Genomic DNA, 144179 nt, shown 5'->3' on the forward strand with positions numbered 1-144179 from the left:
CGTGGTGGGGACATCAGAAATCAGATTAATACTTTAAATAGGGTTCCCCATGACAATGTAGCACTCCATTTATAACGCGTATATTTTAATTTATATCATGGATCAAAATATAACTCAATATATCAGTCAGTCCAAAAATTCCATATAGGCAGACTCATTTTTAAAATCTAAACAAAACTCCGCTTCAGCACTAAGACTAAGTTACATGGACAAAAGGGGCAAACGGAGGGCGGTCAGATCTGGAGAAAAACAAAAGGACATTAGCGGCAGCCACCAGGGTTCAGTCGCTCTGGCGCTGGGTTCCGGGACTTCAGCTCTCCCTGCGGTTGCTGCCGGGACGCTGCGAGACCGGGAGGGACGGAAAACCACTGAGCTGGAAGTTCCGGGTGGGCGGGGGAAGCAGCGAATGAACTCTGGACCCGAGCAATCCCGGAGTAAGAAACTGACCCGGATCGGGACGGGAGTGAGCAAGAGGAGTGCGTGGTAGGGCGAGGAGCAGGAGCCCTCCAAGATCCGGAGTTCGAGGTGGGAACACGAATAGGCAGCCAAAGTGGTCGGATCTAGAGCCACCATTGCGTGCGATCGGTCCCTGATCAGGTTAAAAAGCCGATAATAGTGTTGGCCGATAGCAGCAGCGACCACTAGGCAGTGAGCGTTATCTCCTGGACTGCGGGAGGGAATTTGGAGCGCTGGTTGAGGTCCCATTCCCACTGCGGTGTATCTGCCAGTGTTGCTGTGACTGTGCCACTGGGGGTTACAATCCCTTTCTCTCTCTGGTAAGAAAAGAGTGGGATGACAGTAATTCACAATCCCCTGCTGGCCTGGTGGGGGAGTGGGCACTTCCATAGACAGCACTGGTGTGGGAGTGAATACACACCCAGTCCCTACTGGTCCCAAATATTGAAGAAGGTTCAGGCCCAAAGAGTCAGAAATATATCTTGTCTCTTTTTGACGCTGAAAGACCGGCTGAGTTCCTCCAGCATTTCGGTGTGTGTGTTTTTTCAACAATCACAGCATCTGCAGACTTTTTGGTACCACCCAGTCCCCATTGGTGTGGGAACACAACAAGTCACTGCTGGTGTTGATCACCCCACTGGGTGATCCTCGCTTCCCGCTGGGGTGGGCAATCTCACTCAGTCCTCAATCCCCACTGGGGTGGGTGATTTCTCCTCCAGTTCCTGCTCGGGTAGGTGATTTCTCCTCCAGTCCCCAGTCCCTGCTGGGGTGAGTGATTCCCCTTCAGTTTCCAGTCCCTGCTGGGATGGGTGATTTCCCCTCCAGTTCCCAGTACCTGTTGGGGTTGATTTCCCCTCCACTTTCCAGTCCCTGCTGGGATTGGAGATTCCCCTCCAATTTCCAGTCATTGATAGGTTGGGTGATTCCTCCCCAGACCCCAGTCCCTGCTGGGGTGGGTGTTTCCCCTCTAGTCCCCAGTCCCAGCTCCTGGCTGTGCTGGGTTAGTTCACAATGTGCTGGGACCAAGCTGCAAGCTCCTTGGGGTGAGTAATGAGGCATATCTCAATTCTGTAATCCATTCTTCACTGCTGTCATTGTATTACATGGAGGGAAATTCACTGCTGCTTTACTGGAAGCCAAAGTATTGAGATCCATTCCTGTGTGCGGTCTGTTGTAAAACTATGAGTCCTTGGGGCTGGTTCAGTGATCCCCTCTTGCACACTTTACCCTATTTAAAATGTTACCTGCTTCAAACTGCTCTGAGTTTCTTTGCAACAAAGTGGACACAGAAAGTAGAGCCACTGTCTCACTGCACCAGTGACTGGGGTTCACTCCTGACCTCCAATGCTGTTTGTAAGGAGTTTGTACTTTCTGCAACTGTGGAGGTTTTCTCCAATTTCTCCCACCTTGCAAAGGCATATGGGTGGGTTGCCAGACAATTGCTCCCTTGTGTGGGTGTGTCTGGGGGAAGTTGATGGCATTGTGGGGAGAATGGCTCACAGGGCAAGTTAGTTAGGGAATATAATTGCTTTGCAAGCTGGCATTAATGATACTCTGATGCCTTCCTTCTACATCATATAAATAAACAGGTTTGTATTAGGTCTTCTTTTGTATTCGTGATTTTTAAAAAAATCACCTGACAATGCTGGCTTTTTAAACCTTGGAGTTAAACAAGAAACTTTTGTAAACCTTCTTCCTTTTTGAGCTGTTCTTAACATTTCTGGCCAAGATTTAGATCAAATTCTGGTTTTATGTGACTCAGCACCTGATAATACTGATGTAAAGTGCATGCAATGTTTTATTGTCTGAAAGGCATTATATAATTGTGAAATTATGCTATGGTATCTGGGATAATAAATTCACAACATGTGCGTGTGCAGGAATATGACCCATTGCTTTTAACTCGTGCAGTCTTCGAGGCAGGACCCTTGTACATCCTGGCTGCAGAGAGCTGCTGTCGATGGAGGGATTTTGGGGACTTGTGTTGAAGGTGCTATCAGTATGGCTGATCCTGGGGATCACTTTCATTATGCTGCCTGCTATGTTTGGTGTTTCACTGGGAATAACAGAACTTTACATGAAGATTTTGGTCAAGACGCTTAAGGTTAGTGGTTTTGTTCAATAAGGGGTACTTTAAAGATAATTTCTTAGAATCATTGAAGATGATTTAGCCCTTCAGATCTGATGGTTTGTGACCTAACTCAGTCGAGTTATCTTTGCCCCATACACCTTGATGCATTTTAATGACTAAAATCTATTGTTATCTTTATGAATTACATTGAACTTGCCACTTATGGAATAGAATTCCAAATTTCGATCTCCTTTTCATGTCAAAGTGTTTCAATCCTGGCTGAAATGCATGGACAAAATTCCCAAATTCTGGATTTCTTCACAGCACTTTCAATTCCCTTTGATGTCTTGAATCAAACCATTCCTTATTTAAATTACAGGGAATACAATCACAGTTCATGTAATCGTTAGTAAATTTCTGCTACACTCCTCAAAGATCAATGTATCCTTTTTGTTGGCACCTGGTATGGATTGGGATGCTGTACATGGTTTAATAATGGCTTTGTATGGCTGTAGAACTATAAAGCCATCAAACACTACAGCATCAAAACAGGCTCTTCAGATCATCTAGTCTGTGCCATTATTCTGCCTAATCCCAATGACCTGCCTTCCATACCCCTCCCATCCATGTACTGTACTATATAATTTTTTTTCAATGTCAGAAATGAGCCTGCATTCACCATTTCAGCTGGCAGCTTGTTCCAGACTCTCACCGCCCTCTGCGTGAAGAAGTTTTTAAACATTTCACCTTTCACCCTAACCCATGTCTGCTAGATCTTGTCTCACTTAACCTTTTTGGAAAAAGTCTGCTTCCATTTACTCTACACACCTCATAATTTTGTATACCTCTTATCAAATCTAATTTAAAGAATTGTTTAAAAAAAATCTAAAACACAGAAGGAGACCATACAGGCCTTGTTCACGTTGGATGAAAAAAAATACTTCTTTGTTTCATCCCTAGCCCTTCAACTAATGGGTCTTCATCTGCATAACCAAGTAAATTTTAAACGTGATGAAAGTTTTTGGCTGCATTACTCTCTCAGTGGCCACTCTCATCTTTCTAACCACTTGTATTTTAGATTTCTTAAATTGGAAACAAGTTTTCATTACAATTTTGATTGTATCCTGCACTGATTCATAGAATCTTAAGATCTGACTGCATGGTGCCCTCAGTCACTTTCAACCTCTGTTGTTTCTAGATTTTCTTCTTTTAAGATTTTGTTTAGTCCTTATTAATCTTAAACAGATTACCTCACATTTTGCTATATTCAAATACATTGCTACAGTTTGCCTTTTTTCTGTCATCGTCAGGAGAGCAGATACAGAGTTACCATGAGAAATTATTTTTCAAATTTTTATTCATATTCATTCTTCATTCTCCTTTTTTTTTGAAGAAGGGCTCAGGCCTGAAATGTTGGCAATATATCTTTGTTTTTTTTATGGATGCTGAAAAGACTGGCTGAGTTCCTCCAGCATTTTGGGGTGTTTTTACTTGCTTCACTAATACCTGGAATGGGTGGATTGAGGCAAGGTTGGTGAGGAAATGTGAGGCTTCTTGGTTGGAGACTGCTGTATATTCATTTTTCATTCCAGCTTGCTTAATACATCTCAAATGTGGACAGCCTCTATTTGCAGAGTACCTGTAGTATAAACATCTATTTAAAAATACCCTGCCTTCTTGCATGCCGATATTTAAAAGGTAGAATTCTTGGAACGAAACTGATTTTATGGGTTATTAGGTTTGTGTGGTGTGGAACGGTTGTTTGTAACTTTGATCTGATGGGCATTCTTTGTTATGGGTGCAGATTTCATGGGACAGAGGTAGATTGTCTGTTAATACCCTAAATACTTTTGAGTTAGCAATGGGTAATTCAAATGGGTTCTCACTGCTAGTCCATTCACTGTGTGGGTGGATGTTGGCTGAGGGAAGATCCATGCTGTGACGTTATGATCCACTGCTTTTGACCTGCTTTTGGTTATTACCTTCCCGCTCCAAATGTCTATAACAGGGGTGTCAAACTCAAATTCACGGAGGGCCAAAATTAAAAACTTGGACTAAGTCGAGGGCCGAACTAAATATTTATTGAAAATTTTCAACAACATCTGCATGTTTTCTCTTCTTTCAACATATATAATGTTAAACTTTTTCTTATTAAAATAAATGTTTAATAATAGTTTTGGATAAACTCTTTCATTGTCATTGGCCCATTTCCTTTAGCGCTCTGAAACTGTGCACATGACGAGTCAATGAGGGATAATTAAAGCAGTAGTCTTCAAACTTTTTCTTTCCACCCACAGACCACCTTAAGCAATCCCTTACTAATCACAGAGCACCAATGGCACAGGGACGCGAGTGGAAAGAAAAAGGTTGAGAACTGTTGTATTGTGGTAACTCCACATCTGATTAGGTTAATTGTTAGGCAAGTGGTCAGAGAAGGACCCCACCCCCACCCCAAGAAAGGCTTAAATCACAGGAACAAAATAAGTTTCCGTCTCACTGCTCCCAATCTTACACACAGTCCTGATGTGGAATGTGGGGTCGCAGCTTCTCGTTCACCTGAGTTCAGGTGCTGTCTGTGTGGAGTTTGTACGCTCTCCCCTTGTCTTGGACCAACAGGTCGGTTGCCTGACGAAGGCACCCGAACCCCCCGTTGAAACGTCAGCGTCCGGGGCGGTGGAGGAATTGGCTGAGAAGAGCGCGTTGCTCCCACCCCCCTCCCATGGTTGGAGAGGGATTAAACTGCGATCTCACGGCGCCGGGCTCGTCTCCAACAAAAGGAGCGGGAGGCAGGGTCCGCCGCGCACGGAGCGAGGGGGAAGGCATCGCCAACGAGACGTTCAGTCCGGCGTCGCCGCTGAAGCGCAGACCCAGCGAGAATGGTCCCCAACTCCAGCCGCGTCTGTGTGTCCGGGAGCCGGGCGGGCTGAGTGCGGCGCTCCAATCCCCGGGATTCGGGACTCTGAGATCCCTCCACACCTCCGGCGTCTTCATTTTCACCTTCAGTGTGCATGCGCTATACTGGCGCGGCGGCCAGCGGGCCAACTCTAATATTTATTTAATATGATCTTGCGGGCCAAATATAATTATATCGCGGGCCAAATTTGGCCCGCGGGCCAGAGTTTGACATGTGTGGTCTATAATGTAAAAGCACCCATCTCATCCTTGCCATTGTGTTATCCCTCCCACTGCATTCCTCATGTCATTTATTAAAGTAAATGGATGAAAAGAAATTTTAAAATATGCAGGAATGTGCTCACTAAAGTAATTCTACATTTGTCTCTTGTCATAACTCTTTACTTTTTTCCCCCATTTAATTATTTTTATTTCTATTTAACTAAAAGAAAATTATTTTCAAAATTGACATTTCTTAAAAATTCTACCTGCAAAGAAGTTGTCTCAGGTACAGTTTTAGCCTTGCATGATGCTTATCGCAAAATTACATTTCAATCCTTAATATGGTTTGAACCCTCTGAAAGAGGAAATGATAAATTTTGCTGGACTTTTTTTCTTGACACGTTGGCAGCTTATTTAAAATTTACATTGCAGCAACGGCTCGGGGCTGCGAAGCAAAGCCTTTAACTACTATCTGATTAAATTTTTATTGTCGGAGAGCAGCAAGTGAGTGGGATATAATTTTGTGAGTGATATTTGGCAATGCTGTGATTCAGATTGAATTAAGCTGCAGATTGCTCTGTGTAAAATGCCCAATAGCCCAGTGAAGTTGCAATAAAGTTCATAATGTGGCACAGATTAGTGTCTGTAATTTTTTTGATTCTTCTTGATTTTTGTACTAAAACAAAGCTAAATAAAGGTAAGATAAAAGAAAAATTTGAGGGTTAAATGGATTATTATTATTCCTTTCCTTATTATTATTCAACCATTCCTTCCAAATGCAAACAGCACCTCTTCTAATCCCATCATACACACCCTAACCTCACGTTACTCGCCTTACTTGCAGTCCTATTCACCCTCATCCCTCCACACCATCCTTCCAGAACTACACCAATGCACTTCCCCACCACATCTTCCAGAACTAGTGGAGGAAGAAAATCTGTAGCCGATTTTTTTGGGAAGACGTGGCTGGATGTTGCTTGGTGATTAACACCAACTATACACCCGTGATGTGTAAAAGGTGAATGTGTAATTGCAATCTGAGGGAGACATGGCTTGTACTGATGAAAGTACTGTTTGCATTTTTTTCAGTGGGCCACCCGGAAAATACAGAAGACTGCTCGAGGGCAACCTGGGCACCTTTACTCCCCATCCAATGGTGAGGTTTATTTTCATTCTTCTTGGCCTATGATAGTGAGGTAGTGAAAAGACATAAAATACAGTGTTTTAGGACAAATGTTTGACACATCTCTTGATTGTACTTTATCAAGGACCATCATATACTGTATCCTTCCACAAGGAATAATACTGCAGTCTGTAAGACATCATCAAGAAGAGGTTGGAGAAAATGGCAGAATTTTTATCTGCTTAGAGGTCAGAAGGACAACCTTAGATATTCCTGGTTTTAAAAGAAGATCTAACATCTCTGGTGAATTTATTGGGAGTCTAATTAGTGTTTTGCATTTACAGAGTTTACGAGGTGAAGCAATGCAGTTCTTTTTGTACATGGTTGAACTGTTATTTTTTGTGGCACATTTGAAATAATTTCAAAACTGCCCATTCCCAGGCCTGCTTATATTTTTGCAGGTAACTTAGACTGGTAATGTTGCTGAATTTGTGAGTTTGAGTCTGAGACAATGGGTCTCTCTAGTTTTGTCACACCACATGGGTTTGGAAAGTGAAGACCATACTTGCAGTTGACAGACATGGTGATTGACAGCTCTGCGGAAAACATATCATTAAATTCACTAAGTTGAGTTCTTGATAAGTAGCTCTCAGTGCCTTTTGAGGCATTTATAGTCTTGTTTTGAACACTTTTAGCAAACGGCAGATTGAAATAATATTGAAGTGCATTATTGGTCTGCACGGAGCTAAGGGGAAACTCTGTGCACATTTAAGTTGAGTTGTACCTTGAACTGGATTGGGAAATATGACGAGATAAATATATAATGTTCAGTTCTATACATGGTTATTAACGTGGTTGCTCAATCATGTGAATTTCACATTGCATTTATGCACACTAAGGTGACGTGAGCACCAGTTGTAAGAGAGTAATTCAAGTCTATGCATTTTGCTAGAACAGAGGCTAATGTGCTGGTTTCTGCTACATCTGCCACACATTTTCAAAGACAGAGAAACTGAAAGAAAAGTAAAGATAATTCTACTCCTATTTTACAGACCTCTTTGGTTGTCCTTGAGTAGGGTGTGGAATCATAAGGTGCCATCAATTTGATCTTGTTTTGAAAGCCAGCAGTTTGCTGGTTAATCTGCCATCCACACTATATAATTTGATTTAAAACAAAATGGGCCTGCCTATGATGCAGCTTTGTCTTTTATTGGTAAGACAAGGCTGCATCGCAGGAAGGCCCATTGGTAAGTCTTCACTCTTCTATTTATTCTAAGCAATTGAACAGACACATTGCAGGTGAACTTTTATTTTCCTTGTATTATGAACTAACAACCCTTTTAAATCTTGTTTGGGACTAAAGGGACTTTGTTAGCACTAACACAGCAATGACAAATTCAGCAGACGATGGTAAATTCAAAATAATAGTTTTTATTAAACTATCAATATCATAACTTTCTTACTTATCTTGGAACTTACTTAACTCTAAACGTAACCCCACTATGCGCAAATGTAAGAAAGAGTGTGTGTGTGTGTGTGTGTATGTAATTAAATTCCCACTCTGAAAAATCAATTTAAAAAGTTCAGCATCATTTTAGTCTTAGTTGAAAGTCTTAAATTCTCAGTTCAGAAATAATTATAAACCGCTTTTAAACATCATATCATCGGGCTTCTTTACTCACAATGTGGTTATCTTATTCCGCCGTGAATTCACAAACCCAGACAAGTGTTAAACGAAGTGGTTATTTTCTTCCACAATGAAGTCACAAACTAGACAAAGGTTAAACGAAGTGGCCATACAAAAATAGACCCAGTAGAAATCTGTCTTCTTTTCTAACGAGACAGTGAAATGATCTTCCTTATTTCAAAAGCCACTGATTCCGTGTTCCCATTTTCCCAGGAGTAACACACAACAAAAGCACCAATTCTGGTTACTGAAACTCAACTCTGTCTTTCACAAGGTTTCAACCCCTATGTTACCAGGGTTTTGACTTCTGTTCCCTCCAAACTGAACTCTTCCCAAAACCAAACACAAAATATCTGAATTAGGTAATGTAGCTCTCCAAATCACGTGAATGTTACATCATCACTGAGGTCAGTCCCATTTCTTGGAAACCTCATGACCATCAGTTTTGTTTCTACCAAAATTCTGTTCCTTTTTCAAAACCATTCCATGTCCATAACAACCTTTGACCTTATCGCTGTTCAAGAGACTTAAGTGGTTTTGATTAAAAACAGATGGCTTCCTTCAGCAGTTCTTGAATAATTAAGACCAATTTCAAATCCATTAGCTCTGTCTGTCCAAGACGCATCGACTTCAAGAATGAACACTCTTCTCAATAAATGTGCTATGACCTGTGTGTGACCCTGTACCAATCCACAGCTAACTTAATAAGAATACAGATACAATATTTTAAACTCTATAATTTATTTTATTAAGGCATTTTTGTAAAAGAGGCATAGTTTAACATTAAAGGTCAACACAAATCCATAACACTAGGAAGTTATTGCAGTGTATGAGGAACAGCAGATTCAATTATTTCCACAAGGCAAGGATGACTGGAATGTGAATAAATACACGAGTCTTTGATTCAATTAAATTGGTGCAGGCTGTGGTGTTGGTTGGTGTAGCTGATTATTTTACTTTTGTTTGGAGAGGTGTCCTGTGCAATGGTTATGTAGCTGGATTGATGATTGGAGAGCATGAGTGCAGATTTTATCAAGGAATTTGAGTTAGAAACTGAATTAAGGGTAGCCATGAAGCCATTGGACAAACCCAACTGATTCACTCTGTTCTTCGGGGAAGAAAATCTACCATTTTGAAAATACACAAATATGCTGGAGATATTCAGCAGGTCATGCAGCATCGATAGGAAAGAAAGGGTAAGCAATGTTTTGGGCCTCGGCCCTACAGAAGGGCCTAGGCCTGAAAAGTTGGTTACAAAGAGCCCAGGCCTGAAACATTGGTTACCTTTACTTTCTATGGATGCTGCATGACCTGCTGAGTTTCTCAATACCTACCATTTTGAACTGGTCCAACCTCCATGCATTCCAGCCTTGCAGATTAATTTCCATCCATTCCAATGAACTTTGAAATGGCAAAGTTAAGTCACTAGTTGTACCTCACTGCAGGTAATTATAAATAGACTGTAGATGGACATTTGTACAACTGATCATGCCCTGAAAGTTTTCATGCTGGAAGTAGATCTTAAAGTATTAAGTTGCCTAACATAGTGGGAAAGTTTCAATAGCGCTAACGTACAAAAGGTGTGCAGTGCCAGATCTCTGTAAAGAAATGTATTTTGTTCCAATTTACTTTTATGTTTTTGCATAATGTATAATTTTCTTCATGTGTTTGCTAAAACCTTTGAACCTTATTTACTCTGCATGGCCTTGAGAGTATTGGCTGATGTTTTAGTTGTGCATTTCCTTCCCTTTCCCAGTGTTTAAGCAAATACATTTTCACCAACTTTTTAACACTGATGTGGTGCTTCTCGTTACATGTTCATCTTTGAATATTTGTTCCCTAGAGCATAAAAACAGCACTGCACAGGAACAGCCCCTGAGGCCCACAATATCTGTGCTGAAAATTATACCAAAATTAATCTAAAACTCTACTGTTAGCACATGACACATATGCCTCTATTTCCCTGTGTACATCAAGAAGTCTCTTGAACATTACTATTTTACCAGTTCCATTGCTAACCATGACCACCTGTTCCAGGCACCTAGCACTCCATGTGTTTATATAAAAATACTTCTACTGAACATGTCCTTTTAAACTCTTTCCTTTCTTCCCAGCTCTCATAAGTATACAAATATATTTGGTCTTTCATTTTATCAAAACATGAAAATGTTCTTTGTTGCCTTAAAGAAATCATTGAGAAACGTGATAAAGTCTCCCTGGAAGAAGAGATCACAGAACTGAGACGATATTCCGGTAGAAACAAGGCTGTTCCGAAGGATGACTTTGATCTCTCTGACGTGTTCTACTTCTCAAAGAAAGGATTTGAGGCCATTGTCGAGGATGAAGTGACCACTCGGTTCAGCTCAGAAGAGTTGGTCTTGTGGAACTTGTTAACAAGAACCAACAGAAACTTCCAACATATCAGTGTTCGACTGACCATACTCTGGGGTCTCGGAGTTGCCATTCGATATGGGGTCCTCCTGCCTCTGCGGTAAGTGCAAAAGAAAATGACAGTGTGTCCAAAGATTTTACATGGTTTTTCAGAGTGAGAGACCACAGGTTATGAATAAAATTCAACAACATCAACACCGATTTTAAATAGCAAAATCGATCTGACATTCTGAGTGTATTGAGTACAGAATGAGGAATTCCAGACAGGACCACTTTGAATAGTCATCTAAAGAGCTTGATAAAATCTGGAACATAATGTGTTAATTTCATTTACCTGAACAAATTGGATCTGTAAAAAAAAGATTGCATTCCAGAAATGTTACAGATTTGTGGGACTGCAGTCAATTACTTATGGCAATCTTTGCAGTTTGTTCCCTTTTGAAAACACACTGACAGTCATACTAATTGTCTGAAGCTGTCTCAGTCTGTGTAAGCCTCAAAATGAATTCATACTTGCATTTAAATGTTTTGTTGTTGTGGTTATGTAATTAAAAGGCTGCACTGATTTTTTAAAAATTATGCAATCATTTTGACTCACAATGCATGTAAACCAGTGTCCAGTGAAGAAAACACCACTTATGCAATTAGTGAAATTAGAACTTTGATTTTAGAGGCTGCAAAGACCCCACTGGATTGGAGAGGATTTGATTCTTTTGCTGTATGAGCTGATTAACACAGCAAGTACTTTTCTAGTGTTTCTCCTTAACCTCTTTAAGCTGGCAGTTTAACCTTGCCCCAAAAGTTCACAGTGCTCTTCAAGTTAGTGTTACACTAAAACTGAACTTCTAACGAATGGTTAATTTTAAAATTTTGCAAATTAAAGAATTGGTTATTTGCAGAAGGTTCGTTTCTATTTCTTATTTTCTGATATGATTTAACTCAAGTGAGTGAATTTGATCCTTTGTGTTATGTCTGGCAATTGTCAATAAACCCAACTCAACATGACCTCTTCTCTCCTGCAGGATCACTCTGGGCCTGATTGGTATTAGCTGGTTGGTACTCGGAACCAGTTTAGTAGGACAGCTGCCAAACAGCAGGTAAAAAGGATAGTGAATGTTGTACAGGCTGCATGCAATTTCTGTGTAGAACACAACATTACTGCATGGTAGACACTCCACAGCACCACGAGCAGTGATCGCAGAACATTGGAGGAGAAACTTTTATGTATTTTTCTCCTCCAGCCTTTCCTAATCCCTCATCTCGAAGTATCGAAGTCAGTTATAGCATTTTGTCAGCTTCTAACACAACAAAGATTTATTGAATTTGAAATATCTGAAATGACTCTTCTACCAATATATAAACACACTGTGTTATCAGTGATGCCTGGCTCTGTAGGATTAAGTTGTGTGCTCTTCGTATCTCAGTTGCACTCTGTGAGAAAAACTATGGATTTTCTGCAGCCAGAGATCTAAAACAAGAGGTAAAGAAAGCAAACGGTACAAAGAGGAGATAACAGTTAGATTTTTGGGACATGTCAGTTTAAAGTTTAGCACTAATTTTTTGGCAAGCCATTATGTCATTTGTAGGATTGCAGACTGTTTATCTTTGATCCATCCAATGATAAGATTAAGGATCAGAGATAGTCTTGTGGGTTACTGTAAGAAATGAGCATAAAATGTTTCAAGGGAAATGAGAGCAGATGGCACAGTGAGGTGAAAGCAGCAAGTGGTCCAGTTTGTAGCCATCATCCTATGTTTAATGCAGTTATTTGGGAAAAAGTAATGGAAACTAGCTCCAGTTAGGCTTTGATTGACATGCATTGCTCAAGATCACAGATTATCTGAATGTATCCGTGACGCACACTTGGTGTTGACTCGTTTTTGATTCACAAACTGGGTGTGGACAATACTGGCTAGGCTAGACTCCATTACCCATCCCTAATGCCTTCTCTAGGTTCAGCTTCTTGTTAAACTGTTTCAGAGGGTGGTTAAGTGTCAGTCTTTTAGCTGTGATTCCAGGGTCACATTATAAACCAGGTTAAATAGCACAGCAGTTTTTTTTGTAATCAACAAAAACCCAAATGATCAAAGCTTTATTTAATCAACTTTAAATTTCACAGTTGCTATGATGTAATTTTAATTCTTGTATGGATCCATTTGATCTGCTCTTGGGCTCCTTGGCATTGATTTGAACTATCATTGATACCCTGTTGCAGAGATTAAAATTTTTAAAATGTAGACATACAACACAGTAACAGGTCTTTTGGCCCGTCCGCCCATTATTACCCAATTGACCTAGAGCAGTGGTTCCCAACCTGTTACTTCCCACTCACATACCACTTTACGTATTCCCTATGCCATAAGTGTTCTGTGATTAGTAAGTGATTGCTTAAGGTGGTATGTGAGTAGGAAGGAAAGGTTGAGAATCACTGCTCTAGACCCAATTATTACTGAAATATTTTACTTGAGAAAAATTGTCATTGGACCATTTTCTTTGGAGTTATGAAGCTGTGCACATAATGAATCAATTTAGAATGATTTAAACTGGTTTTCATTTTTTTTTTCCACCCACATACCCACCTTAAGCAATCCCTTATTAATCACAGAGCACCTATGGCATAGGGAATACTTAAAGTGGTATGTGAGTGGAAAAAAAAAGGTTGGGAACCACTGACCTAGAGGATGGGAGTAAACTGGAGCAACTGGAGGAAACCCATGTAGACATGGGAAGAATGTACAAACTCTTTACAGCAGTCCCAAATTTGAACCCTGATCGTTGGTGCTGTTACAGCGTTACGCTAACTGCTGCACTAACTGTGCCACCCTAATAAAATTTAGTAGTTAGATAAGCCATTTTTGGGAGTTTTTAAATGTAGTCTTTCAATGTCAAATGCATCAATTACATAGTTTATGAAGACATTCTCTTTAAAGGTGGCACAGTAAAATAGAGTTGTTAATTTGAAATATAATCTAAAAACATGAAATGAACATGTGCCCATCTGCTTATCTGATCACATCAAGGAAAGCAATAAAGTAGTTATTAAATTATGGAATTTTAGCATTGGGTATTTTGGAAAAGTGAAAGATAATTAGTGAGAGATGTGGAGGTAAGGATGACATCTCATTCAGAAAACTTTACAGGTTAAAGAGTAGGATGATACATTTTCAATACTGAGCAATATTAATAAAATTATACACTTTATTCCCAATATCACATGACATTCTAAGTATTGGAATGACTGTTACAACTGTTTATTTGCTGTCCTGTTCCAGGTGTGATATAGAATTACCTGCGTAAGTAGTTGAAGGAATGGATAAAATAATTTCATCCAATAAATTATGCTGCTCCAATTTCTCCCCATGTCCTAAAGATATTCAAATAACTTTATTATCTAGAATAAATTGTCCCAAATGTAAGTGAATGGCACGAGGACAGGAGCAATTAAGAGAATAAATTGCAAGGAGTGGATTGGAATTGATGGGAGAGCAGACACATACTGGGATGGGCTGAATATCTTTTTTCTGTACCTGAGGCAAATATTAAAAATCAGGTTTTCAGTAACATGTTTACTGTATTGGGAATTGGTTTGTTAAAGATGATTCAATTTATTTGCTAAGATAGCAAATTCTATCTGAGAATTAAACAATAAATGATTACTGAAGTCTGTGTTTTGCTTCTTGCAGTGTGAAGATGTGGCTCAGTGAGCTTGTTCACTTGATGTGCTATAGGATATGTGCAAAGGGTCTGTCAGCAACAATCCAGTACCACAACAAGTAAGTCGGAAATATTCACATCCACATTGATTTGTAAAATATTTGGAAGAGCAGAGCAGATTTACTTGTGGCCAATCAACACAGTACAAGGCTTTAGTTATTTTGACAATGGTAACCTTTCAATACAAAATTGACAAGATTCTATCAGCTCTGTGACCTATCTTTGAAACCAGACCATATTAATGGACCTCGCTCTAGAAGCAGGTTGCGTCCCAGTAACAGGACCTAGATCAATCCAGTTCTTAACCTGTTTTAAACTCAGAAGAGCATCAAGGTAATCAATGGGTTTAAATGGAGATGTTATGCAGGTGCAAAAGGGAAGATAACTTGGGTGTTTGCTACAGCATATTCTGAGGCAGACAGATAATTGCTCTTAGTTAATGCCAGATTCGGTGGGTTCTCAGAGGAATGAGTCTGGACACAAGTGTTGCAATAACACGTAACTTTACTTAACACATGGGTGACAAACAGAGGAGAACATTAAGTGGTATTCGATTACTATTTCACTTAAGTAACAATATAAACATTCACCTCGGACCTTGGTTGGACACCTACAATTGAACCTACACTTGACATGCTCGTACACATGCATACACACACTTACAAACAGGGACTCTTACACCCAGTTCCCCGTGGCCCTCCACAAGCATTGATCTATCACACACTTTACCCGCAATGTGACTTCCGAATAAGTTTCAGACACGGAGGACACGTAACCACCCATAATACACACATTCCAGACAGGCAGGGAGACCATGTTTCCTCCACACAACAGTCCAACCCTCGGAAGTCACATTACTCTGAAATCACTAGGAAGACAATCATTGTACATGTTATGACTATTCAACAGGAAAAGAAAAGAAAAAAACAAAAAGGTGTGTAAGGTCAGGGTGGGCAGTGGTGACTAAATAGCCCACAAAGGAGCCAGTCACCTTCGTGTTTCCTGGGAGGTGGTGGTCGGAGGTGCCCCCGTGGAGACCCATGATCAGTGTCTGCTCCCAACGTCAACGGTGTGCCACTGCAATCGGCCATGTCAGCCCCATTCCAGGAGGTCAGGGAACCTGGCCCAGACTGCAATCATGACCTGTTCCCACAGTGTGATGCAATCATTGACCCCTTCTGGTGGCACCTGCAAGGTGTTGGTCATCATCTGTTGGCCAGACAGTCCACCCAGAGTGCTCGCTTCCCAATGTGGCATGTCTAGGTGTTCATCTAACTGCTGATGGTATCGGTCCCCTCACCCGGTTAGTCACTTAGCAGAGTAGACCCAGGACTCCATTATCTCACAGTGACCACCCATGTACCCACCCAAGGTCACTCCATTTTCGGTTATGTCCCTGTTTTGGAGGGTCGGCGAGGTGCCGTTGTGACCTTGTAAAGACTCAAGCATGAAGCGAAGAGGAAGTGTGTCATGGGACTCAGTTTCCTCAGGGTTATCACCATTCATCCACACATACCCATCCCTCAACCATGTGTTGATCCCCTCAACACATGGCTCGCAATTTTCCTGACTCAAGCTGTGAGCCAGACCAGCAGCTGCTGTATTTCAATTAGCTTGGAAGCAGCCACCATGATTTTAGTTTCTAAATTGGTCTCTTGCTCTTGGGCAATCTGCACAGCTTCTTGCAGTTTGCAACAGTGATGCTACAAGGATTTTATTTCCCTATCTTTTTGTGCACCCTGATTACTTAACTCTGATGTGATACCCCACTGGCACCTAAGCAGGGATATCACTAACTATAGGGTTCCCTTACATGGCCTCAGGAAACCCCAGTAACTCTAGGTGGGATACCATGTGGTGCCCAATCTTCTCTCCCTGGAGATTCAACCTGGTCGAATTAATCGATTGGCATGGCGTGGCTTGCCAGCTACACTGCCAAACAGCTGACCCCCTGATGGTTATCGGTCCACTCAAGGATTTTAATAATCCGACATTACCTCCTGCTGCTTCCATTGGTGAGCAGATATACAATCACACATTCTCCTGACAGGATGCCCACACACATTTGTTATCATGATCTCCAATATTGTTAGTGAGATCTTCCACCCCCACTCGGTTAACACTCCATGGGTGTCCAGTCGAAACTCTTTGAACCTTGCAAAGGGTTGGGAAAAGTATCAGGTTCGGTGGGTTCACAGAAAGATGAGTCTGGACAGAAGCGTTGCAATCACATGTAACTTTAATGAACACATGGGAGACAAACGGGAGAAAGTTAAACGGTACTCTATTACTATTTCATTTAAGCAAACCCAGACCTAGGTTGGGCTCTGATAATAGTGAACCTATACTTGACATGCACACGCTTAAGTACACACATGTGGTTCTAAGAACCAATGGGGATGTGGCTCTCAGCAAGTAGTGATCTATCGCAATACTACGGCTCTGCCTCAGTGTAGTGCACACCTTATCTGTGATACTTCCAGCAAGGTCCACAGTAGTGATCTGGCATGGAACGATGTCCGGGGCTTGGACCATGAGGCAGAGAGAGAGAGAGAGAGAGAGAGAGAGAGATAATATGCTGTGCTTTGGCATTTATATACAGTACTAATCTGTGCTTCTAACTAATAATGACCCTAGGTGATTTAAATTATCCAGTGGCAAGGTGTGCACAAATTAGTGGCCAGAGTCCAACCTTGACTGAAAGGTGATGTGACTTCCAAATAAGTTTCAGACAGGGAGGACACATGTCCACCCACAATCCACACATTTAAGACAGGCATTTATGACTATTCCTGTTGAATAGTCATAACACACAAGTGATGGGATTTTCCAATTTGATCTTATTTGAACATCAATAAATTAATGATTTTTATGAATTTCAAGACAATTTTAGGAATACAAGTATGTAAGAATATAGAGCAACATAACGTATGGTAGCATATGCTAGAGAAAGGGATTGAATAATTTTATACAAGCATGCTCCTTCTGCACCCATATAAATGTTTTGAGCTGGAAGCAAGTTAGAAATAGGAAAATTAGATTGGTTTCCAGAAACAAGATCTGTTGCACTCATCCATTCAGAACTACTTAATGTGTAAACAATATTTCATTGATGATCTGTAAAGGGCAAGAATTATAGACCACGAATGGTTGAAACTCCTGTCATTTCAGCTCCATCCTTCCCTGCAAGGGTCCCTTCTAACCAATTTTGGCCAGCTCCTCTCTCATGCCATTGCAATGACCTTTACTCAGTTGTCACTCTGACACACCTGACTTTAGCTTTTCCCTCTCAAATTGCATAGTGAATGCTATCATTTAGGATCACTACCTCCTAAGAGTTTGTTTACCTCAAGTCTGGTTTATTGCACAGCTCCAAATCCAGAATTTGCTTGGCTATTGATGGGATTATACAAGAACTAAATCCAGAATTATATAAAATCAAAAAGTCTATGGAAGAATGCAGTTTACCAAGTTCTTTGAATTACTATTAAAGGACAGGTAATGGAAAGTATAAGCTAATTTTTATAATTGTATTGAAATGTCCTGGGAAGAAGTTGCTGCAGACAATGCAACTTCAGACTTTGTGAAACCATCACTTCAAAACCAACTCCAGTTCTTGTTCTTCTGAGCACAAACTAAAGCCCCTTTCACACTTGCATCCCACTAAATTGGCTGTTCAGTGTGCTGGGATAGGAATGGGGGTTTGGCATTTCACACTTGACCACTCCTAACTGGGACAGTGAACACTTTCACACTTGCAAGGAGCCATCCCCTGGGGTTAGGACTGTCCTACCTTCTATTGATGATGTCATGACACATCAAGCAATGGTGGACCTGCCCTAAATCCTGATCAATGTATTATGATTTTATATTTGAACAGAATTAATCATACATAATTATAACATAATAAGCTTTATGTACAGCACAGTATAAGTCCTTCAGCTCCTGTTGTTGTTGTGCCGACCTATGCAACCTTTATAAAGGACCGTGGGAAAGTGCGAGCAATAAATAGTAATAGCAGACAATTTTTAAACAAGGTGGGAAAGTTGGTACTGCTACAATGCTCAATTTATATAGCGTGGGAAAGTTGGTAGCACTATCACATACAATTTATAAATACCGTGGGAAAAAGCAATGGTGGACTTGCCCTCCCAGAATTCCATGTGGCAGAGAAAGGGCTGTATGCCTGGCTGCATACATGGAGCATTATTAGAGGGGTTTCTCTGCTGCACAGGATTCTGGGAAGTCAGGTCCACCATTGCTTTTTTTTTCCCCATGGTCTATAAATTGTGCACTATAGCACTACCATCTTTTCCACACTGTTTAAAAATTCTCCACTATTGCTATTTATTGCTGTTTATTACTTTTTATTTTCTCTCTCTCTCTCTCTCTCTCCCACTGTGACTTTCCCATAGCAAAGTGTATACCTTCATTTTAATCTTTTCTTCCTGCACTCATGCAAAAACTTGGGTCATTTCAATCCCACAATCCAGGTACCCATTTCACACTTGCCTCATTGCAACGCCAGCATTTACAGACGCCGGGGATTGTACTGGGGGTTGAGGCCATCAATCCCCTGCGTGAGATGATGTCATCTGACGCTGGCATTGAGCTGATTTTGCTTTTGCACTTGCCAGTTTAAAGGCTGATTGGAGTTTGATTCCTGGGATCACTTGCAAGTGTGAAAGGAGCTTAAGTTTCAAGAAGCAAAACCAAAATGCACTTTTACTCTAAGATAGCCAGAAAACTAGAATCAGAGATATGTATCAAAGAACTGGGAAACAATGTTCTGCAAAAATTTGACGTTGCAATCAAGATTGTTACATTGATTTATGACTTAAAATTCTAGCTTCTTTGTAAGCAAGAGAAGCTTTTATGGCAAGGAACCTGATGCTTGCAAATATCCTTACTTTATCTTTTCAACATTTTTAATGCACTAAACGATCTTAGTCAGCATAATGCTGGGTGAATGAGGATGTCCGGCCTATAGCCTCTCACAAACGACCTTGTGCTCCAGCATAAACTGTACTACTCTTGTACCTATATTAGCTGCAGTCAATCTCATTATCATCTGCTTTTTGATGGTGGGGAAATTGATTTAAATCACATCATTGATCATCTGAGGGAACTAAAGAATCTGGTACTCTGTTTGTCCCTCTGCAACTGAATCTTCAGTTTCCTCATTGACAGACTCCAATCAAATTGAATTGGCAGCATCACCTCCTCTATGCTGTCCATCAACACAAGCACCCAGAGACTGCGTGCCTAGTCCCCTATGCTACTCCTTGTACGCTAGTGACTGCAGAGCAAATTTTGGCTCCAACTTGATCTACATATTTACTATTGACACCACTGTTGTCGCCCAAATAACTTGAAATGATGAGTCAGAATGGAGATTGAGAAACTGTATGGGAGGTGCCAGAACAACATTCTTGCTCTCAATGTCACCTAGACCAAGAGGCTTGTTGATTCTTGGAAGGAGAGGCTGAGGGAACACTCACCTGTCTGCATTGATGTAATGGAGGTTAGAACCTTCAAGTTTCTGGAGTCCATATTTTAGAAGACTTCTGGAGCCAGTATATCGAGGCAGCCATAAAGAAGGAACACCAATGCCTCAGAAGAGTCAGAAGAGATTTGACATGGTATTGAATAGGCTATCAAACTTCTACAGATGCATTGTGGAAAGAGTACTGTCAGGTTGCATCACAGTGTGGTTTGGGAAATTGAGTACCTAGGAACACAGAATACCCAGAAGATAACAGACATAGCCAGATCCATCACTGGCTCTGACCTCCTGACCATTGAATGCATGTAAGGCAACAGCTTGACTCTTTTAAATTCAATTAAGAGGACTTATTGCAGTTATTTTTACTTAATTTTGTAGTTGTTTTTGTTTCCAAAGTACTGTAGCTGTTCAGTTGCAGTGTACATGTACATTGTACAATGTATATGACAGTAAACTCATTGTCAAAATCACAGTATAAGATATAATGCCACCAGGTTTTGAATGGATGTTTAAAATAGTTGTTATGCATCTTACAAATTACTGTTTAATTTAATTTCCACCACCTTTAAAGTGATCCCACCACTGGACACATCATAATGGGGATAGATAAATTCAAGAAGACTCTTCCACTGATGTTAGGAGAGATTAAAAACAAACTAGAGGACATAGGTTAAGGGTGAAGAAAAGTTTAAAGGGAATATTTGGGGGAACTCATGCAGAGAATGCTGGAGTGTGGAATGAGCAGCCAGTTGAATCGGTAAATGCAGGCTCTCAATTTTGACATTTAAGAAAAATTGGGATAAGTACATGGATGGAAGGGGTATAAAGGGATATAATTTGGGTGCAGATTAGCAGGACTATGTAGAATAATAGTTTGGCATAGTCTAGAAGGGCAGAAGGGACTGTTTCATTGCTGTGGTTCTATCCCCTCTTATCCTCTCAGTATTTTGTAGGGATGGTTCCCTTTGCAACTCCTCATTCCCAACAATCACCACCACTTCCCCTACCCACTTCACCCATCCCTACCCTCCAAGCATTTGTCCTTGCACCTTTTCACTTCCAGGGTCTCAAACAATCTTTCCAGATGTAGCAGCAATTTGTTTGGACTTGTTCCAATCTAATGGGTAAAGTTGTCCAGATTGGAAAAACTGCTCACACATTGGGTGATCACTAGGTAGAACAGTCTTGAAGGATGACTGAACTTCTGTCCCGGCCACATTATTTTTTTTTAATCCCACTTCCACTCTGATCTGTTGGTCTGAGATCTTCTGATGCCAAAGGGAAGCTTGAGGAACAGCGCCTTCTGTTCTGTCTGAGCAAGTTGCAAACTTCTGTACTAAATATTTGAATTCTACCACTTCAGATAACTGATTTCTCTGTGTATTAGTGTAATTTGGTTCAGCTTGGTTTTTTTTTGTCCCTTTGAAGGACACACCCATCCTGACCTGCGGGGCATGGCTTCCTGCTCTGTGTTTTGCAACTATGATATCTAATTGTTTCAGTTCACATGTTCATGAAATCCATGTAGTCAGCTTATCCTATTGTCACCTTGGTTTTACCCTAGCATAGATATTCCCCTCCCTCACTTTCCCTGCTGCTTAACAAGCTTCTACTCTCTATGATGGATGACTATGATGAAGGCTCTTTGACATGAAAAGTTTCTTTATCATCTGATTGCACAAGTACAATCCAACAAAATAGCATTCTTCAGTCCTCGGTACAAAACATGCAGACACACAAGCAGACATAACACGCATACAAACAATACATATGCATTTCAAGAATTCATATATACAAATAAATATTGTTTTGTAAATATGAGAGTCTTGAACTTTGGTCATTCAGCATTCTCACCGTCCGTGGGGAAGAAGCTGTTTGTCAGCTTGGTGGTGCTGCTTCTGATATACTGATGGGAATAGCAGGATGGTAGGGGTCCTCAATGATTTTACGCACCCTCTTCAGACAACAATCCTGATAGATCACATCAATGGGGGTAAGTATACTCCAGTGATCCTCTCTGCCACTCTTGTGGTCCTGTGGATTAACCTCCTATCCATTTCTCTGAAACAACTGTACCACACTGTAATGCAGCCGGCCAGGATGCTCTTGATAGAGCTCCTATAGAAGGTTGACATAATGGTGGCCGGTAGCCTTGACCACTTCAGTCTTCTCAGGAAGTTCAGTCACTGTTGCGCCTTCCTGACAAGTGAGGAAATGTTGTGTGTCCGTGATAGGTTACTAATTAAGTAAACTCCAAGGAACTCTCTCCACTATAGAATTGTTGATGTGCAATGGAGAGTGGTTATTCCTGGTCCTGAAGTCCAGATCATCTCCTTCATCTTGGCCACTTTGAGACTCGAGTTGTTATTCTCATGAGATTTTCAACCTCTTCTCTGCAGTGCGACTCATCGTTGTTGCTGATGAGGCTGACGACTGTTGTGTCGCCTGCAAATTTGAAAACACTGTTGGAGCAGGATCTGGTGTTGCAGTCGTGGGTCAGTGGTGTGAGTAGAAGCGGGCTAAACACACAGCCCTGAGGTGCGCTATTGGTCAGCATGATGGTGCTCGATGTCCTGCTACCAATTTGGACAGGCTGTGGCCTTTCTGTTAGAAAGTACAGGATCTATTTACAGAGATGGGTGTTGAGTCCCAGTGAGGACAGCTTCTCCACCAACCTCTGGGGAATGATAGTCGAGTTGATTTCAATGAATAGCATTATGAGACATTGTTCTTCAAGTAAGGACAGTGTGAAGCGATGAGACTATTGCATTGTCAGTAGAACGTTTTTTTTTATAGGCAAATTGAAATGGGTCCAGCATTGCTGGGAGGTGTGCTTTGATGTGTTCCATTACCAGACACTCAAGGTATTTCATGATGGTGGACATCAGTGCCACAGGGCAGTAGACATTGATGCCTGTTATGGTCACCCTTTTGGGTACTGTGGTGATAGTAGCTGTCTTGAAACCTGCAGGGGTGATGGACTGCTTCAGTGATGTATTGAAGATATCAATTGGTATGTGCAGTCCTTCGGTACCCAATCAGGTATGTTGTCTTGTCCTGCTGCCTTCTGTGGGTTCACCCTTGGGTAGAGTTTTCACCTATGTTTCTCATCCTGTAGGTATGGCCTGACCTGCTGAATATTTCCACTGTTTTCTGTTTTTATTACTGCAAATTTACAACATTGTTGCATTTTGAAACTTCAACTCAAAGGAATAGATTTACAATAATTTCAAATGAACTTGCATGCTTAATAATCTTGTAATGGACTATTTATTTGTTAGAATTTTGATGTATATATTGTACAGTATAAATGCTGACAAATATAATTTGATGCAAAAATACAACAAGGAGTCTAAGATATAGATAGGCCTAATGGGACTCTTGTTTCTCAGTATAAAGTGTAGGTTTATTCAGATTGTGCAGAATGTTGTTCTGACATCTGAAGGTAAAGGTTCCATTATTTTCACATAATACTACATTTAGAATGTAACATACATGAAATTCTTTGACTTTTGTGTACTGTAAGGCAGACAGAGTTGCCACTTTGTCTGGCGCCTGTCATTGAAACCTACAGCACCTGGTGTTCCTAGGCAGTCTCCCCTCCAAGTACTGTCCAGTCCTGTGCCTGATTAGCTTCTAAGATCAGACAATCCCAGGCATATTCAGGCTATTGGGTGCTGTAATGAATCACTATCGTAGGTTTCCCCAATTTGAAACTTATCTGTTTTATAAAAGCTATAAGAGAACAGTGGGATTTTCTGCTTGGAATAGCAGAGGATGGGTGGTGATTTATTGAGGTGTATAATATTATGAGGGACATGGATAGAATGGATAGCCACCACTCTTTCCCCAGGGTGGCAATGGCCATCACCAGAGGTTTAAGATGGGTGGAGGAAAGTTTTGGGAGATGTTAGAGAGAGGATTTTTTTCATAGAGAATGGAGGATACCTGGAATGCATTGCTGGGGATAGTGGTTGAGGCTGATACAAAGGGGATATTTAAAAGATTCTTAGATAGGCACATGGAGGGGAGGGGGGTATTATGGACTGTGAAGGGGTTGGGGGGAAAGTCAGATTGATTGTGGAGTAGGTTTATATAGGCCAGTACAACATTGTGGGGTGAAGGGCCTATAATGTTCTGTTAGAGATCTTGAGAGGTAGAATTATAAAACTAAAATTGCTTAGAGGTTGCATCTTCTGAGATGAAGTTATGGACAGATATGAAAATGAGGTTGAGGATATTTTTAAAATTGTAATGTTGCTAAACTGGGTGATAAGCCAGTGCGAGCTGATAAGGAGTGCAAATGACTGCAAGTTGAAAATGATGCAAAGTGGGAAGTGGACAAGGCAACATTGCAACTTCCTGAGGTAACAGTAGTTTGAGTAAATGTTTCCTCCACAGATGTATCAAGGAAGGGAAGGAACTAAGCCTTGTTGCAATGTTTCAACTGTGGATTGCTATGAGGCTCATCAACTCAAACTGAGGTCAAATAATTATTCAGTTATTTGATATCAGGTTAACAATGCACATGTTTATATCATAGCTTAATTAAACAATTTATTTGTAGCTCATTTTCAATATGAAACAATGTTTTGTTTTATATGGTTGCATACATAATTGTAATGGGATTTTGTAATATAACTAATTCAACCATTGATGTTGGCACACATGATGGATGTGTGAAGATAAATAATTAGCGTAATTTTGAGGCGTGCAAATAATTTAACTCTTATTTACCACAAGGAAATTCCTGGGCAACACTTGCTTTAGCTCATTTGAGATGTTAGTAAAATAAAATTAAAAAGATCCAAGTTATTTTACTGCCTTTATGTTTCAAATCTAATAAATTACTTTTACTGTCACTTGCAACATTAGTGAAACAATTGCAGATAAAACCATAAGACATAGGAGCAGAAATAGGCTATTCAGCCCATCAAGTCTGCCCATGCCATTTAATCATGAGCTGATCCATTTTCTCACTGCTCGCTCGGCCTTCTCCCCATAACCTTTGATGGCTGGCTAATCAAGAACCTATCAATCTCTGCCTTATATGCACTCATTGACCTGGCCTCCACAACAGCCAGTGGTAACACATTTCACAGATTTCTCTCTCTCTGGCTGAAGAAATTCGATGCATGCATCTCTGTTCTAAGCAGACGCCCTTCAATCCTGAAGTTGTGCTCTCTTGCCCTAGACTCTCCCACCATGGGAAACAACCTTTATACATCTACTCTATTCATGCCTTTCAACATTCAAAATGTTTCAATGACATTTAAAATGTTGATGAACTGACCTGGAAATGAAACAATCTCCAAAATTAGTTAAATAACAATGCATAAAAATATTTCTAATTTAGCGGTAATTATCAACATTGCAGTAAAAGGACAGCTTGGATTTCATCAATTATATAATATTAAACCAAAGCTATTGAGATATAGGTTTATTCTTTAGCCCACATTCAATTTTAATTTATTTTCAGGATTGCCCATCTTGATGCATTCTTTTGGCGTGAACATTGTCTCTAATTTTTCAGTTTTTAAATTGTTCTAAAACCATTCAAGATTTTTCCTCTCCAATAACTATTAGACAATCAAAATTGTCAATGATTCCTTGAACTTGTCCATGACATTAAATAACCATGCATTTAGCTCTCGGACCTCTTAGTCTTGCAGTACATAATTATGGGAAAAGGGTGTTGATACCTTTCTTCTCTGCATGGTATGATCAGCTTTCTTCTACCGCATGATGCATTGAGTGAATTTTTGACATGTACCAAGTCTCGGAAAGCTGTATAGCATGAAATGTAAGATCTGGAGCAATGCATTACCTGTAAAACTTTTGAGTTAAATTAATTTAGTGATTAGTTTGCCTTTATGAAATTTTCTAATTGAAACATTTATTATTTTTAGTAGCTTTCTTGTCATTATGGGCTGAACTTCAATTGTTAATCTGGTGTATATGTTTGAAATGATTTGTGTTATTGATCACTTGATACTGTAGTATGTAGTGGTGCCAGACTTTATGGGCTAGGAGGGGTGGAAACTCTTAACATGCTGTAAATATTGCATATATTTTGGGATATTTTTATTTATTTGTCACGCTATACCTGTACAATGAGAAGAGTTCTTCTGCGAGCAGTCTTTAAATTAGCTCCAACATTTGTGCAGCATTTTAAAAAAATACACAGTTTACAGAGTATGGAGTTGCAATGAAATGACAAGATCAATTAGTACCCAGAAAGGGCAACGTGAGAGCACTGTTGTGGGGTTCATTCAGGAGCTGATGGCCAAAGGGAAGAAACCCTCTTTAAACCTGTAGATGTGTGACTTTGCACTTTTGTGCCATCTCCTCAAAGAAAGTGACTCTCCAAGAATTAAAAGCTGGAAATGAAATTATAATGGAAGGCAGCACTACTGAAGTCACAATATGTGTATGCTGATTGGTCACTTGGCTAGATTTTCAATATTGTTATTTAGACCAACTGGACTTTATACCTGTAGCTTTCTTTGAATGGTCTTTCTGTGTTCCTTCTTATTTCATTTAAGATTTTATTTTCTTTTGGTTAATTTGCACAAAGCACAAACCACTACATCTAACAATACAAAACTGTTCCAAAGCAAGTGATGCACACCATGAACTGGGCTTTATTTTCTTTTCTAATTATATGGAAGAGCCAATGTCTTTTAAAGACTACAAGAGTGATATGTAGTTTCATCCAGCCTGATGAAAGCTTTTCTGGAAAAGCCACTTGTCCGCAGAATTGATAAAGTGAGGAAAACAATAGGATTATTGAAAAATTACAATCCAGTATCTCTTTCAGCCTATATGCTCCATGCCAGTTAAAAAGAGCTTCTCGCTTTAATCTAACCTTTTTATGTAAGAAGCTCCGTATCTCCCACAGGTTGTAGCTTTTCAGATACATGTCCAATTTTTGATATGTGTGTTTCTGCAACCTGTTAGTCTGTTATGGACACTAAATGCCCTTTTTATGGAAAAAAATGCTCACTTCCTCTCTCCATCCCCTCCCACCCCATCTCCCTGCTACTCTTTTTAACTATTCACTGCTCTTACGGTAGTGCTGCCGCTGGTGCGGACCAGGGAGAGTGGGGAACAGAGACACAGTGCTGGTCTGCAGGGCCCTACTCCCAGGAAACTGATGCCGACGGCTTTGTACAGGCTTTAAAAAGCCTGCTTGAGGAGCCAATGTTTTAAAATATCCTGTAACCATGATGGTCTGTGCCCAAAATAGTAGTGCCTATTCTGGACCATGAGAGGTTGCAGACTCCGGGAGAGTAGCGAACTAGTGCAGGGCACCAGAGACAGAAGATCACCCAACATTGAGAAGGAGCAGCCTTGGAGTTGAGACTACAGGGAAGCTGACCACAGCAGCAGACCAGTGAGGAGCTCAATGACTGAAGGACTCACACAGGCTTTCTGCTGCTGGCGACTTGTGGTCAAAGGACTTGCACCAGGCTGTGAGCTGCTGAAGTTTGGGTCAAGGGAAGCAGATATTAAAACTGGAATTTGAGAGGGTGCTGAGGGCAAGAAGGGCTCCCGAAAGGCTCCTTGCACTGAAAGCTTCCTGATTGTATTGGAGGTTTGGATCTGGAGCTCACGTTGCCAATGGATTGAACAGGAGTCTGTTGAGGCTGAAGAGGGTGCGGGAGTACTGGAGGAAAATCCAAGGACACTCAGCGTCCCTGAAAGAATTCTGTTTTAGTTTACTTTCTCTTATTGGTAGGGGAGCCAGGCAATGCAAATAGTGTCTCTGTTTGCCTTACAATAGGCACATTGTGCAAATTACATTTTTTGTATTATCACATGACGATAAAGGATCCTTAAATCTGTGTCCCTCGGCTTGTGGAAATAGTTTATTTTTATTTACTTTATCCAGTCCTCTCTAAATCAGCAGTAATCAGCTGTAAATATGGAGATGCGTTATTGCAACACCTATTAAAATGTCACAAGGTTTCATATTATGAATTAATATTGCAGGAAGATTTTTGCCAACTGGGTTGTCAAAACCTTTTAAATCTAATCTTTGGTCCGGCCTTGTCTAAGATGTTTATTTTCCTATATCTCCAATCACCAGATGGTTAAGGACTGGTGAGGAAACAGACAGCCCCACACATTTAACCCATGAAAGCATCAATCATCTTCTTCCCTAATTCTAGTTGTATTCCGATATGGAAGGAGGCCTTTCAGCCCATTGATTCTGTACCAGTTTTCAGAGAACTCTCATCAATTGCATTCCCCACCTGCAACCTATCCTCGATCATGTGCCCATCAAATTCTCACCCATCTACACTAAGGGTAACTTACAGCAGCCACTCAATCTATCAACCTGCATGTCTTCAGGATACAAGAGTTACATGATCTGAGAGAAACCTACATGGTGATAGGGAGAGTGTGTAAACTCACAAAGATAACACCTGAGGTCAGGATTGAACCTGGAGATGCTGGAGCTGTGAGACAGCACAGCAACTTGCTGCGCTATGGTGTCTCTCCATTACTTTACCTCACTTTTGTTGATGGTTTACATTTAGTTAATTGTTCAAATGATTCTTTCGACTGATCCCATATCGACATGGGAAAACTTCACATTTAAAATAAAAATAGATTTTGTTTAGATGTAAGATCTTGATTAGGCTGGAAACATTTTCTAGGATTTCATTAGAACCATTTTGGCTTGGACACATTTTCTGCCTTGTTGACATTCTACAAAGATTTGACAAGATAGGCAGTCACATTTTAAGGCAATTTGGATGCAGGGATGTTTGATGGGCCAACAGGTCTTTCTCTGTCTGGTAAAAGAATGTATTTTTTTAAAAATTAGAGATACAGCACGGTAACAGGCCCTTCCGGCCCATGAGGCTGCTCCGCCCAACTACGCCCAGTGACCAGTTAATCTACTAATCCCTACATCCCTGGGTTAAACCCATTTATTTTACTTTACTTTCCAAGCATATCAGGGTGAATGATTCATTTGTTAAGGGAAAACAATGCTTTCTGACATTCCCTGTTGAGTATGTCTCTTTTTATTGTTTAATCCATGCACTTTAGTACTTTTAATTAGTACTTTCAATAACTGCTGCAACTTCTGTCTGGGTTTTGTTGAACATGTTGTACTCTTGTTTCTAGTTCAGCACTGCCTCCATTTGCGCATAAGTTGAGAAAGGAAAGAATAGGTTCAAACCTTTGAATGCCAGATTAAACAATGAACGAGTCATCTGTTACTTTGTCGTTGCATGGAAGTCAAGATGTTTTGCATTGTTCGATAAGACAGCAATTCATAATGCATAAATTACCTTAAGATGAGCCATACCCAGCTCCTACTAGATGAAGGTGCTCAAAAGGTGGTATAACTTGAACCAGATTTGCAATTTTTGAGAATATTTGTTTAATGCAAAGTGTTGACTTTGTTGGCCATGGGAAGAAAGAAGAATTTGTTATATTGCAAGTGCTGGGCTTGCTAATTATTAATAATGGGAGACTTTATAACATGTTTTTGTAATTTCAGGGAAAACAAACCAAAGAGAGGAGGTATTTGTGTAGCAAACCACACATCACCAATAGATGTCGTCATACTGACCAATGATGGAGGTTATGCAATGGTGAGAAGAATAATTCTTGTTGTAAGCTATTCAAATACTTTACTTTTATAAATGGATTCCAGTATTTCATTATATAGAAATAAATAGCTACTAATAAGCCCTGGACTAATGAATTAATGTTTGAAGGTTCCTCTATGGGATAATTTTGCAATGAGGTTTAAAGCTTGTGTCCTGACAATGGATTATCTGCTATAAATTTAAAAATTTATAAAATTACATCTCATTTTGAAGTCAATTTGTAGAAAACTTCAGCACTCAACAGAAACAGATCATCTGACCACACCTATCCTTAGCTGCCCACTTACACCAAATCAACCTTAATCCTATTTATCATTTTCCCCATATTTTACCTCATCTTTCATACCAGGGACAATTTACAGTTACCATCCAAAAAATCCACATGACACTGGAAAATAGGAGGAAACTGGAACACTCGTAGAATTCCATATGGTCAAAGAGAAAATGTGCAAGCTTCACAGAGACAGCCCCTGAGGTCTGGATTGAACCTGGTTTGGGTTAACTATCTGAACCATAATAGTTTTCATTGTGAGTGTTTTTGTAATTAAAAAAAAAAATATTTTCTTACCTTGTGTTAAGGTGGCAATGTTGATATTGGTGGTGAAAGATTAAATGTCCCATTTATGTACAGGTTGGACAGGTACACGGAGGATTGATGGGAATCATTCAGAGATCCATGGTTAGGGCCTGTCCACACATTTGGTTTGAAAGGTCTGAAATGAAAGATCGCCATCTTGTATTAAAAAGGTTAGATTTGTTCATTGTTATCTGCATACTCTTTCTGATTTCCTCTTTCTGTATTCAGCAGTATGTGACTAAGGAAATCACTGGAAAAGACAATGAATTTCTGTCCAATGATTGATCACAAAATGATAATATAATGTTAGCATTAATATTCATGTTAGCAATATGTTTATCATAATGCTATTATTGGTTCATTGTATCATATGTTTTAGTTATGCCCTTCTCAATTATTGGGAAGGGTATTCCATGCACTATCTTTAGTTCCTAATATTAATTTGGCCCCATCTCCTTTTATTGTCTTCTTTGGAATATATGGGCCCATTGATCCGATATTGAATTCTTCACAATCCCTTTTGCCTCCTTGATTGCCAGAAGGCCCATACTAATGAAATGGAAAGATTCTGTCCCTGCCACTCACATTAAATAGCTCTCTGATATGATAGCTTGTTTGTCTTTAGAAAAAAAAAATTAGATGCTTCACTACTGTAATTTATTTCTTTATGGGCTTCTTTTCTTAATTATTTCCCAAATTTGTAAGCCTAACTAATTTTTGATTCTTGACCTCATTGTTTATTTCTCTTTTCATTATTAGATAGTGGACTATGTATTTTGCCAACAGCCTCTGTAGGTCAGGGGTCGAATTGTAGAATAGGAAGTTTCTTTTTTTTTAACTATTTGCGTGTATTTAAAAATAATATAATGTAGGTTTTGTCATTAGTTATTATTATCACATACATTTGATTATTGTTCTATTCATGTTTATTTACCTATGTCACATTTGCTAAATGAAATTAAATAAAAAATATTGAAAAACATAATGCTATTACAGTGCCAGCAACCTAGGTTCGAATTTCAGTGTTGTATGGAGTTTGTACATTCACCCCCATGTCTGCATAGATTTCCTCCAGGTGCTCCGGTTTTTTCCCACATTCCAGACATTTACAGGTCATTTGTTCACGTGGGTGTATTTGAGTGGAGCGGGCTCATGGGCTTGAGTGTCTGTTACCTTGCAAAAAAAAAATGTTTCAGAATGTTCATTGGTTTAGTGTTGGATGCCACCTTGATTTTCTTGGTCTAATGTTGTTCCTTCTGCATTAACAATCAACATTTTACTGAGGGTATGGCCCAGTGGGTAGTCTCAGTCAGAAGCTTAGGGCTTCAAGTCTCACTCCAGAGTAAATATGACGTACTGTACATCTGAAATAAAACCATTAGGTCAAGTAGCATCTTGGAGAGTAGAGTTAAAGGTGGTAAATCAGCAGAATTTGTTGCCACAGGTGGTTTAGGAGGTGTATTTAAGGCAGAGATTGATAGGTTCTTGAGTAGCCAGGCACTGAAGTTCTGATGGCTCAGTGGTTAGCGCACTGGTCTTGTAAACCAGGGGTCATGTCATTCCTTGCTGGGGCCTCATTTCTGTGAGGGGTGCTTGACAAAGTGGTGGACCCTCTGTCATCCTTACAGTAGACAAAAGTTAAAGAATTTCATGTATGTTACATTCTAAATATAGTATTTGTGCCAATAATGGAACATCTAGCAAAAGTTATGGGAAGAAGGTGGGGCTGTGGGAAAATGGATCGGCTCATGATCAAGTACCAGGGAAGATTTGATGGGCTGAATAGCCTGTTTCTGCTCCTATGTCTTTTGGTCTTAAAGAGCATTCAGCACAGCATTTTCCTGCAAATGCTATTGGTTGGGTGTGAAAAGTTTTATCATTGCTAACCACGAAAGTGCTGGAGAAATTTCCAGCACCTCTGTGTATTGCATTTGACCCCCCAGCATTTGCAGATTTTCAAAATATAAGTTGGGTTTTGATTGGCTATGGTTTAGTTTTAATTATATACCTATGAAGATCTTCATTCACATTTGATGTGTCATTAAACTTGATCCTGTCTGATTTATACTTTAACTTGTCCTATCTGGTTTAGTTCCTCATCAAATAATTCTGTCAATCTCAGTTGAGCTTCAACTCTGTTATGGGAAGAGTATTCTAGATTTTCCATCACAATCTCTGTGAGGTGCTTTTTAACAACAGTTGAATAGCCTGTATTTAACTTTGTACACTGCCTACCTAATCAATTGAAACTGTTTCTTCCCACCTGTCTTATAACCTTAAACAGCTTGTTTGGCACCCTCCAATTTCCCATACTAAAGGGAAATAGAAACTCAATCACAACTACTTCCTCAGAATTCAATTTCCTTAGCTCAGTTTCTGCCATTTAAAAAAAAACCTTTTCTGAAAATGCAGCAAGAATTAATGTTATGCTGTTCCTTCCCCGCTTTCCTTTATGGCTAATATTAATATCTTCTCCTCATCTTCCAAGGGATCTTTGTTCACTTCAACCATGCTTTTCTGCTTTACCTAATCATAAAAACTTTTACTATCTTTTTATACTTTGTGCTAGTTTACTTTCATAATCTATCTTCTCGTTATTTCTTTCTTAGTGGTTTTTTGTTCCTTTTTAAAATTTTCCCAAACTTCCAATTTTCCTCTACTCTCAGTGAATTTGTAGGCTTGAGCTGAGCTTTTAGTTTGACGCTTTCCTTTATTTCAGTAATCCAAGGAAGGCTCTCTCCACCCTTACTATACTTGTTTTTAAGTGGAAGATACTTTTGTTGATCACTGTAAAAAATCTCTTTGATAGTCTTTCACTATATCATAACTGTGTTCCCAGTCTACGCTAGTCAACTTGCCCCTTGTTCATTTGTAGACTCTCTTGTTGAGGCATAATACATTGGTTTTAGATCAAATAATTGCATTCTGAATTTATATGAGAAATTCAGTCTTACTTTGATCATTCTTTCTAACTACAAGATCATTAATTTTACTGTCTCATTGCTCAGGACCAGATCTAAGATAGCATATTCCCTTCTAGGTTTGGTAATATGCTATTCAAGAATGTACAGAAGTCCACCTTAAGACTATCTCAACCAATTTGATTCACCCAATCCATGTCATAGGGGACTTGCATAACTGCAATTCCTTTCTTACATGACTTAGATATTTCCATGGTTATCAGAATGAGAGTTTATTGTCATGAACATGTCACGAAATTCAATGTTTTGCAGCAGAATTTCAGTGCAAATATTGCTATAAATTACATTTCAAAAATAAATAAATAGTGCAAGAAAATAGGATTAAATTTGTGGTTACTGCATGAGCCACTGTCATTTTATTAATTTGTAGCAGACACACAATTCTCACTCTTTTTTCTTTCACTATCCCAAACCTCTACCCAGATGGATTCAACACTGCTCCTTTGATCTCATATCTTCTCTCAATATCACCTTGATTTCATTCTTAATTAAGAGCATTATCCCATCTTCTTTGCCTTCCTGTCTGTCCTTCTGAATTACCTGATACCCTTGTATATTTAATTTCCAATAATCTCCACCCTGCAACCACATTTCTATAATGACCACTAAATAATACGCCTTTTTACTGGCTTTGACCACAAGTTCACTGATAAGGTTTCAAATTCTATGGGTGTTCAGATAAAGTGCCCTTACACTCATTGTCTTTTTAATTAGTCATGCAGCATGGTAACAGGCCCTTCTGGCCCACAAGCCAATGCTAAACAATTATGCCCAATTAACCCTGCACATTTTGAAGGGTGGGAGGAAGCTAGAGCACCCAGAAGAAACCCACGCAGACACGAGAAGAACATACAAACTCCTTACAGACAGAGGTGGATTTGATCCCAGATTACTGGTATTGTAACAGTGTTGCGCTCATCACTATGGTAAATGTGCAGCATTTTTAATCATTTTATGATTTTAGTATCTAGTAACCTTTGTGTCTTTTGCATTTGACTTTTCTGTACTCCACTCTTTTCTAACTTGTGCATGGATCCCCACACCCCTGCCATTTTAGTTTGCATGCCTTTTTCACCGCAAAGAGATGTTGCTTACTTCTCAGTCTCCCAGACCCCTAAATGTGCTTGTCAAAAGTTTGTTTTTTGTGGTCTTGCTTTCATGACTCCTCTGTTTTCAATCTTATTGAGGCAGGAGTACTTTGGTGATTATTTGCACATCATCTGCCTGATGCTTCATCACATGGTGTCAGTGCCCCAGTTCTGTCAATTTATTCTCCATGCCATTATATTTGTTCACATTAAAGAGTATACAGAACCTTTTTATGAGAGAGGACAATGATTGGGAATGACGAATTGGGGTTGTGTAAATGTGCTTGGCACTCATGAATGTTCAAAACATTTAATTGTACCTATGAAAGGGCACCATTTTTAAGAATTAGATTGTTTCTATGTACGTCACAGGCCAGCAGCAATAGAAATTCACCAAGACAATGTTATTTTTAAAAGAATATTTTTTAATTAATAATTTCTAATAATATAGCATCTTACTTAAATCTAAACTTAACTCCAGCTATGCACAAGTATACCTATGTGAGTGTGTGTGTGATTACCCAAACCATTACAGCTTAAGCAGAATTCTGGAAAGTCAATTCCCAAAGTTTTAAAATTCTGTATGGAAACTCATACTTTTAAACTGATGCTCAGAAGTAATAATGAAGTAGGTGAGAGCATGTGATCAGACTGCCTTTGACTCACAAATTCTTGTCAAATTGCTTCCAGAGAAATGTCTTTATATAAGAATGGTTCTCACAACTTCCATTTTCCTTGCATCAGAAAAACAAAACCTGTGATTTCCACGATGCTTCCAAGACCCGGGCACAGGCCAGACAAAATGACCATTGGAATGGACACAATCCAAATACAGGAATGATCCTGCTTACATTATCCAGATATGGGTCAATCAAAATAACCATTAGAATGGTCACGGTAACTCATTGTTTCCCCTGACCAGGAGAAACAGCAGAAGTGTCCAGTTCACACAAAGTCACTTCATTTCTGTCTCTTGCAGATCTCTGGTTAAGTATTAATCAATCTTGCTTCTTCAAATGTCTCAATCACATGACTTGCTTGATCAATACTAAAATTTGTTTCTGTTTCAGTTTCCCAAAAACATGACTCATAAGCTTCTTTCTCACCAGATGTCTTTCCTTGAGTAAACATCCATTGTTTTGGGTTTTTAGTTGAGAGCATTAACTCTGTTTATGGTTTTGGGCTCACAGTGCCTCTGAGTCTGGAAAATGTCATGAAATCTGTGATTGTTTTGCTCCCTGTGCGAACCACCAGTATAATACTCACTAAAAAAAATACAGAAACTTGCAATAATCTACCTGTTTCATTGCGGAGTCAATCTGTTGATTATGAAAACTATATAAGACAAGTAGTTTTGCACTGTTTCCTTGAGTCAACAAATACCGTATATTTTGGCGTATCAATCGAATCATGAAACCCAAAAAATTCTCTCAAAAAATGGAGTTCGACTTGTACACCAGATGTACCATTGAGACCTTAAATTCACCTCAAAATCCATTCAGCGCTGATTCAGCGTATGTCAACCCTTGAAAAACCAAAAAAGAAATCCAATTGCATCAGATTTTCTTTGAGATTTTTATTGAAAACTGCAATACAATTAGCACCCTTCAAAATTGCTATCATTGTCTGAAAACAACATCATATTTAGGACCCTTCAAAATCATTTACGCTATCATCTTCTGAAACAAAGATGGTGGCAAGCACATTCACACTCTCACTGTTTAAGCAGTCATCATCCCATGCTTTGAGCACGAAGTTACACAGCGTATCAAGTGATGCAGCATGCATTGGCCTGCCTTTTGTAAATGACTTTTCTGCACTTGACATCCATGTATTCCATTTCTCGCACACATGGTCTTTGAAGGGCTCGTTCAAGCTGACATCAAGAGGTTGCAATATAGACATCAAGCCACTCAGGATAACCGCCATGCAAGTATTATGTAGTGCTAATCTACTTTTAATGCTCTCAGTTAAAAGGCTACGAAACATATCCCAGACCAGCAAACTCCATTCTTTGCATAAACTGCCTGGTCACCTGTTCCACACATTGTCTATCCATAGTTTTACACCATTTTCATCCATCCATCCTCTTTCATGAAAATGTACAAAAATACCTGCAGGGAATTTCATTTTCGGTTTAATTTTGCGTTTGAAGATTACCATGGATTTTAACTATGTCCCAACGGCCGTGCACGATAACACCACCGTAAACCTGGTCCTTTCGTGGCTGATACTTCTGGTTTGGACAGTTTTAACACCTTTCCATTTCACTGTTCTATTGCCCATCATGTCGAAATTCATGGGGGTTTCATCCATATTTCTGATATTTGCAAATGCAAACTGGTGTTTCTGTCAGTTCCGTATAATAAACTGGTGAAAACTTACAACTTTATGATCAAAATCTTTTGGTAGTTCCTGTGCAATTTTTGTTTTTTTGGCATAAAACCAGATCTTTCCTGTTCATGAAATGATTGCACCAGCCTCAAAAACATCACTGAGGTCTGGGTGCGACTTGGCCCACTGAAGTGCAAATCTTCTTATTTTATTTCGGGTGACTATGTAGCAATCTTGCCTCTGTTCATGTACCCTTTCTGGAACGTGATTTTCCAACTCTGGCCAACAAGTGATTCCTTTTCTCAAAGAACATTGCCTTTTTGGTGTTTTTCTTAAAGTCTCTTCTTTCTTCCTCCAATCTTTTACCAACTTCTTATGCACATCACATTTTCTTGGTCATTTCTATCTCTTTCAACTTAAAGCTCGCTTCATAGTTTCACCGCTTTCTGTGTTGTGTTGATGGGCCCTCCATGATAGCAATCACCTCCAGCCAACACTCATGCGATCTATGGGGGGGGGGGGGGGTCAACATATACACCGGTCAACGGGGCACCTCTAGCAGCCAGAAAATTGGGGTGGACGTGCGCCTGATATACCATAAAACCCTTAAGGTCATGCTGAAAGAGGGGGTCCATTTGTATGCTGACATATACGGTAATTCAAATTCACATTTGATACGTAGCAGGAGACCTAGAAACAGATTATCAAAGTGGCTTAAACGGAATTACAACCTTTGCCTCTTCAAAGGACTATTGAAGGTCATCTTCCCATGTGAAGAAGGGTAATGAAATGCAGGCATTCATTTCAAGAGGAATAGGATATAAGAGCAAGGATGTGATGCTGAGACTTTATAAGGCACTGGTGAAACCTCACACAGAATTGTGAGCAATTGTGGGCTCCTCATTTAAGAAAGGATGTGGTGAAGTTAGAGAGGATTCAGAGGAGATTCACAAGGTTAATTCCTAGAATGAAAGGGGTCTCATATGAGGAACATTTGACAGCTCTTGGCCTGTACTTGGAATTTACGAGAATGAGTGGGGAGGGGGGGGGGATCGCAATGAAACATTTTGAATGTTGAAAGGTGTGTACAGAATAGATGTAGATGGGTGGAAGAGTCTAAGACAAGATGGCACAACTTCAGGATTGAAAGGTGTCTGCTTAGAACAGAGATGCAGAGGAATTTCTTCAGCCAGGGGATGGTAAATTTATGGAATTTGTTACCACAGGTGGTTGTGGAGGCTAGGTCATTGGGTGTATTTAAGTCAGAGATTGATAGGTTCTTGATTATCCAGGTCATCAAAGGTTCTGGGGAGAAGGCCAAGCAGTGGGGAAGATGGATCAGCTCATCATCAAATGTTGGGTCAGAATCGATGAGCTGATTAGCCTTTTTCTGCTCTTATGTATTATGGTCTTCTGGACTAATCTCTTCTTCTCACAGATTGGGTGATCATGTTGCAGATAAAACAAAGCTGCCAATTTTAATATTTCCTGAAGGTAAGAACAACTTTATGATTTGTTTTTGCTTTGCTGTCAGGAAAATGCCTCCAAAGTACATGAAATGGCATAGGAATTTGTGTTATTTTAAGAAAAATATACTCTGGTATACTGGAGTGAAATGCAAAATTCTGCAGATGCTATGAATGTAGTAAAAACAACAATGCTGTTGGAACTCAGCAGGACACGCAGCACCCATAGGAGGTAATGATATGTAACCAATGTTTTGTGACTGAGCTCTTCTTCAAGGTGAAGGAGGGTATAGGACTGAAACATTGGTCACATATTATTACCTCCTATGGACTCTGCGTGACCTGCTGAGTTCTCCCAAGATTTTTATGTTTTTACTGGTACTCTAGAGACATTTACCCCTCCATAAATCTTCGTCCGCGAAGCCAAGCCAAAGAAAGAAAAGAAGAGACAGAATTGCACTCTGTCAAGTGTTATTTGAACTTTGCTGATTGTCTGGGTCAGGGAACAATACCTATCATTGCTGGATTCTATGGATCCAAGAGCTGATGTAATCAGAGTGATTCTATGCTGATATTGAATCAGTATTCAAATGAAAATTTTGTACTAATGCATTTAGATTATTTAAATCATGTAAGTACAGCAGATGTCAGAAATTGGAAATGGAAGCAGTAAATGTTGGAAAAGCTTGAGCAACTTATGTGGATAAATAGATGATTGTGGACTTCAGGATGAAGTCAGGGGAACATGATACAGTCCTCATCACGGGCTCAGAAGTGGAGAGGGTCAAGAACTTCAAATTCCTGGGTGTCAACATCTCCGAGGATCTGTTCTGGAGCCTCCATGTTGATGCAATTATGAAGAAGGTTCGCCAGTGTCTATACTTTGTGAGGTGTCTGAGGAGATTTGATATGTCACTGAGGACTCTCAAAAAACTTCTACAGGTGTACTGTGGAGAGCATTCTGGCTGGTTGCATCACTTCTGGTATGGAGGCACCAAATCTCAGTGCAAGAGAAAACTCCAGAGGGTTGTTAACTCGGTCTGCAACCTTACAGGCACCAGACTTCACTCCATCGAGGACATCTACATGAGGCAGTGTCTTAAAAAAAGCAGCCTCTATCCTCAAAGACCAGCACCACCCACACCATGCCCTCTTCACTCTGCTGCCATTGGTGGGGTAAGAGGTACAGGAGCCTAAAGATGAGCACTCAGTGGCTCAAGGACAGCTTCTTCCCCGCTGCCATCGGATTCCTGAATAATCAATGAACCAAAGACCCTGCCTTATTTTTCATGCACTATTTTTTTAAAATATATTTATTGTTGTTAGATGGTTTATAATATGAATATTTACACTGTGACCCTGCTGCAAACACCAAATTTTGTGACTTGTTCATGACAATAAATTCTGATACTTAATCAATGTTTCAGCTTGATGGCATTTTGTCAGAACTGGATAAAATTAGATATAAAGCAAATGTTACATTGCAGAAAAAGTGTGTGGGGTGGGAAATAGAACGAATGGAAAGATCTCTGATAAGTCAGAGACCAGGAGAGATCAGAGATGGTGGAACTGTTTAAAAATTCCTTAATACTTTTTACTGTGTCTTCCCACACTTCCCTTGAGAAGCTCAATATTAGTTCAAGGAACTGTATCTCACCTTTCGACAGCACATTGCAGACACTCAACACCAATTTCAATATTTTCTCATTTTTATGAATCCTGATGGTGGCCATAAACCTGAAAAGTAAACTTTATTTTTCTCTCTCCACAGACCCACTAGGTATATCCAGCATTTTCAACTCTTAACTCATTATGAAGTTGCTTTGCATGAAATATATCAATTCAGTTGATTGCAGCAAAGGGATTTTTGTAATATCCTGGCATTGATACTGAACGAACATAAAGTTCTTTTTGCAATTGGATGGATCTGAGATTCTGCGAAAGATTGAGTTGGGGAAAGTTCAAGTTTTTTTTTTAAACTTTATTTAAAATTTTATGACATGAATAAAATAAAAATTACATTTAAAGAAATAATAAAAAATAAGATAATAAAAATTAGAATACTACATCATTAAACTACACAAATTAACCCCCCCCAATAATTATAACACAACATTAATCATCTAATTTAAAATTAATCCAACCCTCCCCCCAAAATAAAGAGTGAAGAATTAATTAACAATGTTGTAAATAAAATAGAAAAAAACCCACTTACGAAAAAAAGGATAAAACTTAACAACAAAAAAAATTACTAACAACAAAAAAAATATCAATACTAAAATAATACCCTTAAACATATATTTAAATCAAACATAATTCATGTATTTAACAAATGAAATCCACTTTAAAACTAAATTCAAATATTAAAATCATATATCAACCACATATCTGTTATACAAAAAATCATAATTAATAATACATAAATACAGAATTTCCATTAATACCAAGTTTCCTTTATAATTCATCGAGAGAACAAAAACATCCCTTAGAAAAACAATCAGATAAACTTTTTATTCCCTTCCCCTCCCCTTATATAAAAAAAAGAAAAAAAAGTTCAAACTCTTATAAAATTCTCCATATTCTTCATTTATAACATCTTCAAAATTCTCTATCAAAATTAACTTAATTTTATTAAACTCTTCTCCCTCAATGTATTTGTACTTAATTTTCTTCTTCTTATCACCTTTCCCCTCATCTTCCTCTTCATCTAATTCAACATCCTCAATTTTTGACTTATTATCTTCTGTGACATCATCCTCTTAAAAAAAGAAAGAAAAAAGAGAAAAAAAAACCCCAAAAAAAGAGAAAAAAAGGAGAGAAAAAAACCTCCTAATTCCCTCTCAATTACAATCAAAACAAAAAAAGTTTAAAAAAAAATTATTTATTTAAAAATAAAATTTAAAAAAAACTTCACTTCTTAACCCAAAAATTAAAAAGAAAAAAAAAACAGGTCGGAGGTCACAACTACCTCTTCCTGTTTAAACCGCCCAAAGCGGTAACTCCCCCAAAATATTGGGTGTGAGATAACTCACAGGTAGCTGATGACTTCTGGAAACTAGTGCCCACCCAGTTCCCTCTCCCAACTCCCATTTCATTAAACTATCATCATTATTTAAACTATTTAAACTCTTTTCAAAAAAAGATAAAAGATTTATTTTTTTAAATCAACGTTACCACTTCGAAACGAAGAATAAAAAACGTGCCCAACCCATTCACATTTGAATTTCAAATGTTCCTTATCTATTAAATGAGTTTCCTTTGCCATTGCGACCACCGTTTCTTCCATTTCTTCCAGAAATCAAATTCCCTTCTTGCTGCCCTCTTTGGAGACCGTGAAGGACTACGTCGTTCCTGGAATTGCGTAATTGGTAAAGACTGAGCAAAATCCATAGCTTCTTTAGGATTATCAAAGAACTTTGGTTGATATCCATCCTGAAAAATCTTCAGTACCACAGGGTATCTAAATGTTGCCTTATATCCTTTTTTCCACAATAATTCTTTCACAGAATTAAATTCACGTCGTTGAAACATAATTTCCTGACTCAAATCCGGATAGAAGAAAACATGATTACTCTGAACCATCAAAGGAGATTTGTTTTGCTGTGTATTTCTAATAGCCATACGTAAAATAGTCTCTCTATCACAGTAATTTAAACAGCGAACCAGAACAGGTCTTGGATTCTGTCCTGAAAAAGGTCTCCTTCTCAAAGCTCTATGAGCCCGTTCCAATATTAAACCTTCAGAAAACTTATCTTGTCCCAACACTTGTGGAATCCATTCAGTGAAAAATTTTCTTGGATCTGGCCCTTCTATGCCTTCTGGCAAGCCGACAATTTTCACATTATTCCGTCTGGATTGGTTCTCCAAATAATCAACCTTTTTTGCTAAATTTTTATTCTGAATCTGTAACGTTTCAATTGTTTTATTCACATCTTGCAATTGATCTTGTACATCAGATAATCCTTGATCACACATCTCAAGTCTTTCAATAGTTTCAACTTTAAAAGCTCCATAATCAGCCATCTGTTGAGTATTGACATCCACCAATGCATTAATCTTAGAAGTAAGATTATTCATAGAATCACCTAAATGCATCATTGAAGAAAATATCTTATGTTCAAGACTCTTGAAAAGTATATCAACATCAGTAGATCCAGACATGGTGGGATTCTGCTGTTCTTGTGGAATCAGAGGACCTTCTATCCCTTCTTTTAATTTAGTAGCTTTTCTTGCAGTTTGACTCCGTGTAAGAGCCCCTGCCACAGACCCCCCCAAAAGTATCAGGAGGCTGATGATCAGGGTTATCTTTGATCCAAACCTCCTTTAAAAGCTTCGTTACATCAGTATCTGGAAGAGCTGATATAACTGGTGGTATAGCAGTCAAATAACAACTCTTTAACTCTCCAACTGGTGGCGCCCCAGCTAATTCAGCAGTCAAAGTCTCAGTAGACATTGTTTGAAATACTGGCATCCGGCCAGCCCTTTGTTCTAAAGGCAGCTGAAAACGACCTTCAGAAAGACTTACGGAATCAGAACGGAGCTCCAAGGCCGAATTCTTCGCTTGTTTTCCTGGATCCATTTCACGCTGAGTCGTGGCTTTTTGTAAACAAGCAGGCTCAGATAATTTCGGAAAATATAATTTTTTAACAATCTGTTGATGTTTCCTTCTACTTTTTTTTAACAAATGTACCATTAGGTATTAATTCAACATCTCATACTATTTATAAACTTTTTAAAAAAGTTTTAACGGGCACTTAAAGACAAAACAATAAGTTAGAGTCAGGAGAGGACTGGAAGGCACGTCTGTTCCTTACGCCATCTTGCCACGCCCCCATCGGAAAAGTTCAAGTTTATTAACATCTGACTGTACACGTATAAGAAGACGAAACAGCATTTCTCTGGAACACGGTGCACATACGCAATATACAATAAATAATAATCACATCTGTACATGAAGATAGAATTAAAATAAATATATATAAATATTTGGGACTTTATTGGATATTCAGCAGGATTGGATTATATATTGGATATTGGATGAGACTAATTGCTAGGATATGAATTGAGGCAATCTCAGAACTATATCGGTTGGCAGTGATCCTGTAGCATGCTTCTGTTTCAATTTTATATCAACTTTGCATCTAATTCTGGAATATGAAACTTACTTTCAGGTACCTGCATCAACAATACCTCTGTCATGATGTTTAAGAAGGGAAGCTTTGAGATAGGAGGCACTATCTATCCAGTTGCAATCAAGGTAAATTGACAAAAAGGATTTCCCAGTTCTGATTGCTACTTGTTTCAAACTTTTATGGGTTATATTTCTTGGATAATCAAAATTCAGAGGAGCAAGGGTGTGCAATAAGCCAAAGTATAGAGGAAAGGTTCATGTAAAATGGAATTTGCTCTACATCTCCACTTAACAAGATGAGCACAATATATCTTTTCATTAAGAATGTACTTAGCAGCTTGTTGCAAGTTTTGTTTAGTTTCTTTATTACTTTCAGTTTGCCAGACCAACTAAATGGCAGCACTCTTGTCTGGTGCTTCTTATTCTATTATAAGGCATTTATTCCAAATATTTGTGTATCAAATCTCTGTTGTCCTTTTGGCTTGTATCTTGAATGGACGATGGCGAAGCTGCCCCTGATGTGGACCCTCAGAGTGCTTTACAGCACTCCTGTGGGGTCCAACTGCCCAGTCTGACTCTCGTCAGCTCTGTACAGGCTTTAAATGGCCTGTAAATGGAGGCGATGGTAATTTTATTCAAAAATTCTGCGACTGTGGTATCTGCACCAAAAATGGTGGTGCCTATGATTAGGAGCGGCCTCGAGGGGTTACAAACTCCAGGGATATAGAGGACTGGTGGAGGGGACCAGAAAATGGAGAGAACAACCTCCGTTTGAGAATGAGAAGCAGAGGAGACAATCCATGGGATGGTGAACACAGCAGCGGCAGACCAATGAGCAGTTCTGTAGTTGAAGAAATGCACAAGCTGTGGGATACTGGTGACTGAAGTCAAAGGACTTGCAGCAGGCTGTGGACTGCTGGAGACTGACTGAAAGGTAGCAGGTTTCGGAATTGGGATGCGAGAGGGTGCTGACGGGTTCGTGGTCAAGAAGAGCAGCAAACAATATTGTTAAATTTTTAAGTTTGATAAATATAGCACAAAATAGAAAGATCCCAGTGGTGGTAGTAGCATTAGATGCAGAGAAAGCATTTGATAGATTGGAATGGGATTTTAAAATTTGAAACACTTAATGCTTTTGGGATTCCAAATACTTTTATAAATTGGATAAAGGCATTATATGATCAGCCAAAAGCTAAAGTGATTATGAATAAACAAATGTCAAAACCCTTTTTGTTAGAAAGGTCTTCTGAACAAGGTTGCCCATTATCATCTTTTCTATTTGCATTAGCAATTGAGCCATTAGCAGAAATAATTAGAACAGATAAAGAAATTAAAGGATTTGAAGTAGGTAAAGATCATAAAATTAGTTTATTTGCAGATGATGTTGTAGTATATTTAACAAGACCAGAAATATCGATAAATAAGTTGAATGAAAGTTTAAAAGTATATTGACTAGTATCGGGCTATAAAGTCAATGTTCATAAAAGTGAGGTGATGCCTGTGGTGGATATTGGATTATTCTCAGTGTAAAAGATTGATAAAATTTAAATGAAAAAATGATGCAATTAAATATTTAGGAATAAAAATATAAATAATTTGTTTAAATTAAATTATTTGCCATTATTAAAAAAGCTGGAAGACGATTTGAGAAGATGGAAAGATTTGCCAATCATGTTAATAGGATGAGTGAATTGTATTAAAATGAATATTTTTTCCGAGATTACAATATTTATCTCAATCGTTACCCATTCATGTACCAGAATTATTTTTTTGAAGTTTGAATAAAATAATACCAAGATGTCAAGAATTGGTTTAGAAAATTTAACATGGAAATTTGATCAGGGTGCAGTAAGACTACCAAATTTTAAGAATTATTTTAAAGCAGCTCAATTGAGATTTTTGTCCTCCTGTTATCAATGGGATGAAAAATCAGCTTGGATTCAAATAGAAATGAATAAAATTGGTGAAACTATTCCAAAGTTATTTTGTATAAATGGAATAATGAGTCATTTAAAGATTTTTCCATATTGAAACATATTTTAAACATATGGAATGAATTCATATTGAGAGAGGAATTAAAAATTATCAATTACCAAAAATGTTGTTAAAACAAAATCAACTTCTTCCTTTGACTTTGAATAATTCTTTATTTGATAATTGGTAAAATAAAGGTTTACAGAGGATAAAAGATTGTTTTTTGTAGGATTAAAATTTTTTTTGGACCAATTAAAAGATAAATGCAATATACATAATAATACAATTTTGCATATTATCAATTAAAATTGTATTTAAAAAGAAATTGGGAACAAATTTGAGACTTCCAAAACAAAGTCAATTTTTTTTAAATTTAAATTTTTTATTTTTCACACCATAAAACACGTTAGCCATGATATTCACTTTTTCATTTTCACACATATACAGTGACTTTTTCTCCCCCCCCCTCCCTCCTCCCAAGCCACCCCCCCACCCCCCCCTCTCATCCATTTTAGGTATACAATCTAGGTTGCATTAAATCAGTCAGACAATGTTGTCATTCAACAAAAATACACCAGATATTCTACTGAGTCCATTCTTTTCTTTTCTTCTCCTTCCATCAACTTAGGTAATGTTTGTTCCCGGTAGGTTTTCGCTATTGTATTTAATGTAAGGCTCCCATACTTGTTCGAATATTTCAATATTATTTCTTAAACTATATGTTATTTTTTCTAATGGAATACATTTATTCATTTCTATATACCATTGTTGTATTTTCAAATTATCTTCCAATTTCCAGGTTGACATAATACATTTTTTTGCTACGGCTAGGGCTATCTTAACAAATCTTTTTTGTGCATCTTCCAAGTCAATTCCAAATTCTTTATTTTTTATGTTACTGAGGAGAAAGATCTCTGGATTCTTTGGTATATTGTTTTCTGTTATTTTATTTAATATCTGATTGAGATCATCCCAAAATTTTTCTACTCTCTCACATGTCCAGCTTGCATGAATTGTTGTTCCCCTTTCTTTTTTACATCGAAAACATCTATCAGATACTGTTGGGTCCCATTTATTTAACTTTTGCGGTGTAATGTATAGTCTGTGTAACCAATTATATTGTATCATACGCAGCCTCGTATTTATTGTATTTCTCATCGTTCCAGAACATAATTTCTCCCATGTTTCCTTTTTTATCTTTATATTTAAATCTTGTTCCCATTTTTGTTTAGCTTTACCATTTGTTTCCTCATTCTCCTTTTCTTGCAGTTTAATATACATATTTGTTATAAATCTTTTGATTAACATTGTATCTGTAATCACATATTCAAGGTTACTTCCCTCTGGTAAACTCAAATTGCTTCCTAATTTACCTTTCAAGTAGGATCTCAGTTGGTAATATGCCAGCGCTGTATCTCCAGTTATATTGTACTTATCTCTCATTTGTTCAAAGGATAAGAATCTACTTCCTGAAAAACAATTTTCTATTCTTTTAATCCCTTTTTTTTCCCATTTTCTAAAGGAAAGGTTGTCTATTGTAAAAGGGAGTAGCTTATTTTGCGTCAATATTAGTTTTGGTAATTTATAATTTGTTTTATTTCTTTCTACATGAATCTTCTTCCATATATTGAGGAGATGGTGTAATACTGGAGAAGTTCTATGTTGTACCAATTTTTCGTCCCATTTATATAATATGTGTTCAGGTATCTTTTCCCCTATTTTATCTAATTCTAATCTCGTCCAGTCTGGTTTTTCCCTTGTTTGATAAAAATCTGATAGGTACCTTAATTGTGCGGCTCTATAATAATTTTTGAAGTTTGGCAATTGTAAGCCTCCTTGTTTATACCATTTGTTAATTTATCTAGTGCTATCCTCGGTTTCCCCCCTTTCCATAAAAATTTCCTTATTATTTTCTTTAACTCTTTGAAGAATTTTTCTGTCAGTTGTATTGGCAATGCCTGAAATAAGTATAGTATCCTTGGAAAAATGTTCATTTTAATACAGTTTATCCTTCCTATCAGTGTTAGTGGTAGCTCTTTCCAATGCTCTAAATCGTCCTGTAATTTTTTCATTAGTGGATTGTAATTGAGTTTATATAATTGGCCTAGATTTTTGTTTATTTGTACACCTAGGTATCTTATTGCCTGCATTTGCCATCTGAATGGGGATTCCTTCTTAAATTTTGAGAAATCCGCGTTATTCATAGGCATTGCTTCACTTTTATTTACGTTTATCTTGTATCCCGACACTTCTCCATATTCCTTCAATTTCTTATATAGTTCTTTTATTGATAGTTCTGGTTCTGTTAAGTACACTATCACATCATCCGCAAATAGACTGATTTTATATTCCCTGTCTTTTATTTTTATTCCTTTTATATTATTATCTATTCTTATCGATTCTGCTAGTGGTTCTATAGCTAGCGCAAACAATAATGGTGATAGTGGGCATCCCTGCCGCGTTGACCTGCTTAAGTTAAATTGCTTTGATACATGTCCATTTACTGTCACTTTCGCTAACGGTCCCTTATATAATGCTTTAATCCAATTAATATACTTCCCCGGTAAACTGAATTTTTGCAATACTTTGAACAAGTAATTCCATTCTACTCTGTCGAAGGCCTTCTCTGCGTCTAAAGCAACTGCTACTGCAGGTGCTTTATTTCCTTCTACTGCATGAATTAAGTTAATAAATTTACAAATATTGTCTGTTGTGCGTCTTTTTTTGATAAATCCAGTTTGGTCTAAATTTACCATTTTCGGTACCTGTTCTGCTAATCTGTTTGCTAATAGTTTAGCTATTATCTTATAATCTGTGTTTAGCAGAGATATTGGTCTATATGACGCTGGTGAGAGTGGATCTTTCCCTTGTTTTAGTATCACTGTAATTATTGCTGTTTTACATGAATCTGGTAAGTTTTGTGTCTCATCAATCTAGTTGATTACATCCAGGAGGGGCGGTATTAATAGATCTTTAAATGTTTTGTAGAATTCTATTGGGAGTCCATCCTCTCCTGGTGTCTTATTATTTGGTAATTTTTTTATTATCTCTTGTATTTCTACTGTTCCAAATGGTTCTGTTAATTTATTTTGTTCCTCTATTTGTAGTTTTGGTAGTTCAATTTTAGTCAAAAATTAATCTATTTTCCCTTCTTTCCCTTCGTTTTCAGTTCGGTATAATTGTTCATAGAATTCTCTGAAGTTTTCCTTAATTTCTTTTGGATTATATGTAATTTGTTTGTCTTTTTTCCTTGTTGCCAATACCATTTTCTTAGTTTGCTCTGTCTTAAGCTGCCATGCTAAGATTTTGTGTGTTTTTTCACCTAGTTCATAATATTTCTGTTTTGTCTTCATTATATTCTTCTCCACCTTATATGTTTGTAATGTTTCATATTTTATTTTTTTAATCCGCCAATTCTCTTCTTTTGGTTGTATCTTCCTTTATTGCTAATTTTTTTTCTATGTTTACTATTTCCCTTTCCAACTGCTCTGTTTCCTGATTATAGTCCTTCTTCATCTTGGTTACATAACTTATTATTTGTCCTCTAATGAATGCTTTCATTGCGTCCCATAGTATAAACTTATCTTCCACTGATTCCGTATTTACTTCAAAGTACATTTTTAATTGTTTTTCAATAAATTCTCTAAAATCCTGTCTTTTAAGTAGCATGGGGTTTAATCTCCATCTATACATTCTTGGAGGGATGTCCTCTAGCTTTACTGTCAGTATTAAGGGTGAATGGTCCGATAGCATTCTCGCTTTATATTCTGTTTTTCTTACTCTATCCTGCATACTAGCTGATAACAAAAATAGGTCTATTCTTGAGTATGTTTTATGTCTAGTCGAGTAGTATGAGTATTCCTTTTCTTTTGGGTTTTGTTTCCTCCATATGTCCACAAGTTTCATTTCTTGCATTGATTTAATTATGAATTTGGTTACTTTGTTCTTCCTGTTAATTTTTTTCCCCGTTTTATCCATATTTGGATCCAAATTCAGATTGAAATCCCCTCCTATTAGTATGTTCCCTTGTGTATTAGCTACCTTCAAAAAGATATCTTGCATAAACTTTTGATCTTCTTCGTTAGGTGAATATATATTAAGTAGATTCCAAAGCTCCGAATATATCTGACATTTTATCATAACATATCTCCCTGCTGGATCTATTATTTCCTCTTCTATTTTAAATGGCACATTTTTGCTAATTAATATAGCCACTCATCTTGCTTTTGAATTATACAATGCTGCTGTTACATGTCCTACCCAATCTCTCTTTAATTTCTTGTGCTCCAATTCTGTTAAGTGTGTTTCTTGGACAAATGCTATATCTATTTTTTCCTTTTTCAGTAAATTTAGTAGTTTCTTCCTTTTAATTTGGTTATGTATTCCATTAATATTTAAAGTCATATAGTTCAGCGTAGCCATTTTATATTTTGTTTATCTTCTCTTTCCATTTTTCCATCATTACCTTTCCTCCTTTTACATTTCTGTTTTCTTATTTTCAACTCTTTACCAGACAACATTCCTACAACATCCAACATTTTCCTTATTCTCCTATTTCTATCTTCTTTATCCCCAATCTCCCCTTCCCCTCCTGAGTTGTCCTTTATCCCTTGTCGGACATCCACATCTCCCCTCTCCATTTGGATTTGCGAATCCACTCGCAAGCGTCAACTGATTTTGCAGTGACCGCTCTTTTCCCCCACCCAGCCCCCCCAGAAAAGATTTCACTTTTCGTATGTCACAAAGGTCACTCTTTTAATTCCCTCCTTATTCTCTCTATTCCATTACCTTCCCTTATTAATTCTTGTCTATACTATCTATGTTTTCCTCTAATTACAGATACTTTCACGTATGCCCATTGTCTCTATTCACTCTTATACCTCTTTACCCGCATACATATCAATCGTGGTCATTTTTACCCTCATTACCCGTCTTCATCCCTCAGTCTATTTTTGTCTTTACCCACATACATATCAATCGTGATCATTTTTACTCTCATTACCCGTCTTCATCCCTCAGTCTATTTTTGTAATTGTTCTGCAAATTTTCGTGCTTCTTCTGGATCCGAGAATAGTCTGTTTTGTTGTCCTGGAATAAATATTTTCAATACCGCAGGATGCTTCAGTGTAAATTTATACCCTTTCTTCCATAAAATCACCTTTGCTGTATTGAACTCTTTTCTCTTCTTTAGGAGTTCAAAACTTATATCTGGATAAATGAAGATTTTTTGCCCTTTATACTCCAGTGGTTTGTTGCCCTCTCTTACTTTTTCCATTGTCTTCTCCAGTACCTTTTCTCTTGTAGTATATCTTAGGAATTTTACTACAATAGATCTTGGTTTTTGTTGTGGTTGTGGTTTAGAGGCCAATGTTCTATGTGCCCTTTCTATTTCCATTTCTTGCTGTAGTTCTGGACATCCTAGGGTCTTAGGGATCCACTCTTTTATAAACTCCCTCATATTCTTGCCTTCTTCATCTTCCTTAAGGCCCACTATCTTTATGTTATTTCTTCTGTTTTTTGAGCTAGTAGTTCCTGTGTCTCTTTAGTTTTTTTATTAGATTCCTCCAATTTCTTTTTTAAGTCTTCTACCTCCATTTCTGCTGCTACTGCCCGTTCTTCCATCTTGTCCATTTTTTTCCCCATTTCTGTTAAGGTCATATCTATTTTATTCACTTTCTCTTCTGTGTTGTTTATTCTTCTTCTTAAATCATTGAATTCCTGTGTTTGCCATTCTTTAAATGACTCCATGTATCCTCTAACAAGAGCAAGTATATCCTTTACCTTGCCTTTCCCTTTATCTATTTCACTGTATTCTTCCTCTTCTTCTTCCTCTGGGTTGGCCATCTGTTGTTTCTTTGGTGCCCTTTCCTCCTCTTCTTTCTTGTTTCTATTGTCTTCTGTGGTCTCTTCTTGCTGCAGGTGTTCTGCAGCTGTCGTTGCCGGCTGTGGAGATCGACTCCCCAGCTGGTCCCCCCTCCCGTCGGTGTGTTTTTTTTCATGCGCGGTTGCGCACTTTTACTCGGCTCTGTGAGCCATTGTTGTAGTTCTTTTTCTACCGACCTGAGGTAGTGGGCTCCTCTCTCTACAGCGGGCCTCTTCGGACAGGTAAGGCCTTCACCTTTTTCCTCCGTTTCTTCTCTTCCTCTCTTCTTACCGTTGATTTTGATTTTTCTTCTTTTGTCTCCATCTTCTTTCCACCTTTATACTCACTTTTCTTTAACTTGTATTTCTGTGCCTTTGTATTTTCTCTTGTTTTTCCCGACTTTTCTGGAGAGGGCTGGAGTTCACCGTCCGGCCACTACTCCATCACGTGACTCCTCCAAAACAAAGTCAATTTGAAGATATATTAACATGGTCAAGACATTTATTACTAATCTGTGATAGAATAATACCTAGTGTCACTGAAAATGTACTCCCAGAATCACAGTGCGGCTTTCGCGCAAACAGAGGAACTACTGACATGGTCTTTGCCCTCAGACAGCTCCAAGAAAAGTGCAGAGAACAAAACAAAGGACTCTACATCACCTTTGCTGACCTCATCAAAGCCTTCGACACCATGAGCAGGAAAGGGCTTTGGCAAATACTAGAGCGCATCGGATGCCCCCCAAAGTTCCTCAACATGGTTATCCAACTGCACGAAAACCAACAAGGTCGGGTCAGATACAGCAATGAGCTCTCTGAACCCTTCTCCATTAACAATGGCGTGAAGCAAGGCTGCGTTCTCGCACCAACCCTCTTTTCAATCTTCTTCAGCATGATGCTGAAACAAGCCATGAAAGACCTCAACAATGAAGACGCTGTTTACATCCGTTACCGCACGGATGGCAGTCTCTTCAATCTGAGGCGCCTGCAAGTTCACACCAAGACACAAGAGCAACTTTTCCGTGAACTACTCTTTGCAGACGATGCTGCTTTAGTTGCCCATTCAGAGCCAGCTCTTCAGCGCTTGACGTCCTGTTTTGCGGAAACTGCCAAAATGTTTGGCCTGGAAGTCAGCCTGAAGAAGACTGAGATCCTCCATCAGCCAGCTCCCCACCATGACTACCAGCCCCCCCACATCTCCATCAGGCACACAAAACTCAAAACGGTCAACCAGTTTACTTATCTCGGCTGCACCATTTCATCAGATGCAAGGATCGACAACGAGATAGACAACAGACTCGCCAAGGCAAATAGCGCCTTTGGAAGACTACACAAAAGAGTCTGGAAAAACAACCAACTGAAAAACCTCACAAAGATTAGCGTATACAGGGCCATTGTCATACCCACACTCCTGTTCGGCTCCGAATCATGGGTCCTCTACTGGCATCACCTACGGCTTCTAGAACGCTTCCACCAGCGTTGTCTCCGCTCCATCTTCAACATTCATTGGAGCGACTTCATCTCTAACATCGAAGTACTCGAGATGGCAGAGGCCGACAGCATCGAATCCATGCTGTTGAAGATCCAACTGCGCTGGGTAGGTCACGACTCCAGAATGGAGGACCATCGCCTTCCCAAGATCGTGTTCTATGGCGAGCTCTCCACTGGCCACCGTGACAGAGGTGCACCAAAGAAGAGGTACAAGGACTGCCTAAAGAAATCTCTTGGTGCCTGCCACATTGACCACCGCCAGTGGGCTGATATCGCCTCAAATGTGCATCTTGGCGCCTCATACTTCGGAGGGCAGCAACCTCCTTTGAAGAAGACCGCAGAGCCCACCTTACTGACAAAAGACAAAGGAGGAAAAACCCAACACCCAACCCCAAACAACCAATTTTGCCTTGCAACCGCTGGAACCGTGTCTGCCTGTCCCGCATCGGACTTGTCAGCCACAAACGAGCCTGCAGCTGACGTGGTCATTACCCCTCCATAAATCTTTGTCTGCAAAGCCAAGCCAAAGAAGAACTATATAAAATTCAAGAAACCACAAAAAAAATTATATAAATGAAAAAATGCGATGGGAGAAAGATTTAAACACACATATTCAAGAGGAAATATGGTCAAAATTGTGTCAAGAAAGTGTTATGAATACAGGTAATGCTAGATACAAAATGATTCAATATAATTTTCTCCATCAGTTATATTATACACCACATCAATTTAATGGACCTAACTCTAATTATTTAAGTAAGTGTTTTCGATGTACAAAAGAAATAGGGACTTTTTTTTACATTCAGTGTTGTCCTGTGAAAAAGTGGAAAGGCTTTGGAAAGATTTGAGTATTATTAGGACAAATTATGAAGATAAAGATACAAAAGGATTGAAGAATTTTTTTAAACTTGGGGATATATATGAAAAGGATTTAAAAAAATTGAAATTGGATAAATGCCAATAGCGACTGCAAAGAAATGTATAACGATAACACGGAGAGCTGATAATGAAGTATTATTAAGTAGATGGCATAGTGAAATTCAAAATTGTATACCTTGAGAAAAAATTACAAATAGTTTAAAGAATTGAGTTGAAATTTTTTATAGTATTTGGAAATGATATATGGATTTTATGAATAAATTTCCGTCCACTTCCACCTTATCCACTCTCAATCAGAAATTATATTAATAATTAATGAATATATCTATGCAAATACTATATGTAGTAGTAGGTTTTTTTTTACTTTTAGGAGGGAGGGGTTGGGGAGAAAAATCTAAAAGTTATTTTTTTGTATCATTATGTATGATCGAACGATTAATGTTATATTAATTGAATTTATTTGTCTGTATTGATACAAATGATAAATAAAATTTAAAAAAAAATAAGGGTTTGTGATCATGTCGGAGGTTCGGATCTGGAGCTTGGACTCTGTGGCTGCGGAAGTGTTGGAGGTGAATCTACAGACACTTGGTGACTCTGAGGGGACCATCTTTTGCTTCCCTTTCTCTAATTGTAAGGCATTTCAGGCAATTTCTGCTGATGGTGAATCTGTCGGTCTTCCAGCAGATGGAAACAAATTCCATGTGGCACTGTCTTTATTACATGACAATAAATTGAATCTTTGTTTAATTTTCAGACCCTACTAAAAGCTTTAGGAGCTGTGAAGCACTAATTCGGATGATACAATCTACTGAGTAGGCCATTCAGTCTCTCGTTTTTTTGTTACTGTAGCTTATGAGCTACCAATTAGTCACAATACTCCTTCTATTTTCTTGTTCTCTGTAATTCTGTCCAACATCCTTTAGTTAGTTGCTTCAGGTAATGCATTGTAAATCATAGCCAAGTACTATGTTTAGAAGATAACCTTTTAAGTTGAGTGCCCTGCATAATAACCTTGCATTATATTTATGTTAACATTTTATCCTTATTGATCTGTTAGTCCTCACGAATCCAATTTGTCATCAATGATATAATGTGTCTCAGTCGCCTACTTACCTGCAGATGGGAGTGGTGCTGGTCCCTGCTGATGATGTAAGTGATGCGACATGCGGAAGTAATAGCATGCATTGACAAATTGCTGTGTTGTGGACTGCCGCTCTTATGTGCAAGTGAGCTGCAGCTGTTGTCCCTGCAATATTGTCAGCTGCCTGACGAGCCTTCAACCTGGCTCCTGCCCATTCCAAGCCTTGCTTAAGTGTTTCCCTCACCCAGTGACCCCATCATATTGTCATACAGATGTTAAACATACAGTAACCCGCCATATAGAGAGTTGGAGTGGAAGCAAGGGCTCGTATGTTAGCCACGGACTGTCTTAAAATCGTGAAATCGGAATTCGACCACATGCAGGAGTTTGGCATATTCCACAGATCTGACAGCTGCTGTGGTTCACTTTTGCGTATGGTTCAAAAAAATCTCAGAATTGGTGGCCTTCGCAGCACATCTCCGTGGTAAACCTGCATTTGCGAAAATAGATCTAGTATGTGCTTACTATCAGATTCAAGTTGAACCTTCTGATGTTGCAAATATGGCGGTAATTAACACTTTTGGCACATCTGAGTTTCTGTAAATCCCATTTGATCTATGGAATGCAGCTCAGACGTTCCAACAGTTTATGGACCATGTACTCACTGGTCTCAATTTTGTGTTTATATACATCGACGATATTCTGATCACAAGTGCTAAATTGTGATCAATCCCAGTAAATGCTTTTCTGGCATTGCCGATCTTATATTTTTGGGACATAGAGTTACGCAACATGGTATTTTGCCCGATGAATCAAAGTGTGAGAGATTTGAGAAGTTCTTACACCTGTTACATTTGGCCAGTTGCAATGTTTTTTAGACATGATGAATTTTTATCGCTGGTTCCTGCAAATGCTGCAGCATCTCTATTACCCCTTACTGATCTACGAAAAGGATCCGATAAGTCTATGTCCAAAAGATCATTAACTTTGGGAGATGATGCTGTGTGTGCTTAAAATAATGTGAAGATTGTGTTTGCAAATGCCACGGTGCTTGTACATCAAAAGCCCAAGGCCTTGCTCCCTCTTACCACAGATGTATCTGTCAGTGCTGTGAGAGCAGTGTTGGAACAATGAGGCAGTGGGCAATTGGAACATCTGGTGTGTTTTTTTTAGGCAAGCTGTCACCAGCTCAGGCAAAGTATATTATTATGTTTGGTTGAGAACTCTTGGCCATCTATCTTGCAATGAAACATTTCCGCTTTTTATTGTAAGGTTGTCCTTTCACCATTTATACAGACCACCAGCCTCTTTCGCATATCACACATACAACACACATCTCTACTCTCTCAGAGAGATTTGGCATTTGGATTTCAACCTATAGTTTTCATCGGACATATGGCACGTCTGAGGAAAAGCAAATGCCATGGCCAACGCCCTATCTAGGCACAACATTGACACGTCATGTACAACTACTGCCATGGTTCGTGCACAGCACACTGATCCCAATCTCTTCCAGTATCGCAGGATCATCTCTGGTCTCCATCTTCAAGATGTGACCCTGGATGAATCGAGTGAAAAGTTAGTCAGCAGTTTTTTTTTGTTCACAGGAAGGCCTAGGCCTTTTGTGCCAGCAGCTATAAAGCAGGAAATTTTTGAGTCTCTTCACAATCTATCACACCCTGGTAGAAGAACATCAAGCAAACTAGTTACAGAACATTTTACCTGGCCTCATGTTAAATGGGATGTTGTATTATTTGGCAAATACCTGCTTGCCACCTCAACCTTCTAAAGTCTCCAGACACACAAAGTCCAAGCTGGGGGATTTTGTTGTTCCAGATTCCCGTTTTCAGTAGTTGTACATGACATGTGCACCTAGACTTGGTAGGCCCGCTTTTCCATCTTGTGGATATACTTATCTGCTCACATATGAAGACTGAACTACCAGGTGGCAGGAGGCCATTCCTATCACTGACATCTCTATGAAGACAGTCACTAGGGCTTTCATGGATCATTGGATTCCATCTTTCAGTGATCCAGTCACTATTACAACGGATTGAGTGTCTCAGTTCAAATTGGTGTTGTTTTGTGCTCTCGTTGATCTTCTGGACACTATCCATATTTGCACTATGACTTACTATCTGCAGGCCAACAGCTTCGTTGAGTGTTTCCATCGACAATTGAAGGTAACATTAACGTAGATGTATCTACATGAAGCAAATGTTTGCCCATGGTTCTCCTTGGTGTGTGTACTGTCAAAGCAGATCTTAGATGTTCAGTGGCAGAACTAGTATATGATACCACACTAACCTTGTCCGGTGAGTTTGTGAATCCTAGACTAAGCACAACGCTCTATGATCTGGAGAGTTATGTTGATCGTCTTCGGAAAAACACGAGCTTACTCCATCCTATTCCTATGTGGCAGCCATTACCTGCATTGTATGTGCTGAATGATTTACAACACTGTACTCATATGTTCTTCCAGCATGATGCTGTTTGTGAACCACTTCAACCTATTTATGATTGTCCTTTTCAGGTCTTACAATGCTACCCAAAGTCTCTTGTTATTGACAGGAATGGAAAAGCTGACATGATTTCCATTAACAGGTTGAAGCCGCCATATATCAATGGTCCATGTTCTGCACTGGAGCCGGAGTCAGATAACCAGTCGTACCCTTGCTAGTCAGACCATGCATCACCTGTCTTACGCTTTTGTACGAGGTCGGACCAAACTGTCATCCCTCTGGACTGTTACGTAGTGAGATAGTTCCAATCCGTCACCTCCTTGTATGGCTCTGAGGCTGAGGCGGGGAGAGGTGGGCGGGGAGGTGGAGGTTGCTGTCGCAGTTTCGTACTTACTTGGATCGGGAGCAGTGCCAGTATATCACTGATGATGTAAGCGATGTAGGGTGATGGAGGAGAGTGAGAGTGTCAAAATCACCCATGTGACAGTGAGCTAATGAAAAGGTCAGAAGAATTTAGATGGGTGGTGTTTGGGGAGTTGAAGAATGGAATGTTGTGTCTATAAAATAATGAAAAAAGAAAGTCAACTTTGTGGTGTGCTGGAAGAAACAAGTGAGTGTTTCTTTATTTGTTGGTAAGTTGTGGTGAACCCATGAATGTTCTGTTTTCAAGGTCTATATTACTTTCCTTGTTGTCGACACCATCAGTCTTCCCCTTCAACATGGCACTGTAACATTTCAGTGTGTTTGGACAAAAGGCGGCTTTCAAAAACAGACTGATCATGCTGATTGCAACATGGGTATAAGCAAGACGTGTAAGATTTTGGACCCTTAAAACCAGATGTTTTACATACTGCATCTGTGTGCTGACTGGCTGTATCACGGCCTGGTATGGGTGCATCAATACCTCCGAGTGGAAAGCCCTGCAAAAGATTGTGAACAAAGGCAAAACTCTCCCCACCATCAGGAACATCTCCATGTCACGCTGGCAGCAGCAGAAATTGTCAAGGATCCACACCACCCAAGATGTGCTCTGTTCTCACTGCTGCCATCAGGAAAGAGGAATAGGTGTCAGAATCAGAATTTATAGTCATGAATTTAGGTGTTTCATGGCAGCCTCATAGTGCAAACATTCATATTATAGCCATCTTACAAAATTACTATAAAAAAATTCAAATAATAGTGCACAAAATGTTAGGCACTGTCTTTGGTTCATTGATTATTCAAGAGTCTGATGGCAGTGGGATGGTAGCAGAGTGATGAGAGCATAACCTAGGTGGTGGGGGTCTTTGAGGATAGAGGCTGCTTTTTTAAAACCCCGCCTCATGTAGATGTCCTCGATGGAGTGAAGACTGGTATCTGTGATGTCGCAGGCTGAGTTAAAATGCCTCTGGAGTATATTCTTGTCCTGAGAATTGGTGCCTCCGTAGCAGGCAGTGATGCAACCAGCCAGAATGCTGTCCATGGTACACACCTGTAGTAGTTTATAGAGTGTTTGGTGTTATACCGAATCTCCTCAGTCACCTTACAAAGTATAGCCACTGGTGAGCCTTCTTTGTGATTGCATCCACGTGGAGGCCGCAGGACAGATCCCTTGGAGATGTTGACAACCAGGAATTTGAAATTCTTGACCTCTCCACTACTAAGCCCTTGATGAGGACTGGGTTGTGCTCCTCTGACTTCCTCCTGAAGTCCACAATCATCTCCTTGGTTTTGCTGACATTGACCGCAAGGTTGTTGTTGTTACACTGTTTTCAGAACTCGTACCTCTAGATTCTGAAATAGTTGCTGTCCCTCAACCATTCGACTCCTGAACAACAGACTCAATCAGAACTTTATTTTAGGACTCTTACTTCGATAAATATTTTTATTTTTCTGTATTCGCCCAGTCAGTTTGTCTGCATTTCTTTCTTTTGTTTACATTTTTTTTCATGTTGGGAACAGTTTACAATGAATAGTAATTAGAAATTCTGCCTGGCTTGCAGAGAAAAGAATCTCAGGTTTGTATGTGATGTTATGTATGTACCCTGACAATTAATTTGAAGTCCGAATTTTGATATTCCCTTTTAGAGCAGTAGTAAGACTTTTATTGAGGGGTTATTGTTTTTTGTTGCAGTATGACCCTCAGTTTGGAGATGCCTTTTGGAACAGCAGTAAATATGGAATAGTGACCTACCTGCTCCAAATGATGAGCAGTTGGGCCATTGTCTGCAACGTGTGGTACTTGCCTCCAATGAGCAGACAGGTATGTGTACTGACCGACTTCCTGTGACGTTTCAGTTGGACAATAGCCAATGTAATCTTTGGAAAAATAAGTTAGAGAATAGAGATAACTGGACTGGAGATTCACATTTACTGTCTTTGTTTTTATATAATGTTTTTCTTTTTTTTTTAGTTATATAATAAGAATTATGGGAAGAAGAAAAGTAAAGAGTTAAATTTCTTTTGTGATATAGACAGGGAGGTACTTGGTGACATAATGTAATTACAATATGATGATGATCTGGGCAATTCCCCAAAAATATGTGAGCAAAAGAATTTGTAATGGGGGGGGGGGGGGGAGAACAGGGAAAGTTGTGACTGACTTTCAGAAATTGTTGGATGATGCTACTGAAGTTTGATACTGACAAGGTCAGTGAACTTGTGCACAATTCAATGCAAAGGGGTATGATTTTGTGACCATTACAGAAACGTGATTATAAGGTGGAGAGTATTGAGAATTAAATATCCAAGATATCATGTAATAAGGAAGGACAGGCAGGAAAGTAAAGGAGGTGGGTGGTGCTCTTAGAGGACTTCATAGAATGCATCTATAATGGATTTATTGAATAGCATGTTACTGAACCTAGAGGGGAACATGCTGTCGTGGGTCTGGTCCTATGCAATGAGTCAAGTAAAATTAGCGATCTTGTAGTTAGGGATCCTCTTGAAAGCGTGATCACAGTATGATTGAGTTTCTCATACAAACAGAGGTTGCATAGTTTGGTCTAAAAATAATGTATTATTCCTAAACAAGGGAAACTACAAGGGAATGAGGGAGGAGTTGACCAGGGTAGACTGGGAAGGCAGGATGGATGGAGGGAGGGATGGTTGAGGAACAGTGGAAGGCTTTCACAGATATTTCACTTTGCTCAACAAATGTATGTTCTACTTAGAGGCAAGAGCAATAAGGGTGGGGCAGAAAGCCTTGGATTACTTAGGAGATCAAGGGAGGCATCAAACTAAAAGCTTGTTTATTCAAAGTTGCCAAGAACAGTGGGAAACTAGAAGATTGGGAAAACTTTAAAAAGTAACTTCCATCCATGAAGCAATAAAGAGAGGGAGGGTAGATTATGAAAAAAGATTAGCACAAAATATAAACATGGACATGAAAAGTTTTTATAATTATATCAAGCGCAAAAGGGTGGTTAAAGTGAAGGTTGGACCCTTAGAAGATGAGAAGGGAGAATTGACATTGGGTAATGAGGAAATGGCTGAGGCTTTGAATTACTATTTTGTGTTGGTCTTCACAGTGGAGGCTATGTCAAGCATGCCAAAGACAAATGTTATGAATGTGAATGGGTGGTGATGACCTGGATGTAATAGCTATCAGTAAAGAGGTAGTACTGAGAAAACTTGAGGATCTAAAAATAGATAAGTCCCCCAGTCCTGATGGAATGCACCCCAAGGTTCTGAAAGAAATGGCACAAGTTGTAGTAGAGGATTTGGTGATAATTTACCAAAATTCTCTGGACTCTGGGCAGGTGCCGGCAAATTTAAAGAATGTCATACCACTATTAAAAAAATTTATAAGCAAAAGGCAGTGAACTATAGGCCAGTGAGTTTAACATCTGTAGTTGGGAAAATGCTTGAAGTTTCATTAAGGAAGAAATAATGAGGCATCTGTTGCAAAATGGATCATCAGGCAGATGCAGCAAAGGCAGGTTCTGTTTGACAAATCTACTGGAGTTCTTTGAGGTTATGATGAACGCAGTAAATAGAGGGGAGCAGATGTTGCATAAAAGACTTTTACATAAGATAAAGTTTATGAATTGGGAATGATATATTAGTATGGATAGAGGATTAGTTAACTAATAGAAAGCAGAGAGTTGGGATACAGGGGTGTTATTTTGGTTGGTAATCAGTAATGAGTGGGTGCCACAGAGATCAGGGCTGGGCCAGCAACTAGTTATGATTTACATTAACGATCTGGAAGAGGAGACAGAGTGCAGTGTATCCAAGTTTGATGACGACATTAAATTGAGAGGAAAAACAAATTGTGCAGAGGATACTGGGAGTTTACAGAGAGATATAGATGGGTTAAGTGAGTGGGCAATGGCCTGGCAGATGGAGTACAATGTTGGTAAAAGTGAGGTTATCCACTTTGGAAGGAAAATTGTAAGATCAGATTATTATTTAAATGGCAAGCAATTGGGCCGTACTGACGTGCGAAGGACTTGGGAGTCCTTGTGCATGAATCACAGCATCTGGAGTGCTGCATGCAATTCTGGTTTCCTTACGTGTGGAAGAATGTACTGGCTTTGGAGGTGGTGCAGAGGAGATTCACCAAGTTGATTCCAGGGATGACGAGTTTGGCTTATGAGGAGAGACTGAGTCGTCTGGGACTGTACTCGCTGAAATTTAGAAGAATGAGTGGTGATCTTATAGAGACATATAAAATTATGAAAGGCATTGATAAGATAGAGGTAGGTAAGTTGTTTACATTGGTAATGGAAACCAGAACTTGGAGACATAGCCTCAAAATTCAGGGTAGTAGGTGGTGAATCTATGGAATTCACTGCCCTTTGAAACTCTGGAGGTTACCTAATTAAATATATTAAGACCTGGTTGGATAGATTTTTTACATAGTAGGGGAATTAAGGGATATGGGGAAAAGGCAGGTAGGTGGAGATGATCAGCCATGATCTCATTGAATGGCAGAGTAGGCTGTATGGTCCACTCCTGCTGCTAATTCTCATGTTCTTATGAAATTATAATGGTGGTTTTATAACTTTTCATTATTTGAGATCCAGTGAGGCAGCAACCATAGGTAGAAATGGTCAGTCAACAATTTTGTTCAGGACCATTTATAGCTAAATACAGGTATGTGCCACTTAACGTCCACAAACGTTCTGTGAAATTAGGCGTTATGCAATGTGGACGTTGTGTGAACACCATATTACTGTATATACTTAGCAAAACTGTATGGGATACTGAATTTGGGCTAAATTAAACTGTTCAGTTTTTTTTTCACTTTTTAAACGCTTTCTTAGCCTATATCACACATAATTTAATAAATAGGATCAGGATCATCCACATCACTGTCCTCATAGTGTTCCACTGGAAGAGTTTCAGATTGAATAACCTCCATTGATGAACTGTAATGCCTAAAGGACCTGGATGAGGCTCTTCTTGGGGAGGTGTTGGCTTCTTCAGGAATATGTCCTGTGCTGTTTACCTAGTTTGCTTTTGCTTTTCTTCATAAATTTCTTTATATGCAGCAAGCACTTTATGAACATTTGTCTCTACCAGTGAAACGTGTTCAGTGTTTGGGTCCATCTCTTCACTCTTCAGCAAGCTGTTAAGGTCTGCAAAGAATGTGGCTAACCCCTTATCAGTGAACCTCTTCTGCACCAGTTCTTCTTCTCCTTCTGCAGTTTCCTTTTCCCTTGCCTCTTCTTCAGTCCTGGTTACGTCCACCTTGACCCATTCTCACGTTCTCCGATCAAGATTTCTGTCTGAACTCCATTACAACCCTATTGGACCACAGATGAAGTACGTGAACGCGGTCGGATGTTGCCCGATCAGACGTTAAGTGGTACACACCTGTATATCAAGGAAGAAAGAAACTGGGAAGGGTATTGGATGAAAGGTAGGGTTCTCCCCCTCCCATTTTTCGCTTTTCACCAGCCTTTTAATATAGACAACAGTCTTTTTTGCTCAGGCCTGAAATTTCAGTGATATATCTCTACCACCTATGGATGCTGTGATGGCTGCTGAGTTCCTCCAGCATTTCTATGTTTTTATTACAATCATAGCATCTGCAGACTTTCGAGTTTCACTCCTCAAAGTTTATGTTTAGCCTCACCTGGCAATGGATGAATGTACACCTTTCATTGGGCATTGGTGAGTCAATTATATAAAAATCACTTCAATTACAGACTGGGGGACAATGGCTGAAATGTAAACCTTCCATCTCCTAAAGCATGCAAGAAGTCTTGACTTTTTCTGAAAGGTGCTGAGGCTCAGGATAGGAAGACCTTATTTTAGACATCAACATGTAATCCAAAATTTTTCTCCAGTAGGTATGGCATGTAAGATGCAGAATAAACCTCTCCATACACTGCCACTTCAGACTCTTCAAGAACCGGTACCAGTTTGTGATCTCCCTCCACGGAGTTCCTTTAAACTTGCCCAGGGCAGTTATAGCCTGAATTCTCTCTGTTACATCAAATCCTCCTAGGGCATGCAATTAATGATTTAAATATTCAATAAAACTCCCTCTAGGCAGTTGTCCTGGGCAGCAGTTGTCTGCAGCTAAGTTGGATGCAGAGAAAAGCTTCCTTTCAAAAACTCATAAAATAGCCTAAGCATTGGTTAACATAAATCATAGAACAATGCAGGCCCTTCAGCCAACAATATTGTCCCAACCTATGTAAACCTACTCCACAACAATCTAATTTTCAGATTGATAAAGTCTCACTAATTTCATAGTATATCTCCTATTTGGCTTTCTGTCCACAGGCACCTGAAATATTTAGCCTCCTTTTGGCCTCTCTGAATTTACTTTTAAGTTGTGGGGGACTTTGGTTAATCTACTGACTCTTAGTACAGAAAAAGCTGTTAAATTTGTTTCAAACAAAATATACAAAGCCAAGGTTTAGATTGTTGACCATTCCAAGATCATAAAGATAAGACAAATTAGTAATAAATCTGACATTGCCTGTCAGATGAAGTTTCACTGATGGATGTAATCCTTCCATTTTTCACTTTGTTAGCTTCTCTTCACTGATAAGTTGCTGACTTTATATTTTACCTTTTAAAGTATTTTCTTTTAATTTCCTTCATCCCACTTCTGACACCATGTTTCATCTTGTATTCGTATTTGTGAGTTCCTAAAACAACAAATGGATGAAGGAAAAGGTTCTTAACTTTAAAGTTGTTGTAAACAGCACATGAGGCATGCCATGAGGCTGCAAACCTTCATTACAGATCTAACATACTGTGTGTCAGCCCCCTACTGGCAGCCAAGTCTAATCAAATGGGAGCTATAATCCTTAAGGCATTGCTAGTTGCATTGCAAACATGATCATTACACAGCTATGCAATAATGATTATGTTATTGATCAGGTGTTGAATGAAGGATAAATATTGAGCATGATAACTCCCCAGTCTCTCTTCAAATTATTCCACTAATTTTCTTTATGTTTACATCCAATAATAACTGGGGCCTTGGTTTAGGGCCTTGTTTAAAAAGATGAACCTCCAGTTGGGCAGCACTGCTACACTAAATATGTTTGTGGTAAGTTTTCACAAAGGCAGTTGATGCTGCAATCTTTTAATTCTTGTCTGGGTTCTGCCACTGACCAATATGGGCACTTGCTTTTCACAAATCTGGAACCTACCATGTCTTCAACTGGACTCTATCCATTGTGGAAGGTGTTGAGCTCCTTGATGTTAAGGGTGATGGCAACAACAACTTAAATTTATGTAGCAACCTTCAATAGTCCTTAGAATTTGACACATGATTTTATCTAACAAATTTTGATTCAGAGTCACAGCATCATATTAGGGCATATGGCCAAAAAACTTGGTCAAAGAGATTTTAAATATGAGGGAGGTGTTTAGGGAGAGCTCTCCAGGACTTGTGACTTTGGAAGTTATAGGAATGGCCTCTGATAGAGGAAGGAATGCAATTAAGGACAGACTTGGAAGACGTACATGTCCCAGAGAGCAAAATGATATTGCAGAGCTAAGAATAAGAGAGGTGAAGGAGGAATTGGAAAAAAAAAACATTGTGGATAATTGTCAGATTGGTTTGTAGGCACCAGTATTTAGCTTACGGATGTTTCAAGCAGGATGCCAATTGGGACATGCAGGAATCTAATTTGACCTCAAGCTCACAAAGAAGAAAATGTGGAAAGATGGTCTAAAATGCATGTCCCGAAACAATAAAGATATGCATGAAGCTTTTAATATCAGATGAGAAGCTCATGAACATCGAAGCAGCTCTCCAAAGCGATACAACCAAAGTAATGGAAATGCTGCCAGTTCAATCAGTGTATAAGTAATTAAATGAGATGACATGCTTTCATTAAACCAGCCATTGTCAAATTTCTACCAATCTAAAAGTGTTAACTACTGGAAAGCAGTTTAATCAGAACAATTCCCCCATGAACTCAGCTGAGTTATTTTTTTGACCCATTGCTTAATACATTTTGTATTTAAATATCTAACCAGGATTTTAAAAAAGCACATTGCTTTTAAATAATTACCAAACCCAGACGTTGCTCTATGGTGGCTCTCTCTGAGCTAATTATTTTGATGTCTAATTGGGAGGAAAACAGATGGAAGGAGATAAAGTTATTTTGACTGGTGAAGCCTTTCTATTTGTATGTGTGGGGGTGCAGGCCCTCGGGTCATAAAGCCTGTGATTGAGGTGAGGAGAAATTTTGGTTCCAGGTTGTCGAGGCAAGCATAATTCTGTCTGAATTGCTCATGTGAGCCTGAACTAAATGTCAGACAGTGAAAGGCTTAGTGTCCAAGTTTGAAGAATATCATGTAAAGTCTATAATTATTGGGGAAGAGTCAACAGCCTAGATAAATTTCCAGTAAAAGAGAGGGCTGAGGAGTACATTGGGATGTTACTGGGACTGGAGGGTTTGAGTTATAGAGAGGCTGGTTGGACTGGGTCTTTATTCCCTGGAGGATGAGGGCATGGCCTCACGGAAGTATATAAAATTACGAGGAGGATGGATAAAGAGAGAGCTGATTCTAGAATGAGATGGCATAGGTTTAAAGTGTCAGGACGAGATTGAAGAGAGACCCAAGGGACAACTTTTTCACTTTGAGGGTATTTGGTAAGTGGAATGAGCTGCTAGAGCAAGTCATGCAAGCAGGTACAATTGAGGCATTCAAATAAACAATTGGACAGACATGAGGATAGGAAGGGCTTAGGAAGATAGGAAGGTTCCAGCATCTGCAGTTTCTCCAACATCTTACTTCCATTTGCACATTTTGCAACCTTTTAGAATGACATTACATTTTCTAACTTCAAATACATTGCCCTCTCATCATTTACCATTATCATGTTTATGTCCTTTACTTGTTCTGTTTCTTCAAATTGTCTTGCTAACAGTCAGTACTTAATGTTTCTCATCTCTTAATCTGTTTCCATTTTAGGATTTAGACTTTCACCCCTTTGCTCTGCTTTGAAAACTGTAAACCCTCCAATCAGATCCTAGTTCTGATGAGGGTATTGCAGACCTGAATCATTAACTGGTTTCCCCTTCCACAGATGCTGCTTGATTGGCCGAGATCTTCGACATGTTTTTGTTAAATTGAGCAAAGACAATTTGGGCTAAAATTTATTTAATGTAGATGTAGGCATTTAGCAATGAGTTAATTTTTTAATTGTCATCTGCCAGTAATACTACTATATATTGGGTGTATCTATTGCATAGTATAGTGTCCTGTGGTTCACTTTTGTCTGAACAGTGCTATTCTAAAATTACTACTGATAAAATGAAATACTTCTGTACAGACTATTTTTTGTTGACATTATTCTTCAATTTAAAGCTTTATTTTTAGTTTGTTCCTTCAAATTTTGATGGTTATCCTTTTCACTCTGACAGGAAGGGGAGGATGCTGTACAGTTTGCCAATCGAGTGAAAGCAGCAATCGCTCAGAAAGGAGGCCTTGTGGACCTTGCCTGGTAATCAAATCTGATTAGATGGAAGGTGATAAAAGAACAAAATCATGAAAAGTCTTGAAGATTTATCTGTTATAATGCTCTTGATTTTTACCCAATTGAATAAAAAAAGGGGAAGGATAGCAAATTCCTTTGGTCATTGGTTGATGGTTGAGGTCCATATCTTTGAGGAGGGGCAAGTGAATAACTTTAGGATTAGGTATATGTGGTTGGTGAGAGAAACAGGATAGTTAATGAGGTTGTGAGAGAGAATAGGTTAAAGGGAAACAAATGGGAGATTGGGTAGTCTGTGACTGTATTCCTTGCAGCAAAGGTGGTCAAGGGGTGACCTTGTAGATATTTGTAAGATGTTGAGGGGTGTGGATAAGGTGGAATGGTCACCGTCTTCTTCCAAGAGTAGGGGAGGGGATAGATTTCAGAGAGGGTAAAGATTTAAAGGAGACCTGAGGGGCAGGTTTCTCTATGGAGTGAAGTGATACCATTATAATATTTAAGGGACCCTTGGATAGGTATGTCAGAAAGTTTTTGCAAGATTATGGGCCAAGCACAGACAGATGGGACTAGCGCAGGTGGGTAACTTGATTGGGACATGTATGTTGAGGAGAAAGGGCTGTATCCATAATATGATCTAAAGAGAGAATGAAATGCCTAACATTGGAGAATTTGTGATTGACTGCAGAAAACTGCAGTGTGCTCTGATGGAAGATGAGATGCCTCATCTCATCCTCATGTGGGGCCTCTTTGTAATCATGCAGGAGGCCACAAATGAAGGCCAGAGAGTGAACAGGATGGGAAATGGAAGCAGAACTCACAGTCACTCCTGAAGGCTGAATCTCTGTGATCTGTAAATTGATCACTCAGCCTGCCTTTGGTTTCTCTAAGGCAGAGAATGCCACAATGTGAACATTGAACACAAGATACTAGATTAGGAGAACTGCTGTTTGGAGCCCTACACTGTGGAAGAGATGAAAGGATGAGGGCTACGTTTCTTGTAGTTGCATGGAGAAAGTACCCTGAGATCGGTGTGGTAGGTGGCGATAGAAGAGCACTCCATGATCTTGGCAATCCTTGAGAGATGCTGGAAGGGGAGTGGACGATGTGGTGAATCTTGTTGTTCAAGCTCACAAATGAGGATCTGTTGAATGTGGAGGTCGGTGGGGTGGCAGGCAAGGACCAGAGGAATCATTCTTGTTCTTCCCAGGAGGAAGGAGAGGAAGTAGGGATGAAGGAAATCGATAAGATGTGATCAAGAACTGTTGCCAAAAATATTTTCTTTTGTCTAGGGATGGAGCCCTGAAAAGAGCCAAGGTTAAAGACAGTTTTAAAGAACAGCAACAGAAAAGCTACAGTAAGACAATTGTCAGGAATGAAAACAACTGAAGATCAAAGAGATGCTTATGGATCCATCCCTCCTGATGGTCATTGTTTATATCTTCACCTCACTTGGGTTAATTAAATGCTTTCTTTTTATTTTTGTAACATGAACAAATTTATATATTGTCGTAAATATAAAAATATCTATGAACAATAAGGATTCAACTGTGTTTCAGTGCCATTTCTGAGAAATACATGTGGATGATCAGTATATCAGTCTTGATCATTCCATCTTGTTCTCCTTGGAAGTGGCAAGCCCTGGCAAAGACCTAATTGTGTTTCCAAGGTTGGCTTGCTGAACCATGATGTCCTCCTATTCAGTCTTGTGCTCCCTGCTGCTCTTTCACCTCTCAAAGCAATGAGTAGCAGAGGAAGCTGGGAACCTTGGCTGAGTAACTTTGCCATTTTTTTGTCCAGGCCTTGGCATGCTGAATATAGAATTTCACAGAAACTAATGCCATTTGTAGAGAAGTAAGAAAGACTGAAAGAGAATAAAATTACAATTTTTTACACTGGTTTGGATGAGTTTCCCTGGTAACTTCTGGATTATGTACATATCTACTTGTTGAAATAGTTGATCTTGTCTGATGTGAAGATGTGGGGAAGCAAAACTAATTTTTGGACTTCAAAATATCTGGCTTCAATAAAAGATGAAGTATCAGGGTTGGTTTTAAGACAATGCATGAAGCAGTATGAGTGTTCCTGATGCACTGTGGGTCATTGTTAAGGGAAGTGATATCTGCAACTTAAAGGACATTCTTGAACCAGTAACTAGATGTCAGGAGAGTGTATGCTGTCTTTGGTGAGGGATATTCTGACTGCCAGTAAAACTGAATCACTTTTCAAACGAGATTCGTCATTCTAAGTTGAACTGTTCTGAAGACTGTCAGTTGTTGCGAAAGGCTGGATGAACTTTAATGACTTGGTATGCACACAAATCCAAAGAGATTTTAAACCTTGACAAACATCTGCTGCTAGCTATCCAATTGAGAATTTTCCTAATCAAGCTGATTGTTTGATTTATTTGCAGACAATAACAATAGGACACGTTACATTATTTGTTCAATGCTCAATTATTTTCAGAACCTTATAAAGACCTAGATTTTGAGAAAACATTTTGAGGGATGTTTGTGTTGAACAATTCCATGTTTTCCCAGATGCTTTGTGTATGTATAATATTCTAGGAAGCTCCTGTGTCATTTTCAGAAATCCAAAGAGACTAAAAAGCGAAGGGTACTCTCTCGATGGACTGTTCAATGAGTAATTACTACTACTGCAGCAGTTAATACATTCACACCTTAATCATAAACTAGAGCCATGCTTGCTTTATGTTTGAAACTTTATATATACTTGAACATCTTCAAAATGTGAAACTTGCAAAACTTTATTTCAGACCAGGCAGTATCAACATGGCGCCTTTTTCTTTGTCATATGCTTTTATTGTTCTTTCTGAAACCAAGACACGTCTCTGCCACAACCAATGAAATGCATTTTTGTGTCCACTTTTCTCTGACATCAAAATTGAAATGGAAGTTAAATTATGTAATTTATTTTTTGCTTGGAGAATGACAAAAACTTTCTTACAAGACTAAACACAGACAGCAAATGTATGAATAGTACCACTGAATTCTGAATCTGAATAAGTGTAATAGAATTCCTTAAGAACTATCTTCTTAACTGTGTCTTTGCATTTAAAGATTGAATTTAGAATAGAAGGGCTTCATTCTAATTAAATCACAAAGTTTGTTGCAGATAAGGAATTAAGATCACAAACTTTAAATATTCATTAATTGGGTTATCAAATGTCCTTATTTACCTATACTGTACCTATTGGCATGGGTCACGTCTCCAGAATGGAGGACCATCGCCTTCCCAAGATCGTGTTATATGGCGAGCTCTCCACTGGCCACCGTGACAGAGGTGCACCAAAGAAAAGGTACAAGGACTGCCTAAAGAAATCTCTTGGTGCCTGCCACATTGACCACCGCCAGTGGGCTGATAACGCCTCAAACCGTGCATCTTGGCACCTCACAGTTGGGCGGGCAGCAACCTCCTTTGAAGAAGACCGCAGAGCCCACCTCACTGACAAAAGGCAAAGGAGGAAAAACCCAACACCCAACCCCAACCCACCAATTTTCCCCTGCAACCGCTGCAACCGTGTCTGCCTGTCCCGCATCGGACTTGTCAGCCACCAACGAGCCTGCAGCTGACGTGGACTTTTTACCCCCTCCATAAATCTTCGTCCGCGAAGCCAAGCCAAAGAAAGAACCTATTGGCAGTAATTAGTGGACAAGGCCATGAAGAGCAAAAAAGCAAATGAATATTCAGGATGTACAGATGTTTTAATGATTTGGAGTTGTCATGGTATGGCTGGTCTCCTCAAGGTTATTGGTACCAAGGCACTATTATTAGGATTGGTAAATAGACTTTTAAAAAATTTAATGTCAAGGTGTTTATGGTACTAAGACTGTCTTGTTTAGTTCTTTTTTTTTTGTTTACACAATGCTCCTTTACTGATGTGTTCAATTGGGGTTTTTAGAGGTAACAAAATTAAGATTGTTCGGTTAAGCCAACTCGATATTGGTGGATGACTCTGTCACTTAGATGTACTAGATTTTTGGATATTAACGAATGTGAGATTTAAGGCACAGAGCATCAGTGTAGAAGGTGAATTGATCCGTGGCAGTGGATCCAGGGGAACATATCCAGACACAAGTTCATTATTCTGCCTCAAGGCCATTTTTTGGGGAGGATAAAGTCGTAAGTGTTCTGGAAACATTGCTAATTGTAGCCATTATTGGGAACAATATGCATCTTTTGTCTGTGTTCAACAGTAGAAGCCAGAGAAGAGGTTTGTTTTCACTGACCTGCATGTTGCGACATCAGTAGAACCAAGTATTTGGAGGGTGTGTGCAAGTTGCTCACCCTATACACAAGTAACTGATTTCTGTTCTGTGGATTTTATTGAACAAACATGGTACGGTCTGAAGAGCTAGTCATCCAAGTATGTTAATTTCAGTGTAAATTTTTGAGCAGTTAATGCTGCTTTATTAAAAAATAACAACTCTTTTTAACTGAATATTTTATTTTCTCTAATAGCTTTGCTGTTTAAATGCTGCTACATATGTGTTAGTTAATAAACAATTGTTTATGACTTTGACTCGGTTTGTTATTGGCAGAAAAGGGTTTGCTGATTCACCAGTGTATTCTGAAGAATATTGTGAGGAAATGTAAATATTACCTAAAGTGGTAGTTGAAAAAATGTGATTTGACATATGGGCTTGTACTTTTGGAGTGGATGGTAAATTCAGGTCCAATCTTGGAGGCTCCACATGAATGAGTAGAGGAATTCTAGGTGAATATTCTCAAAGTACTAATTAATGCTGTGAAATACCAAACAAAAGGCAAATGTAGGTCTGATGAAAAACTGGAAGATTTTAGAAATACTAGACAGGTCACTTGGCTCTCCTGAAGTAACTAGAAAGAAGAGTGGCTCGGGGGGCATTTCCCAATTGAATATGCAAGTTCCTGAGACGATGGGCCAGATCGAAACTTTGAGAGTGCTTCTCCTTGTCAGGAATTCTTAAAACTAGAATAAAGGATCACATCTCCACGATGGAGTAAGGAATTTCTTTTCAAAGGGCTGTGAATTCTCCTTTCATGTGAGTGGTAGAGCACCAGACATAGAATTTATTTAAGGTAAAAATAGATTTTAAGATTACAAGAGAGTCAAAGGTTATAGGGATTGGGCAGAATAGTGGTTGAGGCTAAGATTACTTCAGATATGATTACATTATATAATGGATTGAAGGACTAAATGAATGAACAAGCTCTCCACTTTTATGTGTTCTAACCCATTAGTTGACCAAGTAATAATCCATGGGATTTTAAAAAAAAAATACAGCCCAATCTATGCTGCTTTAATTGCTGGTCTGCAGACTGGAGAACTTGGGTTAAAGTAGATCATTGGGGTTTTGGGGAGAAAAGTATGCAAGCCACTGTTTTCTGCTGAATTGATAAATGCAGGCTCAATTTTGATATTGAAGAAAAAATTTGAACAAGTACATGGATGGGAGAGGTATGTAGGGACATGGTCTGAATACAGGTCAGTGGGACTAGGCAAAATAATAACTCGGCACAGCCTAGAAAGGTCGAAGGGCTTGTTTCGGTCCCGTGGAGTTCTGTCAGAATCAGAGCATTTACCAGCATTGATCATAGATCAGCTGATGTTTGAGGTATGGATCCATGATCAGAACACTTTCTTGTTAATGAATGTTAACACTTTCTTGTCCTGCTCCTGGATCTGTTTCTGTGGCAATTGTGCCAGCTGAGCGTTTTGTAATTCTACTTGCAGTTTACTCATACCTTTTATTGATCAACCGTTCCTATCTTCAAATCTATAATTGACCCCTGTATTACTTATAACCTTGTATTTTAGTAGTTTTTGTCTGACCTGAAATATGAAATATTCCCCCTTGACAGATACTACCAGACCTGCTGAGCATTTGCTACATTTTGTTTTATTGCAAATTTCCCTCATGTATTATTTTTTTGCTGAATCCAGAGCACGACAGTTTTTTTTTCAACATACAGCATGGTAACAGGCCTGCAAGCCCATGAGTCTGTGCTGCCCAATTACACCCAATTGACTTACAAACTCAGTACATTTTGAAGTGTGGGGGCACCCTGAAGATACCTCCGCAGATGCGGGGAAATGTACAAAGTCCTTACAGACAGCGCTGGATTCGAACGTAGGTCTCTGGCGTTACGCTAACCATGTAAACCTGTATCTGAACATTAAAAAAAAAACAAAAGAGATGGTTGTCAACTTCAGGAGGGCCTGGGGAGACCACGCTCCGCTAACCATTGACGGCTCCACAGTTCAGGTTGTCAGGAGTATCAAGTATCTTGGCGTGCACTTGGCGGAGAATTTCACCTGATCCCTTTAACACTAGCCCCATAGCCAAGAAAGTCCAGTAGGACCTCTGCTTCCTCCGAATGCTGAGGAAAATTCATCTCCCACCCTCCATCTTCGCCACATTCTACAGATGGTGTATCAAGAGCATCCTGTGCAACTGCATCACCGCCTGGTTTGGAAGCTGTATCACCTCGGACCACAAGACTGCAGGACATCTACAGCACTTGATGCAAGTGAAAGGTAATAAACATTTTGAAGAACTCTACACACCCCTCATGTAAACTTTTCTCACTTCTGCCATCTGGTAGGAGGTACTGCAGCAGTTGGGCCCTGACAGCCAGATTGGGCAACAGCATATTCCCCAAGCCATCAGACTCCTGAATTCCCAGAATGTATGTGGGTAGGGTACCGTGGACTGTTACTGTATAAATCCTAATATTTTAATACTTTAATGTATTTAACTTTTATAATTGTAAATATTCTATCTTATATTTATGTAAAATGCTTCATGGTCCTGGAGAAATGCTATCTTGTCTTTACCATGGGAACATGGTATGAATGATAAATAAAGGTGACTTGACTAAAACTAACTGCTTTTTAACCTTAAATCTGCAGTTACTCCAAAATAAATTCAAGATTTGCAAAAGAAAAGCTACAAAGCTGTTATGCAATGCTATCCATAAAATTGTTTTCTATGAATTGGGCTCTCTTTAGAAAAGTTTATATTTTGCCAGTTCACATTATGTTTTATCCAGTCTGGACTCTGATAGCAAGTGGTTTAAATGCACTAGATGTTTTTTGTAAGTTGGTTAACAGGTACAGGCCCAAAGATGGAAAGTGAATTACAAAGGACAGCTAAACAAACTTGTTCATCATTGTTGCAATATGGGCAATGAAAAGGGAGATTACAATATAAAATTAAAAATTAATGCAAAATTTTCTTTTCTTTTGAATGAGAACTATAAATTCCAGAAATGGATGCAATCCGTTAAAGGTGAATATTAGAATTGGTGTCGGAAAGAATGCAAACATAGCTTATGAAGAGAAATTTTAGAGTTGCATTTCTGGAGTCGAGATGCACTTAAATGCAGCAAAGGGGCATCAGTTGTGAGAGAGCCTGATGTAATTAAAGGGATGTGGGTGGGAGTGAGTAAGGAGTACAACCAGAATTGCTTTTCTCACCGTGTCACATGTGCAACCAAATCACAAGATACAACATGCAGTTTTGTTTTCAGAGTCCACTCCAAATCCTTAGAAAACATAAAAGTTGAAGAATCTTTATTTTTATATTAAAGACACAATAATGTTTCTATTAAAACATGAATGTAAATGTCAATTAGATAATTGAAATGTAGAGTGGAACATTTTATCAAGTTGACCCAAGTAATCTTTAGATGCCATATATATGCAAACCATAATGGTCAGTCTCTGCACAGAAAAGTATTAAAAGTACTGTATTGCAAACTTGTGGCTTGGAGGACCAACTTGTCAGTGAAGTTTATTCAGTCTATCTCTTCTACTAAATGGATATTTTTTTCTTTCATTTTGAGTTGCCTTTTTATTTTACTGTCCTTTTGAATTACAGGTAGTCCCCGTGTTATGAACGTTCAACTTACAGACAACTCCTACTTACGAGTTGTTCCCCAATTTGCACATGCGCATAATGTTACCTCACGAATGCCCCTTCCAGTATGCAATGGAATGAGAGTAAGTGTTAACTTTTAATCATGATTTTTTAAAATTTTTTGCATAGAAGGGTAAAATATATATAAAATATATACTAAGTGTTTGTACTATATACTATGACTAATGCTAAATAAGAACCATTCCAACTTTCCTACAAATTCTACGTAAAGATAGACTTAAGAACAGATCTCGTCCATAACCTGGGGACTTCCTGTACTTTATCAACCAAAAGAAAGCGGAAAATGGTTTATTTGCACTATATTACTGCTGGTTACTTAAGTTGTATATTTAATTGCATTTTACTTAATCAGCTAAACCTTACCATTGATGTAAGTGATTGGGTGACAAGAGTTTTAAAGCATATGACCCTTTGGACCAACTTGTCCATATCGACCAAGTTGCCCCTCTAAGCTAGTCCAATTTGTCCACATTAGCCCCACATCCCTCTAAGCCTTTCCTTTTAAACATTGCAATTGTAGCCGCTTCTGCCAATTCCTCTGGAAACTTGATCCGCATACCAATCACCCTCTGTGTGAAAAAAGGTAGCCCTCAGTTGTCTTTTAAACCTTTCCCGTCACAACTTAAATATTATTCCCTCTAGTTTTAGACTCCCGTACTCTGGTGAAAAAAACTAGGACTATATTCCTTATCTCTGTTCCTCATCAACCTCTTAAAGATTCCTCTCTTAGCCTCTTATGCTGCAGGGAGAAAGCTCCCAGTTTATCCAGTCTCTTTTCACAATTCAAGCCTGTAAATCTTGTAAATCTTTTCTGCATCCTTTTTAGCTTAATGAAATCTTTTCTATACCTGGGTGACTAGAAATGTACCCAATATTACAAGTGTTGCCACACCAACATTTTGTACAAGGTAGCCTTTTTGGCTGATTGGAGCAATCCATGCTACAAACCTACACAGGCAGGGCCCTTCAACTCATCCTCTGTTACATCGATGTCTACTTTTCTGCTGCCTCATTTATCCATGATGAGCTTCATCATTTTGCTGCCAACTTCCACCCTGACATCAAATTCATTTGGTCCATGTCTAGCAAGATACTTCCTTTCCTCAATCTCTCTGTCTCCATCTCAGGTGAGAAACTCTTGACAGACATTTTCTATAAATCCACGAACTCCCACAGTTACCTCAACCATACCTTTTTCCTCACTGTCTCCTGTAAGTATTCCATTCCATTCTCTCAATTTCTCCATCTTCATCACATCTTCATCCAGGACAAGGACTTCCATCCCAGATCATCAGAGATATCCTCTTTCTTCAAACAACATGGCTTCCCTCTACCACCATTAACTCAGGACTCACCTGCATATCCTCCATTATCCGCACATCTGCCCTACCATGCAGCAAGGACAGGATTCCTCTTGTCTTCACTACCACCCCACCAGCCTCTGCATCCAACACCTTTTCCTCCATGATTTCCACTACCTACTACGTGATCCCATCACTAGACACATATTCCCCTCATCGCCTTCCACAAGGACCGCTCCCTTCATGACTCTCGTCCACTCCTTCCTCCCCACCAATCGTCCCTTTGGGACCTTCTCCTGTAACCACAAGAGATGCTTCACTTGCACCCACACCTCTTCCCTCAGCACCATTCAAGGTCCCAAAGAGTCCTTCCAAATGAAGAAATATTTCACCTGTGAATCTGCAGGGATCATCTACTATGTCCAATGCTTCTGCTGTGGTTACCTCTACATTGGAGAGATTGGATGCAGACTGGGAGATCATTTTGTTGAGCACCTTGGTTCTGTCTGCCACAATAGCATGGATCTCCCAGAGGCCACCCATTTCAATTCTCCATCCTATTCCCTTGCCGACACATCTGTCCATGGTCTTGTGTTCTGCCAGTCTGTGACCACCTGTAAGATGGAGGACCAACACCTCATCTTCTGATTGGACACCTTCCAACTGGATGGCATTAATATCGGCTTCACTGGCTTTTGTTAAAACTCCCACCCTTTTGCTTCCCCCATTGACTCTCCATTCCCTGTCTTCTTTTGCACAGACATGATAAATTTTACCTAGTCCCTTATCACATCCTGTTGACACCTTTTGTTGGTCTGGATTCCTCCCCTATTGTTTGAATTCTGAGGCTTTCTGTTGTATCCTTTTCTGGTTTTTCCTTGAAGAAGGGCTCAGGCTCGAAATGTCAGCAATATATCTTTGTCTCCAGCATTTCAGTGTTTTTACTACAATCACAGCATCTGCAGCCTATTGTGTTGCTCTTATTTTGTACAGCCGTAACCTGATGTCCCAATTCCTGTACTAATTGCGCAAGCAAGTGTGCCAAATGCTTTCACCAAATGCTGTCTACCTGAATCTCCATTTTCAAGGATCTATGTAACTGCACTCTCCAGGGCCCTACCATTTACCATTAAGCCCTTCCCTGCTTTAACCTACCAATGTACCACACCTTGCACTTGACGAGGTTACATTCCATCTGCCATTCCTTGGCTCACATTTCTAGTTCATTTAGATCCTATTGTAATTTTAGATAATCTTTCTCATGCACAAATATAGAATATTCTGCTTCAGGGAAAAGTACAGTTGGAATGGTGCAATGTTCACATTGGTGGTCCATTCGATAAACTGATAACAGTGAGAATGAAGTGTCCTTGAATCTGGTGGGTACATGTCTTTAAGCTCCTTTTTCATCCATTTGATGGGAGAGGGGAGAAGAGAATATGAATGAGGTGGGATGAGTCATTTTGTCTGCTTTACTGAGGCAGTGGGAAGTGTAAATGGGGTCAATGGAGAGGAGAGGACTTTGTGTAATGGTTGAGATGCACTCACAACTCTGCAATTTCTTGTTGTCTTGGGCAGAGCAGTTCCCATACCAAAGGATGATGCATCTATAGGAATTAGTAGGAGATATTGGGTACATGCTGAATTTCATGAAGCTTTGAAGAAGTAGAGACATTGGTGTGCTTTCTTGATCATAACATCAAAGTGGTTGGACCAGGACAAATTATTGGTGATATTTACAGCTCTCAACCATCTCACTTCAGCACTATTGACACAGGTGGAGAGTGTGCTCCATCCTGTTCCTGAAATTAATGACCAATTCCTTTGTTTTTGTTGACATTGATGAAGAGGTTGCTGTCCTGATCCTGACACCATGCCACTGAACTCCTTCTTGTACTCACTCTTGTCATTGAAATTGGTTTACTGTGGTGGTGTCATTTCTAAACTCAGAGCAGAATTAGAAGCATCATAAGGAGCTGAGTATAAAGCTTATTGATGATGTGGAGGAGGCGTTGTTCGTAATCCTCACTGACTGTGATCTGCAGGCCAGGAAATCGAAGATCCAGTTGTAGAGAAGGGTTCTAAGGCTTAGGCCCAGTATTTGGTTTTAATGAACCATATTAAGTGCAGGATAAGAAGATTTCTAGAAGAAATTTATTTTTTTACGTCCCAGATAACATAAAACTGGTCACAAATGTATGCACACTAGATTTAAGTAGCAGTGAGAGAAGTTGAGATTGTGGTGGGTGCTTTGCTTGGTTGTTTTATATTACATTGTTCACCGCCAATCTGGATGACTTTGTTTTCCATCTGATTTTGAATATTGAACACTGATATTCTTTGTATGGTGGATTGAAATGTTAATGTTCTATTTGCAAGATGGATTACTTTGAGCATTATTAACACATTTCACTATATTCAAATTAATCTTGTGTTTCATTCACCTTCAGCCGAGCAGTTTTTATAACTGCGCCTGGTAATGTTCCTTTCCATCAGGACATTTTTCCTGTTACGGATTTCATATCAATGCAAGTTTTTGTTGTTAGAATTAGACAAAAGTAGAACACCACACCAGAGAAACAGATGTTACGCCCCATCTAGCCTATGTTGAACTGTCATTTTGCCTAGACCCTTTGACCTGTACCTCGACCATAGCCCTCCACAACCCTCAAATCTCTAAAAAGTGAAAGAATAATTATTCAAAACCAAATATCCATCACTCAATATTATATCAAACAATAATTTGAGTGTAATTCTCCATGAGTAAAAAATATATATTTTTAAAATGTCCAGAAAAGAATGGTACTGGAATGTTCGGTATATCTCATTTTTGACTAATTCCCCAAGCTATTGCTCTGAATCTAGGACTGAGTAAATGTTCGGTTGCATGACATTTGTTCTACTTTGATTTATGGCCAACATTGGTTTATAAAAGCTCATAAAAAGTGTTCTGGTGTAGAATATGTATTTTATAAAGGTGAGTTCCTATCAATCACCTCAAACATCACTGTCTTAGTTTGGAAAAATGGAGGCTTCGTTAGATTGAAGTAGAACACACCATAACATAATGCTGATGCATTTTTGACATTGATTGAAAGACTTTAATCAGAACAATGTATTGAATTGGCTTCTGCTTCAGCTGTTGAACCTGACCTGTACATTACTGTACACTTTGGAGAGGTGATATCACGATGGTTGCATAATGTTATTAAGAGTATTGGACCATCCACAGACTGATTAAATAACAAGACAAGATACCAAATCCCATCTTTTGAGTTAAACTAGCATGAAGAATGTGAATTCTAATGGTGACATGTGTCTGAGCGAGATGACCCTTTCATGACTGATACACTGGAGTGGATCATGAAAGGGTAATTAATTATTTTGTTCTCTAGAACTCCAGCTCAACAAATGAAGAATGATCTAGATCCATGGGGTCCAATGGCAAAGTTCTGGCAATGCAATTTCGTGAATTGCTTCAGAGGTAATTCTCATTAAATCTTGATACAAACTCTGATTGAGTTTGTATTATAAAATTATCTGCTGATCCTCAAGACAAAACTCTTGTTCATTGACAAAATCAGACTTTAGCATGGGACCAAATTGGGTTTTTTTAATGACTCATGACTCCTTTGTTCCAGTACTTCATGCCTCGATTCATAAATTTCAAGGACCTTGTATATCTTTTTAATTACTTTCTCAACACACCCTATTCTACGACTGATTCCACCTGTATTGAATTCGTCCATCGTTATTGAATGAAGATCTACCGGGACCAATGTCTGAAGAGGGTATACAAAATCAGTGAACCGGTGTGGACTCGAAAGGCCAACATGGCCTGTTTCCGCTCTGTAAATGGTTATATGGTTATATGGAATGGGATCTAGACACTTTTCTCTACTTTGCCAGCATGATGTACACAACAAAACCTAACAGAAACAGTCTAGGGGCACCTCAGCTTGCCAGAGGTTTGCAGACTTGTATAAAGTATTGTGTTCCATATTTCCTCCAACCTTTTTTATGGATGCTGACAGACACAGTCTAGGGGCACCTCAGCTTGCCAGAGGTTTGCAGACCTGTATAAAGTATTGTGTTCCATATTTCCTCCAACCTTTCTTATGGATGCTGACAGACACAGTCTAGGGGCACCTCAGCTTGCCAGAGGTTTGCAGACCTGTATAAAGTATTGTGTTCCATATTTCCTCCAACCTTTCTTATGGATGCTGACAGACACAGTCTAGGGGCACCTCAGCTTGCCAGAGGTTTGCAGACTTGTATAAAGTATTGTGTTCCATATTTCCTCCAACCTTTTTTATGGATGCTGACAGACACAGTCTAGGGGCACCTCAGCTTGCCAGAGGTTTGCAGACCTGTATAAAGTATTGTGTTCCATATTTCCTCCAACCTTTCTTATGGATGCTGACAGACACAGTCTAGGGGCACCTCAGCTTGCCAGAGGTTTGCAGACCTGTATAAAGTATTGTGTTCCATATTTCCTCCAACCTTTCTTATGGATGCTGACAGACACAGTCTAGGGGCACCTCAGCTTGCCAGAGGTTTGCAGACCTGTATAAAGTATTGTGTTCCATATTTCCTCCAACCTTTCTTATGGATGCTGACAGACACAGTCTAGGGGCACCTCAGCTTGCCAGAGGTTTGCAGACCTGTATAAAGTATTGTGTTCCATATTTCCTCCAACCTTTCTTATGGATGCTGACAGACACAGTCTAGGGGCACCTCAGCTTGCCAGAGGTTTGCAGACCTGTATAAAGTATTGTGTTCCATATTTCCTCCAACCTTTCTTATGGATGCTGACAGACACAGTCTAGGGGCACCTCAGCTTGCCAGAGGTTTGCAGACCTGTATAAAGTATTGTGTTCCATATTTCCTCCAACCTTTCTTATGGATGCTGACAGACACAGTCTAGGGGCACCTCAGCTTGCCAGAGGTTTGCAGACCTGTATAAAGTATTGTGTTCCATATTTCCTCCAACCTTTCTTATGGATGCTGACAGACACAGTCTAGGGGCACCTCAGCTTGCCAGAGGTTTGCAGACCTGTATAAAGTATTGTGTTCCATATTTCCTCCAACCTTTCTTATGGATGCTGACAGACACAGTCTAGGGGCACCTCAGCTTGCCAGAGGTTTGCAGACCTGTATAAAGTATTGTGTTCCATATTTCCTCCAACCTTTCTTATGGATGCTGACAGACACAGTCTAGGGGCACCTCAGCTTGCCAGAGGTTTGCAGACCTGTATAAAGTATTGTGTTCCATATTTCCTCCAACCTTTCTTATGGATGCTGACAGACACAGTCTAGGGGCACCTCAGCTTGCCAGAGGTTTGCAGACCTGTATAAAGTATTGTGTTCCATATTTCCTCCAACCTTTCTTATGGATGCTGACAGACACAGTCTAGGGGCACCTCAGCTTGCCAGAGGTTTGCAGACCTGTATAAAGTATTGTGTTCCATATTTCCTCCAACCTTTCTTATGGATGCTGACAGACACAGTCTAGGGGCACCTCAGCTTGCCAGAGGTTTGCAGACCTGTATAAAGTATTGTGTTCCATATTTCCTCCAACCTTTCTTATGGATGCTGACAGACACAGTCTAGGGGCACCTCAGCTTGCCAGAGGTTTGCAGACCTGTATAAAGTATTGTGTTCTATATTTCCTCCAACCTTTCTTATGGATGCTGACAGACACAGTCTAGGGGCACCTCAGCTTGCCAGAGGTTTGCAGACCTGTATAAAGTATTGTGTTCCATATTTCCTCCAACCTTTCTTATGGATGCTGACAGACACAGTCTAGGGGCACCTCAGCTTGCCAGAGGTTTGCAGACCTGTATAAAGTATTGTGTTCCATATTTCCTCCAACCTTTCTTATGGATGCTGACAGACACAGTCTAGGGGCACCTCAGCTTGCCAGAGGTTTGCAGACCTGTATAAAGTATTGTGTTCCATATTTCCTCCAACCTTTCTTATGGATGCTGACAGACACAGTCTAGGGGCACCTCAGCTTGCCAGAGGTTTGCAGACCTGTATAAAGTATTGTGTTCCATATTTCCTCCAACCTTTCTTATGGATGCTGACAGACACAGTCTAGGGGCACCTCAGCTTGCCAGAGGTTTGCAGACCTGTATAAAGTATTGTGTTCCATATTTCCTCCAACCTTTCTTATGGATGCTGACAGACACAGTCTAGGGGCACCTCAGCTTGCCAGAGGTTTGCAGACCTGTATAAAGTATTGTGTTCTATATTTCCTCCAACCTTTCTTATGGATGCTGACAGATGCTCTTGCTTTGATTCACATTATAGGGGAATTTACATTCATTAGAGTTGCCAAACTGGAGTGCTGACTTACACTGAGGACCTGGGTCATATTGGGACACTGGCACCCTCTGCGCTGATGTGCATTGGGTCACACTGGAACACTACCATTAGAATGATGATGTATACTGGGACATTGGGGCACTACCTCTGGAGTGCTGATGTACACTGGGGCCCTTACTCCCTCTCGAGACTTGGCACTCACCGAGGCATAGCTATTGGATTGCTGATAAGACACTGGGACACACTGAGGCATTACAAATGGAACGCTAACACACTGGGACACTGCCACTGGGTCACACTGAGGTGCTACCGCTGGAGGGAGTGATGATGTACACTGGGTAGCTGGGACTCTACCACTAAGATGCTGATGTACATTGCGGCACTCGGTCACACTCGGACATGAGAACTGGAGTACTGGTGTATGCTGGGAGTCTCCTTGGAGTGCTAACTGGCCGTTAAATGCTGACTTTGCCTCGGGCCGCTGGTGTTGACGTATTAATCAGCAGATCACATTGGGGTGCTGATTCATATTGGGGTTCAATTTTTCAGCCACCTTCGCATGTCTTTTTACTAAAAGGCCAACATTTCTGAGTAAAGTTTTGCCATCAGCTGACTCCTATGCAACCCCACTTTGCAGTGATTAGTGAGGACTAAGTATTCGGGACAACTCAGGTTTGTTTGTTTCCTTGGCCCCTTTGCTGAATGGATTCAGCACCAACATCCAGCAATGGACCTATTACCAAACTACTGGGTGCTTTTACAGTTATTCCAGCCATGAAGCACCCTATAAAGATATACTAAACATTTACAAGAATTTTATCTATCTACCTTTCTTGTACCAAGGCTATTCCCTCATTCACTTCACAATGACCAAGTTACTGCATGGTATACATTTTATGCAAAGCAATATTCTACAACACCACTGTTTTATTAAATGTACAGTTAATCCACATTTTGTTCAAATCAGCCAGACAGGAAGCATTCTCCTCTTTGGATAATGAGCAGTCAAATAAGTCCTTTGTTTTGCCTGAATTTTGCCACCTCCAGTAATACAGCTCTTCTAAGGTGGAGGAAGTTTCATTTAAATTCATCTCAGATGAGGCAGGTGAAAGTTACTAAATTCATGACTCCCAATTATATGCTGTATGATAATAAATTACATTTAATTGCAAAGAAACCGCAGAGCATAGTTTAAGGAACAATATTTCAAGTAGATTTCTTAATTACACATAAATAATGGAGAAAGCATAAAAGCAAATGGGAACATCCATGAAACATTGCCAGGATTATTGAATGTTAAAAACTAACCTGCAAACAGCCTCCTAAAACTGTTAATAATTTCTAATAAAACTAACAATAAATTCTGGCATGACACATAAAATACACCTTGTGAACAAACTCTCTGTTTTAAACATGTCTGAGGTTTCTCAAAATACATTCCCCCCTGCTAAGAAAATTTGACTTGTATTTCCAATTCTATCCATGAGCTGGGGCTAGTCATTTCATTGAGTTTGTGCAGCCAGTAGTTTTGGCGAAGTTTGTTAAAATGCCCACAGTACCATGTCTGGGGAGGGCCATTCATTATATCACTCACCTTAGGAACTTTCTTCCCTTTCACATAGGGTTATTGTTTGACAACCATTACAAATAAGATCATAAGATATAGAAGCAGAATTAGGCCATCTGGCCCATCGAATTGTGTTTTTTGAAGATGGCAGCCATTTTGGCTCCTCACAACGGTGAAATCCCCACCCGCTATGTTGTGTCTATGGTTGCGAAGCACTCATCAAAATAAAAATACATGAACCTGATCGGATCTGTAAGATTCTGTGCTGTTTGAACCTGTTGAAACAGGGAACGCAGACTGCTGAAAACAGCAGAGCGGATCACTGGAGACACATAAGAGAACATTGGAAGCACAGCTGGAGAAGGCCGAAACATGGAAAACAGGCTGGCATCAGGGTTAGACTTAAAGTTAACCAGTTTGGACCCATGCACCCGAATATTTTACTCTCAAATGTAAGCGCTAGAGAAGAAAATGGATTTCCTGAGGGTGCATCTGAACCAGAGAGAACGGCAGAGCTGCTGTGCTCTGCTGAGTCAAGAAAAGTGGCTGAAGGACACCATTCCAGACTCAGTGATCCAGCTGGAAGGCCTTATCGCCTTCAGGGCAGACAGAGATCCTGCTCCTTCTGGCAAGACTTGAGGAGGGGAATTGTGCATTTACCTCAACAAGAATTGGTGCACCAGTGTCTCTGTGGTGCAAACCTTCTGCTCTTCAGAGATAGAGTACCTCCTGGTGAAATGTAGACGCTTCCACCTGCCCAGGGAATTCTTGACTGGGTCGGTAGCAGAATGTCGAGCACCGTCATACTGAGCACTGGCACACCTCAGGACTGTGTATTCCGCCCACTCCTGTTCACGTTGCTGATCCCCGACTGCATCGCCCGATCCAGCTCCAACAGTGTCATCAGGTTTGTAGATGACACAACAGTAGTTGGTCTCATCAGCAACAATGATGAGTCGCACTACAGAGAGGAGGTGGAAAATCTCGTGAAATGATGTGAGAATAACAACCTGAGTCTCCACATGGACAAGACAAAGGAGATGATTGTGGACTTCAGGAGGACCTGAAACAACCACCCTCAACTACATTTCAACAACTCTATAGTAGAGAGAGTGGAGAGGACTAAGTTCCTTAGAGTTTACTTAACTAGTGACCTATTGTGGACACTCAACATCTCTTCACTTGTCAGGAAGATGCTACCAACCACATGATGTCAACCTTCTATAGGAGCTCTATTGAGAGTGTCCTGGCCAGCTGCATCACAGTGTGGTATGTTTGCTACAGAAAAATGGATTGGAGGTCAATCCACAGCATCATAAGAGAGGATCACTGGAGTCTCCCTCCTCCCAGTGATGTGATCTACTGGGATCATTGTTTGAAGATTTTTCTATGAGATGACACAGATTGGACATTTCGTTTTGAGAAGTCAGTAGAGTGAGAGGTGATCTCGTTAAAAGATACACATTATTTTTTTATGTCAGTTGACATAGTAGATGCCAGAATGTTGTTTCCCCTGGCCGGAATGTTGTTTCCCCTGGCCGGAATGTTGTTTCCCCTGGCCGGAATGTTGTTTCCCCTGGCCGGAATGTTGTTTCCCCTGGCCGGAATGTTGCTTCCCCTGGCCGGAATGTTGCTTCCCCTGGCTGGAATGTTGCTTCCCCTGGCTGGAATGTTGCTTCCCCTGGCTGGAATGTTGCTTCCCCTGGCCGGAATGTTGTTTCCCCTGGCCGGAATGTTGTTTCCCCTGGCCGGAATGTTGTTTCCCCTGGCCGGAATGTTGTTTCCCCTGGCCGGAATGTTGCTTCCCCTGGCCGGAATGTTGCTTCCCCCGGCCGGAATGTTGTTTCCCCCGGCTGGAATGTTGTTTCCCCCGGCTGGAATGTTGTTTCCCCCGGCTGGAATGTTGCTTCCCCCGGCTGGAATGTTGTTTCCCCTGGCCGGAATGTTGTTTCCCCCGGCCGGAATGTTGTTTCCCCCGGCCGGAATGTTGTTTCCCCCGGCCGGAATGTTGTTTCCCCCGGCTGGAATGTTGTTTCCCCCGGCTGGAATGTTGTTTCCCCCGGCTGGAATGTTGTTTCCCCCGGCTGGAATGTGAATACAACAACACGTGAAACTATAAAATATATAAAAATATGTTTTTCCTGTTTCAGCTGCCCTGTGATAGAATAGAAATCTGATTGTATTCCTTTTATAAGGCAGAGTGGTTTAGCAGTGAGTACCACATCACTCAGTCTCTATCTGATATCAGAACATTATGGTATAACAAAGAATTTAACATTGTCAGCTATTTTGTTGGGAAGAGATTTAAAATTTTAAAAATTTAGACGCACAGCATGGTAACAGGCTCTTTTGGCCCATGAGCCTGTGCCACTCAAATACACCAATAAACGTACAAACCCAATGTGTTTTTGAAGGGTCAGAGGAAACTGGAGCTTCTGGAAGAAACCCACGCAGACAGGGAAAATGTACAAATCTTTACAGACAGCATCGGATCAATAAATTCTTAACTGTTGTGGTTTGGCATTGAAGCTGCAATTTTCTGAGTGACTGTATGATAGGAGATTTAGACATTTAAACCTCATGACAAGTCTGTGAACATTGAAAATATGATCCTGTATTTAAATGTCACAGAGTAATGCAAAATGGGACAAATGTTTAACTTCAGCATTGCTCCTTTTAACTACCTACAGCTTGTTACCTACACAATGTTATGACCTTATTCAAAGGTAGAACAGGCACTGTGTGTCGGATAGATCTACAGGAACTCCTGCTTTTGATTCTTTTGTGATATTCTTCTTGTTTGTCTACATTTTTCAGGAGTTATTTTGTTTCTTTTCCATTTCCCCTTTCTTTGTCTGTCCCTTTTGTTGATGTTGGAAGAACCTTTCAACAGCTGTATGCTTCCATTGGGGAACCATGTGTGTGGATAAGATGAGGTCCTATCTCTTAATTATGCTCGCTGACTTTGGAAATGCTGGGATGTATGAATATTTTTTTTGTGACTTATAAAACTGGATAAGCTGGAATTCTTTTCCCCCCCAGAGTGTAGGAGGCTCAGGGGTGACCTTTTGAAAGCATATAAAATCATGTGGGGCAGAGATAAGCTGACTAATCAAAGTGCTTTTCTCAGGGTAGAGAAGCATAGAGCTAGAGATGAAGGTGAGAGGGGAAAGATTTAGAATGGACCTAAGGGATGTGTAACAAGTTGCCAGAGGAAGCTGGGGAGATGGACATAACTACGAATTTACGCATATGGACAGGGAATCTTATACCACTAAAATCCCTCTATGGGCCAAATGTAGGCAAATAGAATGAACTCAGGTGGGTAGGTTGGTTACAATGAACAAGTTGGGTCAAGTTGCTTTTCCCATGGTATATTGCTCTTTGACCAAGTATTTGGTGTGTCCCTTTAATGCCAGAGAACATTAAGTTAGAGAACATTATCTCTGCTGGTTATTGTGAAACACATAAATAGAGGCTATTGGTTGTAACCCCGCCCCCCCCTTCCTATGATTCCATTGGACAATCTAGCTGAAGTGACAACAAACTTAAACTATACCAATATTCCAATCATGTGTTTACTTAGAGGACAATGTCAAAAGCCACATGTTAGTGAGAGGGTAATACTGTAGTAGTTGCACAGATCATTACAAGTTTCATCCTTACTGCCTTTCAGATTGGATTTTATGTCTGTGTAATAGCTTGACGTACTTTTTTTAAATTTTTTTTATTTTTCACACTATAAACCATATTGACCAAGATACATACAGACATTTTTCTTCTTAAATATATACAGTGTCATTTTCTCCCCCTTTTCCCCCCTCCCCTCCCTCCCTCACTCCCTTTCCCATTTATTTAAAGTTCAATCTATAAGATACATTAAACCCGTTAAACAATGTTGTCACTTAATAAAAATAAACAAGAAATTTTACTGAGTCAGTTCTTTTCATTATCTTCTCCTTCTATCATTTTAGGTGGTGGAAGTCCACGGTAGGATTTCACTATTGTGTTTCATGTATGGCTCCCATATTTGTTCGATATTGTAATGTTATTTCTTAAATTATATGTTATTTTTTCTAATGGAATACATTTATTCATTTCTATATACCATTGTTGTATTCTCAAGTTGTCTTCTAATTTCCAGGTTGACATAATACAATTTTTTGCTACAGCTAGGGCTATCATAACAAATCTTTTGTGCTCCATCCAAATTGAGTGCAAATTCTTTGTTTCTTATATTACTTAGGAGGAAGATCTCTGGTTTTTTTTGGTATATTGCTTTTTGTGATTTTATTTAATATCTGGTTTAGATCTTCCCAAAATTTTTCCACTTTCTCACATGTCCAAATTGCATGAATTGTTGTTCCCGTTTCCTTTTTACAGCGAAAACATCTGTCTGATACTGTTGGGTCCCATTTATTTAACTTTTTGAGGTGTGATGTATAGCCTGTGTATCCAGTTATATTGTATCATGCATAACCTCGTGTTTATTGTATTTCTCATAGTTCTGGAGCTTAGCTTCTCTCATGTTTCATTCTTTATCTTTATGTTTAGATCTTGTTCCCATTTTTGTTTAGGTTTACCATTTGTTTCCTCGTTCTCCTTTTCTTGCAGTTTGATGTACATGTTTATTACAAATTTTTTGATTATCATTGTGTCTGTAATCACATATTCAAAATTGCTTCCTTCTGGTAACCTCAGACTGTTTCCCAATTTGTCCTTCAAGTAGGTTTTCAGTTGGTAGTATGCAAAGATTGTATCGTGAGTTATATTATATTTATCCTTCATTTGTTCAAAGGATAATAATTTATTTCCCGAAAAACAATTTTCTATTCTTTTGATCCCTTTTCTCTCCCATTCTCTAAAGGAAAGGTTATCTATTGTAAAAGGGATTAGCTGATTTTGCATCAATATTAGTTTTGGTAGTTGGTAATTTGTTTTATTCCTTTCTACATCAATCTTCTTCCAAATGTTGAGCAGATGTGCAATACCGGTGAATTCCTACGTTGTACCAATTTTTCATCCCATTTATATAGTATATGTTCAGGTATCTTCTCCCCTATTTTATCTAGTTCTAATCTGGTCCAATCTGGTTTTCCCTTGTTTGATAAAAATCTGATAGGTATCTTAATTGTGTGGCTCTATAATAATTTTTAAAGTTTGGTAGTTGTAAGGCTCCTTGTTTGTACCATTCTGTTAATTTATCTAGTGCTATCCTCGGTTTCCCCCCTTTTCATAAAAATTTCCTTATTATTTTCTTTAACTCCTTGAAGAATTTCTCTGTTAGGCGTATTGGTAATGACAGAAAAAGGTATTGTATCCTTGGGAAAAGGTTCATTTTAATACAGTTTATCCTTCCTATCAGTGTTAGTGGTAAGTCTTTCCAATGCTCTAAGTCGTCTTGTAATTTTTTCATTAATGGATGGTAATTAAGTCTATATAGATGGCCGAGGTTTTTATTTAGTTGTATACCTAGGTATCGCATTGCTTGCGTTTGCCATCTAAATGGCGATTCTTTCTTAAACTTTGAGAAATCCGCATTATTCATTGGCATTGCTTCACTTTTACTTGCGTTGATCTTGTACTCCGACACATCTCCATATGCCTTCAATTTCCTATGTAATTCTTTCATTGATATTTCTGGTTCTGTTAAGTATATTATAACGTCATCTGCAAATAGACTGATTTTATATTCCTTCTCTTTTATTTTTATCCCTTTTATTTTATTTTCTGTTCTTATCAGTTCTGCTAGTGGTTCTATAGCTAACGCAAATAGTGAGGGAGATAGTGGACATCCCTGCCTTGTTGATCTGCTTAAGTTAAATTGTTTTGATATATATCCATTTACTGTCACTTTCACCAATGGCCCCTTACATAATGCTTTAATCCAATTAATATATTTCTCTGGTAGGCTGAATTTTTGTAGTACTTTGAATAAATAATTCCATTCTACTCTGTCAAAGGCTTTCTCTGCATCTAAAGCAACCGCTACTGTTGGAGTTTTGTTTTCTTCTACTGCATGAATTAAGTTAATAAATTTACAGATATTGTCTGTTGTTCGTCTTTTTTTAATAAATCCAGTTTGGTCTAGATTTACTATTTTTGGTACATAGTCAGCTAATCTGTTTGCTAATAGTTTAGCTATTATCTTATAATCTGTGTTAAGTAAAGATATTGGTCTATATGACGCTGATGCAAGTGGATCTTTCCCTGTCTTTGGTATTACTGTAATTATTGCTGTTTTGCATGAATCTGGTATGCTTTGTGTTTTATCAATCTGGTTGATTACTTCCAGAAGGAGAGGAATTAATAAGTCTTTAAATGTTTTATAGAATTCTATTGGGAATCCATCCTCTCCTGCTGTTTTATTGTTCGGTAGTTTTTTTATTATCTCCTGTAATTCTTCTATTGTAAATGGTTTTATTAATTTATTTTGCTCCTCTGTTTGTAATTTCGGTAGTTCAATTTTAGTTAGAAATTCATCTATTTTGTCTTCTTTCCCTTCGTTTTCAGTTTGATATAGTTGCTCGTAGAATTCCCTGAAGTTTTCATTAATCTCCATTGGATTATATGTGATTTGCTTGTCCTTTTTCCTTAATGCCAATACCATTCTTTTAGTTTGTTCTGTCTTAAGCTGCCACGCTAGAATTTTGTGCCTTTTTTTCTCCTTTTTCATAAAATTTCTGTTTTGTCTTCATTATGTTCTTCTCCACCTTATATGTTTGTAGTGTTTCATATTTTATTTTTTTATCTGCCAATTCTCTTCTTTTAGTTGTATCTTCCTTTATTGCTAATTCTTTTTCTATATTTGTTATTTCCCTTTCCAACTGTTCTGTTTCCCGATTGTAGTCCTTCTTCATCTTAGTTACATAACTTATTATTTGCCCTCTGATGAACGCTTTCATTGCATCCCATAGTATAAACTTATTGTTCACTGATTCCGTATTTATTTCAAAGTACATTTTAATTTGTCGTTCAATGAATTCTCTAAAATCCTGTCTTTTAAGTAGCATGGAGTTTAATCTCCATCTATACATTCTTGGTGGGATGTCCTCTAGCTCTATTGCCAATAACAGGGGTGAGTGGTCCGATAATAGTCTAGCTTTATATTCCGTTTTCCTAACTCTCCCTTGAATGTGGGCTGATAACAGGAATAGGTCTATCCTTGAGCATGTTTTATGTCTACCCAAATAATATGAATATTCCTTTTCCTTTGGGTGTTGTTTCCTCCATATATCCAAAAGTTGCATTTCTTGCATCGATTTAATTATAAATTTGGTTACTTTGTTCTTTCTGTTAGTTTTTTTTCCAGTTTTAACCATGTTTGAGTCCAAATTAAGATTAAAATCCCCTCCTATTAGTATGTTCCATTGAGTGTCTGCTATCTTCAAAAAGATATCTTGCATAAATGTTTGATCTTCTTCATTAGGTGAATATACATTGAGTAAATTCCAAAATTCTGAATATATCTGACATTTTATCATTACATATCTCCCTGCTGGATCTATTATTTCCTCTTCTGTTTTGATTGGTACATTTTTATTGATTAATATAGCTACTCCTCTGGCTTTTGAATTATATGATGCTGCTGTTACATGTCCTATCCAATCTCTCTTTAATTTCTTGTGTTCCACTTCAGTTTGATGTGTTTCTTGTACGAATGCTATATCAATTTTTTCTTTTTTCAGTAAATTTAACAGTTTCTTCCTTTTGATTTGGTTATATATTCCATTAATATTTAAAGTCATATAGTTCAACATAGCCATTTCATACTTTGTTTATCTTTCCTTTCCGTTTCCTCATCACCACCTTCCTTTCTTATCCATTTCTGCTTTCTTTTTTTGAACACATTATAAGACAACATTTCTAAAACATAAAACATTTCCACTAATCTCATATCTAAAATTCCTTTAACCCCAATAGTCCCTCCCCTTTCTGAGTTGCCCTTTGTCCCTTGTCGAGCAAACACATCTCCCCTCTCCACTTGGATTTGCGAATTCACTCGCAAGCGTCAACTGATTTCGCAGTGACTGTAATTCTTCCCCACCCAGCCCCCCCGAAAAGATTTTAATCTTCATATATAACAAAGGTCACTCTCTTAATTACCTCCTTACTTCCTTTCTTCCCTTTCTTTCCCTTCTTAGTTACCTATATTTTTTATATATATACATACACACATATACATATATATATATATATATATATATACCTACATACACACATACATATAGTTTGTTGTCATTTTTGTTCTTGTTACATCTCTTCATCTCTCCGTCTGTTTTGTAGTTGTTCTGCAAATTTTCGTGCTTCTTCCGGATCCAAGAATAGTCTGTTTTGCTGCCCCGGAATAACTATTTTAAGTATTGCTGGGTATTTTAACATAAATTTATATCCTTTTTTCCATAGGGTCGTGTTTGCTGCATTAAACTCCTTCCTCTTCTTCAGGAATTCAAAACTTATATCTGGATAGAAAAAAAATTTTTGACCCTTGTATTCCAGTGGTTTTTTGTCTTTTCTTATTTTCTTCATTGCCTTCTCCAATATATTTTCTCTTATTGTATATCTTAGGAATTTTACTAGAATAGATCTTGGTTTTTGTTGTGGTTGTGGTTTAGGGGCTAATGTTCTGTGTGCCCTTTCTATTTCCATTTCTTCCTGTAATTCTGGTCTTCCTAGGACCCTGGGGATCCATTCTTTTATAAACCCCTTCATATTTTTGCCTTCTTCATCTTCCTTAAGGCCCACTATCTTTATATTGTTTCTTCTATTATAATTTTCCATTATATCTATCTTCTGAGCTAACAGCTCTTGTGTCTCTTTAACTTTTTTATCAGATTCTTCTAATTTATTTTTTAAGTCATCTACTTCCATTTCTATGGCTGTTTCTCGTTCTTCCACCTTGTCTACTCTTTTTCCTACATCTGTCATGATCATCTCTAATCTATTCACTTTTTCTTCTGTACTTTTTATTCTTCTTTTTATTTCACTGAATTCTTGTAATTGCTATTCTTTTACTGTTTCCATATATCCTTTAAAAAAATATATATCCATGTACTTGCCCTTCCCTTCATCTTCCATTTATCTGTGTTCTTCCTCTTCTTCTGAGTCCACTCCAGATTCTGTGTCCTTTACCTCTGTCTCTTCTGGTTTTCTTGTTGGGTTGTTTGTTTTATTTTGTTGGGTATTTTTGATCTTCTTATTTTTATTAGAAGTGTCTTGGTGTTGGTCTTCTTCCTCTGGGTTGGTCATCTGTTGTTTCTTTGATTTCTTATTTTTACTCTCTTCTTTCTTGTTCTCGTTATTTTCTATGTTTTCCTCTTGCTGTTGTGTTGTAGTTGTCTGTTTCAGCTGTGGAGATCTACTCCTCAGCTGGTCCCCCCTCCCGTCAGTGTTACTTTTTGCGCGGTTGCGCACTTTTGTTTGGCTCCGTGAGCCATTTTTGTAGTCCCAAGTTTGGGGCTTCGACTGACCTCAGGGAGCGGGCATCTCTCTCCATGGCGGGCCTCCTCGTACAGGTAAGGCCTTCACCTTCTTCTTCCGACGTCTTTCCTTCTTCTTTTCTTCCCGTTGTTTTTGGTTTTTCTTTCTTCGCTGCCATTTTCTCCACACGTTTACTTTCACTTTGTTTTGGTTTCTATGTTTGTGCCTTTGCTTTTTCTCTATCTTTTTTTCACTTTCCTGGAGAGGGCTGGAGTTCCCCTACCGGCCACTACTCCATCACGTGACTCCTCTAGCTTGACGTACTTGATGCTAAACTTGACAGAAACTTTCCAGTTCAAATTCTGGTGTTAATTGTTGAGAAGCCTCCAGACTCAATTGCTTGAGCACCTGACTCTTAATCAAGAGACCAGTGGTCATCTTATTCCAACATATCTGAAACTAAAAACACATGGGTTGGAATTGGTGATTCCTCTACTAGTTGCAGTGAATAGCAGTCACTGTGGTCAGAAGGGTTTAAAGCTCCAGACCATTCTATTTAGAGGGAGAAAAGTTTTGAGATCAACAGAGAGAAATGATTAAAGAAAGTAAATTGAATTTTCCATCAACTCATTTTCAACCATAAATATCAGTTTCTCATTATACTCATTGTGGATTCTGATTTGTGTTTTTGCAAGACATCAAGCTATGCTGAGGATAAATTCAGCCTTCCATCTGTACATATGCTGATCATCTTGAACATACCTGAGTTGGAGCTCATTAATTGCAAACAGCCACACAAATAATTGTTTCTAATATTAGAAAGTCAAATAACAGATTTCAAAGTTTTTTGTCCCAAGTTTTTGAAAGTGTCCAGGGTTGCATTATAAATTCAGAGCGAATTGTTTCGTACAAGGCTAACGCAGAGAATAAAAATTGAGAGGTAAAAGCCAGTGGCAACATCCTTTGGTGTTACGGTATGATCTACTACTGTCATGTGACATTACTGAAGTGCTCCTGAAAAGGTCCAAGAGTTTACTGACCCCTTTGTGTGAGAGCATTCTAAAGACAGTAAAACCCATGGTATATAGCACCTGTGGGGATTGGTAGATGCCGTATAAGTGTATTTTCCGGTTAATTGAGATTGTGTGGATGTGTGATTGATGAACTAACAGCGAGGGCACTCCAATCTATTTATTTTCTGCATTATTTTTGTGGGTTGCTTGAATTCCAAATAGCAAGAGTTTTACTATACACGTCTTAATCCTGCTCCAGTATCTCATCAAAATTGTAAGTATATCTGAAAGAGTAATGGAAAATTTTACAGGAGCTGTCCGAGGAAAGCAGTGAGGCCCACAGGAAGAATTTTGGACACTTTTTCAATGGTGCGACTGAGAATAACGACTGGCTCACGCTTCAATGTACAGAAATGAGCTGGCAATATGGATATATAGCCATACGTCACAAAGACTGTAAAACACTGCACTATTTTCTCTTGCATAATTTTTTAAAATGAGGATAAAGTTTGTTTTTGAAATAAAATAAAAATAGAGGCAATGTTACAGAAACATTAGCAAAAGTCTCGAAAACTTACATTAAAAGAGTTAAAAGATCGAAAAAAGGAGTAAGACGATTGAAATACTTTGACAAGGCTGAATGATTCATTTTCACAGGGAGGAAGGATTCATGCAACAGAAGCAAGTTACACCATAAACTCTGATGACTTATGATTTCTCTACTTCTTATAACCATATAACCGTTTACAGCACGGAAACAGGCCACGTCGACCCTTCAAGTCCGTACCGGTTCACTTGAACAACTCCACTAGCTCCCCCGCAAACTCCCGAGGAAGTTGAGGCTTGACTGAACTTCTCCCATTGGTTTTCTTCCTGGATCATTGCATTCCCCTACCCCAAACCACCATCTTCCTACCTAGTCACACACAGAGCTGACACAACATTTGGAACAGCAACTAATAGCTTGAATACACCTAAGACGGACTGATCTCAGAATCAGGCTCAGGACTGGTTAGTACTTGGAGGGGAGACTGCCAAGGAACACCAGGTGCTATAGTTTCTGTGAGGGGTGCTGGACAAAGGAATTTCATGTATGTTACATTCTAAATGTAGTACTACGTGACAATAATGGAACCGTTACCTTTCAGTTGAAATATTAGGGCTGATCCTGAACCAACAAGTGCAGCCTCCACAATCTTTCTCATGCCCAATTACCTGCCCTCACTCAGCCTGTAACCTGGTGTTGTTTGATTGTCAACCCAAAAATAAGCCATCTGCCAATCAAGCTATCAGTAGAAAAGAAGGTCAGTCTAAATCTGTCCACATTTCCTGATTTATCAGAGGTTTGCCTGTCCCATTGGACTAGGAAAGAAACAAAAACATCAAACATCTGTCGTGTGATCAATGATCACCTGCAGACACGAAGAAAGTAGCCAAAGGCTTTATTATTCAGAATACTTTGGCATGCCTCTACATGCTGCTGGCTCACACCCAAGGGAGGTATGAGGGAGGAGACTAGGGCTCTCAGCCTTTATTATGGGGAGGAGCTATAGGTTCAGAAGGCAGGTCAGCCTGCCCAGCCCAGCGAGGTCATGCCTGCAGTACCGTGTTCTACCATAACATCTACCTTCCACAGACCAGGAATAATCAAGGCAACCATGCACCAAACCGCACCCATCTTACATGCTGACTAAACTCTCCAGGCAATCAGTAATTCCCACAAAACTACTTACCATTATCCAATATTTAACAATATCCTATCATCACTCTCCATCAAAATCTCATCCCCAAAACCTCACTGCCTTTGGATCATAGGAAATCTTCATAATGATGTGGATGGTGGAGGTCTTGCAACAGTGTCAGTAGCCCATGCTCCATCTCGACCTTGGGTGCTGTCACTGAATAGAGTTCCTCCAACCACATACGTTTCCTCCAGGTTCTCCCATTTCTTCCTGCATCCCAAAGAGGTGCAAGTTGATAGGTTAAATTGTCTTTATTGTGTAAGGATGAGTGATACTGTGGTTAGGGGAATTATGGGAATGTGGGGAGAAATTGGATTGGTGTAAATGCATAGTTAATGGTCAATGTGAACTCCACATTTCGATACTGTATCTCTCTCTAACTACTTTTCATTGGTTTTCATCAAGGAGGGTGCTGCTGGGATCAGCAATGGAAGCTGTAGTGAAATTTGGGTTGGTTGAAAACTAAGAAAGGAAGTGCTAGAAAAGCTAATTACATTTAAAGAGGATTAATTACCTGGGTCAGATTGTGACTGAGAAAAGTAGAGGAAGAATTTGACAACATTCCTCCAAATGTTTTAAAATTCAGAACCGTCAACCAAGAAAAATGCACATTTTCTGCATTGCTCCAAATAGAGTATGGAAATAAACTACAGATCAATCAGTTTAATCTTACTGATGATGAAATCTTTGGATTTAATAGTTAGGGACAGAGTAGCAGTTGTTTGGACAATATGAATTGGTTAATAAATGCCATCAAGACTTTTAAGGCAAATTGTGGCTAAGTAATCTGAGAGGACTTTTATGATAATTTTATCATTTTAAAAATTATTATTTGTATTTATATTTTTGATATATCAATGTGGAAAGTCTGGTTGATGGGATACACACCTACAGTACTTCCATTATATAAGAAACATTTGTCCTTCTATACAATGACGCTGTTCAAGTTCAAGTTCATTGTCATCTGCCTGTCCATATACACAACCAAATGAAGCAATGCTTCTCCAGACCACTGCATTCTCAATGCAGGTCTGGTCATTCAAAGTTACTAAGACATTTGTTGTTACCAAATTCTCAGCTCCATAAAATTGTGGAGTCTAGATTGTTAGAAGCAGTCTGAGTGGAGGTTCGTACATTTGTGAAGATCAGGGGTCTGAGATATATGTTCAAAGTTCATTGGAAGTAGTGGAGCAAAAAAAAGTTCATTGGAAGTAGTGGAGCATTGTGGAGTCTAGATTGTTAGAAGCAGTCTGAGTGGAGGTACGTACATTTGTGAAGATCAGGGATCTGAGATATCTGTTCAAAGTTCATTGGAAGTAGTGGAGCAAATTAAGAATGTGCCAGGATCCTGACCTTTTATAAATAGAAATCATTACAAGAGCAAGGAAGTCAAGATGAACCATTATAAAACACTGGTTTGGAAAAATGGAGAGTATTGTATCCAGAGTATGGGCACCCAACAAATGTAGATGGCTGTAGGAATGTAGATGACAGCAGAAAGTGGCAAACTTAGCCAAGTCCACCACCGGCACCAAATTTCCATCCATTGAATACATCTAAGTGAGGTGCTACCTCACTAATGATAAAGACAGCCAACATCATTAAAAATCCCCATCATCTGGGTCACAATCTTTTCTCACTGCTACCTTTGGGTAGAAGGTACAGAAGCCAGCTCCAGCACTTCTACATTCAAACTCAATTTTTTCAACAGCTAATGGGCCCTTGAACCTCCTCATACTACCCCACCACAGGGAGTGCCAAAAGATGTCTGTATTATGACATCATTTTTTTTGCATTAATTACAGCTATAAATATTTACCTGTCCTTTTATATTTATTATCTTTTCTCTGTCTCATGGCACTTTGTAGCAATTTAATTTGTGAAATTGTATTTATTGTTCTTACATACCTGTGTGGCTGAAGCAAGGGAAAATCTCAGTGCATCTGAACTTTGAACTTATTACAGTATGTGACAATAAATTCACATACTTTTCACCACACTTTAGAAAATGTTTGAGGGTTTTGTCGAGGATCAGGAAAGGTTTACAAAACTGATTCCAGGGATGAGGAATGGGATAAGATGGGGTTGATCAGAGGAGAGTGCAATGAGATCTGATCAAAGTATTTAAGATCTGAAGGGTATAGAGGCATATGATGGAAAGAAACTGTTCCCATTGACAAAGGACTCATGTATGAGAAAACATTAAAAAGGTGATTAGCAGAAGAACAATAAGTGACACAAGGAAAAATAGTTTAAATAATGAATGGTGTGAGTAAGGAATGCACTGACATAGATCATAGTGGAGACGGGTATTCAGAGGAGAGGTGGATATAATTGAAAGGAGAGAGTTGCCAGCAAACTAGGGAGAGTGAGGAGTGGATTGCTCTTGTAAAAAGAGTTCTGGGCTAAACAATCTCCTTCACTACTGTGACCATTCTCTGATGCATCGCTGAATCATTCTATGATTAACACTCAGCTGAAGTTGGGAAATGGATTGACAAAAAGTAGTTAATAGATCAGAGTTAATACATAAAAGTGCTGGAGGCAGATATATAACCAACTTTTCAGGCCTGAGCCTTTCATCTCGATTGGAGTTGTAGTGAAAGACACAAAATAAGATGCAACATGATCAGTGGCAGGTTGGAGTGTCTACATAAACCCCCAAGTCGGCTCTGCCATTTGACAAGATTATTGTTGACCCTTTTATCTTACTTCCTCATTTGTTTGGATTTCCATTTTCCTAGATTTCTCAGGATTCCAGAATAGAACATGAACCTGAATCTTAAATGTGACAACTGAACATATGCTAATCTCAGAGACTCACAATGTCCTGTTTTGTAATGTTAAGTACCATCTACAAATATATTGTACAGTTTGAAGAAAAGTGAGTTCATTTTTACTGAAGAAAAAATATTTGAGACAATGCAAAGGAGATTCACCAGACGAATTCCTGAATGAGTGGATTGCCATTCAAGAGAAACTAAACAACTTGGGTCTGCATTTTTTGGAATTTAGAACAATGAGATGTGATCTTATTAAAACATAGATGATCCAATGGAGGTTTGACAAGGTAGATGTCAAGATATTTTTGCTCGTGAGAGAGTCTTTTATGAGAGGGCATACATTCAAGATAAAGGGACATTCACTTAAAACTGAGTTCCACAGAAATATCTTCTCACAAAAGGAGGTGATTTTCTGGAATTCTCTGCTTCAGAGAGTCATAGAATATTCTTTTTATTATTCTTATATTCATTTCTAATGCAGGTAGATTTTTGAAGGAGGTGGCATTGTGGGAACTGGCACACAGGAGGAGTTGCATCTTAGCACAGATTAGGCATGATTACATTGAATAGCAGGATTGGTGGCTACTTCTGCTTCTATTTTCATGCAGTCTGGTGTCACCATTCATTCAAGGGAAACTGCTCAGTCTCATAATCATAATCTTACATGTTTCAATGAGATTACTTCTCATTCTACGAAACTCCAGGACAACACAGGCCCATTCTTCCCAATCTTTCTTCATTGTGCAATCTTTCATCCTAGGAATAGATCAAGTAAATCTTCATTGCAGTCTCCTCAAGGTCCTTCCTGAGAACAGAAGACCAAAACTGCATGGAGAAATCCAGAGGTGGTCTCACCAACCCCTTTACAATTATGGCCATGGAGCGAATCTGTACAGAAACAAATCCTGTAATCTACTGAGCTCACACGATTCACCATGACCCATTTGTATACATCCTAAAATCATTCCATTTTATGCTCCACATATAACAAGGAATGATTCATAACACACCAAAACCTACAATCAGTTAATTACAGTCCTTCAGGTGGTTTAGGGCCATGATTTCTTTACTCTGACATTCAAACTCCTTTTGTAATGTTGCTTGCTTTACTGGTTGCTCTGGGTGGGGTTGGAAATCAGAAAGGTGCTGAGGCTTTTTTAAAAATTGTACGCTGGTGAACTGAAATTAATAAATTATCAAAGAAACTTCCTTTTATTTTAAGGAAGGTGAAGCAAGCATTTACTTAACCATTGACTCAGCTTGTGGAAGAGGCTTCTCCCGCAGACTTTGAATTCCTAGAATGGTTACTTTGTCTCTATTTATGGACTAAACTTGAATCAATACTATGAAATGTTACTTGAAAAGTGGCCTGCGTGGCATTGCTGAAGTACATCTCAACCATTAAGGAGCACTTTCGATGCAGCTCGATCACGGTCATTGGAAGATCAGTCTAATAGCCACCTGAAAGAAAAGAATAGCTTTTTTGAACTTGTCCCCAGAGACCTGCAGTGGATAGATGAATGTGCAGGGTGAATAAATGACAGCTTTGTAAGATTTAACACTGCAGAGCAATAGATTTTACACTAAAGCCATCTGAAGTACTGTAATTCACCACTCATAGCTTCTGGTGGATGATGATACAGTGAGTCATTTCAGTAACTAGAGTGAGATTGCCAAATCCATTTACCAGCAGGTATTCATTTTATTAATTGCCATCAAAATATATTTCTATTACAGAAAAGCATTAAAAAATACAAATAAAACATTAGGCACAGGCACAATGTAAGATACAGAGATAGTCAAAAACATTTTCCATTTTATTTTAACATACATGCTGAAATATCTCACATACACACTACAGCTCTATACAGTGATGAAACAATGAAGCTGACTTTAAGCGATAAAACCTGTTCAGCTTCATCAATTCCTTCTCGCTCCTCTGGCTCTCTACAGTTTATCGACTTCTGCGACCTTAGGAAGGATCTGCAGAGAGGGTATTACCACCCTCATCCATCATTCATCCAACAAAAGCATACAGACCCCTAAAAGAACATTTATTTTGAGCTTATTTAATTTTTTAACATTCATGTGGTTTCTGTGTTCAGGGGATATGAATGATCCAAAATAATTCCTATTATTCTTTAAACATTCTGACATTTGGTTCATTGTGAATTGGACTTACTGTTCAGGTGGTAAGCAAGCAGTGGGCAGTATAGAGTTAAAGAAGAAAATCTGTAGATGCCCAGGTCAATATAGAAATGCGCTGGAGATTAGGCAGCATTAATAGGAAGTACAGGGTAATCAATGTTTCGAGTCTGAGCCCTTCCCGAAACATTGGTTACCCTTTACTTCCTCTGGATGCGGCATTACCTGCTGAGTTTCTCCAGTGCATTGTGTATTGTAACAGACAGTGTCCCCCCTCTGGTCATCCCTGTCTCCACCAAGTGGCCTGAACTGTCTCACGGAGCAGCCGTCAGTCTGCAGCGCACTTATTTCTACTGAGAGTTTTTTTAAACAAGCCATGATCAAATTTCAATTTTGAACAGCAAATACACAGGAAATAAAACCTTTCATTCAATAAACCTTTTGCTTATTGTCTAATTATTCAAAAATATGTATCAGCTCATTGGGCCTCTGGTTCATACCACACAATTGTTTGCCGATATTCAGCAATGATGTCCTTGACAAGATTAAGCAGACTGAACCAATGGCAGGACAGTTGAACTCCACAAATGTAATGTGGATCAATTAGAAATAGCTGCCAATTGCTTTCTTCATACATGTGAACTGTGGATAGTGTGTATTCCTTAGTTACAGTCAAAATTTACAGTGCAATTTCTTGATCCTAAAACACCATTGAGCTAATGTCATAGGAGATCAGGGGATCTCTTTCAAATTTCCCTTCAGTTTATCACATATCTGATCCTCGTACATATCTATTTCATGCCGTTGTATTAAGTTAGTATTTTGTTCTCGGCAATTTGAATACTGCTGTATTGTCTTCTGTTAGGTTCTTTCACACCAATATAATTTTGGACTGGTACATAAACAAGGAGGCAAGGGTAAATATTAGACTTGGCCAGAGACATGCTCTCCAAATCACAAACACTGTGATCCCTGCCACTGTGCATTAGAAACCAGAAGTGGAGATTGTATTTAAAACCAGACATCCATTGTTAAATGTGACATGCTCAATTTATCATTACTTATGAAGAGCGAACGGATGAATACACATTCAATTTAGTTTGGTCGCTTTCTTCACTTATCACTCTGCTTTGCAATCCATCATTCTATTTTTTCCAAGGCAACTAATACACAGTTTCATAAGTTTAATCTAATTAATCATAATTGTAATGTAATTTTATTTTAATGAACCGTGCATTAAGATTCATAGAATTTACTGCCACCCAATGTTATGTATTCAAGCTTTCTTTTTCTTAAAAACAATAACGTTTTCCATTATTTGGGTGAAAATATTCACAGATATCCAGATCAGTCCCATTGTTTGCACCAGCCATGAGATGTGTAGAAAACCACCAAGATTTTGAACTAGATTTCAACAGCAGGATTGTTTCTGTCCATGTACTTGTCAACATTTTTCTTAAATTGACCTTGCATTCACCAATTCAGCTGGCAGCTCATTCCACACTCCCACCCCTCTCTGCATGAAGAAGTTCCCCCTAATATTCCCTTTAAACTTTTCCCCTTTCACTCTTTACTCATGTCCTCTAGTTTTTAATCTCTCCTCAGTGGATTAAAAAAAAAACCTGCTTAGAATTTCTCTATACCCAGCATAATTTTGTATACAGCTATCTAATTTCCCCTCATTCTATTCTCACTTCCATCCCTTCCATGATAGAAAGATTTTGATGATATGCCATATCTATTCCATCTTATGTACCGCCCCTCAGCTGCCTTCACCTCAGAGAAAACAAACAAATTCAATGTAGTCTGACCCCATAACTAAAGTCCTTCAATCCAGCAACATGCTGATGTATCACCTCTGTATCCTCTCCTGTGCTATCATGTTCTTACTATAGTGGGATGACCAGAATAAACAAAATACTCCAGCAAAACAAAGAGGAGCTTGGAACACTCAGGCAGCATCTCTGCAGAGAAATGGACTGTCAACGTTTTGGATGGGAACTCTTTGAGACAGGATACTCTAGGTGGGGTTTAAAATTGGCTTTACTTTCATTTTTAAAGAATTTAAATAATTAATAAACCTCATGGAATCTTTCAATTTTAGAGTGCAACTGATACACTTGGCAAAAGTTTCATGATTCCATGGACAAGACATGGAAGAATTGAACTATAATTCTATATAAGTGAGAAAACAGATTTGATGGGGGCCTCAAATGCAAGGAGTCTGAACACAGTTTGGTAGTAAATGAGTTTATTAACAAAAGATGAATGTGGGAAAGTCACATCAAGACTAAATTTCACACACACAATTTATAGTGAGCGTGGGAAAATTACACCGGGAATAAAACATACATCCATAATTTAAAGCGCACATAGAAAAATCACTGAGAATGAAACGCACATGCACAATTTATAGCAAGCATGGGAAAATCACCATGGGGATAAAATGCATACATACACAATGAACTGGGTACATACAACAATAAAGGAAAAACCAATATGATACCCTCCACCCCTTAATTCAGTGCAGGCTCTGTGCTACTAATTAAATGCTCTCAACCCTTTAATAATGCACATCCTACCAACAATTTCTCCAATGCCATTCCATAGTTTTAGGCCTAGAGTGAAACGGTGGTCCCAAGATGGCAAAGAAGGCTATTCGAGAACACACGGCACCCTTTATAGTGCTTGAGTGCCGGGGGTGGGGGGTGGGGGGGGGGAACCGATCCAGGTCATTTACAGGGAGATAATGACTCAGTACCTGCAAGGTTAAGCCAATTACAAAAGCCAATGGCCCAGGGATGTACAAAGGAATTTAAATTGGCCAATGGCAAAGTGTGTGCACTTATGGGTGGGGCGGGGCCAAACCTTGAATGGCCGATGGTGTGTCTTCCTATCAGGTAGTGGGCAGTGCTGTCACGTGGCAGCCATGACCCTTCATAATACAAATCTGTGCTCTCAAGACCACCAAACCTACCAGAAACACCAGCTGATCTCCACTGTAAACCAGAAGCCAGGACATCAAGCAAGGGTTGGACAGCAATAACCTTCATTCCTCACTAGTTATTATTTATCCTGAAGACATCATACTCATCAGGGTAAGGAGTCTAAGCAATGAATAAATAACTGATTAATGTACGACTACCATATTTGGTGAGTAATTTAACAAAGTAACATGTCTAAAGTAACTAAAATAATAATATATTTTTTAATTCCCTATAGATGACTTGAATTTGGAGGAGTAGATTACAGAGTCTACATAGTGTTAGTAATGGACTTGTCCAAGAAAACAGTAGATAGTTAATTTCTAAAGGTTGTGTAATACATGGACCTTAATATTCTGACAATGATTTACAACTTAATCCTCTATTTTTAATTGGTGTCTTTCAAGCATTTTACTGCAGTATTGATTACTCTCTACTCAATGCCTTTCAGTGTAGGACCGCAATGTGAAAGACACTCCCTTCTCAGTCCTTCATTCGCTTGACAGAGTATCAGCACTGATGGTCTCAGAACCCCTATGAGACAATGAATCACAAAATGTGGCTGCAGAACCTTATGTACCAGAGAAAACCAGTTCATTTATTACGTGAACATCAATAGGTATAGAACAAGACATGGGAAAGAAGAGTAGGGGTGTTATAATTCTGATTGATATTTATCCCTCAACCAACATTAAGTATGAATCACATTATCTGGTCATTTAAAAAAAAATTCCAAATGACCTTCTGGTTTTCCAAAAGTACCACGTCATAAGTACTTCATACCTGCAAAATACATTGGGCTCTACTTTTTTATTTCTAGTTCTAATTCCATTTGTCCTTTATGTTGCAGTATATTTTTAATTCACTATCTAATTTAATTTAAATATTGAGATAGGCTCTGCTTCAATCTTTACACTTCGTAACAATGGTCTATAGAGACACCCCCATCCTCAGTCTTCTCATGAGGTCCATGTAAACAAAGTTAGTACTTCTCCACACAACCTTTTGACTTTTTCAGTAGACTCAAGTGATATCTTGTCAATTACCTTCGGTGGGTTCCTGCACAGCACATTAGCCACATTTCCCCAGACTCTATTCCTGTTACCTTTCTACCTAGTGCTAAGTTATTTACTGTGCTGGCACTGAGAACGCAATTGACCATAGAAACAGAAATCCCTGTAATAGAATCCAACTATTATGTAGAGACACCCCTCCTAGGAGCTGGTTGTGTAGACATCTGATAAGAGTGGGCTTGCAATGCCCCTCACTTTCCATCATCCTTTGAACACTCTTTACCCAGCATCACAACTGAATGATGAAGATTGGGATCAGGTAGGGGACTTAGGCAGCTAATAGTGAGTAATTTATTTCATTCTGAGCCATCACCTTCAGAAAGGAAGGTACAAACACCTAGACGATGAATAGACAGATGCAGTACAACATCTGCTTTTCAATTTTGCTATTGTGGTTCAAATCATATTTGCACAGTGTGTGTGTGAATGTTATTACTGAGCCGCTGCTTAGCGGGGTTACTATATCTGGTGATGTGAGGCAGGAGAATTAATATCAGAAAAGGTATAAATTATTAAATCCCATTAGTGTGTTAGCTTCTACTTTGCCGGTTAATTCGTCTGCCTCACACGATTGCCTTGGTAACTCCCGAGGGTCAGAATGTCATATAATCTCTTCAGTTACTAGTTTAGTCAAAAATCCACCAAAACAGATGTGCAACAGAAACAAACAAAAGGACATTGAGACCATTGATCTTTTATCTGGAAAAAAATCTTGATAATGAAAATAGAGTTTTATTCAAACTCTTCAAACAAGCTGATCTGATTTAGCCGCAAAACATGGATGTCATTTAATTTATTTATCAAGTTGTTATCCTATTAAATTTAACTTTTGAATAGAAGACACTTTTATTATTAATTCATTGCAATTTAAAAAAATATATTATTTTTTGTAATATTTTATTTATCATTTTAATATATTTAAATCATACCAAATGTAAAACTTCAAGAAGACCCCTCCCTCCACTCCTCCCCTCTATATGTCCTATTAAACAGAGAGAATGAAGAAAAATTTAAAAAATCATCCCATTGTCAGTGCATACAGTAAAACATATGGAGACATGATAATACCACATTGTTAAAATCTTTACAGAGGTCTATTGACTAGCCAATAGCAATCGTAACCCTATATTGGTGCCAGTGAGGTACCTATATCCTCTAAATAAGACTGCCAGATTTTTAAGATGGTGTAACCGGGTATATCCTTTCCTGAGATTGTGATCTTTTCAAGTGGGATGCAACAATTCCTCTCTGAAGACCACCTATCCATGGGTAGATGGGAGTCAGACTTCTATGTTACTGCTATGCATTTCCTGGCCACACATAAGGCAATTTGTGTGAATTTAATATGAGAATTTGTTAGTGATCTACCAACTGTGGTAAAGTTCCCTAGAAGACAAAGCTCTGGGTTTTCTGGGAAGGTGACTCCCATGATCTTGGTTAGGGTATCACAGAGGTCATTCGAGAAAGGCCTCACCTTTATGCAAAGCCAGGTAGAATGTAAATGGAACCATCCTCTACACCATACCTAAAACAACAGGGCCAGCTACCATTAGTGGCTGCGATGGCTGGCCGACAAAATAGTCTTCTCCATGTCTGGGACAGCATTTCAAGCCACAGATTCCTCTTTGACACAGGAAAGGAGATAAGTGTCATACCCCCTATGGTGCTCAAGATGCGCATGAGACTGCACGGCCCTTTCCTGCAGGCTGCCAATAACACCACCATCTGAATCTTTGGAAAAAGGCAGATTCTGTATGTTTCAGTGACACCACATTCCAATGGTCCTTCATGGTTGTTTGTGTCGACAAACCCCTACTCAGTGCAGATTTCTCTGAGCACACTCCCTACTCATCGACCTCCAGGGCAGATGACTAGTCCACGCTGATACTTTCCTTATGGTGCCACTCAGCAAGTCCAATAAGCCGTCCACCAGCTTGCTCCGATGGAAACCCAACATGGCCAGCACAGCCTCCTCCTCACAGAATTTCCCTCCATTCTGCACCACCAGTTCATGGTAGCCATGCCAAAAAATGACGGTCAACACTACATTGCCACCACTGGCCCATCATTGTATTCATGTGCCCATCGCCTGGCCCCAGACAAACTCAGCCTCGCCAAGGAAGAGTTTAGGTGCATGGAGGAGCTCGGCACTGTCCATCGTTCTGATAGCCCGTGGGCCTCACCTCTCCACCGTGCCTAAGTTAATTGGCAGCTGGAGACCCTATTACAATTACAGATACCTCAATGATGCAATGACGTCGGACTGCTACCCAATCCCTCATATCCAGGATTTTGCAGTGAATCTTCATGGTACAAAGCTTTTCTCCAAAATCGATCTAATTCAGGGATACCATCAGATCCCGGATGATGTCCAAAAGACCGCTATCATCACTCCACTTGGCCTGTTCAAGTTCCTACGTATGCCGTTTGGTTTACAAAATGCAGCACAGACTTTTCAACGTCTCATAGACGCGGTCAACTGAGACTTGCCTTTTCACTTCATCTACCTCGATGACATCCTGGTAGCCAGCAGCTTGCCTGAAGAACACATGACGCACCTCTGCCAGCTGTTCACTCACCTTGCACAGTTTGGCCTCACGGAAATAGACTTTTTGGGCCACAAAATTACCCCAGCCGGCGCCACCCCTTTACAAGACAAAGTGGATGACATCTGGCATTTTGCCAGACCAACAACACTGAAAGGCCTGCAAGAATTCGTGACCGCAGTAAATTTCTACAGCAGGTTCATCCCAGTGGCATCCAAGATTATGCACCCTCTCTTCACATTAATGTTGGGCTCGTCGAAGGAGTTCAAATAGACAGATGAGGCTTACAGCACTTTAGAGCAGACTAAAGAAGACCTGGCCCACACGACGTTCCTAGTACACCCACTAATGGATGTACCGACGGCCCTCACAGTTGACGCGTCCAACACAGTGGTGGGCACTTGTATTGGGAAAAGTTATGGCTGTCATGTGACAACACTGCCCCCCTACCTAGTTAGAGGACACACCAGCTGCCAATCAAGGTTTGGTTCCACCGCACCCATTAGTGCAAACCTTGCTGTTGCCATGTAAATTACATGGACTGCACTCTCCAGCCTGCCTGTACTTGGCCTTGGGCCATTGGCTGTTGTAATTGGATTAACCCTCCTGGCACCAACCCATTGTCTTCCTGGAAATTATCTGGACTTGTCCCTCCAGATGCTGGAGCCATGTGCTCTTTGTTCCCTCTTTTTGCCAGCTTGAGACCACCCTGCTTCACTCCAGGCCTAGAAATGTGGAAGGGTGCTGGAGAAACTGTTGTAAGATGTGCACTGTTAAAAGGGTTGGGAGCATTTAATTTGTGTCCCTTGTAGCATAGAGCCATGCTTGCACTGACATCAAGACAGTGGTCCTGTCCCTCATAGTATGGGCTAATGGGAAGTCCGTGGGATGCCATCACCCTCCTGGAAGGGCTAGAATACATGTAGTGGGGGGAACCCACCCAGGTCTGTAGGGCAGCAGTGAGGACTGGCAATACATTCCCTTCCCGCTTTACTCGCAGGCAGCTGTTTGTGGATCTGCTGCGTACAGAGGTTGTCTGCACCAGCATAGACTGGATCCTGACCTCTGCCATTTACGCCTTGTGGAAAAAGCTTTGTTGGGGGTGGGAGAGGGGGCAGTCCAAGGGAAAACCTACAACCAAAGTCTAGGGCTGCTCCTGCTGACATTGACACCGTCTCTGCTCATCCCCCATTGGAAACGGTCTCTCCTGCCATCAAGGCTGAGCTCAGAGATGTGCTGAGACAGGAACCTTCACCCTTGGGGAGGCAGACCCCCACCCTGCTCTGATAGGATGAAGGCCAGCGCCCCTGGCACATTTGTTCCATTGCCCACTCCTGCCTGGGGGACTTGAGGCCACATATATCTGTAACAGTCTTAATACTGCCTTTTCCTGAATGCATTCTAGGGATCAAGGTTTTAAAGGAACAGTCCCTTTATACTAACAGGGGCAAGTTTACATTTGAGGTTGCATGGGCTACATTTGTAGCTGGGACAGGCAAAGGGTAGCCAGTTGTTGTGTCCCCCACCCCTCCAATATTATCTGTAGCCCACAGTACAGTCCCTGCAACAAGAATGCTTTCTTTTCCATTCCATTCCTCCAAGAAACAAGACAGGCGAATATAATCGATTAATCTAAAAAAATAAAAAGAAAAAAGTCATAAAAATACTGAAAGAAAATTTCTTTGTATTACTTATTCAGATTCTTTCTTTCTTTGGCTTGGCTTCGCGGACGAAGATTTATGGAGGGGGTAAAAAGTCCACGTCAGCTGCAGGCTCGTTTGTGGCTGACCAGTCCGATGCGGGACAGGCAGACACGATTGCAGCGGTTGCAAGGGAAAATTGGTTGGTTGGGGTTGGGTGTTGGGTTTTTCCTCCTTTGCCTTTTGTCAGTGAGGTGGGCTCTGCGGTCTTCTTCAAAGGAGGCTGCTGCCCGCCAAACTGTGAGGCGCCAAGATGCACGGTTTGAGGCGTTATCAGCCCACTGGCGGTGGTCAATGTGGCAGGCACCAAGAGATTTCTTTAGGCAGTCCTTGTACCTTTTCTTTGGTGCACCTCTGTCACGGTGGCCAGTGGAGAGCTCGCCATATAATACGATCTTGGGAAGGCGATGGTCCTCCATTCTGGAGACGTGACCCATCCAGCGCAGCTGGATCTTCAGCAGCGTGGACTCGATGCTGTCGACCTCTGCCATCTCGAGTACCTCGACGTTAGGGGTGTGAGCGCTCCAATGGATGTTGAGGATGGAGCGGAGACAACGCTGGTGGAAGCGTTCTAGGAGCCGTAGGTGGTGCCGGTAGAGGACCCATGATTCGGAGCCGAACAGGAGTGTGGGTATGACAACGGCTCTGTATACGCTTATCTTTGTGAGGTTTTTCAGTTGGTTGTTTTTCCAGACTCTTTTGTGTCGTCTTCCAAAGGCGCTATTTGCCTTGGCGAGTCTGTTGTCTATCTCATTGTCGATCCTTGCATCTGATGAAATGGTGCAGCCGAGATAGGTAAACTGGTTGACCGTTTTGAGTTTTGTGTGCCCGATGGAGATGTGGGGGGGCTGGTAGTCATGGTGGGGAGCTGGCTGATGGAGGACCTCAGTTTTCTTCAGGCTGACTTCCAGGCCAAACATTTTGGCAGTTTCCGCAAAGCAGGACGTCAAGCGCTGAAGAGCTGGCTCTGAATGGGCAACTAAAGCGGCATCATCTGCAAAGAGTAGTTCACGGACAAGTTTCTCTTGTGTCTTGGTGTGAGCTTGCAGGCGCCTCAGATTGAAGAGACTGCCATCCGTGCGGTACCGGATGTAAACAGCGTCTTCATTGTTGGGGTCTTTCATGGCTTGGTTCAGCATCATTATTCAGATTAAAGTATTATATATTATCAAGATGGTCACGACTGTCTATTACAATGATTGGATGTATCAATTTGATTAAAATGAACATTTTAACTACATTTCTGCATTTTTTTCAAGCCTTAGGAATCTTCATTCCCAATTCTTTCTTTAACTAATTAGATTCAGTTAATTCCTCATATATATGGCAAGGAAAACAATGATGTATAAATAAAGCCCATCTTCAAAACCCTAAAAGGAATGAGGGATTATCACTTCCAAATTTTCGATGTTATTATTGGACGATTAATATATGTAATTTACTTTTATTATTCTCTTCTTCTTTGGCTTGGCTTCGCGGACGAAGATTTATGGAGGGGTAAATGTCCACGTCAGCGGCAGGCTCGTTTGTGGCTGACAAGTCCGATGTGGGACAGGCAGACACGGTTGCAGCAGTTGCAGGGGAAAATTGGTGGGTTGGGGTTGGGTGTTGGGTTTTTCCTCCTTTGTCTTTTGTCAGTGAGGTGGGCTCTGCGGTCTTCTTCAAAGGAGGTTGCGGCCCGCCGAACTGTGAGGCGCCAAGATGCACGGTTTGAGGCGATATCAGCCCACTGGCGGTGGTCAATGTGGCAGGCACCAAGAGATTTCTTTAGGCAGTCCTTGTACCTCTTCTTTGGTGCACCTCTGTCACGGTGGCCAGTGGAGAGCTCGCCATAGAACACGATCTTGGGAAGGCGATGGTCCTCCATTCTGGAGACGTGACCTACCCAGCACAGTTGGATCTTCAGCAGCGTGGATTCGATGCTGTCGGCCTCTGCCATCTCGAGTACTTTGATGTTAGGGATGAAGTCGCTCCAATGAATGTTGAGGATGGAGCGGAGACAATGCTGGTGGAAGCGTTCTAGGAGCCTTAGGTGATGCCGGTAGAGGACCCATGATTCGGAGCCAAACAGGAGTGTGGGTATGACAACGGCTCTGTTTACGTTAATCTTTGTGAGATTTTTCAGTTGGTTGTTTTTCCAGACTCTTTTGTGTAGTCTTCCAAAGGCAGTATTTGCCTTGGCGAGTCTGTTGTCTATCTCGTTGTCGATCCTTGCATCCGATGAAATGGTGCAGCCGAGATAGGTAAACTGGTCGACCGTTTTGAGTTTTGTGTGCCCGATGGAGATGTGGGGGGGACTGGTAGTCATGGTGGGGAGCTGGCTGATGGAGGACCTCAGTTTTCTTCAGGCTGACTTCCAGGCCTAACATTATTATGCTTTAAATAAATTAGTGAATTGTCCATCTTGGGCAGAAATGGAACTGAAATTTTCTAAAAAATCATCTATGTTGTTTATTTTAGGTTCCGTTTTACCCTTTTCCTTTACTAAATTGATGCCTAATCTGATAATGAGAAATGGGTTGAGAATGTGGACTCAGTTTATGAAATTTTTTGGTTACAACAGTTTTTTTTTCTCGTGCTAGTCCCATTACACAGGTACACAATCCTTTATCTGGAACCCTTGGGAGACGGTGTGTTCTGAATTTCAGATTTTTCCAGATTTCGGAAAGCCCACCCGAATTGTGCTGCCGTATCCACAACCACCCCCTTCTAGTCGCCTGGCCGTCTCCCCCAACTGTGGTCCCTCGGCCGCCCGGCAGTCTCCCCCAATCACCGGTCCCTCGGCCGCCTCCCCCAACCGCCAGTCTCTTGGCCGCCCAACTCGTGCTGCTGCCTCTCTCCCCACTTGCTGGATTTTGGAGCTTTCTGGATTTTAGATGTCTGGATAAAGGATTGTGTACCTGTAGATAACCATCTTTTTCATCCGTCTGTGTTAGATGCAGGGTTTAAGGAATGGTACAGATTAGGTATCAAAAGTTATAAAGATTTTTTTATTCGAGATATGTTTGCCTCTTTTAAACAACTGTCAGCTAAATTTAATCTTTCTAATAGGCATTTCTTTGGATATTTACAAGTTTCCCATTTTGTTCAGTCCAAATTATAAGATTTTTCTAAAATTGCAAATTCAAATATTCTTGATATATTTTTTAAATTTACAGTTTGTTCACGATGGATCAATATCATATATTTATAATAATTTATTAGATTTAAGATCAGCCTCAATGGCTGGGATTAAGCATGACTGGAAATGTGATCTCAATATAACTTTCAGATGAAGCCTGGTTCTCTGCTCTTTGTTTGATCAATGATTCCTCATTTTGTGCAAGGCATTGTTTATTACAATTTAAGGTGGTACCTAGAATACATATGTCCAAACTTAAATTATCTCATTTTTATGCAGATGTTGATCCACTATGTGAGAAGTGTAAAATTTTTGAAGCTTCATTGATTCATATGTTTTGAGAATGACCCAATTTACGAAGATTTTGGAGAAGCACTTTTCAATCTTTATCAATGATTTTTAAAATCAAAATAGAACCATGGCCTTTAATTGTCTTGTTTGTCTTTTCCACGTGAACCAGATACACTTTTATCTGCAACTCAAGAGAAAGCACGTTGATAGCCAAATGGACAATTTTAATGAAATGGAAAGATGAATCTTCGCCTACTCATACACAGTGGATACATGATGTCATGTCATATTAAACTTGGAGAATATTAGATACAACATTATAGATAGAAAATTTCAATTTAAAAAGTTGTGGGACGCATTCATAGAATACTCTCATGACTGGCAGATTTAAGTAAATTGGATGCTTCAGCGATTCACTGTCTGGTTTCTAAAGGTTGTTATTTGGTCCATATCTTTACTTTTTTTCTACAAGGTAACCTTGTTTAGAGGGAGGCAGTAGATTAGATTTTTTTTTCTTAAGTTTTAATTTTTAAAAAATTATTATAATATATTACAATACAATATAATAAAATTACTATAATATAATAATATTTCAGTGGTGAGGAGACACCAGATGGACAGTGATTGTTTTTCTTGGAGCAGTGGAGGCTGAGGGGTGGGGAACCTGATATAGGCAAACAGAAAATGTGCTGAGTGGATTGTGAGAATTTTTTTTTCGTACTGTATTGAAGACATCTAAAAGTCAAGGCCATCAGTTGAAGAGCAAAAGATTTAATTTTTTTCATTTTATTCACAACATGTTAGAAACTGATTCCGGTCATTGAAACTCAATTAACTTGCAACCCCATAAGTTTTTGAACATGGGAAGAAACTGGAGTACCTGGGGAAAGCCCAGGGATGTCACAGGGAGAACATACCAATTCTTTGCAGACAACGCCGGATTTGAACCAGATTTGCAGAATATTATTTCACCTGAAGATGGCTGAAATCTGGAATGTACTGAGTGTGAGGGTGATAGAGGAAGGGAAACAAAAAGTCTGAAGATGCTGGAGTCGCCCAATGTTTAGACTCCCTGATGAAAGGTTCAGGCCTGTAATGCCAATACCAGTTTCTTTCCATGGATACTGCTTGAGGGCTGAGTTCCTCTGTGTATTGATGGAGGAAGGTACTTTGATAACATTAAAAATAATTTGGATAAGCACTGAATTGTCAAGGCATGGAAGACTCTGAACCACGTTCTGGCAAATGGCATCTATATATGGGTATTTGATGTAGGCTTCATGGTCAAGAACATTGCCTCCAAACTCGAAAACCTCCCGACAGGCCACTCGGACCGGATCATGTCCATGCACCTCCCCCTTCAAAACAAGCGTCACATAACCCTCATCAGTGTCTATGCTCCAACCCTCCAGGCGGAACCAGCAGAAAAGGACAAGTTCTACATTGATCTGCGCAACCTCATTCAACGCACCCCTACAGCCGACAAGGTTGTCATCCTTGGCGACTTCAATGCTCGCATCGGCAAAGACTCAGAAACTTGGCCAGGAATCCTGGGCAAGCATGGTGTCGGAAAGTGCAGCGACAATGGGTGCCTCCTGTTGGAGCTCTGCTCAGAACAGCGGCTTGTCATTACAAACACCGTTTTTCAGCAGAGGGACAGCCTGAAGACTATCTGGATGCATCCCCGATCCAAACACTGGCACCTCCTGGACTACGTCCTGGTGCGAGAAAGAGACAAACAAGATGTGCTCCACACCAGGGTCATGTCCAGCGCGGAATGCCACACTGAACACCGGCTGGTTCGCTGCAAGCTCAACCTTCACTTCAAGCCAAACCCCAGGAACAGTAAAGCCCCCAGAAAGGGGTTCAATGTTGGAAACCTGCAGTCAGACGAAGTGAGAGGAAACTTCCAGGCAAACCTCAAAGCAAAGCTTGAGGATGCAATCTGCCTCATGGACTCGTCCCCTGAAACCTTCTGGGATCACCTGAAGACTACCATACTGCAATCCACTGAAGAGGTACTGGGCTTCTCTTCCAGGGAAAACAAGGACAGGTTCGACGAAAACAACCAGGAAATCCAGGAGCTGCTGGCAAAGAAGTGAGCTGCCCACCAGGCTCACCTTGCAAAACCGTCCTGGCCAGAGAAGAAACGAGCCTTCCGTCTCGCATGCAGCCATCTTCAGCGCAAACTCCGGCAGATCCAAAATGAGTGGTGGACTAGCCTTGCCAAACGAGCCCAGCTTAGCGCGGACATTGGCGACTTCAGGGGTTTTTACGAGGCTCTAAAGGCTGTGTACAGCCCTTTACCCCAAGTCCAAAGCCCGCTGCACAGCTCATATGGCAAAGTCCTTCTCAGCGACAAGATCTCCGTCCTCAACCGATGGTCAGAACACTTCCAATCCCTTTTCAGAGCCAACCGCTCAGTCCAAGAATCCGCTCTGCTCCAGCTCCCTCAACAGCCCTTAAGGCTAGAGCTGGATGAGGTCTTCACCCGGGAAGAGACATATAAGGTAATTGAACAACTGAAAAGTGGCAAAGCAGCAGGTACGGATGGAATCCCCCCAGAGGTCTGGAAGGCTGGCGGCAAAACTCTGCATGCCAAACTGCATGAGTTTTTCAAGCTCTGCTGGGACCAAGGAAAGCTGCCTCAGGACCTTCGTGATGCCATCATCATCACCCTGTACAAAAACAAAGGTGAGAAATCAGACTGCTCAAACTACAGGGGAATCACGCTGCTCTCCATTGCAGGCAAAATCTTCGCTAGGATTCTCCTAAATAGAATAATACCTAGTGTCACCGAGAATGTTTTCCCAGAATCACAGAGCGGCTTTCGCGCAAACAGAGGAACTACTGACATGGTCTTTGCCCTCAGACAGCTCCAAGAAAAGTGCAGAGAACAAAACAAAGGACTCTACATCACCTTTGTTGATCTCACCAAAGTCTTCGACACCGTGAGCAGGAAAGGGTTTTGGCAAATACTAGAGCACCTCGGGTGCCCCCCAAAGTTCCTCAACATAGTTATCCAACTGCATGAAAGCCAACAAGGTCGGGTCAGATACAGCAATGAGCTATCTGAACCCTTCTCCATTAACAATGGCGTGAAGCAAGGCTGCGTTCTCGCACCAACCCTCTTTTCAATCTTCTTCAGCATGAAACAAGCCATGAAAGACCTCAACAATGAAGATCCTGTTTACATCCGGTACCGCACGGATGGCAGTCTCTTCAATCTGAGTCGCCTGCTAGCTCACACCAAGACACAAGAGCAACTTGTTCGTGAACTACTCTTTGCAGACGATGCTGCTTTAGTTGCCCATTCAGAGCCAGCTCTTCAGCGCTTGACGTCCTGTTTTGCGGAAACTGCCAAAATGTTTAGCCTGGAAGTCAGCCTGAAGAAAACTGAGGTCCTCCATCAGCCAGCTCCCCACCATGACTACCAGCCCCCCCACATCTCCATCGGGCACACAAAACTCAAAACGGTCAACCAGTTTACCTATCTCGGCTGCACCATTTCATCGGATGCAAGGATCGACAACGAGATAGACAACAGACTCGCCAAGGCAAATACTGCCTTTGGAAGACTACACAAAAGAGTCTGGAAAAATAACCAACTGCAAAACCTCACAAAGATTAGCGTAAACAGAGCCGTTGTCATACCCACACTCCTGTTTGGCTACGAATCATGGGTCCTCTACCGGCATCACCTACGTCTCCTAGAATGCTTCCACCAGCGTTGTCTCCGCTCCATCCTCAACATTCATTGGAGCGTCTTCATCCCTAACATCAATGTACTTGAGATGGCAGAGGCTGACAGCATCGAATCCATGCTGCTGAAGAGCCAACTGCGCTGGGTAGGTCACATCTCCAGAATGGAGGACCATCGCCTTCCCAAGATCGTGTTCTATGGTGAGCTCTCCACTGGCCACCGTGACAGAGGTGCACCAAAGAAGAGGTACAAGGACTGCCTAAAGAAATCTCTTGGTGCCTGCCACATTGACCACCGCCACTGGGCTGATATCGCCTCAAACCGTGCATCTTGGCGCCTCACAGTTTGGCGGGAAGCAACCTCCTTTGAAGAAGACCGCAGAGCCCACCTCACTGACAAAAGACAAAGGAGGAAAAACCCAACACCCAACCCCAACCCACCAATTTTCCCCTGCAACCGCTGCAACCGTGTCTTCCTGTCCCGCATCGGACTTGTCGGCCACAAACGAGCCTGCAGCTGACGTGGACATTTACCCCCTCCATAAATCTTCGTCCACGAAGCCAAGCCAAAGAAAGAAAGAAGAAGAAGAAGAATAGCGATGGTTGGCTAAAGGGCCTGTTTTTCTATCACTATGACTTTTTAACATTCCAGTTGTGGCAAAAACAGATTCCAATAATGGTTCAGTCTAAATGTTGGACTTTTATCTCAATGCTTCTTTTTATGAAGAAATCCCATTTGCTTTCATTACTACCTTCTCGAACTGTCTTGTCTCTGAAAAACTTTTATACACCTAGGCTTCCTGCATCAGGTACCCTGTTTGGAATTGTACCCAGACTTCTCCTTTGCCTCTTAATCTTCATAACAAATCATATCCCCAAACTTCTCTGCATTGAATTCCATCTATTATGTGCCTGGACATTCCACCAGGCTGTTTATATTCTCTTTAAGCTCATCACTCTGCACCAACTGTTAACTATATTTCTCAATATTGTGCTGACTGTATATTTTGAAATTGCACTCTTAAATGCCCAAATCCAGGTTATTAATATAGATCAGGAAAAGCAGTGCCCCAGGAGAACACCAGAGTGATTCGGAATATATTGGAATAACTATCAAAATAGGCTGGATTTTATTTTTAATTGACTTTTATAATATTCATAGACTTTCAGAAGATAAAGCATCCCGAAACAGCAAAGGGAGATGGGACTGAAATATCCACCAGTCCCTGTAATGACGTTCAGTCAGTTTGCTCATGTTGTATTCTCTGATGATATCTCAAGTGCTTGCTTAAAAAAAAATGTGTGTGTCTGAGAGAGAGAGAACTGAGTTATAAAAGAAGAGATGGAACAATAATAAGATTTTCAACTTTGTTCTCCTAAGGATATTTAGGGTGTACTTCTTACTTTGTCTAGTGATCAATTCCCCTGGATTGGGTTCAGCAGTTTTCAATAATTCCTGTGATTATTGGTCCACAGTCCATAATAATGGAATTTTGGGTGTGGAACATGATTATTTGACTTCAGATGCTAGTGTTTCCATTCTCAACATTTCATTCACTGCCACCAAGTTATGGCAATCCCAGATAGAATGATCATGCTGTCCATTTTTAAGTGATTTTAGAATGGTTGATCATGAGATTTTCTCTTTAAAAGTGATCAACATCACTTTTCAGAAAGTATGTAATTTATTTCACCCTTTTTCTGGACCTTTATATATGGATGAAAAAGCTGTAAAGAACAGCGAATAGATAACCCATCTGTTGCTGTTCAGTTGTTCAAGTTGACAATGAGTCTTATTGATAAATGAGACAACGGCATTAAGACTTTTAATTTAGCATCTTATTGGTCAATTCCTGGAATTCCTAACCCAGCTTCTCCTAAGGTAAGAATAAGCAATAAATACCAACCTTGGTAGAACCACCAACATCACCAAATATCTGTGAGCAAATTTAAATTTACTCATTATCTCCCAATATCAATTGCAATGTTTAATATAAAGTGTGCATAATATAAAATACACATAAGATATTTCAGAAATGCGAAGCCTTGAATTGGACTGCAATTTTATGAACAAATGTACATTTTTTTTCCTTTTTAAAATATTTTTATTGATTTTAATAGAAAAAACCTTTATAACTGATTACATACTTCAATTCAATTCATAGTACATACATAACAAATAAATTGCAATACAGAATATAAACCATCATTATTAGGCAACATATCTTGCTCAAAACCTGATGTTAAACAGAAAATAATGAGATAGAATTAAGAATCCCATGTAGGGACTATAAATCTTCATACTATTTAATAATGTGATCATTATTAATTCTCTACTATAGCTTGGTTTTCTCTAGAAATAAAAAATGAAAAAAAAAACCCCTTCCTACTTATCCTACCTCTCCCACTAAACAAGGTTAACCTGCATATAGTAAGTAGACATGAATCGAATCACGACTCTCAGACATTAGACAAGGAATCCTCAGAGCATTCACACACTAACTCTTCAAGTTGGGATAGTAATACAAGAATGGGCCCCAAATCTTGTCAAATTCAACCTTGACATCTTTAATGCCATGCCTGATTTTCTCCAAACTTAAGGAAGACATAATATCAAGCAAGCATTGCTTATGAGTAGGTGAAGAATTATCTTTCCATTTCATCAGAATTACTCATCTGGTTATCAATGAGGTAAAAGCTAGGATTTTTTTTCTGGGTTGAAGTCAAGGGTTTAACCTCTTCTTGAGAGAAACCAAACAAAGCAATTAAGGGGGATTTGATCTTAAGAATCACTGATAAAGTTTGGAAAAGTTGTTCCCAAAATTTGTTTAATTTGGGGTGCTCCCAAAACATGTGAATCAGTGAAGCTCAAAGATTTTACATTTATCACATAGTGGATCAGAAAAAAAGAGATAATTTAACTTTAGATGTGTATTCTACACACCACCTTAAATTGTAGCAGAGAACGTCGTGCACAAAATGAAGATTAATTAATCAAATTAAGAGTGGTGTCCCGGTTCTCATCTAAAAATGACATATTCAAATCCCATCCCCACTCATTCATGATCCCAGGCACTGAGGCTATTCTTAGGTCCATCAAATTATTGTAAATAATTTATATCAATCCAACATGGGAAAACTTCAAATCAAAAAGTAAATCAAGAATATTTATTTTGGGAATTCAAGGAAAATCAAAAAGTTTGGACTGAACAAAATGCTTAATTTGTAAGTATCTAAAAAGATGTCTATTAGGAAGTTTAAAATTTGCTGTCAATTGTTTGAAAGAAGCAAAATTATATCAAATAAAATTATCCTTGAAACTTTTTATACCTTATCTGTACCACTCCTTAAAACCTGTGTCTAACAAGGAAGGTTGAAAATGATGATTATGGGCTGGCAAGAGAAAAACTATGATATCCAAAAACTTTCCTAAATTGTGCCCATATTCTCAATTTATGTCTTATCAAATTTAAAAAAAAATTAATTTAGAAAAGGAAAAGGGTAAAGAAGAACCTAAAGTTGCTGACATAGATGAGTTTTTAGTTCCATTTCTACCCAGAAAGGGAGATCGACTAAATGATCAAATTGTAATAATGATAACAAATTAGGTATATTGACTGCACAATAATAAAATCCAAAATTTGGAAATGATAATTCCCCCCATTCCTTATAATCTTTTGAAGATGAGCAAAGTTGTTTTCCTTGCCATATATATGAATAAATAATCAAATTTAATTAATTGAAAAAAGATTTAGGAATAAAAGTTGGTAAAGATTTAAAAAGATACAAAAAATTTTATTTTAATTGCATTAATACATTCAATCTTGGTATTAAACAGGGGTGATCATTCCAATAATAGCACTTTACTCCAATTAATTAATACCCAAAAATTTATTTCAATAGGTTTTTATAACTTTTAGTAATTGTAATGCCCAGATATCTGAATTGGTCTTTAACTATTTTAAAAGGGAAATTGGCATATCTTGAAAACGACCCTTTCACGGGTAATAATTCACTCTGATTCAGATTTATTTTATAAACTGAAAATTGACTAAATTAGGCAAATAAGGTTAATATACTTTGGCTTAGAAGTTTCAGGATTTGAAATAAAGAGCAAAAGATCATCTGCATAGAGAAACTTTATGTTCAATTCCATTACCGATTATTTCAGTAAAGTCTCTACTCTCAAGAAGAGCAACTGCTAGGGGTTCCAAATTCAGGGCTTAAAGGGAAACCTTGGCGAGTTCCCCTATAAAGCCTAAAAAGTTTTGATTGTTGTGAGTTAGAACAAATTAAAGCTGTAGGACATGAATATAATTGTTGAATCCACTTAATAAAAATTAGACCAAAATTAAATTTTCTTAAGGTAGCAAACAAATATTCCCATTCTACTCAATTGAATGCCTTCTCAGCATTTAATGAAAGAACATATTCAGTAATTGGAGTGGAAGGTAAGTATAAAATATCCAGTAGTCAATGTATATTATAGTAAGAGTAATGATTTATAATAAAACCTGTCTGTCTGTATCAAAAATTAATTGTAAAATATTCTCTAATCTATGAGCTAAAATGTTAGACAAAATCTTCATGCCTGTTAAGTAATGAAATAGGTCTATAAGATGTGCATTAAGTTGGTCCTTCCCTTTTTTCAAAATAAGAGATATTCTTGTTTCATTAAAAGAGGATGGAAGCTTCCCATCCTTAAACAAGTCATCAACTTTGATGAGGTACAAGCCATTTGGAGAAAGATTTGTAAAATTCGGCTGAATATCCATCTGGTCTTGAAGATTTATCAGATTGTAATGAGGAAATAGCTGAAAGTATTTCCTCTTGAGAGATAGGTGCTTCCAGACTTGTATGTCCATCCTGGGTAAGGATAGATAAATTTAAATGATCTAAAAAATCTGACATTGAAGTAATGTCTTTATTGAATTCAGAAGTTAAAGGTTAGAATAAAACTCTCTCGCTGGGAGCCACGCCTGCCCAAGGTAACTCGGAGCCTCGAACCTTTAGTGGATCCTGGCATTTGTTGGATCCCACTCACCCGATGTAGCACGTTTACACATCCTTTGGCATGTGTAATACATTGACAGATCTGGCACAAAAAAAAGAGTAAAACTCTCTAAAAGTCTCATTTATTGCAAGGTAACCTGTAATCGTTTTACCACCTCTTCTCTGAATCTTGTTGATTTGTTTTTTTTTAGCCAATATTCTTTTTAATTGTGCAGCCAGTAATTTACTGGATTTTTCTCCATGAATATATAAATGCCTCCTACTCCTCAACAGTTGCTGTTCAATAGGGTAAAGAGAGAAGTCCAAATTTAGTTTAATATTTAATGAATTGGATAGATACAAGTTTATCATCACAAAAACAAGGATGCAGTGGAAATGATTTATTTTGTGAGCAGGGCAGCAAGTCAGCTCGAACATGCACAAAGCAGTACAAAGTAGAAGAGCAGGAAGTGATCATAGTGTGTCGAGTTACAGTGAAAAGGGCAAGGGCAGGATATGGTCCCTGTTGTGAGGTTCATCTTGGAGAACTGATTCTGCAGGGACGAAACTGTCTTTAAACCTGCTGATATGCAATTTCTCAATCTTGAACCTGCTTGGTGAGTGAACCCAATGGGAGGTGAGTGAAGAGAATGTATCCAGGTCAAATTAGCTGTCCTGTTGAAGCGGCAGGAAATGCAGCAGGGTTTGATAAAGAGGAGCGAGATTTGTGTGATGCTTCGTACTGCTTGCACTAACTTCTGCAGCAGGTTCTGATCTTGCTCAGGCAGTTCTTGGACCATACTGTGAGGCATCCAGACAGGATGCTTTCATCAGTGCACCTCCTGAAGTTATCGCAGAAAATTATGGAACATTCTGAACTTCCTCAATGTCTGAATGAAATAGAGGCATTGATGCACTTTCTTGACCATCGCATCAGTGTGGTGGATCCAGATCAGGTCACTGGAGATGCTTAATCCTGAGAACTTGAAGCTATTTACCATCTTCACTTCAGTGCCATTTGTATGGATGGGGAGTGAACTCCAATCCCCTCCAGAAGTTAATTATCACTTTCTTTTTCTTCGTGACATTGGAAAATGTTGCTATGTTGGCACCAGGCCACTAGTTTCTCAATCTCCTTCCTGTATTCCATCATCATGATTAGATATCCAACCTATAATACTGGTGTCATCAACAAATTTATAGATGGAGTTGGAGTGGTATTTGGTTACGCAGTCTTGGGGGAAGAGGGAGCATAATAGAGAGTTGAGTACACATCCTTGCTGGATGATTATGGAATGATTGGCTAAAGAAGTCAGTGAACTTGTGAAAAACAAGATCATGATTGATGGTTCACTTTTTTTGTTTTTTTTTTAATTATTTGCTTGCATCAAGATATTTTTAAAGATTTTATGAAAGTTATGTATTTGTAATCCACTGACCACTGAAAGGCTTTAATTGAATACCTTCAAAAGAAGGGAGCTGTTGTGATCTGTATACCTAACAATATGCTGTATCTCACAGGAAGCCTCTGGGATACATATGGTCCTCCATTCCTGAAATTCTGTTGTTTAAGCAAGGCTCTAAAAGTACTCCAGGAAATTTTAGAATGGTGAGCATGACATCAGTAATGGGCTTAGTTATTGGAAGGTATTCTTTAAGGACAACATTTAGATAGACAGATACTGATTAGGGGTAGTCATGTTAAACAAATCTTATAGAGTTTTTTGAGGAAGTTACCAGAAATGTCTGTGAAGGAAAGGCTGTGGATGTTAACATAACATAACAATTACAGCACGGAAACAGGCCATTAGGCCCTTCTAGTCCGCACCGAACCAAACACCCCTTTCTAGTCCCACCTCCCTGCACAATGCCCATAACCCTCCATCTTCTTCTCATCCATATACCTGTCCAACCTTTTCTTAAATAATACAATTGACTCCGCTGCCACTATTTCTCCTGGAAGCTCATTCCACACGGCTACCACTCTCTGAGTAAAGAAGTTCCACCTCATGTTACCTCTAAACCTCTGCCCCTTAATTCTTAACTCATGTCCTCTTGTTTTAATCTTTCCTCCTCTTAATGGAAATAGTCTATCCACATCCACTCTGTCTATCCCTTTCATAATCTTAAATACTTCTATCAAATCCCCTCTCAACCTTCTACGCTCCAAAGAATAAAGACCTAATCTGTCCAATCTCTCCCTATACTCTAGATGCTTAAACCCATTGAATTTGGTAAGGCCTTTGACAAGGTCTTACATGGGAGATGAGTCAGGAAGGTTCAGTCGCAAGGTATTCATGGTAAGGTAGTAAACTGGGTTCAACATTGGCTACATAGGAGAAGCAAGAAAGCGGTAGTGGATGATTATCTCTCTGACTGCTGGCCTGTAACTATTGGTGTGCCTCAAAGATTGCTGCTGGGTCCATTGTTGTTTATTGCTATTATATCTTCCTTTACCATCACTTGGAAAGATTAGAGCACCGTTCTTTTTGACTCATTCAATGAAAAGTCCATTCTAAAGTTGCATTAAGTCTTTTTACAGTTTATTAAAACCTTATACAACTAAAACTATGATAAAATAATACTTAAAACAATGATTATAATGGTCAATAAAATGGTTAAAAGAATTATTCAGACTGTGTCCATCTTTCCTTTCTCACAAAACAAAGGAAAGCTCAAAACTGAAAGTTTATCTTCAACATGCAAAAGCTAGCTACAACCTTGAATTTGGCTGTTACAGGGAGACACTCATGGAATTCACAAACAATATTCACCAGCTTTTTGCTAAATATGTTTGCAAGTCATTTTAATTCTTACAATACCAGCCCCTAATTATTATATCTAAAAATTTATAATTACCATTAAAATAAAAATCAAACATTGTACAGTAATATATGAGTTAAATATTCAAAAGAAAGTGAAAGTCAATCATCAAAGCTCTTTGCTTCAGGTAAAAGACAGATTCTTGAAATTGGACTGTTCAGAAAGCCAGTTTTAGTCTTAATCTGAACTTGATGTACAAGTTCTCTTTTATCCTGGATGGTATCAACAACCTTCCCCATCAACCAGGAATTTCAAGGCACTGAATGGTCATTAATGATTACAACATCCCCATGCCTGATCTTAAACCATTTCTGTCGCTCCTGCATTAGTGGAAGATATTCTTCCGTCCATCTTCTCCAGAACAAATCCATTATGAATTGTACCTGCCTCCATCTGTGACATGCATCTATGTCTTCCTTCTGAAACTTTTACCTTTAAGAAGCAAAAAATGGTTTGAGGTAAGTGGTTCAAGATCATTTGGACCTGTTGAAGTCTTAGTGATTGGACAACTAATGAGGATAGCTTCAACTTCACATAGAACTATCTGAAGACCCTCTTCATTCAGAATTTGTCCATCTAAGATTGAATTAAGAACTTTTCACACTGATTTAATCCATCATTCCCATACACCTCCATGGTGTGAGCCAGTAGGGGGTTTGAAGACCCAATTAATTTCTTTCTGAACTAGTTCATTATGAATTTGAGTTTGATTCCAGTTTGCAATTGCATCCCTTAATTCATGCCGAGCTTCCACACAATTAGTGCCATTGTCAAATTGCAGTTTCTTGTTCATGTCTGGTAATAAAACGGCGATAGAGTCTGTATCAAGCAATGATGCCACTTCAATGTGAATTGCTCTTATGAATAAACGTGAAACTAAAACCATAGCACTTCACACATTCCTTATGTGCTTCACTTCAAAGGGTCCAAGATAATCAACTCCAACATATGTGAGGTTCGTCGGGAGTGATTCTGTCCAGAGGCAAATCTACCATCAGTTATCATTCAAAGGAGTATTTACACACCGACAAACAACACATTTCATTACAACTTTTCTGCCTAATTTGTGGCACCACAAATCCAATATTTTTCTCTAGTCTGGTTAACATTTGGTTACAACCACCATGTGAATATGTTGAGGAATTAGCTCTGAAATATGAAAATATTTGGCCAGTATGTCAGGATGTTTCGTTTCTTCTGGCATTGTTGCTCTACTAAGGAACCCACCAACTCTTAAAACACCATTCTCGAAAATAGGGTTGAGTTTACAAATGTGGCTTGTCCTTTTAACATTCATTCCTTTTCAGATTTGACATTTCATCTGCAAATCTCTTCCTTTGGCAAAAACAGATTATTTCCACCTCAGCATTAATTCATTCTTTAACTGTGAGATTGTAGCGGCTGCTACACATAGAAAACACCACTAGACTCGGTGGGGTTTATAGGCCAACGGGAGTTCTGCCCCGCGCAGCGGTGACATCATCACGTGGCCCAGGGCGCGAGGAGTAGCCTAAGACATGAGGCAGTGAGTAAGCCCTGACGGTGCCATCTTCTGCAGCTGCCCCACCAGCACGGCAGTACAAACGGGGCCGGTTCGGTCACAGAGATGTACACCGCCACAAGATGTCCTTTTTCTTGTGTCTCAAGATTACGCCTTTCTTTGTGGTAGATCCTTTTGATGGATGTTATATGATTGAAATTGAGCAAGAACATCGTTAGTTTGTTTGTTCAGATTCAGATACTATCTTTTAAATGTGAGCATCCATGCTGTTGCCATTTTCAAACTATTCCCGGATGAGATGTAATGGATTAAGTGGGTAACTGAATCCATTTGTTCAGACATTATCTGAACAGCATTTTCAGTTTTATTCCTGATTTCAGAGTCTTCGCTTTTGATTTCAGGATCTTCTGGTAAAATTTCTTTTAATTTATCAAGATTTTGAGGCCACTCCTTTTCAGGCTGTAGAAATAATCGAGGCCCTGACACCCCATTTCATTCTTCATAAAAGACTTTCAAACCTCAGGAAGTGAGATCAACTGGATTGCTAACTGCGTTAACGTATCTCCACTCTATTGGACATATGAGACTTTCCAATTTCAGTGATTCTGTTAACCATGAAACTTTGAAACCTTGTGGTTTTATTATTGATGTATTTGAGCACAGAGATGCTATTAGTCCAAATATGGAGTCTGTTAGTTTCATCTGCAACTCTTTCTTCAACATTGTGTCCATTCTGCTCGCCATGGGAGCAGCCATTAACTCCATTCGTGGGTAGTGATTGGTTTCAATGAAGCCACTCTGGCCTTTCCCATTGCAAATTCACAATGTATCTGATCCTTGTTATCATGCAGTAATAGGTAATTAACTGTTCTGTAACCATCTTTACCTGCATCAGCAAAATGATGCAATTGAGCCAAAGTTACAGTTCCAAAATTTGTGGGTTTGAAGCTTCTGTCAATCTTGAAGTCTTCCACCTTCCAAAGATCATGCATCCAACACACCCATTTTTGTACAATGAATTCTGTTATCTCATAATCTCAACCAATCTTCTTCCTACACAAATCTTGTAGGATCTTCTTGGCAGTCAGGGCAACTGGTGCCAATATTCCTTGAAGATCATATAGCGAACTAAATGTTGATAGAATCACTCTTCTTGTGAGAGGTCGGTCCTTCAAAATTTTTTAAATTAAAAAACATCACTATTGTACATCCAATACCCTTTTATTAGGAAGGTTGTCATGATCTAAATCCAAATCCTTCCTTTTTTTGCCATCTCTCCTTCAGGTATGGCAGCCATACATGGCAATGATTGTCCATTTAGTGAGGAGAAGCCTCCTTTCAAACAGATTATCTTTAACTCATGATAAAGAGCTATTTCTTCTTTTACTGTAGCTACAGAAGTGAGACTGCCATCCACATTAAAATTATTCTTGATGGTGCTTATAGCTTGAGATCTAAATTGTTCTATATTGTCCTCAGCACACTTCTTAAGAGCAAAATTTGCACAATCTGGTGATGATGTTGCTCCAAATAGATGCCCTGGATTCTGTATTCCACCATGTTCTGATAGTAGTCTCCATCAGGCCATCAAAGTCCTGGTTTTCATTCAGAAGTTTCATTTGATAGAACATTGCTTCAATGTCTGCAGTGATAAGAATAGGTTCTTTATGGAATCTAGTTAATGTACTGGTCAAAACAGGACCCTGTAAGTGTTGAGAATTTAATGAAGCCCCCCGAAAAGTTGCTCCGCAGTCAAACACCACACAAAGTTTCTTCTTCTGTGGATTAAAAACTCCATAGTGTGGTAAGTACCTTTTTTTGCCATCATTCTGTTCCAAGATATTATTTGGTATTTTCTCTGCATATCCTTTGGATATCATATTGGACACACATTTGGTGTAGTCTGAATGAAAGGAAGAATCTTTCTTGAATCTTCTATTTGAATTCAGTGTATGTTGCTCGATAATGCTTCTATTATCAGGCATGGACATTTCCCTTTTCTTTAAAGGTAATCCAATGCAATAATGATCATTAAACAGCCTGGCAGATTTTGATTCCGATTCTAAGAACTGCTAGTCTTCTTCTAAAGGTTCTTGGTTGCCCCAGATACACTCAGGAAAGTCATTCTTGAACTGCTGGTCCCATAACTTATCAAACTTAACAATTGATATTTTGTTGACACTTATAGCTAACTGATTTTGAATCTCTTTCTTAATGGTCCATTAATCATCCAACCAAGTATAGTTTTGATCACGTAAGGTCCATCTCCCTCACTCCTTAACATATCTAGTGGTTCCAGACCCTTTGGCACATCTGATCCAATCAGCAACTCAATCTCAGAGTTGATATCATGTAAATAAATATTTTTCAAATATGTCCATGGTTCAATGCACAGGCATAGTCTTCTGAGTGTATACGCCGGGGAGTTCACAAAAATTGTTGTTATCCAGTACAGCAATCTCTCGGCCCGAAACCATGATGGTTTCAATGTGTTTAACTTGACCTATAGAATCTTTGTACTTCTTCCTTGAAGATTACGCTTATTCATTAGCCCCACTGTGCAAAATGACACAGTGCTTCCTATAAGCACTTTTGCACTTCCTTTCTTGGTCTTGACCTGCACGGCTACTATCAAAAGTTTGCAGTTGCTTTCACTGATCCCAGTAAGACCATTTGTCAATACTGAGAATTCAGCACTATTTTCATCTGCTTCTTTCCTTGGCATTTGTTCCTTTTCCATATTCTTCTTTTCCTTGAAGTTATGTAGCATTTTTTTGCATGTTTTTGACTGCATACGTTGCAGCTGAGTCACTTTTTGCAGTTTTTGCTGATGTGACCTTTACACAATGAGACAAAACATACTCCATTTTTCTTCAAAAAAGCTACTTTTTCACAATACATTTTCTTTTCCATCTGTGCACACTTTTCCAAATCATGTTTATCATTACAGAATAATTATTTCTTTACAGCAGGCAAACTTTCATTAAAAAAATTTCTTTATCTGCCATTGTTAGATAGGTAGCAAATTTATTTTTTTTAAATTTTGGTTTAGGTTACAATATGAACTTCTTTACTCATTTTAATACTTCCATACACTGGATCTGTGACAACATCCACTAGCCCTTCTATGAATTCCACCAAATACTTAAAAATAGCTGTCATATCGTTTCTTTTCTGGTATTCAACAACTTGACTCTTCCATAGTTCTCTGATCCGGAAGGGTAATTTATTTACAATGATTACCATATTATTAGGTATGTCAAGCTCTTGAAGATGGCCAGTCTCTGTCATGACGTTGCAAAATCCTCTTAGAAAGAGGATGTAAGCTTGTAAACCCTTCGTGTCATCTGGTTTTATTAATGACCACAGAAGAGCCTTCTGTAGAAATTCTATACTTGTCGCCAAAAAGCTTCTCCAGCAATGACTTAGCCTGTTTGAATCCTGCATTGAGCCATATGTTGGCAACACTTTACAAGATCTTGTGGTGGTCTTCTCATGAACTGCTGCCAATAATATAAATAGTTCTCCGAGTTTTGACACCTACTTTCAATAATTCAAAGCTTTTCATAAACAAATGGAATTCAAGGGGGTCACCATCAAAAGTGGGAATCTCTCTCTTAGGAAGAGAACAGTGAGTCAGTAACTGCATTAATTCTAACACTTGCCTGGAGTGCCTGGTACGACCCTTCATAAGATGGAAACTCTGTCCAATGGGGTCATCATTAGGGTTTGAGATCTGGCTCCTTTCCATAACCTGATTAATTTGGAATCTTGCACACCTCCCATCCGTGGCACTGACTCAGCCCCATACCTTAACCTGCCTAGTTCATGACCAAGCATGTCTTGTGGTTGTAGCACTAGTTCAGCCTTATGCCTCGACCTGGTTATTTCAGGACTAAGTTTGTCTGTGGTTGTAGCACTAGTTCAGCCTTATGCCTAGACCTGTCTATTTCAGGACTAAGCATGTATTGTGATTGTAGCACTGGCATTCAATAGTTCCTTTCTCTGTTGTCCTTCCTCAAAGCGTGATGCTCTTGATACCTCTAAGCCTCCTAGTGCCTTAGACCTGACCTGTTTAACAGCAGTTTTTATTTCCAGATCCTGTAGCCTCTGTTCCCTCCATAGTGCTTCTCCTGCTGTTCAAAGCCATATCTCTCTTGATCCATTTTCTGATCAAAGGCATATTTCTCTTGAATCAATTGCTACCCCCTTTCCTTCTTTAACTGTCTCTGGTGTTTTTATAAGTCGAATTTAATGTGAAGGAATTTTTTTTGCTTCAAAAGCTGCCACATCAGCCTGAATCTTTACACATGTAGATGGAGTACATGTAACACTGGAGCTTGATCTGGAACCCCTTTTACTTCTCTTGCTTTCAACATTGGACACACTATTATTAGGTCAGATGTTGCCTTAATATCTGACCCTATCTCCATTTTGGACTGCTCATCCTCATCACCACCATCTTGTGGCACAGCATCAGCCATTTCCTTGTGGTTGATCTTAAGTTTTATTAAGAGTATTTGCAGTAATTCTGTAGGATTTGTATCCCCAGCAACTGTAACCTTCTTATTTATATTATCACTCAGTCTTGCTTGAAGAGTCGCTTTGTTTCCACTTGACTCTAATTACTGACTTTGCAATTCTTCTCTAAGTTCCTTGACCTTCATCTTCTTAACACATAACTCCTTAGGTGCAGCTACTGCTGTGGTAAATGCCACCTTATTCATTATGTCAATCATCGCACTCAGACACCAAACATGCACAACAATCTGTCCAAAACCAAAAAAGTCTTCATAGGACAAGCGGCATTTTCTCAAAACTGCGTTCTAATTTGCAATAAACACACAGAAGAAACCGTTAATGAGGTTTACAGCTTCTTCAGTTATCTTGCTGGTGTAGATATTTGCACCTCCTTTCTTCTTTCTTTCTTCTTTCACTTGGCTTCGCGGACGAAGATTTATGGAGGGGTATGTCCACATCTGCTGCAGGCTTGTTGGTGACTGACAAGTCCGATGCGGGACAGACAGGCACGGTTGCAGCGGTTGCAAGGGAAAATTGGTTGGTTGGGGTTGGGTGTTGGGTTTTTCCTCCTTTGTCTTTTGTCAGTGAGGTGGGCTCTGCGGTCTTCTTCAAAGGCAGTTGCTGCCCGCCGAACTGTGAGGCGCCAAGATGCACAGTTGGAGGCGATATCGGCCCATGGCGGTGGTCAATGTGGCAGGCACCAAGAGATTTCTTTAAGCAGTCCTTGTACCTCTTCTTTGGTGTACCTCTGTCTCTGTGGCCAGTGGAGAGCTCGCCATAGAACACGATCTTGGGAAGGCGATGGTCCTCCATTCTGGAGACTTGACCCACCCAGCGCAGTTGGGTCTTCAGCAGCATGGATTCGATGCTTGCGGACTCTGCCAGCTCGAGTACTTCAATGTTGGTGATGAAGTCATTCCAATGAATGTTGAGGATGGAGCGGAGACAGCGCTGATGGAAGCATTCTAGGAGCCGTAGGTGATGCCAGTAGAGGACCCATGATTCGGAGCCGAACAGGAGTGTGGGTATGACAATGTCTCTGTACACGCTGATCTTTGTGTGTTTCTTCAGGTGGTTGTTTTTCCAGACTCTTTTGTGTAGTCTTCCAAAGCCGCTCTTTGCCTTGGCGAGTCAGTTGTCTATCTCTTTGTCGATCCTTGCATCAGATGAAATGGTGCAGCCGAGGTAGGTAAACGTTTTGAGTTCAGTGTGCCCGATGGAGATGTGGGGGGGCTGGTGGTCATGGTGGGGAGCTGGCTGATGGAGGACCTCAGTTTTCTTCAGGCTGACTTCCAGGCCAAACATTTTGGCAGTTTCCACAAAACAGGACGTCATGCACTGGAGAGCTGGCTCTGAATGGGCAACTAAAGCGGCATCGTCTGCAAAGAGTAGTTCACGGACAAGTTGCTCTTGTGTCTTGGTGTGAGCTTGCAGGTGCCTCAGATTGAAGAGACTGCCATCCATGCAGTACCAGATGTAAACACCATCTTCATTGTTGAGGTCTTTATTAGCTTGTTTCAGCATCATGCTGAAGAAGATAGTAAAGAGGGTTGGTGCAAGGACACAGCCTTGCTTCACGCCGTTGTCAATGGAGAAGGGTTCGGAGAGCTCATTTATCGATCTGCTTTAAACAGTGCCCAATCGATCCAGTTTTATCTTCCAAATCCAGTTTCCAACTCTCTATGTCTTCAATTCTGTCTTCTATTGACTTATGAGTCAATAGTCCTTTTTTTTGACTAATGAGTCGATAATCCGTAATTCTTTTGACTAAATATTGCGATTATTTTCCTTTATAATCGCTTGTTTTTTTTTGACTGGTTCAATGAAAATTCCATCCTAAAGTTGCATTGAGTTTTCCACAGTTTATTAAAAGCTTATATGATTAAAACTATGATAAAACAATTAAAATGATACTTAAAATGATCATTATAATGTTCAATAAAATGGTCAAAAGAATTATTTAGAAATATGTTTCCATCTTTTCTTTCTCAAAGAACAAAGGAAAGTTCAAAACTAAATGTTTATCTTAAACATGCAAATGCACACTCATGGAATTTGTAAACAATATTCACAAGCAATATGTTTGCAAGTCATTTTAACCCTTACATAATTTGTTCTTCTATATCAATGTGGAAATGATAATGTGGAAAAATGGATCAGCAAGGTTACAGATGACATAAAAATTGGAGGTGTAGTGGACAGCAAGGAAGGCTTTCAAAGATTGCATATGGATCTGGACCAGCTGGAAAAGTGAGCTGTAAAATGGCAGATGGACCAATCATGACCTTGTGTGCATCCGACCAGGACACTTGACAGAGCTCTTATAGAAGGTTGACATAATGGTGGCAGGTAGCATTGCCTTCTTCAGTCTTCTCAGGAAGTGCAGTTGCTGTTGTGCCTTCCTAACAAGTGAGGAGATGTTGAATGACCATGATAGGTCACTGGCAAAGTAAACTCCAAGGAACTTGGTGCTCTCCACTCTCTCTACTATAGAGTTGTTGATGTGTAGTGGAGGGTGGTCGTTTCTGGTCCTCCTGAAGTCCACAACCATTTTCTTTGTCTTGTTCATGTTGTGATTCAGGTTGTTACTCTTGCACCATTTCACGAGATTATCTACCTCTTTGTAGTGCAACTCATCATTGTTGCTGATGAGGCCAATTACTGCTATGTCTTCTTCTGCCATCTGGACAAACCAAGGTAGGACATTCATGTAAATGATAGGGCACAGGGGAGTGTGGTAGAAGAGTGTGGAATACAGATACATAATTCCCTGAAAGTGGCATTACAGGCAGATAGGGTAATGAATAGAGCTTTTGGTGTATTGGCCTTCAAAAATCAAAGTACTATTCAGGTTATAAGACATTGGGGAGGCCAAATTTGGAGTATTTTTTGCAGTTTTGGTCACCTAAATACAGGAAAGATAACAATAAGATTGAAACAATGCAGAGAAGATTTACAAGGATGTTGATGGGACTCGAGGAAATCCAGAAAAAGGTCAAACGGGTTAGGACTTTATTCCGTAGAATGTCAGAGAATGAGAGAGATTTGATAGAGGTATGTAAAATGATGAGGTATGGCTAGAATAAATGCAAGCAGGCTTTTTTTTCCACTGAGATTGAGGGAGAAAAGAACTAGAGGACATGGTTTAATAGTGAAAGGTGAAATCTCACCAAGATCTCACAAATGTATTTTCAAAATCATCCCTACTCTTGGTTGCTCTGTTTTAATTTATTGAGGGACAGTGAAAATCCTAGTTTTGTGTGCTGTTTGGACATCGCAAAAAAAAAAGGGCCATTCTCCAGCACGATATTAATTTTAAAAAATCATGGAAAGCATGATGAGAGCAATTGTTTTTTTTTCCATTTAGTTAGTCTTTTTTGGGGGGGTTTGATACTGATTTCATATACTATCATTAATGTACAATATAATAATCAATATAAATATATCTTGTATTTGATTCTTTAGGAAGCTTCTATGTATATGCTTACGATTAAACTCAATAAAAATAAAATTTTAAAAATCATGATTAAAGCAAAATAATAAGATGACAATGACGCGACAATGGTCAAATTTTGACATTGTGGAAATGTCATTAAGGATTGTCAGATTCATTCCCGACAGCTTCCTGAGCTCTTCCAAGAGCTGCTTGTCTGAAAATCAAGGTTACCTATGGGGTTGAAGGTGACTTTCAAAGTTAAGATTTATTGTCAGAGTATAAACATGACGTCACATACAACCCTCAAATTCTTTTCCTGAGGTGGAGAGAAAAATTCTGTTCTTCTATGGCAGGGGTGTCCAAACCGCGGCTTGCGAGCCACATGAAGATCTTTGACATGTAATGTGCGGCTCGTGGGAAGGGTAGCTGTCGTCAATGGGGAGGGTTGATGTCGGCAGCAGGGAGAGGGGCTGTCAGCAGGTCGCCAGCTGACTGTCAACAGCCTGCCCGCTGCTAGGCACCTGAAAGCTGCTAGCCGCTTTGTCTTGCTGCTTTCAGGTGCCTAGGGGGAACATTTGATTAGAAAAAAATCTTTTGCCAAATTGCTCCCTTTGAAACAGGGCTTCTTCACTATCTGCAGTGTATCAGCATTTTGCAAATGGATGATTTGCAAGAGAAGGATTGGAAAATACTTTCCCCAACAAAACTGTACCAGGGGTGGGCAACCTTCTGCACCAGCCACCCCAGCCCTGTAGCCCTGCGCTGTGGGGCTGTCAGGCAGGGGGGAGTTGGGTCGCCAGCTGATTGTCATTAGCACACCCCCTGCTAGGCACCTGAAAGTGGCTAGCCGCTTTCAGGGTGCTGCTTTTCGGTACCTAGGGGGAGCACTCGGAAGTGGAGAATAAACCTCCCCGAGGTGGGTTGAGTAAGTACACCTCGGGGACAGGTTCTCCGCTTTCAGGTGGCCTCTTGACAACCACATTCGGGTATTTTAGGTGGCTTTACATTCGGATATTATGGCCACCTTAAAGTGGCTAATGATAGTGTTAGTGGGTGTGGCTTGCGATTGCGTGATTGCTACGCCTCTCAAACATCTGAAGTTTATGGTGTGCAGCTCTTATGTTAAGCAAGTTTGGCCACCCCTGCTCTATGGCGTCATTGTTATTTAGTTATCCCCAACCTGGTAAAATTCAGCCCAGTGTAATTTTCTGACATTTTAGATTCCTTCCAGCACCACCCAAACTGTGAATCGTGTTGTAAATTGGCTGCACTTGGCCATAATTATTCAGCATTGTTGGTAGTCCTGGGAAACTTCATCCAACAGGAATCTGGCACTATCTTTACCACAAAGAGTGCAGCAGATCACAAAGAAAGCTTTCCTCAAATTCTCGAGGCTTGGATGTTATAAAAATCATGGCATTGAAGTCTATAAAACCAGAACAAATGTAATTGGGAAGAGGAAAATCTATGCCCATTCCTATGAAATTTTCACACATTTTTAACCATTTAAAATTAATTAAAGCAATAGGCTTTTTTGTTCAATTATTTAGATGTTTTAGGCTGTAAAATTGAAAATCAGTTGAAGCAAATTAAACAAATTTATCATAGCACTATGGAACTTAGCAGAATTTTAAACTTTCAAAATCCTTATTAAAAAGAAGTCTTCCAAAGCACAATGTAATTTTAACATTGTAATTAGGAAATTCATATTTTTGAAAAATCTAGTTATGAAATGAGTATTCTTAGCTTTTTTATAACCAACATTTCTGGCTTATCGAGTCATTGTCCCTTTAGCTCAACACTGATGATCAAAGGCACCCATTCATATTAATCCCATTTTATTCTCTTCATAGCCCACATTCTACCACTCACTTATACATTAGGGGCAATTTACAGTGGCCAACTAACCTTCGACCAGCATGACTTCAGAATGTGGTAAGAAACCAGAGCATCAGAGGACACCCATATTGTAAAAGGGAGACTGCAAACTTCACACATACAGCACAAGAGATCAGGTAACTGGATCCAGGATGCACCACTGTGACACCTGAACATGATCACTGATCCATGTGCATTGGTAGGATTGGCATGCAGTGTCATGAAGCATCTAAAGGAAGTCAAGTTATCAAATGAACCACAACATTAATTCTTCCAAGGGATGTATACTGAAGTGGCGGTGTCTGCATAAAATGCTATGCGGTGTCTTGCTCCACTCCAACACACTTGAAGGTCAGAAATTCTAACTCTTAAGGAAGGACCAGTCTCTCCAAGGCATCAAGATTATGCAATCAAATTCATCTAGATTTCCAGGTGATGCCACTCTGTTTACCTTCAAGAAGCGTTACACCAGATCTTGACTTGAGCAAAGAATGCATTGTACCATCGATATAGATTACAAGTAGTTATTAATTGGCTGAGGGCCATTGGAAAGAATTTTGCCATAATTTATCTGTTTCATGTGCTGTTTGAAATCCAGTGACAGAATATTAATTTAATTTATGGTGTCAAGATACTGCTGCACAAAAATCTATTGATGGATATTTATTAAGTATGTTCATATCTTAAAGATGTAAATAGGTTAACAAAAGTGAAACACTGCCACCTGCACAGATCAAATATTCTGAGAAACAACTATCATTTTCCGAATCTGATGGACAGATTTCTGAGCTCAAACTGATAAGAAAAGCAGGTACTGGAGAGAAATGCTTAGTGTTGGTCTCCAATGATAAATGTAAGTTACAGTGGCTGGGACTTGTTTCCACTTGGTCATACCTAATACAGAGAGAAGGGTTCTTCAATGAGCATTCTAATAGGTCTACTCTAACATTCATACAACTGTGTAAATGAGAAGGGTAGGAATACAATTATAGAGTGTAGAGTTGCAGTGAAACAAAAGATCAATTAATACAGAGCAGCACGAGAGCACTATTGTAGAGTTCATACAGGACCCTGATGGGTGCAGGTAAGAATCCCTCTTTTAGCCTGCTCACATGTTTGAGCCTTGCCCTTGATGGGAGGAGGGAAAAGCGAATGTGATGGGCCCTTCAGTACGTTAGTTGCCTTTTCCAGGTAGTGGGAGGTGTAGATGGTGTCCATGGAGGGGAAGGATGTTCTGAGCTACTATCATCATATTCTTCTGATCTTGAGTAGAGCAACTCCTGATGTATCCTGTAAGAGTTCTTTCAATGTGCACCTGTAAAAGCAACTGTGCCCTTTAAGTAAAGGAACCGCACCCCTTAATTGCTCTGTTTGGATTTTTCTCAAGAAGAGGAAATATTATTGATTCAATCTCAGGAGAGAATTTTTAATGTTGACCTCATTGATAGCTCGACGGGCAATTTTGATGAAATGGAAAGGCAGTACTCCACCTGCTCATACTCAATGGTTACAGGAGGTCATGTCCTTCCTAAATTGAGAAAGAAAATCAGACATAATTTTAAAGATGTAAACGCAAACTTTTATAAGATGTGGGGCCCATCCATGGAGTCTCATCATAATTTAAAGAATTAGGGTGTTTAGATGCTCCTGAACAAACTTGTCTGGTTTCTGAAAGTTGTCTTTCATTTCCTAGATAGGCAGGTTTGTCTTGTTTCAAGGGGGTTTGATTAATGGGAGGGGAGTCCTTTTTTCTGTTTTTTTTTCTTTTAAAGTGTTTTGAACATGGGTTTGATCGAGAAGGGTACACGCAATTTTTCCTACGTATGTTCAAGGTATTATTTGAGTCTTTTCTTATATTTCACCCATGTATTGGATTAATATGTGTATGTTTTTTTTATTAAACTCTAATTTTAAAAATAAAGAAAAAGTTGTTGAAGCACATGGGAAACATGCCAAACCTCTAAGTCTTCTAAGAAAATAGAAGCACGTCTGCCCCTCCACCCATGCTCAAAGCCCTCTGCAGGTGCTTTGGTTTATTCCCTTACTACTCACAGTGGGTTCTCCGCTTCTCAGACAAGGTCCACCCACTGGCCCAGGCCACAACTTTCCTGCTCCCACCCTAGGCGCAGGTGGCATTCATGTGCATCAGGCAGGACATCGCAGACACTACGATGCCTTGGATGAAGACTCACCCTTCCAGGTGGAGAGCAATGCTTCCGATGTGGCCCTCGCTGCTACTCCTAATTAAGGGGTGGCGTCCGGTCACCTTCTTCTCCAGGACCCTCCACAGCTTCGAGCTAGGGCACACTGCCATTGAAAAGGAAGCCCAGGCGATCGTGGAAGCGGTCCGTCACTGGTGCCAGTACCTGGCCGGCAGGAGGTTCACCCTCCTCACCAACCAGCGGGCAGTGGTGTTCATGTTCAACACCACCCACAGGGGCAAGATTAAGAATGACAAGATCTTGTGGTGGAGAGTCAAGCTGGCAACAAACACGAATGAGATCCAGTATCATCCTGGGAAATTTAATGATTCCCCCGACGTCCTCTCCCGGATCTGCGCATCGCTCTACGATGACCAGCTGCAGGCACTGCACAAGTCCCTCTGCCACCCGGGCGTCACCTGCTTATACCATTTTATCAAGTCCCGGAACCTTCTGTACACCGTCAGGGAGGTCTGGACCATGACCGAGGCGTGCCAGGTCTTTGCGGAATGCAAACCTCGCTTTTTATGCCCACCCCAGGCTCATATCATGAAGGCCACACAGCCTTTTGAGCATCTTGGCATAGACTTCAAGGGGCCCCTGCTTTCCACAAATCAGAATGTCTATTTCTTCATGGTCATAGATGAGTACTCCTGCTTCCCTTTTGCTATCCCTTGCCCAGGCACCTCCACGACCACCGTCATCAAGGCACTGATACAGATCTTCACCATGTATGGCTATCCGCATTTATCCACAGAGACCAGGGGGTCTAGCTTCATGAGTGAGGAACTATGCCAGTACCTGACATCAAGGGGCATCACAACTAGTCACATGACTAGTTACAACCCAAGAGGTAATGTGCAAATGAAACATGAGAACGGGGTGAACTGGAAGGCAGTTTTCCAGGCCCTTAAGTCAAAAGGATGGTCCATAGAATTCTGGCAGGACACTCTTCCTGAGGTGCTCCATGCCATTTGGTCACTTCTGTGCATGGCTACCAACGAGACCCCTCAAGAACACCTGTTTGCGTTTCCCAGGAGATCGGCGATGGGAACCTCTCTCCCAGCATGGCTCGCATCCCCGGGCACACAAGGCTGAACCTCTGGTCAAGCAGGTGTTCCTCCTACATGCGAACCACAACTATGCCTACGTTAGGTTCGGCAGCAGCAGGGAGGTCACCGTTTCAACCAGGGACCTGGCACCAACAGGAGCACCTACCATAGCACAGCATCCTCCAGACTAGGACCCCACCGGCCTGACACCTCCCCCAACCCCGGACAGCTATGAGGTACTCAAGACCTCCTTAGGCACCAATGACTTGCTACAACCGTGGGAGACGAACCAGCCCCCCTGCCCATCTGATGCAATACACATGCCTTAACTCCGGCCCCCCCCCCAGCTACTCCTCTGCACTGCACCACGCCAGCTGCTGCAGCCCCTACCCCCAGCCCCCCCCCCACACTCTCACCGACCAGTGACCAGGAGCCAGTCCTGTGATGGTCGCAGAGACTCCAATGGACGCCAGACTGTCTCAAACTGTAAATACTGTATATATGTTTTGGGGCTCTTTACCGCAACTCTTCCCCCCCGCCCCCGGGACAATTTTAAAAAAGGGGGTGAATATAGTGGTACACCACTGGCCTACTGCAGGGGGCAACCTCTGTACCTGCAGAAGAGCATGGGGACAAGACAACACCTGGTCAGCTGTCAATCACTCTCCAGGATATAAGCCTGAGCCAGCCCTTCGAAGACATTCCCCTAGCATCACTAGTCTGTGGAAGTTTACGTTGAATAAAGCCTGTTGTACAGTCTTTTGGTTTTGTGTGTTTGCTTCTGACAACAGTGCACCACAGGTGACTGGTAATGTTTACTCCAAAAATCTTGAAGTAATCCACTCTTTCCACTTCAGCACCATTGATGTAGGGGTGTAGTCTCTGCCCCCTTTCCTGAAGTCAATAATCATCTCCTTCATCTTATAATGATGAGAGAGAGAGGTTGTTAACTTTGCACCAATCTCCTTGCTCTGTACCATCCCTTCATTAATTTACACCCGGCCTATGACTGTGGTGCTATTGGCAAATTCGAAGATGAAGTTTAAATGGTGGTTGGCTTTACAGTTATGAGTGTAAGGGAAGTATAATAGGGTTATGTTATGTATAGTTGAGATTACACAGGGCTCCCTTTTATTGTGAACTCTCTATGTCATTAGATTTCTTGTCAAAGGAGCCAAGTTGTCAAATTATTTTGCTGAATAAGAAGGTTTATTTGGGAACAAAAGTGTTATTGTAGAAGTCTGCAGCATAGGTGAGATGCCAAATGACGCAGTCAGTACAAAAAGATCTGGAAATACTTGTAATGGAAGATTCTAACCTATTTTAGTTAACCTGTTTTTTCTTAATTTCCAGCTCTTGGTTCTGCAGAGCTGAGAACCTTTTTTTTAAACTTGCAGCTTTGAGTTCTGCAAGGCTGAGAACCTAATTGTTTTTAGACTCAGCAGACATAAGCAAAATTCCACCGAGGGGCCAGAGATGCTGTTATCTGAAGAAAGGACATCTGTGTACCGAGAACATTTAATCTTCCTGTTTGTTTTGGTCACAGACTGTCAGAGCCTAGCCTTGAATATATCTGACATTTTATCATAACATATCTCCCTGCTGGATCTATTATTTCCTCTTCTATTTTAAATGGCACATTTTTGCTAATTAATATAGCCACTCCTCTTGCTTTTGAATTATACGATGCTGCTGTTACATGCCCTACCCAATCTCTCTTTAATTTCTTGTGCTCCAATTCAGTTAAGTGTGTTTCTTGGACAAATGCTATATCTATTTTTTCCTTTTTCAGTAAATTTAGTAGTTTCTTCCTTTTAATTTGGTTATGTATTCCATTAATATTTAGAGTCATATAGTTCAGCGTAGCCATTTTATATTTTGTTTATCTTCTCTTTCCGTTTTTCCATCATTACCTTTCCTCCTTTTCCATTTCTGTTTTCTTATTTTCAACTCTTTACCAGACAACATTCCTACAACATCCAACATTTTCCTTATTCTCCTATTTCTATCTTCTTTATCCCCAATCTCCCCTTCCCCTCCTGAGTTGCCCTTTATCCCTTGTCGGACAACCACATCTCCCCTCTCCATTTGGATTTGCGAATCCACTCGCAAGCGTCAACTGATTTTGCAGTGACCGCTCTTTTCCCCCACCCAGCCCCCCCCAGAAAAGATTTCGCTTTTTATATGTCACAAAGGTCACTCTTTTAATTCCCTCTTTATTCTCTCTATTCCATTACCTTCCCTTATTAATTCTTGTCTATACTCTCTATGTTTTCCTCTAATTACAGATACTTTCACATATGCCCATTGTCTCTATTCACTCTTATACCTCTTTACCCGCATACATATCAATCGTGGTCATTTTTACCCTCCTTACCCGTTTTCATCCCTCAGTCTATTTTTGTCTTTACCCACATACATATCAATCGTGATGATTTTTGCTCTCATTACCCGTCTTCATCCCTCAGTCTATTTTTGTAATTGTTCTGCAAATTTTCGTGCTTCTTCTGGATCCGAGAATAGTCTGTTTTGTTGTCCTGGAATAAATATTTTCAATACCGCAGGATGCTTCAGTGTAAATTTATATCCTTTCTTCCATAAAATCGCTTTTGCTGCATTGAACTCTTTTCTCTTCTTTAGGAGTTCAAAGCTTATATCTGGATAAATGAAGATTTTTTGCCCTTTATACTTCAGTGGTTTGTTGCCCTCTCCTACTTTTTCCATTGTCTTCTCCAGTACCTTTTCTCTTGTAGTATATCTTAGGAATTTTACTACAATAGATCTTGGTTTTTGTTGTGGTTGTGGTTTAGGGGCCAATGCTCTATGTGCCCTTTCTATTTCCATTTCTTGCTGTAGTTCTGGACATCCTAGGGCCTTAGGGATCCATTCTTTTATAAACTCCCTCATATTTTTGCCTTCTACATCTTCCTTAAGGCCCACTATCTTTATGTTATTTCTTCTGTTATAATTTTCCATTATATCTATTTTTTGGGCTAGTAATTCTTGTGTCTCTTTAGTTTTTTTATTAGATTCCTCCAATTTCTTTTTTAAGTCTTCTACCTCCATTTCTGCTGCTATTGCCCGTTCTTCCATCTTGTCCATTTTTTTCCCCATTTCTGTTAAGGTCATATCCATTTTATTTATTTTCTCTTCTGTGTTGTTTATTCTTCTTCTTAAATCATTGAATTCCTGTGTTTGCCATTCTTTAAATGACTCCATGTATCCTCTAACAAGAGCAAGTATATCCTTTACCTTGCCTTTCCCTTTATCTATTTCACTGTATTCTTCCTCTTCTTCTTCCTCTAGGTTGGCCATCTGTTGTTTCTTTGCTGCCCTTTCCTCCTCTTCTTTCTTGTTTCCATTGTCTTCTGTGGTCTCTTCTTGCTGCAGGTGTTCTGCAGCTGTCGTTGCCGGCTGTGGAGATCGACTCCCCAGCTGGTCCCCCCTCCCGTCGGTGTGTTTTTTTTCATGTGCCTCGCGCATGCGCGGTTGCGCACTTTTACTCGGCTCTGTGAGCCATTGTTGTAGTTCTCTTTCTACCGACCTGAGGTAGTGGGGTCTTCTCTCCACAGCGGGCCTCTTCAGACAGGTAAGGCCTTCACCTTTTTCCTCCGTTGTCTTCTCTTCCTCTCTTCTTTCCGTTGATTTTGATTTTTCTCCTTTTGTCTCCATCTTCTTTCCACCTTTATACTCACTTTTCTTTAACTTGTATTTCTGTGCCTTTGTATTTTCTCTTGTTTTTCCCGACTTTTCTGGAGAGGGCTGGAGTTCACCGTCCGGCCACTACTCCATCACGTGACTCCTCAGAGCCTAGCCTTGATGTAGAATAAACCATTGTATTAAAAATGATAAGCTGAAAATTATGTTATTCGTTAATTAACCTAGCATGCTAGCTTGCTTGCTTAACTTTCATGCTGTGCTGGGAATAGGTGCTTGGGTAAGCAGTTTTTGGGTAATAAAAGGCAAGGTCCCGCTGTTGACGAGAGAGACTCTCCGAGAGGTGGCAACATCTCTCAGCAAGAAGAAGAAGAACTTCTGAAGTCCAGCCAACGTCCCGGTCAGGGGAGGTGGAGAAGCTGCTACCGGCGCTCTGACAACCTACTACAAGTGTGCAGTCGTTGCCTCGCTTCGGCAGTTGGGACCAGTCCAAGTATTGATAAGTATAGTTGGGAAGGGCTTGCATATTGTAGTGTGAAATCAGCTTTTGAATTTGTAATAAACATTTGTATAATCTGAACTGCTCTCGGTGTGTGTGTCTATTTTCTTTCGGTAGCTCAAACACTGTGACCAATCTAAAACGAACAAAGTGAGAGGTACAAGTTTACCCAAGACAATACTGTAACTGTGCAGTTGCAAAACCAATCAGAACGAAACAGTGGAAGTCTTGATACAATCTGACAGAAAATTCTTCTAAAAACCTGTTGTTCAGCAAAGCAAGAACATAGTTTTTTTTCTAACAAATTTGTGAATAAAGTACTTGCAATTATACATACACTTGGGGACAATTATCTTTGATATGTGTTCAATGTTTGATGGAACATCAATAATTCATAAAAGGCTTTTAATAGCTAAAGACTGGTAGACTTTCCAACAACCACCCATCTCCTTTAATGATCAGAGCAAAAGGAAAGGGGTAGCTTCTAAGGGGCTATGGATAGGATTGGTCTCGGGAGGCATGTCCAGTCGATAGCAGCCATTCACAGTGTAACAGTGGTTTCTCACAATGTTGTTAATGGGAAGCTATAAAAGACAATATGAGTATGTTCAGGTCCCACAAACAGTAGTGAATCAAAAAGACAAAAGTCATCCACATTTAGTAATATTATTGGCTAATTTGTTGTCCAGGAATCATTTTGGAATAGTATAGTGGTATCCACCTCCAAAATGGAGGAACAACACTTTGTATTCCATCTTGGCAGTTTCCAACTAGATAGCATCAATATCAACCTCTAATTTTTGTAACCTCAGTCTCTATTTCACTCATCCCTCCATCTTGCTTCCTCCAGCTACCCATCCCCTTCCCTTCCACCTTTATTAAAGAGAGGTCATCTGCATATTTGATAAGCAATACCTTTTATTCTGACATAGCAGTCTCCAACCAGATGGCATCACAATTGACATTCAATTTCCCCAAACTCCTTTTCCCAGTCTCTCTCATTTTCTCATCCCTCTGTGTCCCTTCCTCCATGT

General features: G+C 39.7%; 1 protein-coding gene across 3 annotated transcripts; it reads left to right on the forward strand.

The window, feature by feature from the left end:
- Nucleotides 1-301: 301 nt before the first annotated feature.
- Nucleotides 302-70233, forward strand: gpat3 (glycerol-3-phosphate acyltransferase 3). Of its 3 annotated transcripts, none has more exons than XM_069925860.1 (13): nt 302-525; nt 2368-2560; nt 6731-6797; nt 10639-10942; nt 11865-11939; nt 14526-14615; nt 29583-29676; nt 30326-30441; nt 38113-38168; nt 43312-43397; nt 59137-59265; nt 66854-66958; nt 68214-68296. In XM_069925860.1, the coding sequence occupies exons 2-12, from the start codon at nt 2417-2419 to the stop codon at nt 66935-66937; spliced, it is 1245 nt and encodes a 414-aa protein (XP_069781961.1). In that variant the 5' UTR covers nt 302-525; nt 2368-2416; the 3' UTR covers nt 66938-66958; nt 68214-68296. The 3 variants fall into 3 exon arrangements, with proteins under 3 accessions (XP_069781961.1, XP_069781962.1, XP_069781960.1); XM_069925859.1 differs by having other exon boundaries at nt 303-525; nt 66854-66933; nt 68214-70233; XM_069925861.1 differs by lacking the exon at nt 59137-59265 and having other exon boundaries at nt 66854-66933; nt 68214-70233.
- The last annotated feature ends 73946 nt before the right edge of the window (nt 70234-144179 follow it).

This window comes from Narcine bancroftii, chromosome 3 (genome assembly GCF_036971445.1).
Source record: "Narcine bancroftii isolate sNarBan1 chromosome 3, sNarBan1.hap1, whole genome shotgun sequence".
Classification (NCBI taxonomy): domain Eukaryota; kingdom Metazoa; phylum Chordata; class Chondrichthyes; order Torpediniformes; family Narcinidae; genus Narcine; species Narcine bancroftii.

Coding starts and splice junctions, on each gene's coding strand:
- gpat3 (XM_069925859.1), top strand. CDS start 2,417: ATGGAGGGATTTTGGGGACTTGTGTTGAAGGTGCTATCAGTATGGCTG. Junction 29,677..30,325: donor ATGATGGAGGTTATGCAATG/GTGAGAAGAATA, acceptor ATTTATGTACAG/GTTGGACAGGTACACGGAGG. Junction 59,266..66,853: donor TGCCTCCAATGAGCAGACAG/GTATGTGTACTG, acceptor TCACTCTGACAG/GAAGGGGAGGATGCTGTACA.